The 144179-nt window shown below is 37.9% G+C and overlaps 1 protein-coding gene across 6 annotated transcripts; it reads left to right on the plus strand.

Moving 5' to 3' along the window:
• The first annotated feature begins 12357 nt into the window (after window positions 1-12357).
• Gda (guanine deaminase) lies at window positions 12358-104919 on the plus strand. 6 transcript variants are annotated; one of them, XM_074052040.1, is made up of 15 exons: window positions 12486-12614; window positions 46699-47936; window positions 48893-48981; window positions 52250-52421; window positions 67236-67323; window positions 69358-69463; window positions 73766-73793; window positions 75550-75657; window positions 77760-77867; window positions 80281-80378; window positions 83473-83540; window positions 94892-95038; window positions 98060-98190; window positions 100059-100086; window positions 100939-104919. In XM_074052040.1, the coding sequence occupies exons 2-15, from the start codon at window positions 47916-47918 to the stop codon at window positions 101007-101009; spliced, it is 1263 nt and encodes a 420-aa protein (XP_073908141.1). In that variant the 5' UTR covers window positions 12486-12614; window positions 46699-47915; the 3' UTR covers window positions 101010-104919. The 6 variants fall into 6 exon arrangements, 5 of the variants coding, with proteins under 5 accessions (XP_020016999.1, XP_073908143.1, XP_073908141.1 ...); XM_074052041.1 differs by lacking the exon at window positions 12486-12614 and adding an exon at window positions 33196-34205; XM_020161410.2 differs by lacking the exon at window positions 46699-47936 and having other exon boundaries at window positions 12366-12614.
• Window positions 104920-144179: the final 39260 nt, after the last annotated feature.

Raw genomic sequence — 144179 nt, forward strand, 5'->3', positions numbered from 1 at the left:
CTTTTTAAGTAGCCTCCAAATTTTTTTCCAGAGTGGTTGTACTAGTCTACATTCCCACCAACAGTGTAAGAGGGTTCCTTTTTCACCGCATCCTCGCCAACACCTGTTGGTGGTGGTGTTGCTGATGATGGCTATTCTAACAGGGGTGAGGTGGAATCTTAGTGTGGTTTTAATTTGCATTTCCTTTATTGCTAGAGATGGTGAGCATTTTTTCATGTGTTTTTTGGCCATTTGAATTTCTTCTTTTGAGAAAGTTCTGTTTAGTTCACTTGCCCATTTCTTTATTGGTTCATTAGTTTTGGGAGAATTTAGTTTTTTAAGTTCCCTATATATTCTGGTTATCAGTCCTTGTCTGATGTATAGCTGGCAAATATTTTCTCCCACTTTGTGGGTGTTCTCTTCAGTTTAGAGACCATTTCTTTTGATGAACTGAAGCTTTTTAGTTTTATGAGGTCCCATTTATCTATGCTATCTCTTAGTTGCTGTGCTGCTGGGGTTTCATTGAGAAAGTTCTTACCTATACCTACTAACTCCAGAGTATTTCCTACTCTTTCCTGTATCAACTTAAGAGTTTGGGGTCTGATATTAAGATCCTTGATCCATTTTGAGTTAATCTTAGTATAGGGTGATATACACGGATCTAGTTTCAGTTTATTGGAGAACATTATTCTGAGTGAGGTTAGCCTGGCCCAAAAGACCAAAAATCGTATGTTCTCCCTCATATGTGGACATTAGATCAAGGGCAAACACAACAAGGGGATTGGACTATGAGCACATGATAAAAGCGAGAGCACACAAGGAAGGGGTGAGGATAGGTAAGACACCTAAAAAACTAGCTAGCATTTGTTGCCCTTAACGCAGAGAAACTAAAGCAGATACTTTATTTTTTTTAATTTTTTTTAATTGTTTTATTATTCATATGTGCATACAAGGCTTGAATCAATTCTCCCCCCTGCCCCCACCCCCAAGCAGATACTTTAAAGCAACTGAGGCCAATAGGAGAAGGGGACCAGGAACTAGAGAAAAGGTTAGTTCAAGAAGAATTAACTTAGAAGATAACACACACGCACAGGAAATTAATGCAAGTCAACTCCCTGTATAGCTATCCTTATGTCAACCAGCAAAAACTCTTGTTTCTTCCTATTATTGCTTATACTCTCTCTTCAACACAATTAGAGTTAAGGGCAAAATAGTTTCTGCCAGGTAGAGAGGGGTAAGGGGGGATAAGGGAGGAAGCAGGGGGTGGAAGGGTTGGGGGGAAGGGGGGAGAAATGACCTAAACATTGTATGCACATATGAATGAAATAAAAATTAAAAAAAAAAACAAAAAATACACAATCTAAATTAAAAAAATCTGTATTGTAATTTATTTAATTTTTCTATAAGTCTTATTTTTAAAACATAAACTCAATTCTTTAACTAGAAAGATGAATACAAAACTATAAATGAGAAACCAGCTATTCCAAATCTATGAAAGGAAACCTTTACTCCTTGACATGAAGAAAAGGAAACTGTAAACATAAATACATTAGAAACAAAATAATGTTATTGAACTCTAAGTAGATACTGTTGTTTACAGAAGGTTCTGACTCTGAGGTCTCTCTGCTAAAAACAGAAATAAACAAGGTTACAGAGATATTTATAGACCTTTTAATTCCAAACTGAGCCCATCTCCTTGATGTTATGAAGTATTAGAAAATTCAAATGGAAATAATGTTACCACTATGTGATTATGTGTAATTTCACAGTGTTTAATGTAGGGTCTGTGAGATAGATAAAATCATCTCCTGTGTATTAGTCAATTTCCTGTCACTATGATAAAATACCTGAGATAAACAACTTAAAGGAGGAAAGATTTATTTTAGCTCAGAGTTTCAGAAATTGTGGTCTGGTTGGCCGGCTGCATTACTATGGGCCTGAGACAAGGCAGCATGTCATGGTGGAGGGTGTATGATAGAACAGAGCTGCTCACTTCATGGCTGCTGGCAAGCAGAGAGAGAGAGGGAGAGGTTGGAAATAAGATATAACCTTCAAAGGCAGGGCCCCAGGGAACCACTTCCTTCAACTAGACTCTATCTCCAAATAACCCATTCAACTTTGCACTCACCAATGGATTGAATCAATTTTTTTTCTTTTTTTTCATTTTTCTTTTATTATTCATATGTGCATACAAGGCTTGGTTCATTTCTCCCCCCTGCCCCCACCCCCTCCCTTACCACCCACTCCGCCCCCTCCTTCTCCCCCCCACCAATACCCAGCAGAAACTATTTTGCCCTTATTTCTAATTTTGTTGTAGAGAGAGTATAAGCAATAATAGGAAGGAACAAGGGTTTTTGCTGGTTGAGATAAGGATAGTTATACAGGGCATTGTGGATTGAATCATTGATGAGGTTAGCACCCTCATGATCCAATCATATCCACCAGCTGGGAACCAAGTCTTAGAGTCTTTTGGGGGATTACTTCATATCCAAAACACAGCATCTTTTTTTTTAATTATTTACATTTTTATTCAGTTCTTTTTTTTTCTTTTATTCACATATGCATACATTGTTTGGGTCATTTCTCCCCCCTTCCCCCCGCCCCCTCCCTCTCCCCTCCTTACCCCTGGCTACCTGGCAGAAACTATTCTGCCCTTATCTCTAATTTTGAAGAGCGAGTATAAGCAATAATAGGAAGGAACAAGGGCAAAACACAACATCTTGAGCTACCCAAACTCATCTTTCATTCCACATGACCACAAGACATACACATCCATTATTTTGTGCTATTCTCTATGCCTTGAAGACTAATGGGACAATGAATCTGACCAAGGTAGGGAAAAAAAAAAGACCTAGAGCAACCACCGCTATTTTCAAATTCTAGAAGACTGACGTATGGGAGAAAGTACTGATTTATTTTTCTTATTCCAGAAGGTCAAGCTAAGACAAATTGTGTGATATTTTGAAATGCAGTTTTTGGCTGAGTATAATATACATTAAAGCTGACAGAAGAAGTAGTCGTTTCCTGCCCTGGAAAATTGATAGCTGACCATCCTCCAAGATTTTATCAGTTTAGGGGTGGAGTCACATTTAAGATCTTTTATAACTTTAAGATTCTTTTCAACTCCATCACTCTGTAAGACTGCATGGTGCTCCTACCAGCTCAAAGATCACTGAACATCTAGGACCTTGTAATCCTGTAACCCCCTAGAGAAAGGTTTTTCAGTTGCAGCTCCATTAACATTTAGGATTGAATAATTCTGTGATGGGGGAATGTCCTGTGCATCATAGGAGTTTAGGAGTATCTCTGGCCTCTACCCTACCAGGTGCTAGTTACAACCACCAGTGTGACAACAAAAATATTTCCAGACACTGCCAAATGTCCCCTAGGGAGCAGAACCACTCTTAGTTGAGAGATCAACAACTTTATGCAGCTACTCTTCTGAAATAGGAATCAATATGTGTCTTAAATATTTATATCTCATGCATAACATCACCGTTGCACTTAATGCATCTAACAAACATCTATAGCATGCCAGGCGCTGCATTAAACACAGTGGTCAAAAGAGGAGGAAAGGAGATAGACCCAGGCCTCACAATGCACTGTAATGGGTGGGGGTGTGCCAGGGTTGAGGGTAAGAGAAAGAGACAATCCTGCTTACAGTTTCTCATGGTTCACTGTGGCCTGTCCATTTTCACCTTTATCTTGGGAGCTTCTTAAGGTTGAGAGCCATGCCTTTTTAATCTTTTGATTCCCAAGGCCTAAAAGAATGACCAGATTATAGAATGTGCTCAACAAATGTTTGCTGACTATCTACATGAGTGGGTAAGTGATTGGGTGAACTTGGGAAGTATAACTTACCTAGCTCATTAAGCAATAATGACAAAAACAAACCAATCATATTTAATTAACTGAGAAAGAGGAAAAAATTATATAATTATGTTTTACTTGCATCTTAAGAAACATTAGTATCATATCTTTCCATGAGTTTCATTGTACGCTGTTTTTACAGACTTTGTCCCTCATCTTATCACATCTAGGAATATCTAAAAATATGAACTATGCATGTCCTGATTATCTCTCTTTCTAGCAGTTCACCTTATGTTTGACACATAAAATTTTGATGACGATCAAAGCAAGGATATTTTGATGTGACTCATTTGAAATCAGGTGTTTTGGTGTCATTGATTGGTTGAATGCAAATTTACTAGATTTCACAATTTCAGGATCGCATGAGGGTAGATAAAGATGATAAAGATTAATGATAAAATTGACAGTGATAAATTGACATTGTAATGTTGCATGTTCTAAGCCATTGAAATATTTCTCCATACAGATAACCACATCAAAACTTTCCATATCTGGAAATATCTGTAATTAACCAAAAAGCAGCACATTGCAAAAAGAAATAGAAATTCCTTATGGCAGGAAAATGTTTGATATCTTTTTCTAAGTCGTTAGGATCAAATCTGTGACCCAAATCCATGTATTATATCTGAGATCTAAAGAGAGGGATGTCTATCTATAAAAATTAAGTCATCTACTCTATTTTTTTACTTACCTCTTGCAATTCTTAGTGTGAGAGCATTTTTATATCCTTCCCAACACACAGTCATTAACTTACACTTAATAGGCACAAAATAAGATTTCTTGAGGGAAAAAAGAAAGCATGTTACAATATAGTTACTTTTTATATGCCGTGTGTTTACTTTATCAACATTTATGCTCATTTATTTCTAGTTATGTCTGTGCTTATCCTTACAGTTAGTTAAGTGAAGAGTTTTGAGCAAAGAAACCTATACCCATTGAGCCCTAAAAACATCTGCTGTTTTTGCTGCCCAGCATCTATCCACCTTCTTCTGACACTATGTCCCCATTGTCTAATAAACCACCATCTTCCCACTCTCAGCTCCTGCAGTCCCTAACATTCCAACTTTGATGGAGAAGTGGAGCATGTAAGCCTGGTCAAAGTATTTCACATTGCCCTGGCTATGATCAGTTCTTTATTTTAGGACTGAACATATGGTCCAATTGGGGCAAATAGGGTGATGACTTTTTTTTAACAGTAGAAGTTTTGAGAAGTTCCAAAATGTTTATTATTTCATTTTTCCTTCACTTGATTTTGACAGTGTAACCTCTATAGCTTATGTTGCCATCTTGAATCCATGAGGAGAGAGATGTCAGAGAAAGGAGTCTGTGTGGAGAAGAGAGATGGAAAGAAATGGGGAAAGAGGGAAAGAGCAGAAAGTGAGATATAGAGGAATGAATAGATAGATAGATAGAAACATATATACATACATACATACATAAAGAAATAGATGGTAATACCTGATGCTATAGACACTGACTGAAACTGCAACAAAGTTGAGCTGCCAAAATACAGAGTGGCTATGTGTTTTTTTATGATATGAGACAGTATGTTTCCATTCCTGTGTGGCCTAAAGAGTTTAGGCTGCTTTTCTGTCACTTTCAATTTATAGCCCATACTTACAATGTCCCCACCTCCAGTTACATGTTCTTAATTTCACAGCATCTTGTATTATTATGCACACTATGACAATTTTAATGTTCTAAGGGGGAAAATGAGTGATTCTGAATTGGAGTTTTGTGTGCATAGATAACATTAATTCACTGAGTCCCTATTATATGTCGGTCATTCTACAAAAGAGATCCAAAACACACTGAGCTTATATAAGCAACAACTAAAATTGCTTCTTGGAAATGTTTTTTCTTCTCATTAAGGTTAGATTTTTGTCACAAATATAATTAGTGGCATTTACATTTCATATGGAGGAGTCTTCCATAAATGGTAAATTCTTTGACTTATACATAATATTAAAAACCACTCATTTAGAAATATACAGAGAAAAGAAGTATTATATTAATTTATGGTTGTCCAAGTTAGTTTAATTTTACATATTCAAATAATATTGAGAGAATTTCTAAGATTTTTTTTTCTTTAAAAACATCATTATTTTGACATTTAACTTGGGTTTCAGCTGGTCTTCACTTTCCATATTAAATATGTACCTACCCAAATGGGCACTAAATGTGTAGCTCCTGTAATGATGACAATGTTTGCTTTGTTAGGGTAGAGCCCAAACTTGGCGTGATTTCTCAAAAAATGGAGTCTAGGAGTATGTGTACGAAACAACTGAGCATATTGACTATCTCATGCTGCCAGCTGGGGTGACCATCTTCCCACTTTGCAACCACTGTCAGCTGGGACCAGTTGAGCTGCACATTGGTATGTGTGAGTAAAACTGACCTCTCCCTGCAGCCTGAAAAATTAGCACCTAATAGAATTCACATCATCCTGTAAGACTTAGTTGTCAAAATGGCACATTGGAAATGTGTAAATTCTTCTATTTTTAAGGCAGAAAACTTCACAACTAGTCCCCCGACATGTGAGAAATTATGTCAGTGGCTTTCCTAGCCTACTTCAATATTTATCAAACTACAGCCCCAAAATGCTGAGGAGCAGTATTCAACAATTTAAAATTATATTTCTTAAACTATTTCTAACAGTTCACAAAACCTTAACCAAATTTGTTCACTTAAGGTAGATTGCATGGGTCAACTAAAATGTTAGATCTGCTTTTGGTCTGAATTATATGAACTCAACATGATAACACTTGACCATTCATATGTTGACCAGAAACTTTGATGGGTAGTCATTTTGGTCTGTATAGTAATGGGAAATCACACTTTTAACCAATTGTTTGAGTGTCTAGGTCTATCTTGTATTAGTTTTTTTGAGAAGCAAAATGTTCTTAAAATGTAAGGACTAAATGAGAGAAATAAGAAAATGAACTCTTGAAAGTAGAGAAGTATGGAGCCAGTGATAATATGTGACCTCCATCCTACAGGGGCAGAAACCAAAGCCCAAAGAGGTAGAATGACTTTTCTAAGGTCTTGTTGGCTAGTGGTTGAGCTGGAACATGGCTCTCAAGATATTCATTCTATTTATTGTTTTTCCCTTGTAGTAAAAGTAGGATACTTTATAATCTGCATTAGAACAGAAAGGTGCCAGGCCAGTGGTATTTGCTTTGAACTTAGTGTCATGGTTGAAAACTGGCACAAACTGAACTCTGGTGAGGTGCTGCCTGATTCTAGGGATCAGTCATATGAGCAGACATGGTACTTAAGCCTTCCAGCCAGGACAAAAACTCTCTGCAATTGAGTTGCATAAAAATTTAATTCAAGTCAACTCAGTCTTTTCATTTTGAGGTTTTAGTTTCTTCATTAAAGTTCAGGTAAAGTGTATGAATTTCTACAAATTTAATTGCTCTTCTATGAGTTAGAGGTATCTTTTTCCTCTTCTTACATTTCCCTTCTAGGAACTTCTAGGTTGTCTGTTGTCTTTGGTCATTTCTATATTTGAATTGTCTAAGAAAACCACAAGGGTGCTAATGGTGATGGTATATCTGAGATATATTGAGATATTGTGAGATATTTTTTTTTAATGCTCAAATCTTTAAAAAAGTGAACATATGTCAATTTTACAAAAATAATAAGATAGCTACTTAAAAAACAGACTCCTTTAAAATGGGGATTGCTAATGAAATAGTACACTACTGCATTGTTATCAGTGTGTCATTTTAGTGTCAGTCTTAGGTACCTCGTGTTATATTTGTATCATTTAAAATTTGATATGTAGTATTTTTGATAGTACACCATTCTCCAATCACGTTAGAAAAATGTTACAATAATACTATGAAAGCTATTAATTTGTGTGTGTGAGGGAGGGTACTGGGGATTGAACTCAGGACCTTGTGCTTGCTAGGCAGGCACTCTACCACTTGAACTACACCTGCAGTCCTTTTGTTTTTGGTTTGTTTTTCAGATAGTGTCTAGGTTAACTTTGCCCCAGACAGTCTCAAATCTCTCAATTTTCCTACCTCCACCTCCTGGGACCACAGGTATGTGCCACCATTACCTGGCCTGAAAGCTATTAATTCTTATTCCTAGAGGTGGCAGACATAAGGAATACTAGTATAAATCCCATATGGGCAAGACAATACCTATTTCAAGCATAGTCATAACAACAGTGCTTAGCATAGTGCCTATTATGACATAAATGCCCAACAAACACTTGCATGAGCAAACAGATGAAGAATATATATACGGTCCAGCACTGCAGTGTCATAAAAATCACCAAGATGACGATTAGGCCATCTCTTTATTGCAAGGAAATACACAAGTAAAATCCAGACGTATCTACTGCTACACAGCTGAAGTTATTTGGGGAGGGTGGAAAGGTGCTTTTTCGATGGATAGGCAAGCCTGTGTTCTTACTTAAGAACTGAAAAATTGAGATCATTATGGTTTGCTACCCATCAAAGCTGCCCACTCAGAAGAACGCTGTTTTAAAAGGAATGCATTTATCCCTTCTCAAATTTTGGTGTATCTTTTTTTTTTATTCTTAAAGCATAATGAGCTTGTCAGAGTTTCCATGGTGAACACAGAGCACCATGGAAACTGATAGATTTAGCTACACTAAAAGAATAAATAAAATAGGCAGGCATTTATTTCACCATGCAATGACTTCTTCTCTCCTAGGTAGGAGAGGGAAAGTGGCTTCTCATTTAACCCACTAGCCCTTCACTCTTTCTGAAAACATGAATTGTCCTCACTGGATCACTCTACTGACCTATGGTGATTGGATTGCAGTTCTTCTCAAGGTCCACTGTTCCCAGCTTGTTTCACTTCAAGTTAGATCTGTATTCCCCGTGTGCAATGTGAAAGTTGTAAATGATTACACCCACAGTGCAGTGACCAAGTGAGTCCCCACAAAGTGAATGTACAACTCTTCAGTCTACCACAATGAGACAGCATGTGAGGACAACTGGAGTCAAGACCCTATCCATACTAAGTGGATAGGCAAGCCAACCTCATCAAACCTGTTTCCTCATCTGTGAAATGGTTAAAATAGCTCCTCTTCCTACTTTAAAGGATTGTGAAATTCAAAATGAGATAATAGAAGAAAAAGCCTTTTCAAATGGTCCAGTTCTATCTTGCAGGAGAGATTGACTTGCTGCAGGTATAATTACATTGATAAAAATGACCCAAATGTCAAAACAGGTCATCTTACAGGATATTCCTTTACCTCAGGCAGTTAGAGGTTTAGAACATACTGATCCTGCCCATCTTGGGGACTTGGCACCACTGGAAGTAGAGAATTACAAAAATGGGCAATAGAGCCATTTTTTGAAATTCAACATTCATATAAGTCTACCGAGCACCTCCTATTAACCATGCACTGTGTAAAGCTGATAAACAGAAAGGAAGGAAGGAAGAGGATATGGTTCTTTGGAACACACAATCTTCTGGGAGAGAAAGAGTAAAGGAACAATTTTTGTACCCCAGGATCTCAAAGGAGGAAGACTTAACATCTGAGAGAGCGCAGAGGTGTAAAGATTTCCTGAATGAGAGTAGGGATGGGGAGTGCAACTCAGCTGAAGCTTTTAGTGGTGAGGAGTGGGTGGGAAAATGAAGCAGGCCTGGTATCAGGTGGTCAAAGGTCTCCACAAACAAGGGGTAAGGGCATGACTAAAACAGATCCATGTCCTGTAGGACAGTGAGGGGAGAGGAATCCAGGAGATAGCCAGCAGTTAATTCAGGAATGTTCTCTGCTAAGGAGGTCTTTCTTCTGAAGGGAAGAACATGTGGGATGGACACTGGAGATGCTTTGGCTGTGTTTTGAAGGTGAATATAAAAGCTCTGATTTCCTTTCCTCTCCAAACTTCAGTATTTCCCCAAGGATACAAGGTGAGCAAAGTCGAAACCTCAGGGAAACCATGAGTTTAAAGTAGTCACCGAGTCTGAAGGTGGAGAACCAACAAGAATAGTAGGGAAATCAAGAATTCTGAGCTAGCCCTGGGTTTCTGGATCCTGAGGCCCAAGTGTCTACAACTCATTGGGACTGGAATAGAACTGTGCATTGCTTAAAATAGCTAATACTTAGTTTTTTCTGCTGGGGTGCTAATGTGATACACATTTCTTTTGTTAATAATTTTATATTGCTGGCTGCTAGTAGCTCACACTGTAATCCTAGTTACTGAGGAGGAGGTTGAGAGGATCATGATTCAAGGACAGCCTGTGGCTCAAGTGTTAGAGCACCTGCCTAGCAAGGGCAAAGTCCAGAGTTCAAACTCCAGCACCACAAACAATCAACTTTATTTAAAGCTATGCAATGAGTACTCATTCCATAAACTACCTGGTGATATCGAACATCAGAACAAAATTCCCTAGCAATTTCATTACCTCAACAGAACAATTCCCATTGTTTGAATGGCCCCTTCAATTTTATATGCTTATGGCTTCCTATGATTTCAATCATAGAATACTAGTTAAGAAGTCTCAAATTATATGTATTTCTCATGTGCTTAGACATTTATTATTCTGTTTTTAATAAATGTATAATAAAGTGTATTCTTTTTTTCTCTTTGGATGCTGGAGATGGAACCTAGGGCTTTGTGCCTACTAGGCAAGCACTCTACCACTGAGCTACATGGGGTCACTATGTTGCCCAGATTGGACTTGACCTCCTGAGTCCAAGGAATCCTGCCTTAGCCTCTTAAGTGACTGGGACTACAGGTGCTTGCTATTGTTCCTAGAGACAACATATATTATGTTCTAGTTCACAAAACTAGCCTAAAGTTTTGCAGATTTAGATTGCCTTCATTCAAAGAATATTAGCTGTATCTGTTTTAGAGAACTCATATGTCTGTTGGAAACACTGAATGGAATCCTCTTCCAAATTAAAAAGCAGACATTTTCTTCATCTTTCCTCCCAAGGCTTGTGTGTATACAAGCTTAGGTCAAGAGGATGTTTTCAGTGTGGTGGCTGTTGTGATTGCAAGGATCTGAAAATAAAAGAAAGTAAAAAATGAGAAACAGCTGAAGTCTTCAAGAAGTAAGTATAATGACCTCAGACTCAGGAATTTCTAATTCTGAGTCGATGGTAGGATGACCAGCTATCTTCATACGTCTGGGACCAAAGGGTTTTCTGGATGTTGAGACTTAAGAGGATGAATGTAGGAAAGCCCCTGTAATCCAGGATGAGTTGGTCACCCTTGGTACAAAGGAGATGAAGGGAATGAATCAACTATATAAGCCAGCCTGGTGTCATATAAGCAGTAAGTCAGAGAAAGCCTACTCAGGTATTGCAATGAAACCCTAGCCCTTTATTCAGGAATCAAAATAGATGTTTATCTCAGGTTATTGCTCTGCCCACAGAAAAACTATTCATTCATGTATTTAATAAATACATATGGAACACCAGGCACAGTTCCAGGCATAAGACAGTCCCCTGCTCTTCTGGGCACACACACACATGTAGAAACAGAATTAAATGATAAAACATGAGACAAATAAGGATGGATATGGTCAGTGCAGTGGCAGAAAAAAAAAAAAAGAATGGATTGATGGAATCAAAACTGCTGGAGGGTGGGAGAGGATGTTTCTCCTAGTTTGTTGGTCAGGAAAGGTTACTCCAAAGAGCTGCCATTTAAGGCTAACCAGTGACGAGAAGTGTGACCACATCAAGATTCGCAGAAATCATTCGGACCAGAAGGAACGTGGTGTCCAAACTCCAAGGGAAACTGGTTGGGCCTTCCTGGAGGGAGTTATTAAAGGAGCCTGTGGCTGTTGTCTAAGGAGGGTACACTGTCCTAGAGGCTTTGTAATGACCCAGTCCAAGCTCTGTTTTCACACATGAGGGCATAAGGACCGCAGACCCACGTGTCTCGCCCACGGTTTTGACTCCTAATCCATCACCCTAGTTACACTGCCACTTCTTCTACTTACCTTGTGAACTTCATTTTCTCCCTGTACAAATGAAAGTAAATCAAGAGTCATTTACTTAAGACACGAGAAGAATGAGTTTATAGATGGACACAAAGATCAAAACATCAACTGCAAGAGGAAGAGAGAATTGTTGACCTCCAGATTCAGCCCTGATGGTGAGGTCCTGATCAGGTTCTGTAAGAAACCTTTCCAGAACCTGAAGAGAGAACAAAAAACATATTCTGCAGTCCACGGAAACTGAAAACGAAATTAATCACAAGGTAGGCAGTCTCAACCGATATTTTAGCTGTCACTGAACTTGTGCAAGTTCAGAACCTGGTGCTACAAGTTGAAGAAATAAGGGGTCCTAAGAGTGGAGAAGGCAGACAGACAAGTCTAGGTGTGCGAACTAAAGGCAGGTAGTGGATGATGGTGTGATGACTCAAAGAGTTAACCCATCCAAAACTAACGCAGGGGTGGGGAGAAAACCACACCCCACAGGAACGCGGAGCCAAATCGCGGGAGGAAAATCCTATTGGCATCGAGGAGGCAGGGAGCCAGCCCCTGGGCGCGGCCTGCAGGGGGCAGACGATCTCCGGGGGAAGCGGGGCAGGACGAGGCCCGAGCCGGTCCCGCTCCGCAGCCGCCGGGAGCCGCAGCTGCGCCTCCGCCCTGCGCGCCCTGCTCTGTCCGCGGACCCCGCGCTGCGCTCCGCCGCCGATATGTGTGCCGCCCAGATGTCGCCGCTGGCGCACGTCTTCCGAGGGACTTTCGTCCACTCCACCTGGACCTGCCCCATGGAGGTGCTTCGGGATCACCTGCTAGGCGTGAGCGACAGCGGCAAAGTGAGTGGGCGCGGGTCTGGCGCACCCCGTCGGGCGGCGGGACAGGTGGAGGGAACCAGGCGCGATGCGCCGCGGAGTCCCGGGTTCGCTCCCAGCAGGGCGAGCCCGCGGCCCCGGAGTTGAACTTGAGCCCTTGGCTCCTGGGGTGTGCAAAGGGAGCCCTGTGGCTAGGTTGGTGGGCTGGCAACTGAGTAGCGAGTTCCCAGAAACCAGGAGCCATGGAGTACTCAACACCACTAGTGGACTGACGGGTTGACAGCCGTCCGGCCCCAGTGGAAGGGGGAAGGCAAGTCTCCACCCCGCCAATCTTCAGAGATGAGCAATAAACCAGCGTGTTTCCCCTGCATTTTTGTATCTCTGGTGCTGGCACACGGTAGGCACCAACCATAGATATGGTTAAATATATTGAATTTATTGCGAAAGAACTAACAGAGGAGAGGTTATTCGATCACTGTTGTTTACTCCGTTCAGTACACAGAGTAAGCAAAGAACTGATTTCATTCACCCGTTCATTTGACAGACACAATCTACTAATAATGCAGGCTAGACAACTTGTAATACTAGGAAAGACAGTCATGGAGAAATCTCTCTCTCTCTCTCTCACACACACACACACACACACACACACACACACACACACGACCATTTACATCAAAACAAGCAGATCCATTTTAAGGTTCAAAATGTCTTCTAGGAGATTTTCTATAGCCCTCCCCTCCCCCCCCAAAAAATCAGAATTTCTACAAATGGCATACATAGGTAAGTTGATGTCTAATCTCTATCATTCACATAGATGGTGACTGTGTTAGCAATGGCCTGGCCGTTGGAATGAAATGAATGAAAACGTTCCATTTTTACAGGGAAAAGAAATGCAGGAATGGGATATTTTGAACTGTATTCTAACTACTAGATTGATTAAGAAAAGCACACAAATTTGTTCAGAATACTGTTCTTGACTAAAGATGCTATTGAAGCAGTGACAGTTTTGAATCGTGAGTCCTACTTTTGGGAAAACCAAACCCTGTTTTTTCTTATGGTGCATGAAAAATTCTCTGCATTTTCAGTGAGCCTGCTGTTGTGTTTCCAAGGAGATAAAACTCTCAGAACTCACACAAATGCAGAGATTCCAGTAAACCCTGACACTGGCGTGTTCTTGCATAGTTTTAGGGACTTATGTTTGGGGCAAATCCCAGGAAGCAAAGGAATAGAGACTGGGAAACTGAAACACTGGAGGTGTTAGTCTAATCACAGGAGCCCTTCAGTGCTCTCTCTCTCTCTCTCTCTCTTCCTCTCTCTTCTCACTCGCTCCCTCCTTCCCTCCCTTCATTTCTTTCTAATCAATTCCCCATATCCAGAATTCTAATTGTTATTGCAGGCAAGAGAGTGAGTTTGGGAACGCTTTAACTGTGGAGACGAGTAAGAAAAGGAAGTAAGTTATCTAAAAAATTACCTTTTCTGGAGGTTGTATAGAGGAAGAATAAAAGAGTGTCCTGAACATGCAATTAGTGGTTGAGTCAGGGAGTTTATTCCTAACTAAGAGCATTCTGAAATTATAAATTTAGAGAATGTGCCATTCCCTCACAAGATAAAATTAACTGGGAATTGACTGCGAAGGTGAGTTAAGCCAGTAGTTTAGAGCTATGGATGAAAGTCCCTGGTCAGTAAATTGGTAACTATGGCCCTCCTACTAAGGGCAAGGCAATCAGTTCCTCACTGTGTTTCAAGGAAAGACATGTTACACATCTTTAAGATTTGATTTCTCTCATGTTGAAATAGTGAATGCCTGACTCACATTTAGGACTGCTGGGATAAATTGCTTACTTGTTTATCTATTACTTAAATGTTTTTAAGATTCAAAAAGAAAATGTTCCCCCTTGAAATAAATAAATCAGTATGTGACATCATCATGATCTTTAAATGTTTACTGAGTTCCTAAAGTCACTCTTGGGATGAATCTTGGGATGAACCAGGAACATCTAGGGGTACTTGTTAAAATGCGATTCCAGCCAGCAGCTGTGGCTCGTGATGATAATTCCAGCTACGAAGGAGGTGGATATTGGGATGATCAAGGTTCAAGGCCAACCCAGGTAAAAAGCTCAAGAGACCTCCATCTCAACCAATAAAAGCTGGGCATGGTGGCACGTGCCTGTCATCCTCGCTAAGTATGAGGAGGCCTTAGGTAGGAAGATCACAGCGTAAGGCCTCCCTGGACAAAATGAGAGACACTATATGAAAATAACTAAAATAAAAAAGGCTGGAGGCATGGCTTAAGTGGCAGAGCACCTGCCTAGCAAGTGTGACACCCTGAGTTCAAGCATCAGTACCACCAAAAATGCTGATTCCCAGGCATCATCAGAAAATCTGAATCCATGGGCCTGACCTGGGCCCCAGAAAGTAGAATTGTAGCAAATACCCCAGAAGATTTGGACAGGGTGGTGAGTAGATTACATTTTGAGTAACATTGGTCTGTGGGTTGTGTTATGGGACTGGTTGTGTGAGAGGTCTTGCTCAGACAGGGAAGAGACAACTTCCTCTGAACCCCTCCCTGTCAGATCTCATCCTTCATTTTTATACCAGTTGCTATATGGCTAGGAAATGGTGATGACTATGTTTAATTCATTAAATAAATCCCATTCAAAATTAAGTTAGTTAAAAAAATTCTCTAGTCAAATTTTGATATTGGCCATTCTTAATTTAGAGTTAGTTTTCTACTCAAGCAGCGTGTAGCTTTTTAAAAACATAAAGATTCCAACATGTGTAATCCATTTGCAAATGTTTAATTAATCTCAAGACACAGTGTGCTCAAATATTATACCAGGGTCAGTATGACTTTAAAGATAGACCAAGAGGCTGGCAGAGTGGCTCAACTGGTAGGAGTGCCTCCCTAGCAAGTGTCAGGCGCTGAGTTCAAGCCCCAGTGCTGCCAAAAAAAAAAAGATAGACCAAGATGTCTAGAGACTTCTAATGCACACTTACCCAGAAACAAGAGTGAGGTTTAAGGAGGAATTTCCATCTGTTACTTGCTTTGAGACCATGGGTGAGACACCTAACCTCTAACCTGTCTCTCCATTTGCTTTTGTAGCATCAGCTTTAAATCAGAATCTGAATGAGATGATGGATGAAAATGCCTGGCACTTAGTCGGTGCTTAGCACATACCAAATTAATTCTGTCTCATTCTGCTACCCCTAGCAAGTCCTTAACCATTTGCTCCATGCAGCATTTTTGCATGTTTCCACATGGTGGCACCCATATAGGCCAAGTATAGAAAAGGAACAATTGATAGCTATTTAGATCAAGTCTACTGATTTCAATGACAGCTAGTGTGTGTAGGGTTAGAAGGCAAAAACACCCAGAGTGATGTATGTAAATATATGTAGGGAGTACATACCAGGTGTATGTAGATGTGTGGATAGTTCGGTGGGGCACATACTGGCCAATGATAGGAAAGGCTTCCTGGAGGAAGTGGTCAGTGAGCTGAATCTTAAAGAAGAGAAAGAATTTGAACATGCAGAAAGGGTTAACTAGCCTGGCAAAGTGTTCTTCACTTCCCAAGGCTGCTGAAAGGAGGAAAGTTCTATTTCACTTGAGACTGCTTCACCATCTTGTTTGGCCAGAAGTTCTCTCAGTCTGAATCACAAATCCTAGTGGTTCTGAGTTATCTTTTCTTCCTGCCTGGCTCAGGAACTGTGGATATCTTCCTGGTTCTGAGGAGGGAAATTGGGCTAAGCCATTTCTTCTGAGGCTGCTGAAATAGGAACATGGCTTTTATAAAAAGCTTTCATGCCCAAGTATCACAGGATTGCCCTGTGAATTTCTGTTTTCTAGAAAGCAGATTTCTTTGTTCAAAATGTTGATGGCAGACACAGTTGGTTGCCTACTCTAAATAGTCATGACTTTTTAAAAGCTAACACATCCTGAATTTGATCAGCCTGTAATATACTTGGTTTGCGGGTACAACATGGTATAAAACCAGTCATGGTGTCGTAGTCCCATTTACCGGATACTTATTTTCCCAGATGCCTTTGTAGCTAAGGGTGGCCAGTCATGACTTTCTGGGATGTGGGAAGAGAGGCTCTTCCTTTCTTTGGATGTTCTTGTGTAAAGGCAGGATATCTGGAGTGGCTGCCACCACCATTTAGGACTATGAGGAAGAGGTTAAGAGGATTTCAGGGACACCACCCCAGTTCTGGCAGTTTTTCCCTGAAACTGCCTACCTTCAGACTTTTATGAGGTACTTATTATCTAAACTTCTGTATTTCAGTACTGTGTTCATAGCAGCCCATTGCGCCGCTATTACAACACTGCTTTCCTCTTTTTTTTTTTTTTTTTTTTGAGATAGCCTCTTAGTATCTGGAAAACTGGAATGAACTTGAACTCTCCATCTTCTTCTTCCTGCCTCTGACTCCTGGGTACTGGGATTACAGATATGTACCACCACACCCAGCATTACATTGCATTCTTCTGCCAGAAACAGAGGTCTGGGCTGCCTATCAGTTAAGTACTAATATTCAAGAGGCCAGTGTTGGTAAGAAGGAATTAGATTTAGTGGCCCTGAAGAAGCTAAGGAGGAAAGGAAGGTGTAGTGAAACTGTAGTTTGGGTGGGGTTTTTGTCAAGTAGGGTGTGAGTCTTTTCCAAAACATCTTAAGTGACGCCTACCTCCCAGGTCAGTTCCTACATTTTCTTTTCAGACAGACACATTGCTGTTCTGCAAATCCTTTGTGTTAAGTGATGACCCCATAAATGCTATTACCATAGAATTAAAGAAAGGAGGGGGTTTTACAAAGATCATTGTATGTTCTGGGTGCTAAAGAAAGGTCATTTGGTAGTTAACATCTCAACTATTCAGGGGAGGTCTCTCCTTATAATTTAGAATGCTAGGCAAAAGAGAAGGGAATATTAAATGATTAGGAAGGGAAGCAGAAAGTAATCCTGGCTCCCATAAAGTTAACATCTCAATTATTTAGGTGAGGCTTCTACATAGAATTTAAAATGCTAGGCAGATCCCCAAAGTCAAGTTTCACACCATGGGATGGTTATACTTCCAAGTTGCCACATCCAGCCCTTCAGGAAGCCAGAATTCTGTGTCCTGCAGTGCAGAATCTCAACCAAGACTGGATATGGAGGGTGACTTGCACAGAGAGCTTCACCAAATGGGGCCTACAACCACTGCTCTCTGCAAAGACAACAACAAATGGGTTGATCTGGAGTGCAAATAGTGCCCACAGAAAAAAGGCAGCTGGGGAGAGCTAGAAGACAGATAGGGTTGACATCTAACCAATATTTAAAGGTTGATAGTACCTATGAGTAGTAGCACACTAAATTAAGGACCTTACTATTTCTTTAAAGCTTAAAAAAATCTGTTATTACAAAAACAACATGCATTCAGTAAAGATATATTTAAAACTAAAAAATAAAACAATAAAATAAAAAAAAATAAAATGCTAGGCAGAAGGGAGGAGAGGTAAAACGATTGGGAAGGGAAGTTGGAAGTAATCCTGTTAAAGATACCTTATGGAAGTGGCTGCCATGTTACAATCTTTTTCAAAGAGCTAATACCTGCCTTCTCCTTCTCCAAAATATCAGTGTTTTTTCAGGCTCCCATATCAATAGTTAAGCTCAGCCTATTTTCCTTTGGGATATCTGTGAATATTTATTTCCAGTGCCTTTGCCCCTTGCCTAGCCCTTTGTTATCTCTTGGCAAAAATATTATCAGAGTATTCTGTTTTTTCTCCCTGTTTGTAATGTTTCCTCCACATTACTGACTGCTATTTTCTTGGAGCATGAGTAGTTCACTTATCTCCTCTTCTGCAGTCATCTATGGCTCACTATTGCCTCTAAGGTCCAAATGTCCTCTGAAGACATTCTACACATGACATTATTGGGACTGAATCTGTATCCTAATCCTTCCTCCAACTTCATTTCTGTCTGGCGAATGGAATAGGGTTACCATGACTGGCTCACACCATTAAGAATCCATGAACAAGGGAACAAGGGACAAGCCAGGTGAATTTCTCACTGTTTCCCAGCATTTTCTGTCCTGTGTTCTTGGCACCAGTATCTCAGCCTGGACTAGCTCTCCATTTTATATCCCATTTTCCATTCCACCTGTATCAAAACAAAACCCTGCTCTTCCTTTAAGGCTCAGCTCTGATGTCCCCTTTCTTTCAACGCTTCTTGGGTCATCATCCTCCAATTGGGCTATATTGTCCCTTCTGTTCTCCTAGAAAATTTTGCATATATTTCAAATAAGTGCTTTCCTAGTGATTAAGAGCATGGCTTTTAGAGTCAGACTAAGTGGATTCAAATTTCAACTCTTGCCATTTACTGGGACAAATTTCCTAATGTATCTGACCCTTCACACCTAAAGATTCATGTATTGATTTAATACCCATCATTAGGTATTAAGAGGTGAACACTTAATTTGACTATGGTGGGGTTTAGAGGTGAGGCCTTTGGGAGGTGATTAGGATTAGATAAATTTACTAGGATGAAGACCCTGTCATTGAACGCTGGTGGCTTTGTAAGGAGAGGGAGAGAGACCCAAAGATACACACACACACACACACACACACACACACACACACACACACACACTCATTCGCTCTTGCCACGTGATGCCCTGCACTGACTTAGAACTCTGCCAACAAGAAGACCATTACTAGATGTGGTCCTCGACCTTGATAAATCTCTTTTCTTTGTAACTTACCCAATATGAAGTATTGTTTTATTCGCAGCAGAAAACAGACTAAGATAGAAAGTACGCTGATTCTGAGCTGCTTGCCTTGTCTTCCATTTCACTTGTGTTCGAGCCATTTTTTTTTCTTTTTGTGCTGCTAAAGGTTAAGCCCAGGGCTTCACACATGCTATGCAAGGACTCTACCACTGAGCTACACTCTGGACTCTTCCAGGCATTTCTTAAGAGTCAACTCAAGTACCATCTCCAAAATCTTTTTATCACTTCTCCATACTGAAGTGATCTCTCCTCTTTTTGATGTTTCTTTTATTGTATGTTTTTCTTATAGAGTACTTACATGCATTTGCTGACCATGTACCTTATTTATGTACATCTCCACTCAAATTGATTGTAAGTTCTTATTCATATGACATATGAAAATATCTAACAGGATCTTGAAAATAGTATAGGTGTTCAGTAAATATTTATTAAATGAATGGACACTCTGAAGAATTATAGCAACTGTTTCATAATTTGTCTTAGTCTTTGCTAAGAATATTCCTAAACTCTGTGTACCTTAGAAAGTACAATATTGAATTTAATTTAATGTTATCTCAAGAGTAACTTTTATTGAACAAAATATAGATGTTCAGAAATTGTTCTGTTGATAAATTCCATTCTGCTTTTAAAATGATGTTAGTTTTAAGATTTTGTTTTATGACACCATATAGGAATTGAAGATTACATTCTTAAATTTCACTCCCTATAAATATGTTATAATTTTAACCATTTATTCTACAAATATTGAGTACCTGATACATGCTACATGTTTAATATACTAAAGAACAGGATTCTGTGACCAATGCCTCGGTGTCATTCCAATTGGAGTATAATATGGATTTACCATTTAAGGCTAAATGCTTAGGGTACAGGGTAATATGTCAAAATCCATCAGTGGATACAATGACAAGGAACACAAAGCTCAGAGAAATCAAGTGGCTTTCCCAGTAGAATACAGCTGTGTTACTCAGGTTTTGTTGTTATGACAAATGCCTCAGAGAAACAATTCACAAGGAGGCAGGATTTTTTTTAATTCATAATTTCAGAGTTTCAGCTCCATCACTTTGGACCTGAAGCTAGGCAGAACAACATGGTGGCAGGAGAATATGGAGGAGGGGGTTGCTTACCTCAAGGCAGCCAGGAACTAAAGCAAGACAGGGCTTCCCGGAAGCCAGGGAAAGATATAACTCTTCAAAGACATGGAAAGTTTATTCAAATTTTGAATCCAAATTCATCAACAGAATAAGCCATTGGTTAGGTCAGAACCCTCATGATCTAATCATCTTTGGAAAAGTCCTCACAGACACACCCAGAGGTATGCTTTACTAATATCCTAGGTATCTGTCCATCTAATCAAGCTGACAACCAAGATTAGCTGAAAAGGAATTCAGTTGGGATTTTCTAATTCGAATACAGTTTCTCTCTATGTATCCCAGGCTATCTTCAAATTCTCTCTGTATAGCCAAAGGTAGCCTCAAACTCACAATTCTTTTGCCCAGCCTCCAGAGTGCTAGGATTGCAGGTGTACAGCACCACGTCCTGCTTGGAGTTGGGATTTGAATCCTGTTCCTGTTCAGGATTAGTATCTTTCTGGATCTAATTGAAATACCCTGGTTGCTATTTCAGCTATGAAAGCTAGCAGCTTAGGTTCATTCTTTCATTCTTGCCTCCTTTGTTCCTGTGTCTTTGAGTTCCAGACAGAATATCCATCCTTCTTTCTGCATCCATGTCCAAAATTTCCTTTTCTGTCCTGATATTCACCTGCTAATTCCTTTCCCATTGAAACTGTTCTACCTCTCTCTTAGTCTTTTCTTTCAGTGTTGTTTCAATAAAGCTATTTTTATGCCTCAGTTCCCAGAACCTGTCAAACCTAAGCAAAGTCTAGAGATGTCCTGTAATCCATAGTCTTATCACAACTCCAGGGTTCCCCAAACAATGCAAAAATGGTGACATTAAATTGATCTAATTAATATGCATAAATATGAATTTATAAAACTTTGGAGGGAGTATACACATGTACTTTACAAAAAAATTGGTAAGAGGTGTATCTTTTTTTAATAGATGGATTGAGATACATTCAAAAGAGGTCTCAGATTCTTTTCCTTTTTTAAAAAGCATTTTCTATTAATCTCTACTCTGCCCTCCCCATCACTATCCCCACCCCTATAATTGTTCTAATGCCCACATATGTATTTTTCCAGGAGGGGCAAATGCTTTCATCAGATTTTGAAAAAGTAGCTTAAAAATGCCCAGAATTTTTAAGACTACCTAATCTTTAGCCTCAAGTACGATTATTTCATATGTACAACATTCCTATGAAGGCTTTATTTAAATAAACTTTCAGCGATCAAAGTGCTAGAAATGCATTGATCTACTCAATTGGGTGATAATAATGTCATTTCAAAATTTTTTCCACTGTTTAAGAGAACATTTATGAGTTCTACCCACTACAATTACTGGAAAGTCTGATGTCATTCATCACTGAACTTCAAAGATAAGTCTTTCCACCTGTACAAGGATTCCTGGAGAATTTTATAAACTAGGTATTCATTAATTCCCAGATAGTGACCCAGGGTTTATTATGTCCCAGATTCTGTTCTTGTTCTGGAGCTACGATATTAACAAGACGAAGCAGCTACCACTATAGAGCTTTTCAATTTTGAACAATGATCTCCAGATATCTGGTTCTTAAATGAGGACAACCTCCAAGTCCATAGTAGTCACAGGTGCTCTTGTTCCTTGTGGCCACATGATGCTATATGTGGCTTTTGACTCCAGCCATCTGTCTGCCGATACCCTGAATGGACTATATTGCTCCAGCTGAAAAAGGGCCTTCCCGAAGGGTGGCTCAGTGACTACTCCACACCCTGTGCTCAGACCTCATATAGACCTCTGTGGTCACATGTATCTTAGTATTTAGCTTTCCCACTAGAAAACAGAATGATTTTTCATTCTGTCCTGGTACATTTAGGACAGTAAAGACAAAGTACAAGGTAAATCTCAATTGGTCATTCTACTCCCATGGTAACTTTTATAATGTGAGAGTTCTATAGTGTATTAGAGATATAATTTTTGCATGATGCTGGGGCTTGAACTCAGGGCCGACACCTTGAGCCACTCCATGAGTTGAGATAGGGTCTCAAGAGCTATTTGTCTGGGCTGGTTTGGGTCCTCCTGATCTCTGCCTCCTGAGTAGCTAGGATTATAGGCATGTGTCACCGGTGCCTGGCTAAAGATATAATTTAAACAATTTGGCCAATAAAAATATTGGTAGCACTTCTCATACTAAGTCATTGATCATTAAATATTTTAATATGATTAAAAAGTAATTTTGTGTACAAGTTGTCTTCACATGTTGTGTTTGGCTTCTTCCTCATGGCACTGAATTACACTCATAGATTTAAGGTATATCAATGATGATATTGATCATATTAACAGTAATAATACTGAACATTTTTTGGAAGTGCATTACATACTTGACCATATGCTGAATGCTTTGCATGTATTATCTTAGTAGTCTTCATGGTTATTTTCTTTTTCAAAAATTTTTATTAGGATATATTCATTATATGGGAGGATTCATAGTGACAATTCTCATTAGACTTATATTGTACATTATTTACATTGCCCCCATTGTCTCCCCCCTCAACCCTCTCCCCACCCCACCTAAAGCAATTGCAAGAGGTTTCTTAGTTCTGTTTCATGTAGGTATAAGAAGTCCATCTACCATATACCTTAATATACCTTAATCACCTTCCTTCACCCTTCCCCTCCCACTGTATCCCCCCCCCCACACTGTACCTATTTTACAATCCTGGCTTTCATTATTAATATTAAGGTGAAATTGTTTTATTTATATTATAGACAAGGAGATCTTATTTCTATTATAGCTCAAGAGTGTTGATCTTAATTCTGTGATAAATATCTGATGATGTTAATTTGAATGACATTTTTCTCTCCTAAAGCCATTGCTCTTTGTTTGTGAGATAGTCAAACAATAAATTTACAAATAGCTTTCCTTACAAATTGTTAGCAAGGACTTGATTCCTAAGACTAAAGATAGAGTCATCTCTTCTGATGCATTTTCTAACACTGAGCAGTAAATGTAAGCCTCCTTCCAAAGGTCTTCCTTCCTGCATGTCTGACCTTATAGTCTACCTTCCAAAAAGCCTTATCCTTTTCCTTAGTGAAAGCATTGTATAGGTGACATTATCAAAATTAATTATTAGCTCAAAAAGATAAATTGCATTAGTTTCATCTTTCAGTTGAGATCTTTTTTTTCAGACTTTTTGACTGTTGAATTTAGTGTGTCTGCTTGTGAAATGCTTTTGTCTCTCCATGAAGTAGTTCATGCATTATTGCCTGAAACCATTTCCCTATAAATACCTCTCCTGTTCTGTCATGGGTCTGCTCAGGCTGGCATCACAGTGGAACCTGTCACAAATGCTCTTTTTCTTCTCAGCCTGTTATTGGGGCTTAGAAAGTTATTTTGACAGAATGAGCATCCTCAGCAAACCCCACATAAAAACCCAAGTGTGTCAAGCTCAGTTTATTGACAAGCTATTGATTAATGGGTTAAAAAATCTTTGAAGGCTGAAGAAATTACAAGACAATTCTAATTTAAAGTTAAAGTGAGTTCTTGCTGAGCATGGAGGCTCACAGCTGTAATCCCAGCATTCAGGAGGTTGAGGCAGGAGGATCATGAGTTGGAGGCCAGCCTGAACTACATAAAAACAACCTGTCTCAGAAATAAAATAAATGAAAAATGGAGCGCATATATAATGAGATAGGAATTTTGAAGTACTAAGGTTCCCCAGCAGCTTAAATGGAAAGAAAGTGTGTATCTTAAGATCATACACCCATACATATCCACAGTCTTTATAACACACACATACACACACACACACACACACACACACACACACACACGTGTATGTGTTACAGTTTTGGAAGGAGACATTAAGACAAAACCTAAATAATACTTCTTTTGTAGGAAAGGAGAATTGGTTGCGTGGAGAGCAATTTTAACTTTTTGCGTTGTTAGCTTTTTGTTTGCTTGCTATTTATTTATTTATTTATTTATTTTGGTGGTTCTGGGGTTTGAAGTCAGGTCCTCTTGCTTGCTAGGCAGGTGCTTTACCACTTGAGCCATTCTGCCAGCTCCTATTTGCTTGTTTTTGTTTTACCTTTATAATTTAAACCAATGATTTTAAAAACTTGTATTTTCTTTTCTTAATTGTGGTAAAATATATATAACATAAAATTCACCACTGTAAAGCACATGCTTCAGTGTCATTTATTGTATTCATAATTTTGTACAATTATCACCCTTATCACCACTATTTAGTTCTAGGAACTCATTACCTACTAAGTAGTCTTTCCCTGTCTCTTCCCCCTCATCCCACTGGCATCCACTAATATCCTTTCTTTCTATATAGATCTTCCTGTTCTGGATTTTTCAAATAAAAGAACATGTGTGAAACATGGCCTTTTGTGTTCACTAGTACGCATTCAAGGCTCACCTTGTCATGGCATGGATCAGAATTCATTCCTTTTTATGGCTCTCTACCATTTCATTGTTTGGGTATACCACATTTTGTTTATCCATTTATCAAGATGGATTTTTGGGTTGTTTCCATCCTATGGCTACAGTCAACAGTGCTGCTATGAACATTTCATGCACAAGTTTTGAAAATCAGTTCATTTAAAAATGTGTTTTATGACTCTGTGTTACCTAGCATTAGTTAAATGTAGGCCTGGCCTTGCTGACTATTTGCTCAGTCTTATATATTGTTTTGTCTTTGTGTCTTTGTTCATGCTCATTCTTCACTTTACATTCTGCTGAATGAGTGCATCTTTCTTTATTTTTCTTTTGTTTATTTTTTCTTAGTTTTGTTTTTTTCAGATAGGGTCACTATGAAGTACAGGCTGGCCTCAAACTTACTATGTAGCCCAAGGTGGCCTCAAACTTGTGTTCCAAAGGTTAGATCAAAAAGAATTAATCTAGAAGGTAACACACACGCACAGGAAATTAATGTGAGTCAACTCCCTGTATAGCTATCCTTATCTCAACCAGCAAAAACCCTTGTTCCTTCCTATTATGGCTTATACTCTCTCTACAACAAAATTAGAAATAAGGGCAAAATAGTTTCTGCTGGGTATTGAGGGGGTGGGGGGAAGAGGGAGGGGGCGGAGTGGGTGGTAAGGGAGGGGGTGGGGGCAGGGGGTAGAAATGACCCAAGCTTTGTATGCACATATGAATAATAAAAGAAAAAAAAACTTGTGTTCCTCCTTTCTTTCCTGCCTGTGTGTTGAGATGACAGGTGTACACCATCATAGCAGGCATGAAATACCTTTAAAGACTCAATTTAAGTGTCATCTCAATGAGGTCATTGCTGACACCACTCTTGCCATTTTTTTCATAGGCTGACCCCTGGCATCTTTGTACTCCATTTTCTGTTCAGCAGTTCTTTATGGCTCCTGTCTGATCTCATGAATCTCCTCTGTAACCTGACCTTGAAGACAGTTCTTTGACTTTGTCACCCTGTAGTCACAACATTAGCAGTTGGTAGGCATTCAGATGAATATTTGTTGATGAATGATGCTTGGATTTTTTTCACCACAGGTTAACCAGGTTGGAAAAGTTCACTGGCTAAAAATATCTTCCAAATAACCAGTGTTTGAATTTGAACTCTGGGCTTTTTAAGTTTAGATGCTTGGCCACTGTGAACTGTAATTGTTTTCATGTCCCAGTAAATAATTAAGAACTCTATCAGAATAAATTTAATTATAACTCTGAGACCTCAGAAAGTTCTCAAATGCCTTTAACTTGGCCATGTAAAGGTCTGGAAGAATGTAAATTATAAAGGCTTGTTTACTCCTTTAGTTTTGTATTGTGGCAAAGGGTTTGCATCTTCATAAAATGGTAATTTACTTGGAATGTTGATTGTAAATTACCACTTACAATTTACAGTCCTGGAACATGGTACACTCTTTATAAGCAGTAGCTCTTATTATCTATTTCTTGTTCTTCACAGTACTTAACACAGACCTTTTGCATAAAACTGGCACTCAATCAATGCTTTTGAATGAAAGAATAAATAGAGTGATTATGCTCCGTACAAAGTAGCTAAGAAATAGTTAATCACCCTTCTCAGCTGGTTGTAGCCAGTGTGCTGCAACCCGGGTAGTAACATTGTTAGTGCCTCCCCTATAGCGGAGCAGATGTTTTTCCCTGTGTTATTTACCCAAAAATTGTTTTCTTTCTGCATGTGTAGTGTTTCATGCAGCCCTTAACCCTGTTTGAAGTACAAAACATGGAAGTCATTCTGGGTTCCAGCCTCAGTAGACACATTTATATCTCCTTATGTTCTAGCAGACTCACTGTCTCTGTGGAGTTGTTATGCTTGGAGCGCTTAAGGGCTGATAATAGCTGATTCAAGGTGCTAGAATAAAATGGTGGAAGTAGAAATTAACTAAGCAGAGAGAGATGGGAAAAGGCCTGTGTGAAGACCCAAAGGGAGCAGGAACCAGGAAATGTGTGGTGAAGAGTGGAGAAGCAGAAAGTGAAGGTAGTAGATGAAGCTTGAGAGATAAGTGATAATTACATTGACTTTCCTTATAGATCTTTCCCTTTATTGCAAAGGCAATGGAAAGCCATTGAGAAGGATAGTAGGTCAGATTTCCTCTTTGTAAAATATATTAAAAATAATTATGGAGAGATTAAGAGATTGGAGCAGTCAAGAGTAGTTGCTGTAGGAAATGAGTTAGAAGGTGATTGCAGCGGATCACAAAAGAGATGGGTAGGTGGTGATAGAGATGAGGAGTAGTGAGTAGGTATGTGTTCCATGGGATTTGGTGACAAATAGGTATGGAGAAAGAGAGAGAAACCTTCCCTGGTTCTGGACTTGTACAACCAAATGGATGTGGTGGCTGTTTCTGAGCTAGGAAACAGAAGGGCAGCTCCAGAGCTCAGAAGTAGTCAAACTGAGTTGAAGTGCCTTTGTGGCATCCATATGGTGAGCTTATTGAACATGTATAATCTCGCTGTCATGGGGATTAGAGGAGATATCTGAGCTGGAGTAAGGACTGAGAAGAGGAACTTGATTAACTCTTGCAGTTGGGTTTGTAGTAAAAAATGAACAGAATAACAAGGGCAACCTGAAGGCCAGAGGAAGATTATAGGAAGAAATTATTACGGCAGGGAAGGGGTGGTGATCTCTACAAAATGGAGAGAATAGAATTAGCTGCTGCCCTTTAATAACCTTTTTTCACTTTATCTCAGAAGGAGAATTTTGCATCTCAGCGTCACTGAAAGTATCGATAAGTGGTATTTTTGTTTTAAAGTACAGGATGAGAACGCCACTAGTGAAGCTTCGTTTTTATTAAGGTTAAATAGATAGGCAGTTTTTCTATAAAACAAAGGTTGTTTTGAAATTAAAATAAGCCCATAAAATCAGGTAAGAAAATAGACGTAGATGTTTCCACAATTCAAAAATACAGTTGGTCTTTGTGAAGCATTTGTGAATTTCTTCCCTCTCAGAGAGAACTGAGAAAATCCGCCCTGCTCCTTCCTCACATCCCTACTGAGTGAATGACTGTACAAAGATGATTTAATCCAGCTGAGAAAAACAACACATCAATGACTCACATTAAGAAGAAAACCCACAACCTTTATATGTATGAATGGAGGTTTATACAGTCATTCTCCACCCCCCCACTCTGTTCAGACAGGAGGGAGGAAAATAAGACTTATGCTGGATTTATGACAATTGACATTAGAATAAGGAAAACTATCTCCATAATCTAGACATGAGTGGATGCAGATAGAGAGAGCAAGAAGACAGGGAGAGGACATCAAGTGGAAAGGAACAGATGCAACAATTGTGACAATACAAATATTTATGCATCAATTTACAGTTTTCATGTCTTTGAACTTCCCATCTTTTTTGTTCATACCCTTAATATCTTTACTCATAGTTCTCCTTTATATACACCTTACATATTACCCCCCAAAAAGTCAGTATTATTTCCCCGCCACTGGATTTTTAGAAATCAGTCCATAATGCCAATTTGGCCATTAGAAACATGTCACCATGTATTTTCTCAATTTCTTATATGCAGATAAATTTCATTTCTTATGCCTGAAAGTAAACTCTTAAAATGATTTCTTGCCTTTTTTTTTTCTTTTTTGACAGTGCTAATGTTTGAACTCAGGGCCTTATGCTTGCTGAAAGAGTAAAGATGTACTCCTGTCAAGAGGTTTCTTTTTAGTAGCATTGCTATGGATTGTAAGTCCCATAAGAGCAGGAAGTACATATGGATTACATGATGGCACAGTGCTGGGGCACATCACCTGAGAGATGTGGGATGACTAAGTAAGAGACTGATTTTTGGTAATAAAGATAAAAAATTGTATAGCACTGCTATAATTTGGACAAATGGCCCCCAAAGACCCAAGTGTTAAAGGCTTGGTCTTCAGTCTGTCATGGTGCTTTTGGGAGATGGTGGAATGTTTAGGAAGAGGGGCCTAATGGGAAGAAGTTAAGATTTTGGGGGCATGCTCTTGAAGGGGATACTGTAACACAGCTCCTCCTCCCTATCTCTGCTTCCTGGCCACCATGAGATGATCAACCTTTTCTACTATGCTTCCCTGCCATATGTGCTGTGCTGCTACAGGCCCAAAGCAACAAAGCCAAATGACCAGGGACAAAAACTTCTGAAACCATGGCCAAAATAAATCTCTCCTTCTTATGAGTTGATTATTTCGGGTATTCTGTCACAGCAATGGAAAACTATCTGACCCATATACTTATCATGTGGCTGGCACTGGTGAAAGTCTTTTTAATTTATCTCACTTCGTCATTAACAAGTTCTTTAACTCATTTTATTGTTGCAGGACTCCCATGAATCAAGTACTGTTTATTTCCATCTTTCAGATAAGGAAACTAAGTCACTGACTGTTTCAGTTCCTTGTTCAGGGTCATAAAGGTAGTAGTTGGTGGAGTTAGGATTTAAAGGCACATAGTCTGCTTCTAAAGCCAATATTTATAGCAGTTCTGCTATGGGAGAAATTAAATATTATTCTGACACACAAAATGTTTGGGGAGGGGATACAGGAAAGTCTTAAGATATAGTCCCCAATCTGTGTGTTTTCAACTCCTTTTGACTTTTTATCATGACAAGAAAACGTCTAATGAAATTTCAATTTGACAGAAAATTTTCTAAGATTGATGACCTTTCCAAGGTCATCAATGTGCCAATTCTTAATCTGTTTCTTATTAATTTATTCTTTTTTTCAGTGCAGAACCTTATGCATGCTAGGCCAGTACTCTACTCCTAAGCTATGCCCTCAGCCCCACTTTAGGGCTTTAGAAGCAGTCAAGGTAGGCATGCATTTTTGGAAGTAGGAAAAAGTAAACTAGTATTTTGCTCATGGCTGGCATCTTTATACTGCAGAAGAATTTGCAAAGCCTGTAGCTGGGCTTGTTTTGAGCTTCTTTCATTAGCTCAGGAGTTGTTTGTTGAGCTAAGCAGGCAATTCAATAAAGCTCTCAATATATTGATTATGTGAAACCTAACACCAAGTCTATTTTAGAGCCACTGTGAGAGAACGTAAACAAACAAGGAGTGTGAGTATCAAGTCACATGGGATATTTCTTGTTGGACTCTAACCATATAGGGTGAAAAAAAAATAGGGCTTTAAAAATATGTCCTCCAGCTCTGAGGACAGGTTAGTGTCCCCTTTGTCAGAAATTTCAGGAGGAAATGTTCTCTGTTAATCTGTCTTTAAAATACTCTATTTTAAAATGTGTTCTTTTGGAAATGGAGCCAAGAGCTGGTTTAATTTGGCTGTTCTGAAAGCATGCTCATTATCTAGCACCATTATTTCTTTGCATGTTCTTATCGATTTGGTAAGTAGGCTGTATAAATCAAACTGTGAAGTAAGTTTCTTGGTATGGCTTATTTAAAGAGCTTTCCTGAATCATAGGTACAAAGTCTTTGGAGTTCTGTTGAGCAGAAACAACTTGAATTAACCTTTTACTTTTCTGCTGTCAGTCAACTCCCAATAGATAGAGTCATCTGATAAAAACAGCCTGGTGAAGTCACTCTAGAGTTAGAAATTGTAAAACATTCCAGGAGAACTGGGAATCACTTTGTAATTAGTGTGACAGAGGAAAAACTGAAGCAGAAATGTTTTCACTTTCACCATTGTTATGGTTTCAATCTGGAGTGTTAGGCAGTGGCTTTTATGTTGAAGGCCTGGTTACCAGCCTGTGCTGCTATTTGGAAGTCATAGAACCTTTAGGAGGTCATGCCTGTTGGAAGAGAGTTATATCACTGGTGGTATGCCCTCTAAGGGCTCCTTTTTTTAATCTCTTTGCTTCTTGGCCACCATGAAGTAAGCAGCATTGCTCTGCCACATGCTCCATTACCACAGTGATGTTCTTCCTTAACTCAGGCCCAAAAGCAATGAGGCCAAGTGACCATGGAAGAAACCACTGCAATTGTGAGCCAAAATAAACCTTCTCTCTTTTTAAGTTGATTATTTCAGATATTTTGTCACAGTGACAGAAAGCTGCCTAATGCAACCATAGAGATTAGAGAAAAGTAGTAATTCAAAATGTGACCTCCAACTCAGAGGACAAGAGTCCCCTTGATCAGAACTTCAAGGAGGAGAGGTGTTCCCTGTTATTCTGTACATCTGTGTCCCAGTTACCAACTGGGTTGGAGAGAGACAAATTATAAATTAAACAAGCAGAATTGGACATGAAGAATTTTTTCTTTTTAAAACTGGGGGATAGGACATCAAAAATCATTTTCTGGTTGCCATAAAAACACACTGGAAAGATGGATTAGATGCACAGGGCTGACTAATGAGTGCTGTGTCCATGGATATGCATGGATATGCACTGATGTGCTGTGCTCGTAATTATCCCTGAGCTCTTGAAATCAACATGTGGGGTGGCATCTGGGGATATTTGTACATAGTAATTTAAAGGTAGAATATTAGTTGGCAAAAAATGACCCTCCTGATAGTATGTAAAAGAAAAGTACTGCAAGAAACAAGGAATATTCATAAGTCCAGATTTGTCTTCGTGCATATTAACTAGATTTTTGTGAAGTTGTATGTAAAGGGGATTTTATATGCTAAATAATGTGAAAGAATATATCCATCCACAACTTGGGATAGCTGAGTTATAGAAGAGATTGTAGTTTTCAAAGGATTGTGTGATCCTATGCGTCTATTTTTTCATCTGCAAAATGGGTACAGGGAGTCTTATTACCTCACTATCCACCTCAGAGGGTTCTCTGGTAATCCTTTTGTTTGCATTTATAAATCATTTTCTACCATGAGCAAATCAGCAAGAGCTTCAGGTCAGTAAACATTTGAGTGCTTATTCTTTTCTAGGCCACAATAAGTAACAGGGGTTTCGAAGATGGAGACACACTGTTTCTACACCCATAAGATCTAGTGAGAGCAGTACATAGCACTGGTACCACCCCCCCACCCCCAGGCAGGACCTGTTCCTGAGTGGCTGAAGCAGTAAGAGTGCCTGCCTAGCAAGCACAGGCCTTGAGTTCAAATTCCGGTGCTGCCAAAAATAAATAAATAAATAAATAAAAACTGTCAACAAGGTAAATTATTCTAAGCACACTAAAGAAAAAAAAAGCTTCAAGTATAAGTGTATTTTATTACCATTCCTTCTGCCACTTCTAACCTTTTGGGGATATTCTGAAATCTATATGCTTTAGAATTTCTTTAATGTGGGGTCTCTGTGGTTAAAATTTCTTTCAGCTCTTAAAATCTAAAAACATCTTTATTTTGTCCCTGTTCTTGAAAAATAGTTTTGCTGGATAAAGAATTATATGATAACAATTATTTTTCTCTTAGATATTTGAAAATATTTGTCACTTGTATTCTGATATCTATTGTTGCTTTGGAGCAGTCTGATATCAGGCTAAATGGTTGTCTTTGATAGGAATTGATTTATCTAGGTTCATTTCATTTTTCCATTCTGCTGAATATAGATTTTTCTTCCCACATTCATGGGTTGAGGTGCTATATCAATTCTAGAAAACTCCTTGCTCCTTGTTCATTCTCTCTCCAGTGACTCTCTGATATACCATCTGTCATTCCTTTCATGGTTCCTCTCACCCTTCTAGACTCTAATCAGCCCTAAATCCTAGAGTTCTACCACCAGTCTTTCTCCCTCACTTTTTCTTCGCCAGATATGTCAGCCTCTCATTTGTAGTTCACCTTCATCACAGCACAGGTAAATTCTATCTTTGTCTCTAGACACAGCTACCCTCAAGAGCTGCAGTCCTGTGTCCATACCTGCTGTTGGATAGCTTTGTCTGCAGTCTCTGTGCCATTTCTGCTCCATACTTCCAAGCTAACCTCTCCTTTGGTTCTCATTTAGAGATGTACGCGCGTGTGCACACACACACACACACACACACACACACACACACACACTCCCTTTCTAGTTCCCTCCACACCTGGCATATTGTCATGCCACACCTTCCTTAACATTCTGCCCACATGACACCTCTTTTCTTCTGTCTCTGCTCCTCTTCACACTGGCCATTGCCTTTATTCAGATAAGCTATTCAGATGGTCAGTGAAGTGCTCTCCCTGTCCCTAAGCTCTCTGCTCACCTTACTTAAAACCATGCTTCATTATTTTCCTCATGTGACTTCTGTTTAAAAACTTCTAGAGAGAGCCAGGCAACATTGACTCATCCTGCTGTGACAGGATTAGACCAAGGAGGCAAATAGGTGCCAAGCCATCTACTACCCCATAGACCATGTTATAAACATTTTCTTTTATCCTAAAAGAAAGTGAGAAGTGGTTGAAGATTTATGCTTGGGTTAAGAGAGAGATAGGTCAAAGGTTTCCGGATTATGCCCTGAATTGATGTGGTTTTATTCTCTAGGACAGGGAAATCTGGAAAGGAACTAGCTTCAGGATGAAGATTGTGCACCCTGTTTCTGATATGTTGACTTTGAGCTGCTTTGGGAGAAAAGAAATGAGATCAATAAAATGTCAAATATATATGGAGTTTGTGAGAGTAGTCTGGGCTGGACTTCTAAATTTGGGTGAGCAGATGGTATTTAAAGAAATGGTGCCTTTTACAGGCAGGATAGAGGGGCCCAGCCCTTGTCTCATTGCCCTTTTGCAATGGAAAGATGAACCTGTTGAAGACTTCTGTCCTGCTGAAGATAACTTTAAGTTCTTGGGAAGTCTGCTTTAATCTTTAGTACCAGATGAGAATGTGGAGTGAAAAATTAGGCAAGGTGGGAGGAATTAATTTTAGATTCTGCTTCTGCTTTTCATTTTTTATGACAAAATACCATTGGATAATTATTTATTCTTCAAGATAGGAACTACTAGAAATTGTTGTTTGAATCTACTAAAAGGAAGTTATTTAAAAAAAAATATCTGTGAGAGTAGCTTTTTAAGAGTGTGATGAAACCTTAGTGTTCAAGTCAAAATGGATTGTGCTTATTAACTATTACTGCATAACAAATCATCCCAAAATTTAGGGGCTTAAAGCAGCTTCTATGGACTAGGGATTCTAGAGTGGTTTAGCTGATTGACTCAGGCTTAGGATGTCTCATGAGGTCTCAGCCAGGATGACAGTTGCAGTTATAGTCATCTGAAGGTTGACTGGGGCTGAAGGATCCATTTCCCAGGTCTAAGGTCATTCACATGGTTGTAAGCTGATACTAGCTGTTGGCAGGAATCCTTGGTTTCTCTCTGTCAGAGCTTCTCTTAGGACTGCTTGAGTGTCCTTACCACCTAACTGAAGGCTTCTTCCTGAACAATAATCCAAGAATGAGAGAAATAGGTAGGAACTATCTTTTCTTTGAGCCAGCCTTAAAAGTCACATATGGTAGTGGATATCTCATTCTAAGAAAATAAGTTTGGCCCACCTCCAGGGTGGGGGAGGGACCTAGGCTCTGTTTTGAAGGGAGAAGTATCAGAGAATTTGGGGGTATATTTTGGAACCACCACATGGATGTATAGAATCTGAGCTGTGGACAGGCCTCCCCACTCACCCCGGTACTTATTCATTTCTGCTTCAACATCTCTGACAAATGGTCATTCAGTCTCTGCCTGGCACTTCCAACTATGAGGAGTTCACTGTGAGCCAGTGAATTCCATTTTTATCCAGTTTTGTTAGAAGCTTCTTCTCTTTGTGAATTGAAAGCTCTATTGCCTATTCCATTTTCAAAGCTGGTTTGGCTGCTCCAGAATGACACTTTCGTTTTACGGCTGTTCTATTATGTGCAACTACGATAATCTTCTTAACTTCTCTTTTCCCCAAAGTATTGTTAGGTCCATCCAGAATTTTCTTTCATGTTTTATTTTCATGGTTTCCCTGTTATTCTGGTCATCTTCTTTTTAAAACATTCCAATTCAGTTTGTTTCTCCAAAACTGAAAAGAGACTCCTAGTTCTGTACCCAGCAAAGTAGAAAATGACGCAGCAAAGAAGTCCTCATGTTACACAAGAGTGCAGGACTGAGAAACATGACCCTGAAAGTTGAAGTAATGTAAAATAGTATTAATAATCGATGTGACCTGTAAAATTTGCTGTTAAAACATTAAAAACTTTATTTCAGATTTAAGTGCAAAAAAGTGAAACTAGTGTTTGTTTAAACATTTGAAGTACAAAGTACAAAAATTTTTTTTGTAGGAAAAAAAAACACATTCAAGAGTAGTTTGGGCAGCATTCATTACCACCTTCTTGTCATTTAACTTACAATATGGACTGAGTATCTTTTCGTCATTTTGGCAAATTGTCATCCTGCTTTCGTCATTTGGATAACCTTCCAATATTACACCCTTTGCCCTTCAGTGTCTCTGATACAAAGTGGATTTTTTTCCTGGTGTCATTTTTAGAACATCTTCAGTCACCACTAGCCACATTAATCACCTTGATGTTAATAAGTTCACCTTTGCTAAAGCCTTTTTTTTGGTGGCAGTGGTACTATAGTTTGAAGTCAGGGGCCTCATGCTTGCCAGGCAAATGTTTCACCACTTGAGTCAAGCCCCCAGCCTTCTTTGCTTTAGTTATTTTTCATATAGGGTTTCATGCTTTTGTCTGGCTGCTCTTAGACCATGATTTACCTGCCTCTGCCTCCCTGAGTAGCTGGGAATACAGGCATACGTCACCATGCCCAGCCCTTGCCTTTACTAAATTCTTCTGGCAACTGATCTGGAGTCTCTCAGAGAGGAGCATCGGCACCACTGCAGCTGTTTCTTCCATAACGCTATACTAGATTTCAATTTTACTTCCTATGTTATTACTTTTCATTTCTTTGTCACATTTTCATCTCTGTCGACCAATTCAGCCTTTCAATTATCCATTCCTGTAAAATGCCACATGTGTGTTTATTGCTGGAGACAAAGAAGCAACACTGCTACATGCTTTGATGTCTGTGTGTGAACTGAGTAGCAGATGCACAGTGACCAGTCACCACAGACTTTGGGTGAATGCACACGATTGATCACTGATCAGGACGCACATTTTAAATGTAGTGATTTGTGAGCTAGAGAACTGAAAGCCAAGTTTATGCCTGATGCATGTACTCACAATTAGTGTACTATAGTAGCTGATATTTGAACCATGTTATTGGAGGACTGGAATTATTTAACTAAACATGGCAGCAAAAATTATACAGTAGCTTTAAAGTGACAGAGGTCAATATGGGAAGGTGACCGGGAAGTAGTGAAGAGGTCTGGTAGAGGTGAATCAATTCAGGTTGTAATACACTTGTGCATGGAAGCAATGCTAGGAATCTCTCTGTATAGCTATCTTTATCTCAACCAGCAAAAATGCTATGTCTGTCTTACTATTGCTTATGTCTTCTTTTTAACAAAATTGGAGAAAAGGGGAGAACAGGTTCTGCCTGGAAGCGAGGGGGGGTGGGGGGCAGGGGAGAGAAATGGCCCAATGTATGCACATATGAATAAATGAATAAAGAAGAAAAAACTAAACAAATTATGTAAATCAGGACCATGTGAAGGAAGGTCTACCTACATTTCTAGAAATTTAACCTTATTTAGAACTCATTTTTATGGACAGTTATTCTACACTGCTTAGTTCAAGCTCATGGTTCTTGCTCTTACCAATTTTCATCTGTCTTTACCTTGTACATTTTAATTTTGTAAAATTTAAAAGTAGGATTTTAGTGACATTCTTGCTAAAGTTTCATAATGTTTGATTTAGCTTGTGGCTATCTTTTAAAAACTGTGTTGTGCTATCTAGGGAACAAAGTCTCCTTTCCAAATCACTAACCTCTTCACATCTAAGTTCATCAACAAGGACTTGGCATAGGCAGAGTTTGATGATGTTTCTAGAGCTCTAAGAATTCTGCAGGAACAGTTCCCTCACCCTACTCACCATCCCTTAGAGCAGGAATTTATAACCAGGTATGAATTTCTTCAGGGCTGAGCTCATTCAGTTCTGCCTTTTTTGAGCTCATCCAACACAGTGATCAGGTTGGTGACATCAGGAGGCATTTTGAAATTGTACATCATGTTAGCAGTTGTATCCAGAAATACCACTCTTGTTTCCTTGTCAAAATGAACACTACGGATAGTATCTTAAGTTTATAGAGAATATTTAGTCCATGAAGTGTTTGATATATTTCAGTTAAAAACAGGTGTGTTTATAGTCAAAGGAGACATGAGAGATGTTATTATTGTATTTTAACGAACAGTAAATCATGGAGGTTAAGGGATTTGCCTTTGTTCACTGAGCTAGTAAATCATAGCATCTTGATGTGGCGGTAAGTCTACTTTACCTCCTCAAACTATCTCAGATGAAATGCCTAGAGGAAAGGAAATGTGAGTTTCTGCAGTGTTTCTCTTTTGATCATTTATTAGAATAGACTAGACTTCCCCTCCTATAGGGCCTGTATTTGTTTACTGGGACTGCTGTAGCTAAGTACCACAAACAAGGTGGCTTTAATAACAGAAACATTGTCTCACAGTTCTGAAGTCAGGAAGTCCAAGATCAAGGCATCAGCAGTAGGACTGGTTCTCTCTGAGGATTGCAAGGAACGAATTTGTTCCAGGCCTCTCTCCTTATTTGTAGATGGCTAGTTTCTCCTAAGTCCCTTCACATCATCTTCCCTCTCTCTCTGTGTCTCTGTCTCTGAAAGGACACCAGCCATATTGGATTAGGGCCTACCCTAATGACCTCATTTTAACTTGATTACCTCTGTAAAGAACTTATCTTTAAACAAGGTGCCATTCTGAATTATTGAGGGTTAGAACTTCAATATTCAATATATGAATTTGAGAGGGAACACAATTCAACCCATAATGGTTCTTTAAGCAAATTTCATGTTTTTTCTTAATGACCAAAGGGATAGGCTTGTCTAGGGTGTACTTTTGTGCGTACCTGATTTTTTTCTTATCAATATCATTGTGTCTTATGCAGTCTGTTGAGATAAACTTTGTGGTCATTTGATGTCACCTTTTAGTTTTTAAAAGACAGACAGAATCTGTTTTCTAAATTCATTCTCAATTGCCCACTTGCTGAATATAGTCTCTGAAGATGTCTTTTATGAAGCAGCTGCTGAAATTATTCACTTGTTTAATGTTTCAGGATTCAAATGTGCCATTTAATTCTGGGCCTGAGATTTGTGGTGAATTTCACTCAGTACTTGGTGCTAATTTTATACCCATCTAAGTAGTTTCCTTCTTCCACAGTTGATTAAAGCAAGGAATTCTGAATTTAGGTTACAAAAATCAGGCAGTAACATTTGTATACCAAAACAGTTCGCAAGCTAGGAAGTACATCTCAAGTGTAATTTAGCATATTAGTGACTGATGATAAAACCAAGGGACAGATCATTGACTTGATTTTATATTTCTGGTGCTAGGGTTCTGTAAATGTTAATCTCTGTCATTCCGCTCCTGCCATGCTTCCACCTCACCTGTGGTTTTACTTCTTGGTCATTTGGGTATTCCATAGTTGACCAATGTGTGGATTTCATATGGCACGAATTTTGGTGTTTTTAAAGAAAGTAGAATTTTTCAAGGCTAGGCATGGTGTCTACACCTGTAATCCCAGCTACTTGGGAGGTGGAGGTAGGAGGATTACAGGTTGAGGCCAGCCCAGACATAGACAGCCCTATCTCAAAGGATATCTTGGGTGCAGTGGGACAGTTATACTGAGGAGTAGGTATGAGGAGCCCAGTCTGAGTTAGAAGAATCCTGGTCTGAGGCCAGCCCTAGCAAAAAAATGTTCTCACATTTTTAAAAAAAAATCCAAAAAACCAAAACTGGATTGGAAGTGTGGCTCATGTGGTAGAGCACTTGCCTAGCAAGAGTGAAATCCTGAGTCAAAACCCTAGTATCTCAGTATTATTTAAGAAAAAAGCTTTTTTTCCTAATTAGTAGGGAATTTGTTTTTGCTCATATGTTTTTCTTGTGATCTTGGTACATTTTGCTTATCTTTTTTTTTTTTAAAGTAGTGATTCTTCTTTTTAATTAGCTCATTGAGTAGAAGAAAGAAGAGTTCTAATGTCTGTGTAAAGTACAATGACTAAAGACCAAGGAATCATCAGTCATCCTTGAACTCTGATCCTTTTTCCTTTCCTTCCCACCATGATCATGTTTGTTGCATATATTTATGTTTCTAAATAATAAATTATTTAATTTTACAGCTAGCTTTTTATCTTTAAATCATTTAAAAGTCAGAAAAGTTATAAGAATAGTAAAAATAATTCATATAGCCTTCACTATGATTCCCTAGTGCTAACAGTTTATAAAATTTATTTCATAATTCTTCCCCACTCTTTCCAGTTATTTATAAACACTCTCTCTCCTCTCTCTCTCTCTCAATCTCTGTCTCCTAACAGTAAATTATAGACCTGCTATTCCCATCCAAATTCTTCAATGTGTACTTTCTAAAACTTAATGACCCTAACTTACATAATCACATACAATCACGTAGATGAAGAAATTAACACAGGTATAATTCTACTTCACAACGCATGGCCCCTTGAAAACTTTTCCCACTGACCCAATAATTCCCTTGACAGCTCTTACCGCCTTCTGGTGCAGAATCTACTCCAGAATCACAAGTTGCATTTACTTATTCTATTTCTTTAGTTGCTTTCCATCTTTAATCTTTCATGGGCAGGAATGTCACAGAAGTCACATTCTTCCCAATGCATCATATTAGGAGGTGTAGCTGTCGATTTATCCCATTGTTGATGATGTTAATTTTGGTCACATGGTTAAACTGGTGTTTGCCATGTTTCTTCATTGTAAAGTTACTATTTTCTCTGTAAAATAAATTTTGTGTGGAGATACTTTAATGATTGTGTAAATATCCTGTTCCTCAACAAAATTTCACCCACTGGTTTTAACATTCATCGATGACATTCATGTGAATCATTTATTGCAATAATGGTTGCCAAATGCTCATTTTTTTCAATTCTTCTATGAATTAGTGTTATAATTTATTTTATCCACCTAGTGAAGAATATCTTGATTGTTTCCCAATATTTTTTTTTCATCTATCAAGAAATGTTTGTTGGGCTGGAGGTGTAGCTCAGCAGTGAAGAGCTTGTTTCATGTGCCTGAGGCCCCATTTGAACCACAGTACTGAAAAAAAAAGTTTGTTTTCCTGAGAAAAATGAGGTTTTGTACATAACCAGAAGCTTGAAACTATTCCAGGAGCATTTGATCAGACCTAACCTTCAAAGAAAAATTGTTTAAAATGTTTACCAATTTAACAATCAACCATAAATAAAGATAAAACCTTGAAGCAATGCTAGTGTAAGCCCCTTATTTGGTTCTCTAGTTATACAACTTTAATTTACTTGCATCTTTTTATGGTCTGTGTCAGAGATCAGCAACTATAGTCTACAAGTCAAACTTGGCCAATGACCTTATTTTACATGGCCCTAGAGCTAACTATAGTTTTTTTGCCTTGTTTTTGAGACAGGGCCTCACTATGCAGCCCAGGCTTGACTCAAACTTGTGATCTTCCAACTCAGCCTCCTGAGTGCTTGGTTTACAGGTGCGTGTCACCATGCTTTATCTAAGTAGAGTTTTGAAATGCTTTTTAAAAAAGTAAAATAAAAGAATAATATTTTGTAACAAGTGAAAAATTATATAAAATGCAAGTTTGGGTTTCGGTAAATAAACTTTTTTTGGTGGCACTGGGACTTGAACTCAGGGCCTCACGCTTGGTAGGCAGGTGCTCTACCACTTGAGCCACTCCACGAGCCCAGTAAGTATTTATTTATTCATTTTGCAGTGTTGAGGATCGAATGCAGGGCCTTGTGCATGGTAGGCAAGCACTCTTCCACTGAGTCACACCCCAGCTTCTTTAAATAAACTCTTGTTGGGATGTAGCCATATTCATTTGCTTACACACAGAATATGGCTGCAGTTGTACTACAGTGATAAATTTGCACAGAGATGATATGGCCTTCCAAACCTAAAATACTTACTCTCTTAGCCCTTCAGAGAAATCTTGTTGATCCTTGATTTATAGTATCAGAGAAGCAGTCATAAAGGACTGGAAGAATCTCTGAAAGAATGTCTATTCCAGCAAACACTCCTATTTTCTATGTTGGGCAACGCCTATCATGTGGCCTGTTCCCTTATTTACAAAATTCTACCTTTAGAGGCTGACAGTTATTTGAAGTCAATCGCACTTCATCTTTATTTTCCATTGATCTGTTTGTCATAAATTGGGCTCCTGTGGTAATTTTCATCTTTATACAAAAGCTTCAAAAATCTTTGAGACCTTTATCTTTTTATCTGATTTTATCTCTTATCACAGTGATTTATGAGTGGATTTTGTGTAATGGGTAAGAGATATACATCATCTTATTTGTTGGATTGCTGAGGCATTCCACAGAGACTCCAAAGCAGTTTACCCTGTTCCATGTCAATAAGTCTCTTGCCCAAATTTGCCATCTGGTATTTGAAGCCTCCATCTTGCAGAGGTTTGTCTCATTAGCTGACAGTCATTACTCATCTGCTTTTGGCTTTTGTATTCCTGACATTCTCATTATTGCTCATTCAAGTAAAAAAGCACTTGGAGTTGTTAGTGTAACAGAAGGGACTCAATTTCCTCATCTGGAAAACAAGGGGTTTGGATGAGAAGGTCCTGGCCAGCTGGAACCATCTATGATTTGATGGTTTTGTGAAACGTGGTTTTTAATGACTTGTGTATGTGCTTGTCAGCCCATCTAACCTATGAAGACGAAGACCCGTGGGTCATGCAAGGCACATATTCTATGCTAAAGAAATAAGTGAATGGCTTCATGAGCCCAGGCAATCTTGGGATGAAAAAGTCATTGCCCCACGAAGAAAAAATCAATCATATTTTGAATTTTGCCATATTTATTTTCCAAAATATTTTTAGAGATTTCTTAACAATAAATATCAAGGCTGACCTATGCTCTGGCTACCGTCTTGAACTGGTTTCCTACCACTCTTTTTTCTAATGCCTGTGCTCATCCCCACTGGCATAACTCGTGTTTTGAAACATGACAGGTACATCCCAATCCCAGGGAAGCTGCTCACTTCCCAACTTCATGCAAATCTGTGCTCCAATATCATCTCTCAGAGTGACCATAATATCCACCTTTTAGTCCATTCATTTATCTCCTTTTATTTTCCATCACAGCACTCCCTATTGCATGCAATATATCTTATATTCACCTATGAATTTATTGTTCCCAGTATCATGAATAATGCTGCACACATATGGGGCTTGCAGGACATATCTGATGAGTGAATACATACATGACAGCAATAAAAATTGATGAAGTATTTGATTTGTGAATTAACGTTCTCCCCAACCCAGGACTTCAGTGATACTTGTTGACACTTGTCTATAACACATCTTGTACCTTTTGTTTTCTATGCCTCTGTTCCTATCCTTAGTTCCTCCTTCTAGCCTTCATTGCCCAGACTCTTCCTTTTTTTTTTTTTTGTGAAACCTTTCATTGACCATACCCCCGTATCTCCATTTGAATCTGTCCCCATCTTATTCTTACCTGTCTCTGTTTGTCATAACTCCCCAGCATAGACTCCATGTGTGGAGACTAGAATTATGTACTTCTGTTTTTATGCTTTATATTTCATACATATTTTATTTCTTTCAAAAATCATTTTTATTTTTAGCATTTTATGAGTGTATATTGATTGTACAAAGGGATTTCATCATGATGTTTCCATACTTGCATATAATTTACTTTGATCATATTCACCCACTGTTACTCTGACACATTTTAAATAGAACTAGCTTTATTGTTTGTACTAGAATAAGAGTTACTGTAAAAATTTTTAACCTAAAATGGTGCAAAGATGAAAGAGGAATTACTTGCAATTTTTCCATAAAGAGATAACCACTGTTAATATTTCGACATACTATCCCTTTGACACACACGTGCACAAACCATTCACACACACACACACACACACACACACACACACACACCTTATTCTTATAAAAATGTAATCATACCATACATGGTATCTAGTAACCTGCATTAAAAAAAACCTCTTAATATTGTATCAAGGAAAAATTTCCATTCAGTAAGTATAAATCTTCACTGTCTGTTTTAATCATTGCACTGTTCAGTTATATTTAATCCCTTACTGATTTTGAGACTGCAGTTTTTTACTATTGCATGTGTATAATGAATACTTTAGGGGTAGATATGGTGAGAAATTTGGAGAGAGCAGATTTTAAATCAGTTGATTAGAAAAGTATTCTTCACACTTCATTTTTTTTTACTAATATGCTCTCTAAAAGTATTTTGAAAAACTTTAAAAGCTTTTAAAAATTTGATATATATAGTTTTGCTAAATTTAAATATGTAAAGCCTATTATTTCTAGCAAATTTAAAATATATGCATGTTAAAATTAAATCATGACACTTTTTAGAAGTGTTTCCAAAGGAATTAAATGTAGTGATTTGATATGCTTTTTGATTTTTTGTTGTAAAAATCATGAACTTGCTCCTAAAAATTTTAATGGTCTAAAATGCTGTATAGTTCATTTCTCTTTTGGAGTTATTAATTCCATTCTACTTTCCTTTCAAAGTTTTTAACTAATGCAATATATTTTTATACTTGAAAGTCTAATTGATAAGCCATTACAATACAGGTATAAATTTAAGCATTTAAAAATCTCCCAGGAACATAAGGAAATTAAAAAATGTATATTACAAATTTTGAAAGGTAATTTATTGTATGTAAAATGAAAGAGCTGGATTTTTCTTTCTAACACAATTTTGTACCTATGATTGAATATTACTTGGTAGAATGAAATTAGGGGCACCATTACATTTTTCTTATTTTCCGTTTTTATAGATGTGAATGCTGAGAAACATTTGTGCATAAATTAAGTTGTTGAGAGTGGAGTTTTGTTTTAATAATATTGTTCAGTTCTTTGAACTTCTGAATTATTTGATAAAAATTAACCCATCATCAAAAATTGTCTTTATTAATCTCTCAGTTGGTAAGCAATAAGTGCTAGAGATATGTGACCAGGTACCTGGCGCAGGTGTTGGTAAGAGTTCATTTAAGCCTGGTGAATATGGATAGTCTATCTACCATGTTGTATGTTCTGTTCCAACACTGATTGACTACTCAAGTACAGCCCGGAGAAAGGGAAAGGTGGGTTCCATCAGGGTTGGAATTTTACCAGCTATGCCTAAACTACAAGACAATGGAAACGTGAGGTAACAAATGGTGGAATCTAACCTGCACAAGGAAAATGGTGAAAGAGATGGCTGGTGGACTAAGAAGAGTAGAGGGGAGCAGGGAAAGGGAGGGTTCTTCAAGGTAGCATATTATTTCAGTTGTTGAAGTAGGAAACAGGAACAAGAGGAATGTGTGACCACATTTGCAATTCAGAGATTTTGGAGGTGGAGTAGATGTGAGTCATGATCACATCCAAGGGAGGGGTCATGGGTTTATAACTGAAGTGAAGCAGAACATATTAAGGAGGATGAGTTCACAGAACAAGGTTATCATCTTCAGAAGGGTTGAAACCATGAGGAATGGAGAAAGGCTGGAGTGGAGAGAGAGAGTATGAGGCAGGCATCGAGGTATTTGAAGAAGGATGGAAAGATTGCTAAAGGAAACACTGAGAAAAGAGGAAAGATGTCCTAGAAATGAAAAGGAGAGCCTTAAAGAACCAGGCTCATTTGTTATCGGAAGCTAGAGCAAAACGGTTTGGAATGGTCATGGGGGGATACAGAGGGTTCCGAAGTCCTTGCTTGACCCTGAAGTATGAGCACCTGTCTTTGAGAAGCCATGCTCTCAGGGTCAGGTTGAGGAACTGAGAGCAGATATTGAAGATGTAGGGTGTTTGCTGCTTATAGAGAATAGTAACAAGAGGTCACAAGGTCACAGTGGAGGTTTTGTTAAGTGGGGAGTGGCAGGGGCTCAAGTATATGCTAAGCTTTTGTTGTTATTTGTTTTATTTGTTTATTTTTGTGGTACTGGGGTTTGAACACAGGGCCCCGTGCTTGCCAGGCAGGTGCTCTACCACTTGAGCCACTCTACCAGCCCTGTATATACACAGGTTTATGAAGACAGTGGCACAAATTAATATTACCTGGAGTGTAGCATTCCTGTTTGGGTGCTGAATGAAAAAACAAAAAAGGAGAACAGGTGGCTTTATTCCAGCAGGGCTTTTGTTTGTTCGTTTGTTGAGACAGAATCTCACCATGTAACCTAGGTTGGCCTCAAACTCTAAATCTTCCTGCCTCACCCTCCCTCTCTCTTGTTGAGATTTCAGGCATGTGCTACCCACACTCGACTTCCACCAGTCTTTGAATAGATGGGCCTTACCTAACTATTAAACATGGCTGTAAATTGATAGATATGTCTCACTTGCTCAGAATAACGAAGGTTCATATGCTGCAGAATGCTGGATTATTATTTTAGTATGTTTTTCTTTTCACTGCCAGTATGTCATTAGGATTATTTCTTGTATCTATGTTAAAAGTAGCAAATGGCATTTTGTCATTTTCTCTTTTTGCATATCTGTGTTTGTATACATGGGGGCTTTTTTAGGTTTAGTAGGATTGTGTTGGCTTTGTAGAAATGGAGAAGTTTCCATTTTTCTCTATACTCTGGAGCCCTTTACCTAGCACGGGATTTCATACCTTTACTATGAACTTCTCTGAACTTGCACTATCTAATATGGCAGCCACAGGGACAGGTACATATACTTATCACCTGAAATGTGGCTATTGAGATTTAGGAACTGAAGTTAAAAAATTTTTAAATTTAATTTCCATTAAATTAATGTAAATTTACATTTAAAAGTGAAAACTTATTTCAGCTTTGGAAAACTTTTAAGAGTGTTTGGAACAACATAGATATGTGAATCCACTTTTTGTAAATTCTATACCATTTAAGTATACAGATAAAGTAATTTCTGATAAAAATTTAGCAACCAGATTAAAATATACCTTAAATGCAAAATACAATTGTATATCTCTCAGAGAAGGTAAAATGGATTTTTAAATTGATTTCATATTGAAATGATAATCTTTTATATATGTTGTGTTAAAATATTATTAAAATTTAATTTTTCCTGTCCCTTTTTACACTTTGAGTCTTGCTATTAGAAAATTTAAAATCACTGAGTGCCAATGGCTCACACTTTTAATCCCAGCTACTCAGAAGACAGAGATCAGGAGGATTACAGTTTGAAGTCAGCTCAGGCAAATAGTTCACAAGACCCTATCTTGAAAAAAAAAAATCACAGAAAAGGACTTGTGGTCAAGGTGTAGGCCCTGAGTTCAAGCCCTGAACCAAAAAAAAAAAAAAACCCCAACAAAAAATGTAAATTTAAAATCACATGTGATTTGCACTTTTAATGAGCATCAATTTCTGTAGACAGCATTGTTAAATCATGCGCTTCCTAAAAGGTTAGTAGATCTTCCTTGGTTTCTCCCAGTTACTCATCACTCAGCTTTTATCTCTCCAGGATAAACTTTGATCATTTATATTTTGCTCAAAAACCATATATTCATATAATTTAAAAACATGTAAGTATAGTACTATACACACTTTATCTTTATTTGTTTATGGAATTCACAGTAAATCACCTTTGAGGAGTATTGATAAATTCTCTTTTTATGGTTTTTGATGAACTATATATCTGCTTTGATATTATTTTCTTTTTAAATGCTCATTGATTCCAATACATTTTTAGAATCATCAAGTTAATTTTTCTTAATTGTAGGAATTATACTTTCATTTTCTCTTCTTTTTAAAATGGGTATCTTAATGAATAAAGAAATAAATATTTGCTTTGTTTTCCTTTCAGGTCCACAAATTATGTTTCCTGAGGCATATTATCTTGCTTCTAGTTCACTAGACATATTTTATCCACCAGATTTTTTTCAGTATTTCATTCCAATGAAACATTTTTCTCACAATATTGCTTTTAAAAATAAAACACGGAAGCTGGGCATTGTGGTACGTGCCTGTAATCCCAGCAGTCAGGAGGCTGAGGCAGCAGGATTGCAAATACCAGGTCACCTGGTCTACATAGCAAGATCCTATCTCAAAAAGATTACACATATGTAATAGAAATTAAGTAAAATAGAATTAAACAGGAGGGCGTGGGTGTGCAGCTCAGTGGCAGAGCAATTGCCTTGCATTATGTACAAGGCCTTGGGTTTGATCTCCAGTATGGCAAAACAAAGAGAAACAAAAGTCAGGATTTTCTACACGTATAAATTTTCTTACTTTCTGTCTTTTTTACTTTGCAATCCATTTTTTTAGAGAAAGTAGTCACATTGTACGTTAGAGGAAAATATGAACAGACGTAATTTCTGTGTCATTTAGCACATTCCAGGCACGGGCTAATTTCACATGAGAATAGTCGCATTGAGTCACCACAGTAGCCTGTGAAGCGTGTGCCAGAGTTCTCCCTACCTTGTAGTGGGGAAGCCAGACTAAGAAAGAGTAACCGGTTGCCCGGTTCTCATCTTTGGGCTTCAGACCTCGCAAGCTTAACTTGAGAGGACCACTACAGCATCTCTTACACTCAGTACACATGGTACTGAGGAAGCAGCAGATCTCATTACAGAGCATGTCTAGCATCCAGACCTCCACAGAGCTCATGCAAAGATTCAACTTCCAGACATTTGTTAATACAGTTATATTTAGTATTAACAAATTGTGCCATGATGTAGCCACTTCTGCACTGTGGGCTTGGTTTCCAACAGCTTAACAAAAATCTTGTATTTATCTGAGGTAAGGTACATTTTCCATAACAATCATGCCCTTTAATCATTTTCAGGGGCAGGGGAGAAACAGATGACTATTAACCATAGGATCTAGCAATTCCCCTCCTAGGAATATAGCCAAAGGATTGTCAGTCAGCTTACAATAAAGACACCTGCATGCCCATGTTTACGGGAGCACTATTCACAATAGCTAAGCTATGGACACAGCCAAGATGCCTCACTGCTGATGAATGGATTAAGAAAATGTGGTATTTAGACACAATGGAACTTTATTCAACCATAAAGAAGAATGAAATTTTATCATTTGCAGGTAAATGGATGGAACCGGAGAACATCATCTTAAGTGAAATTAGCCAGGTTCAGAAAGCCAAAGGCTGCATGTTTTCTCTTATATGTGGAATATAGACCTAATACAAATACAAGCAATATTGTGAAAAACAGGTCACACTAAGGGGAGGTCACATACAAGAGGGGGAGGGTAAAATAAGGAAGTTAAGAAGGTGAATATGGTTGATATACTCCTATACAAGAATGAATATGGAATTTTTAAACCTGTTGAAATCACCGTAAGAAGGGCACTAAGGTAGAAAGAAGAAAAATAGAGGAAATGGACCAATTTCATTTATAATATATATATATATGAAAATGTCACAATGAGACTCCCTCTATAGCTATCTTAAAACAAGAAGAATGTCTTTTTTTTTTTTTTTTTTTAACAAATTCAGAGACCAGGAGGGCAGAACAGATCCTGTCTGGGGTGGAGGTTGGTACCAGTATAGGGGGGTGGATGTTGGGAAAGGGTGTAGGAGGGTGAATATAGTGCAAATATTGTGTACACATGTATGTAAATGGAAAAATGAGACCTGTTGAAACTACTCCAGGAGTGAGAGAGAAGAGGGGAAGATAAAGATGAATGATGGAGGGGGTGAATTCAACTATGATATGTTATAAGGACTTTTGTAAATGTCACAATGTATCCCCAGAACAACAATAAAAAAAACCTTCTATCTTCTAATGAGAAATTTTAAAGTTTCAATTATATCTGTATTATGTCAGAAAAGGAGAAATTACACACAGTTCACATCTATGAATGGGCAAAGGCAAACCCCTGTCTTTTTTGCCTCCTAAACTCCATCCAATTTGGTATCAAAAATATCTTTTAAAATTAACTCTGTGACTTAGTCTCCTTTAAAAAGATTTATATGCTTAATGATAGCAAATGACTATGATTCATTAATACATGGTTCTTCTTTCTTTCTTTTAAAGATAGTGTTTATAGAAGAGGCATCTCAACAAGAAAAACTGGCCAAAGAATGGTGCTTCAAGCCATGTGAAATAAGAGAATTGAGCCATCAGTAAGTCACCACCAGCATCTTCGTTTTGCTGGGTGCCATTAACTAAGTTCAAATGATTGGAGACCTACCTTGAGAGACAGAGAGACTTTTCAAATTGATTAATTAGTGGTTTAATGGGGAAGGTGGGAAGAATTAGGTAAGTAGAGAACAAGGGGCTGCCATCATTGGTTTATTTCTTCAGCAAGTCTTTTATATGCAGTGCTAGTCACATGCTCTGATTTAGAGCTTTTATTAGTGTTTTCCACTTGGTTCAAAGATGAATGGATGAGTAGGGAGTAGGGTGTCACTCAGTGGTAGAGTATGTGCTTGGTATTCACACAGCCCTGGATTTAATCCCTAGCACTGGAAAAATCGAAATGAAAAATAAGTAAAAGATGGGTAGATGTAGCCTGACAGCTATATATAGGGGTGTGTATTATTCTTTTTCCTTAGGTTATGATATGGCTGGGCCAATACTGCAGGTTTGAAATACAGTTGATGGTTTTTTATCTGAAGAAGTTGAGATTTTTCTATGGGAATTATTGTGGTGATTAAATGGAAAGAGGAAAGCTATTTCACCTCCTCTCTGTTTTGCCTATAGTCAGTGCTATTGATAGATATTTCACAATGTTTCCTGTTTCCTAAAAAGGATTTTTAACTTTTCTGGGTGAAAGTCTTACTTCAAATGCAATGAATCCCTGTTCTTCTGTTGCCTCTGAAGACTTTGTACCCTGAATTATCTTCTTTGCTCTTGTGTATCTGCTCCTGATGACCACGCTCAACAAAAAGTAACTTTTACTCTTCCCCATCCTACCTTTCATTACCAAGTTTTCCACAGAAGTTCTCCATCTGCCCAGTTCTTTCTCTAACACCCATCTCTCAATTTTTTCACTCTTTCCTCAGCCTAGGACAGTGACTAAAACATGCAGAAACTCAGTAAGTACTTTTAAGTGGAGTCTTAGGGTCATTCCTGAGGCCACACAAGAAAGGCCTTGCATCCTTGACCCTTGAAGATTTTGTCACTGGACACTACCTTGCCCTTTCTTGAAACTCTTCCTTCATTAATCTCCTGGGTTCCTTTTATTCTCCTGTCAACTGCTGGTTTATAGTGGAGCCTGATTCAGGCAGTCTGAGTCTAGAATGTATACACTTAACCCCTATAATAAACTATTCCTGACAAGTGACACGATGAACATAGGATTCTGTGTCCAGTTTCCAGTACATGTACAAATTCAGTAACTGTTAGCAGCTATTGACACCATCATTACCATTCCTAGCTCTCAATCTCTCTGTTTCTGTCTCTCTCTCTCTCTCTCTCTCTCTCTCTCTCTCTCTAGGGATTGAACCTACTCCCTCTAGTGGGCTAGGTAAGCACTCTATCACTTGAGACATGACCCCAGCCCTAGGTCTGTTATTTAAGTGAAGCATTTAGAGCTATTCATGGCTTTGCTTGTCTTACATTGGGGGGGCTATGCATACATTTCATATGGTAGCATAAAGTATTCTTTCTGATGCCAAGTTTCGAATTCAAGTCTCTTATGTGATTTAACAACATTTGGCCAGAGTGATAGCACTGCAAGTGCATACCATCTTTTAAAATATATCTGTGTTGGGTACCCATGGTTCTTGCCTGTAATCCTAGCTACTCAGGAGGCAGAGATAACGAGGATCACTGTTCAAAGCCAGCCTGGGCAAATAGTTTTCAAGACCCTGTCTCGAAAATACCCAACACAAAAAAAGGGCTGGCAGAATGGCTCAAGTGGTCACGTATCTGCCTAGCAAGAATGAGGCCCTGAGTTCAGACCGCTTTCCACACACACACACACACACACACACACACAAAAGATACCTGTTTGGTTGAGTTTGGATACTTAATAGACACTGCTGAACCGGATTAGCTTATGTGTCTGTTAATATAGGCCTGCATCAGTTCTGTGGATAGTGCTTATGAAAACTCTTAAAAAATATTTCTAGAACTTCCTAGTATGAGAATGAATAGAAATGTGAAAATTGGTGGATGATGGTAGTAGCAGAACTGATCAGAAACATGAATGATGAACCAGATGTGCAGAGGCAGAGGGGTCATGAGCACCAAGCCAGCTCACTCTACATAGAGAGATTCTGTCTCATAAACTAGCATGCCCTTGTAGACATGAACTGCAGGACTGGGCTGGGTGAGGAGCTGTCCAGTACTGGAGGGTCCACGGACTGCCAAAGTCAACCTCAACAGCATTTACAAGAAGGCTCAAAATCTCTTGGAAAGAGAGAAATATGTATATGTACACGTGCCTACAGTTCTGAGTGTTAAATTTATAAACTCGCTTTCCCATAGAAAAAGTTTAAACTAGGTCATGACTACAGAATATGTTCAGAAATACCATGTGATGATAAACATTATTTAGAGGCTTTGTGTATAAAACATTGTACAGTCGGCCTTCTGTGTCCATGGGTTCTGCATCTGTGTATTCAACCAACCATGGATCACAAATAAATATTTTTAAAAATTGCAAAGAAAAAAAAAGAAAAGAAAAAGAAAAAGAGAGAGAGGGAGGGAAGAAAGAATGGAGGGAGATAGGAATGAAAGAAAAGGAAGGAAGAAAGGAAGGAAGGAAAGAAGGAAGGAGAAAGAATCATAAGTGGCGGTCACCACATTCACTTAACCGTTCATACAGTGACCCATGTATACTCTTGTTTCCTAAGGTCACTGTTCTTGAACCAGCCCCAGTATGTTCTTGCCGCTTCTACTTTAGAATTCAGCACCTTGAGCTCATGAGGAGGGACTAGCCTTCTTACAGCCAGCCAAGATCTAGATGACCATTGAGCCTAAAATTGTAACCACTCTGCTTCTCATGTTCAGTCTCTCTTAGTGATATGTGTACATATTCCTCACCATGGTTCTAGAAGCTTTGAATCCCTCCTCTCCCATTTTTGCTCTCTATCTTAGAACCACCAGTTATGAGAACAAAGTCATAGGTTTAAGTTATAATTTCCCTCATTTCTTGCACTACAACTGCTTTGTTTCTCCTCACTTCTGTGCATTTTCCTCCCTTCATACTTTCTGATTAACCCTATACCTGTCACATTGCAACTTAGGAACTCGGTCTTAGCAAGCTTTGTTCTTACTTCCTGACCTCTTAGTAATAGAGAACATAAGGTTATCAGATTGCATCAGCTACAATCCTATGTAGGATAGACAATTAAATCATTGTCAAGAGAAAATGAGATTTTAAAGGAATAATAAGTCACAAAAGATGTTATTAAATGATTTCCCTCTCATTTTAATTTCCAGTGAGTTCTTCATGCCTGGGCTGGTTGATACACACATCCATGCTCCTCAGTATTTCTTTGCAGGAAGCAATGTAGATCTGCAGCTTTTGGATTGGTTGACCAAATACACATTTCCTACAGAACGCAGGTTCCAGAACCTTGACTTCGCTGAAGAAGTATATACCAGAGTCGTTGTAAGTATCCTGAGTGTGAGTATTGTATTATGCTTTTTGTTTTGCTTGATACAGAGTCCTTCTATATAGTCCAGGCTGGTCTCAAAACTAGTGATCTTCCTGCCTCTGCCTTCTGAGTGCTGGGATTATAGTCCTCAACCACTATGCCCAGTAAAGTGCTTGATCCATTTATTTATTTATGTATTTATTTTTGGCAGTGCTGGGAATCAAACCTGGGTTTCACACATGCTAGGTAAGTGCTCTACCACTGAGCTACATCCCAGTCCTTTGCTTGATTATCTATAAAAACGTCATCTCTAGGACCAGATTTAAAGTAATAAAGCATGGGCAGTTAAGGCTTTGATGGCCCATGACAACTCTTTTTTAGTTCTTTTGCAGTCCACTGAGTTGATAAGCACCTTACCTACCCAATTGCAAAGAAAGAATTTGAATCTAAGTTCCACAAACCCCATTCTGGTGGTCTCTATGTCACTCTCTTTCAATTCTTGTATTTTACCAAATTTGGGTTTAATGCATGTGTGCATTCCCTCCATCCTGCCAATTTATAATGCCATTTCTGGGGACCATGTGGAATAGCTGTGTGACCTTTGGAAAGTTCTGTGACTCACTTCTCCCATCTGTAAACATAGTACCTATTTCATAGGATTGTTACAATAATTCAACAGGTTGATGTTTGAGAGATTCTTAAAATAGTACCTAGCACATGGTAAAAGCTATACATATATGTTTGTTTTAAAAAATGCTCAAGAAAATTTAAGATTAAAAGTCCAAATTACCATTGGAAGGACATTACATTATTATGGTAGATTTGCAAGAAGAAAAAAATAGGACAATTCCATATTACAGGCAGTTGGGAGTGTGACTTGAATGACTTGAATGTTGACACCACTAGAGGGAACTCGCAGGCCAGTTCAGTCACTGAGCAGTGATTTCAGTGTGTGCTCACTACAAGACTCTGAAAATGTCCTTCCTTGTACTGTATCAAGAAAATTATCTCCCAGGCCTGGAATTTTGTTGGACCCACTGACAATTTTCCTTCTCAGGTGTTACCTACATGGCAGCGACTAGCCTCGCCACCCTGCCAGTTTCCCAGGTCTTGCATCATTCCAGCCTTAAAGAGTCAAAACAAATGCTAAATTCTCACTTGTCTGGCTTAATTATAAATTCGATATAATTGTGGGCCTCGTGCATTTTGCATGCATCCACATGACAGCAGAAAATCTGAGGACTGAAAGCTATGTATGAAGTTGCTGGCACATTGAGTGAAGGAATTGTGTTAACCACACACAATATTTATCCCCCAAATTTATTTATATCCTGCATTGTTCTAAAAGGAGTTTGAGATAGCTTAAAATTTCATAGTATACAGTGAAAGAAAATGAGTTGTCAAGGCACAGCAAAAGAAAAATAGGGGAATAGAAAACTAAAACAGAGAAACCAACGTACACCACAGAAGGTGGTATCCCTGCTCTAGTTAGAATTGGTCACAAATTTGGCTTTAAGTTCTAATGCCTGATTCAGAGAGAGAAATCAGATACGAAATGAAATTCATACTGGGTTTATGATTTTTTTTTTGTGGGACTGGGGTTTGAACTCAGGGCTCTACCACTTGAGCCATACCCAGTCCAAGGGTGTATGATTTTTAAAACCAAATTTGTTAAGAGAAACAATATCTATTCTTCCCACTGAAATTTAAGAAAATTAATTCTAGTATTCCTTAATGTGGATGGATGCTGTGTTTTCAAATGTATTTGTAGAAATGTAATAGTATCAAATTATCCAACTTGCTGAGTGTGGTAGCACACACTTGTAATCCTTTTCACCAAATAGGAGGCTGAAGTAGAGGATTATACACATTTGAGACCTTCCTGGCCTTCAGAGAAAGACCCTGACTAAAAAAAAAAAAGGAACCCCCAAAAGTCCAACTATATCAGACTTTCATGATTAAAGAGAGGAAATATCCAGAAATATCCTTCAAGCAATATTCATAAGCATTTCTTGCATCAGAGACTTAGGTCTTTGATGTCAATGAATACAAAATCAGCTTTACTCCTGACAAGCCCTTGCAGTGCACACATCCCATGTTGTGGACATGAACAGGTCTATCCTCTAATAGTGGGATGAGCTGAGGGTACTCTTGACGTCTGTTTGAGAAAGTTGCTCTCACTGGGCACTGGTGGCTCATGCCTGTAATCCTAGCTACTTGGGAGGCTGAGATTGAAGGGAGGGGCTCAGGTTTCAAGGCCAGCTTGAACAAATAGTTCATGAGACCCCATTTCCAAAGTAGCCAGAGCAAAATGGACTGGAGGTGTGATTCAAGCATTATAGTACCTGCTTTGCTAGCACCTGCTTTGCAAGAGTGAAGTCCTGAGTTCAAACCCTGGTCCCACAAAAAAAAAGTTGCTCACTAGAACCTGTCTCTAGGCTGAAGATTTCCTGTAGCAATATAAATGATCCAAAGGAAGTACCATGAATAGAACCAAACAGCTTTGTATTTTCTTCCCCCAGATAACAGTCAGATCTATTTCAACATATGTGCTCCATAGATTATGGCACTGGTAAATTAATCTGCAAATAATTTAAAATAGTCATTAACAAACATTTCTTAGAATTATTAAGAAAAATGTCTCAACCACTGTAGATGGATAGTGGATGCAGAGACTAGAATGCAGAGCACACAGATGCCTGTGGGCAAGAGCAGAGCTGGAAGTTCAGGCCCTGCACAAGTCCAGCTGCCCTTCTTGTCCTGTAGGTCCAAACAAAACGACAAATTCAAGTCCAAAACCCCAAGCTCACCTTCTTTCAGGAACTCTAGTCCCATAAGAATAGCCAAAACTTCTCACATCAAGGGCAAAAAACCTCAAAGCTGTTTCTAAGAATCATTCTGCTCAACTTCTAGCAAACCTTCCCCTACCTTGCACATGAGGCTACAGAAAAGAAAGCTGTTTTACAAAGCAAGTTTGCTCTGGCAGGTAAGAAAAAAATAGACTGTAAATCTAGAGAACAGAAGGGGCCAAATCACCTGAAGCTTTCAGCTGGCAGCTACTGAAGACCTAAGTGAAAACGAAAGAGAGGACAGGAGTGCCAGGCATGAACTGAAGGACTCCAGGAACTTCCTGTAGAAAAGCCCCCCAAATGAAACAAACCTTGAATGAGTAAAAGAATAGTGTATGTTCAACTTGGGGTAAGCACTACATCAAAGGATGTGAAACCTACCTACCAAGGTTGCAAGACTAGTTGAAGCTTACTCAAAAGTCCTAACACACAGCTGCTTGCTGACAGGCTTCTCATTGCACTGATTCAATTCAGACATCTGCTTCTTTGGTGGTGCCCAACCCTGAGCTGGGCTCCCAGGGGTTTGAGATGCAAAGAGAAGGGCACTATAAGATGGCAAATGACCTGACTCCTTGTCACAGGACTGGCAACTCAGTTCTGAGTGTGGCCCTTGTTTTTGGCACAGAGCAGAGAAGGGAATGGTTGAACTTAGCCTTGAATAGCATGTTCTGTTATTTGTATTTTATTGCAGATTTCAGGGATGACAGATTGAATCATTTTTAAATGTTTGTTCACACACCAGAGCTTGATGCTTTTCTTTTATATGAATTATAGACAGAGAGGAGCACATAATTTATCACTTCCCCCATCCCCTTTAAAAAAATTACAGACAGATTGCTAGCACAATGGAGAGGAAACCACATTGGAGATGGACTCTTTTTTATACCTCTTCTACTGTCATATTCATATATCCAAATGGACATTGTCCTCTAAGATTATTACCTGGCACTGATTTATAGCTATTATATTATGAAAGACTATGTAGCAATATGTCAGTGTACAGAATGCATCCCAGGCCTTTTTACATGTATGTCTGTCTACACATAAGTATAAATGAATTTACATAGCAGCTTTTCCACTTGAGTTTCTTATAGACATTAAAAACAACAAATAGGCCTCTTCCTAAGAATCATTGTTATTCTTCATGTGTTTTTATGCCTCCCTCTAAATGAATGACTGAGTTGGTGGAAAGTGACTGCATTTTATTCATATTGTTCTTTTGTTCTCAACGTTAAAAGTAATCTATCTCTTAAAAATTGCAGTTTAACACTTGTTTGGTGAACTTGTGCCACTTTAACCCTCTCACTATCATTTCCATTTTGTTACCTTTGTATTATGGGAACTTTACATTGAAATATTGTATAAAGTATTTGTAGTGATTGAAAAATAAAGTTTTAAAAATTTTAAAAAAAGAAAAAAAATGCCAGTATGCCAAACCTAGAATGACTCTAAATATTGCAAATGGAATGAGAGACTGCGGTTTCAAAGGGGACTGAAATGAACTAAGAGGACTAGAATTTCAGGAACTTGCCCAAATTATAGGGAACAGATGATCAATAAGATCCAAGACAAACAAGTTGCAAATATTCTTCTGGGTTATAGAGTGAGTATATTTATTCATTTCAGTGATTGCAAAGATGAATAAGGAAGAATCCAACTAATTCCAAATACATATCAAGTTATTAAAGTACAATGTAAAAATAGAGAAGTTAGTCATTTTTCTACCTATTTTAGCTCACTAGAAATTATCTATTTTTTGAGATAATTTTTTGAGATCATGGTATGTAACCCAGGCTTTCTGCCTCTGTTCCTAAGTATCAGGATCACAGGTGTGTGCATCAAACCTAGCATGAAATCATGTAATCTTTTAAAAGTCCATTGTTACAGGCTTTAAAAAATTTTTTTAATTCATTTATTCACATGTGCATACATTGTTTTGGCCATTTCTCCCCCCGCCTCTGCCCCTTCCCTCTCCCCCCCATCCCTCCTCTGTTCATGGTCATCTTAAGTTGGAATCTGTTTTGTGCTCATAAATCTTGGTCTCAAAATTTTTTATCAAAAGTTGGAGACCGAAGAATGGTTGGGAAATATGGCCAACAATTTGATGCTATTCCTGACAGATTTCTTTATGAACTCTTGTCTCCTGGGAAACTTATTTCTCTGTTTCTCTCTGTGTCTGTCTGTCTGTCTGCCTCCCTCCCTCCATCCCTCTCTCCGTCTCCCATTCAGTATACTGTCCCTTCAGTGGACTCTTTCATTTATTTACTACTATTAAGAAGATATTGACACTTCTTTTTTTTTTTAATTTTATTATTCATATGTGCATACAAGGCTTGGGTCATTTCTCCCCCCTGCCCCCACCCCCTCCCTTACCACCCACTCTGCCCCCTTACTCTCCCCCCCAACCCCTCAATACCCAGCAGAAACTATTTTGCCCTTATTTCTAATTTTGTTGAAGAGAGTATAAGCAATAATAGGAAGGACCAAGGGTTTTTGCTGGTTGAGATAAGGATAGCTATACAGGGAGTTGACTCACATTAATTTCCTGTGCATGGGTGTTACCTTCTAGGTTAATACTTTTTGATCTCACCTTTTCTCTAGTTCCTGGTCCACTTCTCCTATTGGCCTCAGTTGCTTTTAAGGTATCTGCTTTAGTTTCTCTGTGTTAAGGACAACAAATGCTAACTAATTTTTTAGGTGTCTTACCTATCCTCACCCCTCCCTTGTGTGCTCTCGCTTTTATCATGTGCTTAAAGTCCAATCCCCTTGTTGTGTTTGCCCTTGATCTAATGTCCACATATGAGGGAGAACATATGATTTTTGGTCTTTTGGGCCAGGCTAACCTCACTTAGAATGATGTTCTCCAATTCAATCCATTTACCAGCGAATGATAACATTTCGTTCTTCTTTGCATAAATTTCCATTGTGTGTAGATACCACATTTTCTTTTATTTTTTTTTTTCATTTTTCTTTTATTATTCATATGTGCATACAAGGCTTGGTTCATTTCTCCCCCCTGCCCCCACCCCCTCCCTTACCACCCACTCCACCCCCTCCCGCTCCCCCTCCTCAATACCCAGCAGAAACTATTTTGCCCTTATCTCTAATTTTGTTGTAGAGAGAGTATAAGCAATAATAGGAAGGAACAAGGGGTTTTGCTGGTTGAGATAAGGATAGCTATACAGGGCATTGACTCACATTGATTTCCTGTGCGTGGGTGTTACCTTCTAGGTTAATTCTTTTTGATCTAACCTTGATAAAAGCGAGAGCACACAAGGGAGGGGTGAGGATAGGTAAGACACCTAAAAAGCTAGCTAGCATTTGTTGCCCTTAATGCAGAGAAACTAAAGCAGATACCTTAAAGCAACTGAGGCCAATAGGAAAAGGGGAACAGGTACTAGAGAAAAGGTTAGATACCACATTTTCTTAATCCATTCGTCAGTGCTGGGGCATCTTGGCTGTTTCCATAACTTGGCTATTGTGAATAGTGCCGCAATAAACATGGGTGTGCAGGTGCCTCTGGAGTAACCTGTATCACAGTCTTTTGGGTATATCCCCAAGAATGGTATTGCTGGATCAAATGGTAGATCAATGTCTAGCTTTTTAAGTAGCCTCCAAATTTTTTTCCAGAGTGGTTGTACTAGTCTACATTCCCACCAACAGTGTAAGAGGGTTCCTTTTTCCCCGCATCCTCGCCAACACCTGTTGTTGGTGGTGTTGCTAATGATGGCTATTCTAACAGGGGTGAGGTGAAATCTTAGTATGGTTTTAATTTGCATTTCCTTTATTGCTAGAGATGGTGAGGATTTTTTCATGTGTTTTTTTGCCATTTGAATTTCTTCTCTTGAGAAAGTTCTGTTTAGTTCACTTGCCCATTTCTTTATTGGTTCATTAGTTTTGGGAGAATTTAGTTTTTTAAGTTCCCTATATATTCTGGTTATCAGTCCTTTGTCTGATGTATAGCAGGCAAATATTTTCTCCCACTCTGTGGGTGTTCTCTTCAGTTTAGAGACCATTTCTTTTGATGAACAGAAGCTTTTTAGTTTTATGAGGTCCCATTTATCTATGCTATCTCTTAGTTGCTGTGCTGCTGGGATTTCGTTGAAAAAGTTCTTACCCATACCTACTAACTCCAGAGTATTTCCTACTCTTTCCTGTATCAACTTTAGAGTTTGTGGTCTGATATTAAGATCCTTGATCCAATTTTGAGTTAATCTTGGTATAGGGTGATATACATAGATCTAGTTTCAGTTTTTTGCAGACTGCTAACCAGTTTTTCCAGCAGTTTTTGTTGAAGAGGCTGCTTTTTCTCCATCGTCTATTTTTAGTGCCTTTGTCAAAGACAAGTTGGTTATAGTTGTGTGGCTTCATATCTGGGTCCTCTCTTCTGTTCCACTGGTCTTCTTGTCTGTTTTTGTGCCAGTACCATGCTGTTTTTATTGTTATTGCTTTGTAATATAGTTTGAAGTCAGGTATTGTGATACCTCCTGCATTGTTCTTTTGACGGAGTATTGCCTTGGCTATTCATGGCCTCTTATGTTTCCATATAAATTTCACGGTAGATTTTTTTATCTCTTTAGTGAATGTCATTGAAATTTTGATGGGAATTGCATTAAACATGTAGATTACTTTTGGGAGTATCGACATTTTTACTATGTTGATTCTACCAATCCATGAGCATGGGAGATCTCTCCACTTTCTATAGTCTTCCTCAGTCTCTTTCTTCAGAAGTGTATAGTTTTCCTTGTAGAGATCTTTCACATCTTTTGTTAGGTTTACACCTAGGTATTTGATTTTTTTTGAGGCTATTGTAAATGGAATTGTTTTCATACATTCTTTTTCAGTTTGCTCATTGTTAGTGTATAGAAATGCTAATGATTTTTCTATGTTGATTTTATATCCTGCTACCTTGCTATAGCTATTGATGATGTCTAGAAGCTTCTGAGTAGAGTTTTTTGGGTCTTTAAGGTATAGGATCATGTCGTCTGCAAATAGGGATATTTTGACAGTTTCTTTACCTATTTGTATTCCTTTTATTCCTTCTTCTTGCCTAATTGCTCTGGCTAGTAATTCCAGTACTATGTTGAATAGGAGTGGAGATAGTGGGCATCCTTGTCTGGTTCCTGATTTTAGAGGGAATGGTTTCAGTTTTTCTCTGTTAAGTATAGTGCTGGCTGTAGGTTTGTCATATATAGCTTTTATAATGTTGAGGTACTTTCCTTCTGTTCTTAGTTTTCTTAGAGCTTTTATCATGAAATGATGTTGGATCTTATCAAAGGCTTTTTCTGCATCTATTGAGATGATCAAGTGGTTTTTGTCTTTGCTTCTGTTAATGTGGTTTATTACGTTTATTGATTTTCATATGTTGAACCACCCCTGCATCCCTGGGATGAAGCCTAGTTGGTCGTGGTGAATAATCTTTTTGATGTGTTGTTGAATTCGGTTTGCCATTATTTTGTTGAGGATTTTTGCGCCAATGTTCACTAAGGAGATTGACCTATAGTTCTCCTTTTTGGTGGTGTCTTTGCCTGGTTTTGGGATAAATGTAACACTGACTTCGTAAAATGTGTTTGGCAGTTTTCCTTCCCTTTCTATTTCATGGAACAGTTTAAGGAGGGTTGGTGTCAGTTCTTCTTTAAAGGTCTGATAGAATTCAGCAGAGAATCCATCTGGACTTTTCTTTTTGGGGAAACTCTTGATTGCTGCTTCAATTTCATTTTGTGTTATAGATTTATTCAGGTGATTAATTTCCTCTTGGTTCAGTTTTGGATGATCATATGTATCTAGAAATCTGTCCATTTCTTTTAGATTTTCAAATTTATTTGAATATAGGTTTTCAAAGTAGTCTCTGATGATTTCCTGGACTTCCATGGTGTTTGTTATCTCCCCTTTTGCATTCCTGATTCTACTAATTTGGGTTTTTTCTCTCCTCATTTTAGTCAGGTTTGCCAGGGGTCTATCGATCTTGTTTATTTTTTCAAAGAACCAACTTTTTATTTCATTAATTCTTTGTATGGTTTCTTTGGTTTCTATTTCGTTGATTTCAGCTCTTATTTTTATTATTTCTCTCCTTCTATTTGTTTTGGGATTTGCTTGTTCTTGTTTTTCTAGGAGTTTGAGATGTATCATTAGGTCATTGATTTGGGATCTTTCAATCTTTTTACTATATGCACTCATGGCTATAAACTTTCCTCTCAGGACTGCCTTAGCTGTGTCCCATAGGTTCCAGTAGTTTGTGTTTTCATTTTCATTGACCTCCAGGAACTTTTTAATTTCCTCTTTTATTTCATCGATGATCCATTCCTCATTAAGTAATGAGTTATTTAGTTTCCAGCTGTTTGCATGTTTTTTGTCTTTACTTTTGTTGTTCAGTTCTACTTTTACTGCATTGTGGTCAGGTAGTATGCACGGTATTATTTCTATTTTCTTATATTTGCTGAGACTTGCTTTGTGCCCTAGGATATGATCTATTTTGGAGAAAGTTCCATGGGCTGCTGAGAAGAATGTATATTGTGTAGAAGTTGGATGAAATGTTCTGTAGACATCAAGTAGGTCCATTTGATCTATTGCATATTTTAGATCTTGGATTTCTTTATTGATTTTTTGTTTGGATGACCTATCTATTGATGATAATGGGGTGTTAAAGTCTCCACCGACCACTGTGTTGGCGTTTATATATGCTTTTAGGTCTTTCAGGGTATGTTTGATGAAATTGGGTGCGTTGACATTGGGTGCATACAGGTTGATGATTATTATTTCCTTTTGGTCTATTTCCCCTTTTATTAGTATGGAATGTCCTTCTTTATCTCATTTGATCAATGTAGGTTTGAAGTCTACTTTGTCAGAGATAAGTATTGCTACTCCTGCCTGTTTTCGGGGGCCATTGGCTTGGTAAATCTTCTTCCAGCCTTTCATCCTAAGCCTATACTTATTTCTGTAGGTGAGATGGGTCTCCTGTAAGCAACAAATTGTTGGATCTTCCTTTTTAATCCATTTCGTCAAGCGGTGCCTTTTGATGGGTGAATTAAGTCCGTTAACATTAAGTGTTAGTACTGATAGGTATGTGGTGATTCCTGTCTTTTAGTTGTCTTAGTTGTTTGGAGGTTTGGTTGTGTGTACCTAAGTTGAGGTTACTCTCTAATGTCTTGCTTTTTCTTTTTCAGTGGTTTGGTGCTGCCTGTCTTTTCATGGTTAAGTTGGGTTTCACTTTCTGTGTGCAGAATCCCTTGAAGAATCTTTTGTGGTGGTGGCTTTGTGGTCACATATTGTTTTAGTTTCTGCTTATCATGGAAGACTTTTATTGCTCCATCTATTTTGAATGATAGTTTTGCTGGGTAGAGTATCCTGGGGTTGAAGTTATTTTCATTCAGTGCCCAGAAGATCTCACCCCATGCTCTTCTTGCTTTTAATGTTTCTGTTGAGAAGTCTGCTGTGATTTTGATGGGTTTACCTTTGTAGGTTACTTGTTTTTTCTCTCTTACAGCCTTCAATATTCTTTCCTTAGTTTCTGAACTTGTTGTTTTAATGATGATATGTCGTGGGGTAGTTCTGTTTTGATCTAGTCTGTTTGGTGTCCTGGAGGCCTCTTGCATCTGTATGGGAATATCTTTCTCCAGATTTGGGAAATTTTCTGTTATTATTTTGTTGAATAGATTATGCATTCCCTTCGCTTGCACCTCTTTTCCTTCTTCAATGCCCATGATTCTCAAGTTTGGTCTTTTAATGGAGTCGATGAGTTCTTGCATTTTCTTTTCACAGGTCTTGAGTTGTTTAATTAATAGTTCTTCAGTTTTTCCTTTAATTACCATTTCATCTTCATGTTCTGAGATTCTGTCTTCTGTTTATTCTATTCTGCTGGATTGGCCTTCTGTTTTGTTTTGCAGTTCTGTTTCATTCTTTTTTCTCAGGTTTTCCATATCTTGGCTGGTTTCCTATTTAATGTTGTCTATTTTTGTTCTGAGTTCTCGTATCTGTTTATTCATTGTGTTCTCTGTTTCACTTTGGTGTTTATACAGTGCTTCTGTGGTTTCCTTTATTTCTTCTTTTGCTTTTTCAAATTCTCTATTTTTGTTGTATTGGAATTTCTTGAGTGTCTCCTGTACATTTTGGTTGACCCTATCCAGTATTATCTCTATAAAATCCTCATTGAGTACCTGTAGTATGTCTTCTTTTAAATTATTCTTGTGGGCTTCATTGGGTCCTTTGGCATAGTTTATCTTCATTTTGTTGGAGTCTGGATCTGAGTATCTGTTTTCTTCATTCCCCTCTGGTTTCTGTACTAATTTTTTGCTGTGGGGAAACTGGTTTCCCTGTTTTTTCTGTCTTCCCGTCATTGTCTTTGGTGTTGTTACTGTCCCTGCACTGTGTGCAATTAAGTATTTTCTAGCTTGTAATAATAACAATGGTAATATTTAGAATGGAAGGGTGAGCTGAGATGGAAAGAAAGAAGTTAAAGCAAAGGGAAAAACAAACACACAGACAAGAAGGAGAAAACAGAACAAGGTATCAGACAAGAAGGTTTCAAAGGTATAAACAGGGAGTATTAGTGTACTAATCAACAGTAAGCTGAACAGACATTAGAGAGACAGAGAGAGGATTGAAAATAAAAAATAAAAACAATAAAGATAAGAATAAAAATAAAAAATAAGTAAATGAAAGAAATATCTATATATAAAATTGAATTAGAGTAAAATGAAAAATAGAAAATTAAAAAAAAAACCCCAAAACACAAAAAACCTCTAAGTTCAAATGCAATGAAGTTTCAGTCTTAATAATTTGGGTGTCCATTTCAGTCTCCAATCCTGGAGATGGTGCCTCAGATGTTGTTCTGTAGTTGTCTCATCAAAGGGGATGCATAAAGTAGAACAAAACTATACACACACACTCACAAAAACACCACCAAGTGTCCCAAGTTCAAATGCAGTACAGTTTCAGAAAGTTTTTCAGCTTGCAGGTGTAGTTCGTTTGTTCTCTCATCAAAGGTAGGGAGACAAAAAAAAAGAGTCTGGAGACAGTCCTGTGAATGGTATCTGTGGCTGTGGCTTGCCTGCCCGCTGCTGTCAGCCTGCTGTTGCTGGCCGCATTATTTTTGCAGATCTGTGGGGTGAACTTAGCACTCACTTGGCCCAGCAGGCTTTGTTTACTCAGAGTTCTCCTGTGCGGGAGCCTCTGCTACAAGCTTTCCCCTTTCCAAGCACTGGGAAAGGTGATACTGCTCCTGCGGAGAACTTCTTGTTTTTCTGCTAGAAGTAAAGGATGTTTACTGTCCAGCTGCATCAGTATAAAAGTATTACAGCCTTTCTGACAGTTTTCCTATCTTCACCATGTCATTAGAAATGTTCTGTAGTGCAGAAGAGCTCCCCAGCTCCTATTCCCTGAATTCCCTGAATCATCCTCCACTCCTCCCTTTTTTTTTTTTCCCTTTCCTCTCTCTCCTTTCTCTCTCTCCCTCAGTCTGCCGGGTGCTCGCGGAACCCGATCTTGACACTTCTGAATCTACTTTCCTGTCTCTGAATTTTTTCTTTCTTGTCACATTCTTAAACAATGTTGCAGCCCAATTTTGTGAATCACGAATTCACTCTTGCTGATATGATAGTCTATTCTTCAGGGAAACACTGATCCATTCTACTCATCTAGGATATAATTATACATAATTTATGTGTCTTGTGGTCTCAGTAATTCTGCTTCCTCAGATATTCATGTAATAAATATTTGCTGAGCACACACTAAAATGTAGACCCTTTTCTATTCACTTGAAGATCAAATTCATTGCCTCAGACATGAGATTAGCTTTTCACCTGGATTTGTGATTCTGATAGAGCAGACAGATTCTAAGTATCCTCTACTGGCAGGCAGATGTTTTATTTCATGTACAAAGTGACTTAAAATTTTGAAAGATTGACAAAATCCAAGTATCCAAAGTCTTTTTTGACTTTAGGAATTGACTTCACTGGACTCTCATTTACTCTTTTCAGTTGTCTGAAGCCGAGTAGAGGTTGCAAAGCAGGACATTTATTTTCCTGTTATCTTAATTCCACATTATTTTGTTCCTGCAAATGCATTAGCTTCTTGACTCCTGCCCTACTGAAGACTGAGAACAGTGGTGCAAATGCTAGCTCCATACACATCACAGCCTTAGAAAGCACAGAGGTTACAGAGCATTGTCTCCTCTGGTTTGCACTGAAAGATTAAGACTTATTGTTCTGGCTGCTTCTCATGTCTCACACCACAGCTCTTTCTCTTCAGTCTCTTTTCCTGTCAACTCATTTCTCGTTAATTTGGTATTCATTTACAAATGTCAGTATACCCTATCTCTAAATCTCATGAAATAATTACTGCTAACATCACATTGCCCCTGAATGTGCACAGTCATCAATTTTCCAGTCTACAAAGAACACTCTTAGGCCTTGATGTTTCACCTGAAAAAAATTTTTTTTATCAATACAGTTTATCATTTATCCACCTCAAAATACCTCTCTTCAATTTTATGTAGCCAGACTTTGGACTAATTTTTGCTTAATAGTCTAGATTTCTTCCCAGTGATGCATTATACATCCCAATAGTGTGTCCCTACATCTAAAATCTCAGCTCATGGACGTCAAGAGCAGAGCAATGGTCACTATGGGCAGAGAGGAGGACAAGGATGGGGATAGATTGGCTAATGGGTAGAAAGTTAAAGCTAAGTTGGACAAATACATTCTAGTATTCCACCACACAGAGGGTAATTATGGTAAACAATAATGTTCAATTCAAAATAGCCAGGAGAAAGAATTTTGAAGGTACTCATCACAAAGAAAAGTGAGCATTTAATATGATGGAAAATGTCTGTTCTGAATTGAAAAACACACAATATATAAATGTACCCTGCAAAGATGTGCAATTATTATGTCAATTCAAAAAATTAAATTAAAAAATTAAAGCTAAAAGAAAGCCCTCATCTTGCAAAGGAGGAAACAGATGTTGAGAAGGTCAACCAACTTTCTCAAGGTCATACAGTTCATAATAGGAAGAAAGCAAGCAAGAATCCAGTCTGGAAGTTTCCCTCACACTTTAAGTAGGATCTGCTGAAGACAGACCCATGAGATCCACATTTGCTGGCTTCTGAACCTCATTATAGTATGAAATTTGGGGCAGTAAAGATGCCCTAAATGTCCTGTGAGAACAGCTTTCTTCTAGCCATTCATTTTTTTCTAGGAAAGAATGCTTTTGCCCCCTTTTGGGAGTGGTAGAAGTAATACGTATGTATTCTGGAGAATGTCAGCCAAATGTCCATGAAAATCTATAAATACTATCCAGTTTCAACAGAGAGTACATGTTTCCTATAACGAACAAATTAGGAGTAGTTGGGTGACTTCAGCTGGGAGTTTGTCCATACATAGACCTCCAGCCAATCACCTGCTAGCATACACACTTCCCATCATCTTCCCAAGTTATTTCCAGGTCTTAACCATGCTTTTTCTTTTTAATCTGCCAGAAGGATGTTGAAATGTTTCCTCTGCTCCTGTCTTCTCTCATATTCTTCTTGGGGGTTAATAAATTCTGTACTATTTTATTGTTATGTTAGTAGAAATTTGGTAAGAAAAAAAGATAGATACATGTTATCTATCTGCCAGGTTGAACTAGAAGTCTGGCTGAATAATTTTACTTGGTAATAGATAGAAAAATTTCATTTATGTACTCCCAAATGTGATAAAACTTGGATATCCTTAAACAATCCTAAGAAGTAAGGAATTAATGAGTATCACATTTTATGAATTCTGAAACAAGAACTGTGTGAATCTAGGAAATCAAAAGTATGAACGTCTTCTCCACCTAACACTTTTGTAATATAAATACTTTTGCCATTTACTTAAGTATGCCCCACAATACCTTTAAATAAAAACATTTTAAAAATAAAAACTAGAATTCTATTTTCATCTATATAGGCCATGTGACTTTTCTGAGCACATGCAATTCCAGGTTTTTGTGATTTATTTTTAGAGGAGAACACTGAAGAATGGAACAACTACAGCTTGTTACTTTGGAACAATTCACACTGACTCATCTCTGCTCCTTGCAGAAATTACAGGTGAGCAGATGAAAGCAGGATTTATGGGCACATCAAGCAAAGACAGCCAGACTGTGCCTGGCAACAACTTATACTTGGTGGACAGTCCTGCTTTTTAATTATGAGAATTTTAGAATTGCATTTTTTGCAAGTAGTTAAGTGTCTGTGTGCATCTTTGGCTCTTTGAGTGTGTTTTATTGTTTAAGTAATTTTATTACTTATGTATGGTTTCTGATTCCAGAAAAATGTTTATGGATCTGAAGTTTGTGTATTAATTTAGGACATTTTTAGGGCACATTTATTAATTCTAGCTGTGGTAAAATTTTATTACATTATAATCATTGGCTATTGTCTAGACATAGGATGCTGTGCTGGATGCTGGGAACACAATGAAATAAAAGGCAGTCTCTGCCCTTGAAGAATCAGACAGAATACTTATACACACTGATTAATAATTTTAGTAACATCTGTGGGCTGTTGCTCAGTGTCTGACATTGTACAAAGTACAATGCAAACAACCCTCTTTGATAGTTGTTGATGTTCTCATAGAACAGATGGATAAACTGATACTCAGAGAGGTCCAGTAAGATGTCCAAGGTTGCATAGCTAGTAAGCAGAGCTGACACTTGCTTTTAGGTTGATGATTGCAAAGCCTGCATCCAGCATAGTGGCTGGTACATAGCAAGTGCTCGTCAAACACTGCTGGTTAAGCACTTATACTGCTGATGGCCAAGGGAGTTTTTGTCAAAGACCTACTTGGTGGTGTTGAAAAATAAATATTGCAGTTTTCAAAGGCAAAGATAACCTATGGCCAGGTTATCTTGGAAGGCTTCATGGAAAAGGCCTTTGAACTGAGAGGGAAGACAAAATGGGAAAAACTGAAATGTCTCCTAGACAGAGGAAATGAGATGGACAGATGAGTGAGGACAGAAATGTCAGGATATAGCAAAAGAAAACAGAATGGTATAATGGAGGAGAGGATTCTTTCCATGGTGGGGTGGGAAAAGAGGTTAGGAGATGGGAGAGTTTAGAATACAAAGACTCAAAGAAGGTTTTGAGCCAGGTGAGTGATATGAAAGTGGCACTTCATGCAAGATTAATCTAATGGCCAGGTATTAAAATAAATTACAGGGGAAGAGAGAGGCAGAAAGACTTTGAAAGACTTATGACAGCAGTGGCAATATTGTAAGAGCAATTAACATTGCCCTATGTAGCTTCAACTTTCAGCTAAAATAGAATTCTTTCAGCACCAGTTTCCTCAGGTTTGAGAGCAGCTGGAAACATTAAGCAAAGTTCCCCAAAAGTAATAACATTGATATGCTACAGTTAAGAGGAACAGCAGTGTGGCGCCTGAGTACCATCTGGCAGACACCTTATACACCTCATTGTACATGTTCCTCATAATCCTGCATATAGAAGGGGACACTGGGACCATATAGGTAAGACCTTACACAAATAATATCTGCCATCCTAGAGTAATCAGAGGGACAAGGAATCAAACCCAAGTCTGTCAAACTCTAGGACCTATGTTCTTAACACTTTACCATGCTGTGTTTGATGCAGAAGGGGATGACAGTATGTCGAGAAAAATACTCATTCTGAGGATGGTGGTAGAATAGGAGACAGGAGGGAGATTGTGAGTGTGGGGAAAATGAGAAGAAACAGTGTAGGTATGCTGACGACTATTAGAGTGTTTTCCTAGGATCTAAGGCTATTACTTGCTGTACCATCTGATAAAATGAGAACAAAAATAATTATGGCATTAAGAAAAAATATATAAATTATATAAAGAAAGGAACATCTGAAGAAGCACAAAACACCCTGGCCAGCCAGGGAGTGGGGACGTGGGAAGAATAGGGAACATTACTACTTACTGAATTGAGTGGGGTTTTGTTGTTGCTATTGTTCTTGGTGGCGTGATAGTGGATAATCCTTTATATTCTCACTTGTGTTTTTCATAATGATTTCAATTTAAGAGTGTTTTTAGAAAGCCCAGAAAAAGTACCCTTTGAAACAGAAGCACACCTTCAGATTTTTATTTTGTGTGCTTTGCAGATAAATTTGGGCAGCGGGCATTTGTGGGCAAAGTCTGCATGGATTTGAACGATACTGTTCAAGACTACAAGGAGACCACTGAGGAATCAATCAAGGAAACAGAACGGTAACATGCCCCGTGTCTTGATATCTTTTTAGGGGGAGTTGTCTGCCGCATTGATGGAGTTTGAGATGGAGAGAGGAAACTGGATACCGTTATGACCCAGTGGGGATCTGCACATAGTGATTCAGAATGTCCTATTTAATGTCGTGTCTATAGATAGTCTGTGGTGAATCTGCCCAAACACTTGCTAATGATTAAAGGTTTATAAAGCACTTTCCTCTGTAGTGCCACACTAAATCCTCATGGAACTCTCCACAGTGCATCTGTCTTCTATGATAAGAGAACTGAGTCTGACATAGGCTATGTTACTTGCCCACAATAACTGCATTTGGCAGCTTCCCATCACTTTCATGAAATACCAAAGACAATCGACTTAGGAGGGGAAACAATTCATTTGGGGTCGTGGTTCTGGAGGCTCCAGTACATGACTAAGCAGCACCCCCATGCACTTGGGCCTCTGATGAGGCAGCACATCATGGCAGGAGTGCCTGGTGGAGCACACTACTCACCTTATGACCCAGGAAGCCGAGTAAGAGAAAGAAGAGTGGCCAAGTTCTCACAGTCTCCCTCAGGGGCATGCCCCCAGCAACCTAATGACCTCAGAGGAGGCCTCACCTCCTAAGGGTACCAACTGCCTCCCAGAGGCTCCATCCTGGGGACCAAGCCTTTAACACGTGAACCTTTGGGGGCCATTTATCCAAATCATACTAGTTGCATAGCTTTTAAGTGGCAGAGTTAGAATTTTAAACCAGAGTCTATGATTCTAGAGTTCTTTCTACTATGACATGGATCCAACCTTATGTTCAATGAAAAGAGGGAGAAAAACAGAAGGCATGCAAGAGCACTTGTTATGGCATATGCATATTCAAAAGTGATGGCGTAAGTGAAGAATCACTTACGGAATAAAATATTACACAAAAAGTTAGGAGCCACAAGTTACATTTATAGACTAATGAAAGCTATTTCATTTCAAAAGTTTTAAAAATATATCAAAAGAATATGTTCTCCTCTGGTATAAAATATGGAGAAGCACAAGTAGATACAAAGGAAACCATCTAAACTTTCCTGTATGTTGAGATTTTACTCTGTATCCCTTTAGTGTTTTTTAAGGTGGTATCTACAAACCTCACTACTCTAATGAACCTTAACAAAGAAAGAATTTTCTTCTACAGATCTTCTCAAGTGACTATAATATACTAACATAGAGAAGTAGAATGTAGCTTTTCCAAAAAAATGTGACCTGAAAGGACACCTTTCTAAGGTAAAGTAAAGACATAACAGACAAGAAGGCCCTGGTTCCTTTCCCTTCCTTGATTCCACATCTGTGTTCTCACATGGGGCATGGCCTCTCTGTAATACCTATGATAAAGGTTTTAGGAACATTTGATGGTGACATACAAGCTAGGTACAGAACAGGTTTCACCAGAGTTTATTAACAACCTACTTTGGAAAGATCTTCATTCAAAGAATAGGGTGCTATATGCAGATAGGATCATAAGATGTAGGTATATACAAGGAAAATGAAAACATATGTCCACATAAAGACTTGAATGTGAATATTGATAGTAGCATTATTCATAGAAGCCAAATGTGAAGCAGGTTTCACTGAGCACCAGTGTTGGTTCTAGGGGAGGACTCCAAACACCTCGCCAATGCCATGCTGTAGTGTCGATCACCCTCATGAGTCCAGGGAGACACAGAATTCTACACTACAGCTTAACTGAAGCAAGTTTATTACTCACAGCTAGGACTCATGATGAGCTGGTTCTCTAAGGCTCAGGAAAGTTGCCTGGGATGGGTAAAGTCTTGTCTGTGCATACCGCCATGTTGCACTTCATTGGAGAGACCTTGAAACCATGCTCCATCTAGGGTTTCATACTTGGAGAAAACTTGGCTCACTGGGCTAAAGAATTGCAGGAAGAGTAAGAACCAGCCCAGGCTGATCTGGCCCACCAGTCCCTATCTTAGGATGTTGCATTTACAGCACCTTCACTAGTTACGCTGAGAACCACAGATGAGAAACGGGGAGACCTGGGCCATGTGGAGACTTGTCCTATACCAAACAGCAGGAACGATCTAAAAGCCCATCAAATCATTAATGAATAAGCAAAATATGTTATACAATGGAATATTACCATATATGAAAAGGAATGAAATAATGATACATGCTACAACATGGATGAACTTTTAAAATATTATGATAAGTGAAAGGAACCAAACCCCAAATGCCATCTATTATATGATTCCACTTATATGAAATGTATAGAAAATACAGATCCTTAAAGGCAGAAAGATAGAGTACAGATTGCCTGGTCTTGGATGTAGGAATGCCTGTTAATTGTAATGAGCCAAAGGACTCTAATTGAGGTGATAAGAATGTTCACACTGGATTATGATGATAGTTCTACAACTCAGTTACCGTCCTAAAATTATTGAATTTGAATACAGGTTACCTTTATGGTATGTAAATTATACTTCAATAAAATTGCTTAAAAATACAAATAAGTCTGTGAGATATGTACCTTTTAGTTCACATCCCCTTTAAATAAGGAGTTGAGTAGAAAGTGATTGGTTTTTTTAAGTAAATATATGTTTGAAAGACAGTTTTGAAATATGCAAAGAAATTGTTTTTTTTACAAAGACTTTGCAGACTTAAAATGGAACATTATTTTCAGAGATTACAGCTATTTATGATCTTCTCCTGTAGTAAAATTGTATTTCTCTCAATACTTCTAGCATTGCTCTTATCACCTTTCTCCCTGAATCCTGCACAGTTAAGCAAAAACAATTTTAAAAGGCTAAGAATCTTAAGATGTATCAACATACTCTAGAGTCTTCCTAGGATATAGAATTAAAGTTGAAAATAAGAATTAATGCATTAATTCCCTATTCTCATTTGCCAAGGTCACTGTGTAATTTACCCAACTTGATGAAATTGATGTGTTCCTTAGAAAAAATTTGCACATCAATACTATTTTTGTGTATCAAATTATATTCTGAAGCCTCTAGGATCTTGCTATAGGAACCCTAGGGTAAACTCCTTTGTATAATGAAGTATTCTTTTTAAAATTACCTTCTTCCTATCCTGTATTGCAGATCAGACTACTTCTGTAGATTAATTTGCTCTTAAGCATGTGTGTCCTACTCATTTTCAAAACTAATCATATAAAATAATGGGGTTCATTGGGACATTTTTATGTACACATATAATGTACTTTGATCATATTCACCCTGCCTAAATTATTTTTGGCTGTGGGTCATGATATTGCTTGAGATCATGAGTTTTCATTATGTTTATTTCCACATAACATTGGAAAATTCTACTAATCATATAAATACTTACGTGTTCTTTAATGGATTTTCCATAGTACCTTGAGTACTTGACAAGGAATTCATTGTATTTTATTCAACATCCAAAAAGATACAGAAGAAAATACTTTAGATATAAATCTTTTCTCAGGAAAAAACCTATTCTGGTGCAAGTTTAGAATTTTATTTCCATTCCCTAGGCCCCCCTGACTTGAAGGATGTCCCCTGAGAAGGAGGCCAGAGGCTGCTACATGCTCAGAAAGGAGGAAGTACACACCTGCCCGTTAACATTGGCAATATGCTCAGCATCTCTATGAATCCACTTTTCTGGTGGTTATAAATGTTAATCCACATTTTATTCTGCAACAAAGGAATACCAGAAGGCAGAAAGCTATACCTAATAGCTTTTTCTGGCCAGGGCAGAAGTAGTCATTTCCTAGGCTTTATTTATACTTGCCACTGTCCAGGCAGGCAAAACTGGACACCTGCCCCATTCACCACACACTTTACAATCACCTCTGGCCTGTTCCTTCTGACTTTCTCCAATATTCACTCCCATAGGACTCTGCCTTCAGAAATCAGTGCTGATACTATGTAAACCATTCCACTTTAGGGGAATTAGAAGTAGCTTTTAAATGCTTCCAGGTGCATAGGACTCCAAGACTCTAATATCCATGGAGCACAATATATTGCAATGTTCCGCCACACGGAGTTTGAGCTACCACGACAACTTGAGTGCTGTGGGAATAGTCTTCAGTAGTCCAAGTGATTCTGGATGATAACATTGCCCTGTAATTTCATATTCCACCTTCAGCTGCAAGTGAGAAAGCAGAGTAATTACTACTTGTTAATCTTTAATTACTGTTGGTGAAACGTGCAACATTCGAAATGTTTGCATGAAAATCACGACATGTAAGGATCATGTTTTCACCCTTTTAAAACATTTATTTGAAAATGCTAAACTAGTCTAACTTCCCATTTGTTGCTTCCTTTCAGATTTGTGTCAGAAATGCTTCAAAGGAATGTAAGTAAATTTGTTCTGAATTTGCATTTGGAATGCCTTTTTGTTAGTTGTAGGATTTGCTGTTAAGCCATTTGATAGAGATTGGTCTGTGTGCATTTGGCTTATTTCATGCATGAAGAAATATTGTGTCAACCTTAAATTGTTGACACAGTGGACTCATCAACTCAGCTCAGGAGATCAGGTACTTAACAAGTGAAGACTGTAAATATTCAAGGTGTACAATGTGATGATTTGATATACATTGTTTAATGATAACAATCAAATTAATACATCTGTTATTATCTGAACTATACAAAGGATCCTACGACCTACTCATTTTATTACTGATAGTTTGTATACGTTGATCAAAATCTCCCTATGTGATCCAGAAATTCTACTTTTGGGTATCTATTCAAAGGCAATGAAATCAGAGTCTTGAAGAGGTATCTATACCCCCATATTCACTGCAACATTATCACATGGTCAAGATATGGAGACAACATAAGTGCCCATGGGTGAATGAATGGATACAGTGCAGCACACACACTTGCATATTATTCAGTCATAAAAAAAGAGAAAAATCTCGACATTTATAACAGTATAAATGAATCTATAGAGTACATTGTGTTAAGTGAAATAGACCTGACATAGAGGGACAAATACTGTATGGTCTCATTTACATGTGAAATCTAAAAAATGTCAAACCGACAGAAGCAGAGATTTCTTTGCTTTCTAGTGAAGCTGGTGTGACTCTGCATTTAGGCCTCTTAGCTTTGAAATTGAATCTGTTAAGTGATTTTAGTGGCTTTGTTGAATCACCACTTACGTGATCAGCAAGCATGAAGTTTACCTTATTCCTGCCTGCAGGCCTGTGACATACCACTCCTCTGCAGACCAAGGTCTCTTTATTCCTATAATTGTTTGTATTTTTCATGGCTTCAGAACCCCATGTCTATGTGCAATAAAGACCTAAATTTAGTTAGGTGCATAAACTTGATCCCAAGTCTACTGAGCTTTTAGTTGATCTAAGGTGTGTTAATCAGCTTTCTATCACAGCGAGAATACCTTAGGTAAACAACTTGAAAGGAGGTTTATTTTGGCTCACAGTGCTCTAGTTTGGGTGAACCTATATAGGCAATGCTATTTCCTGCCTTAGCCCAGCAGGCTGGTTTATGGCTCCAGGGATAGTCTCTTACATTAGCAAGCCTCCCCCTTCCTTCACCATCTTTTACAATCTGATTGGAAACCTAAAAATGCTCAGAATTTCTCCCTATAGAGAGAGTTAGGTGAGATTTTGTAGATCCTTGTTCTCACCATTCCTCTATGAGTCCTCTCCTGCCTATCCACTCACCTCAGATGGCACCAGAGACAATCCTGCAACCAAATCACGCATGGGGATGCTGGGGCCAGCTCCTTGGAATGTACAGAGAGGAAAAGGACACCACTCTTTTGTGGTCTTTTCAGCAGTCTCCTTTAAAACTTCTTTCTGCCTCCATTGCTCTTCATAAAGGCAATGTTAAGTTTCATTTGAGCATTAATGGTGTATTGTCTATCATTCAAGATAGGGTCTTATGCTGAACTTGGCACTGAAACATATATTCTGTTTTCAGCCATGAATTATTTCCATGAAACCCAACACTTATGCTGACTCAGAATTGGGCACTGCCCTAAAAAATGAAGATGTAAAATCAACTTGCTATGTGATACGCAGTTTGGGGAATACTACATGTTCATGATGTCCATATTTTCCTAATCAATTTTTAAAAATTATTTCCAGTATCCTAGAGTGAAGCCCATAGTGACACCACGTTTTTCTCTTTCCTGCTCTGAGACTTTGATGAGTGAACTTGGTAATATCGCTATGACCCATGATTTGCATATTCAGGTAGGTATTTTTCTTCTGTTTGTGCTTCTGTCTGGACCCGCAAGATATCTCGGTATCCTAAACCATGATCTCCAATAACCTCCAGTTATTTTACTGAGATCTCCTAATGTCATAGCATTTCGGGGCAGGAAGTATCCTTATGGATGTCACCTAATTGAGTACTTTACTTTTGCAGGTAAGAAACCTGAAATTGCTTTTTTTCCCTCAATGTTTTCTGATCAGTATTAAAGAGACCAAGACATCTGTATAAGTAATAGCAAGATTAATGACAGACTACCTATTCTCTGTAGGACACATTTAATGCATTTCTTTCCTTTCTCTTTTATTTGCTGCTTTCTCAGTGTTCTGTACTTTCATCTTGGAGGAAACAGATTTTATTTGAAAGGCAAAAAGAACCTAATTTCTACCTTACAAAAATGTATTTAAAATACCTTCTGTTCTGAGTTTCTTAATTTAAAATCAAGAACAAAAATATGTCTTACTTTATCATTAAGTTGTGATTTAGCAATAAGACACTTTTAAAATCTTACAGCTAGGTTAAAATTGGGTGGTCCCCTTCCACCAATCCAAGCTTAATTTCATACTGTACTAAAATTTCTCTTCTTAAGAAGAGACAATCTTAGAGGAAAGGATAAGTCAGGGCAAAGGCAATATATTGATTCTTTATCACTTTGTACAGCAGCATTTTCTTTATTTATTTTTAAAATCTAGCTTCTTAGATGAAGTTTCATCTTACCCGTTATTTTTGTGGTCTATGATATTTGAATTTTGGATTCAGTCCCACACAATTATCTCCTGGTGATAAAACTCAAAACTTGAATGATATTTCTACTTTGGAAAAAAAATGCTTCTCTTCCTAAAAAAATAAATAAATAAATAAAATTCAAACCACACCTAAAAATATATAAAAAATAAAATAAAAAAGGCATACAACAAAAGCCTATTCTTGAACCCCAGTTAGATGTATAATACATATGTATGTGTATTTCCTTACATTTACCAAAATGGCTTGAATCATCTGGTTGCCTTTTCTTCTTTCCAATGTCCACGCATTTCATGAGTGGGCTAGGATTTTCTCAAGGGCAGGGGTAGTACTCCTTATCTAAGGTGGAATACCTGATTTTAGAGCATTGCTACTTTTTCTTTTAATATCTTTCTATGTATGTTCTACCATGTAGAGAGAAATGGCATTGTCCATGTGCTCATGAGTCATTTCTCATAATATATGCTCATCACCAATTGGTCTGAAATAATTTGCTTTAGACTAGGGACTGGGATAATTACTTGTAAATGTTGAGTCTCAAAACCACTTTCTATCCTCTTAGGATGGAAAACCTCTTAGGTTTCATGTTTCTCTAAAGAAAGGCTGGTGTGAGGCCCTTAGACTCACTTGCTTTGCTTGCATGTGGATTCTGATGAGCTCTTTCTTGATGATGGCCAGATTGTTCAGCTCAGTGATTTTTACCTGTTTTCTACAGAACCCATTTAGAAAGCTAACAAAAAGGCTAAACTGGGGACAGGTCCCAGGGTACCAATCCCACTCCATCCTGGACAGCAGCTTGTTTATGCCTGCTAATATTGGATATCTGTGAACTTTAAAACATGAAATATGAATAACATATCCACAGATAAAAGAATTTGCAAAGTTATTTATTTAGCCCAACCCTGATATTTGAGAGATGAGAAAATGGAGGCCCAAAGAAAAGACTGAGCCACCCTAAGACACATAACTAGGGCCAGAACTTATGAGTGAGCTATGCCCTCTGTCCTTTCGATGAGCACTGACTTTCTTAAATGACCAACACCAGAAATGGCAGGTCACCACAAATGACTAGCCTCTTTGACTCTTTATATTTGTTCTTGCTATAGTTCGAAATTTCAAAAGAAAAATTTGTCTTGAGATCATGTGCACACATCCCATGTTCATGATATTCAGTTTCCTGATCATATATATCACTATATATGTTGCATATAATTGTTTCTGCACATCTTTTGATGTCTTCCTATATGGTCTCTTATATTAGCAAGTGAAAATGAGTCATACCATTTTCAGGCAGGAAGTACAATTTCTAATATTTTATTGAAAATATATTTTCTCATAGAGCCATATAAGTGAAAATCGTGATGAAGTTGAAGCTGTGAAAAACTTATACCCCAGTTATAAAAGCTACACAGATGTCTACGATAAAAACAATCTTCTGACAAATAAGGTAAATTCTATACCATGATATAATCTATGTAAAGCAGGGCACATCTACCTAATTTTTAAAATCTCAGTAGTAATCTTCAGACTTCTGTGACATGTATGCATTCACCAAACTAAAGTGTGTGGTGTGTGTGTGTGGTATATATGTGTGTGGCATGTGTGTGTGTGTGTGTGTGTGTGTGGTATGTGTGTGTATGTGTGGTGTGTGTGTGGTATGTGTGTGTAGTGTGTGGTTGTGTGTGGTGTGTATGTGGTGTGTGTGTGTGGTATGTGTGGTGTGTGTGTGGTATGTGTGTGTAGTGTGTGGTGTGTGTGTGTGGTGTGTATGTGGTGTGTGTGTGTGGTATGTGTGTGTGGTGTGTGTGTGTGGTGTGTGTGGGGTGTGTGTGTGTGTGTGTGTGTGGTATGTGTGTGTAGTGTGTGATGTGTGTGTGTGGTGTGTATGTGGTGTGTGTGTGTGGTATGTGTGGTGTGTGTGGTGTGTGTGTGTGGTGTGTATGTGGTGTGTGTGTGTGGTATGTGTGGTGTGTGTGTGGTATGTGTGTGTGTGTGTGGTATGTGTGTGGTATGTGTGGTGTGTGTGGTGTGTGTGGTGTGTGTGTGTGTGGTGTGTGTGGGGTGTGTGTGTGTGTGGTATGTGTGGTATGTGTGGTGTGTGTGGTATGTGTGTGTGGTATGTGTGGGGTGTGTGTGTGTGTGTGTGTGGTATGTGAGTTAATAGGGCCTGAAGTTTCATCCCAGTCCATAAATCTAAAGGTGTCATTGGAGGGTGGGAATGTCCCTTAGTCCAACGCCCATTTGACAATACCATTAGTATGTAGATGTGCTATTCTTTGAGTCAGAAGATGAATTTATAAGGAGTCATCCTTTAAGGAATATGAAGAGGGATGTTTATTACATAGGAAAGTTTGAAAATGGCTACCAGTAGGGGATTGGTTAAATTATGGAACATATATAATTGGAATTTCATCCAACATTCACAAAGAAAGTGCACAGGCTTCCAAGGCAGATGCTACACAGTCTAATATACATGTGTAGATACACAGGTGCATTTTCACCTAGAATCCCTTGAAGCACATATTGACTATTAAAAGTGACTCTTCCTGAGGGAGAAGGAAGAAAGGCTTTCTTTTTTTTTATTTTTAAACTCTGAGATTTTAAAAAATGAGTATGTTTTACTTTTATAAGTAATTAATATGAATGATGACAGATCTCATTACGATAATATACCCTTTGACCTTGGCCTTCAATGAAATGTACACACTGCTTGGAGAGTTTGCTACAGCAAATAATTTCCTAGTGACTATGTGAATGGAGATAGGAATGTAGCTGATTGGAAAGGTTAATACCTGCATAAATCATGTAACTGCTACATCATAATTTTCATCCTCTTTTACATATATTTCCATATGATTAATAAATTAACCTTCAGTTTTCATGCTAATTTTATTTGCACAGAGACTGAGAACGTTTTATTTTAATAATAATTCTGTGGTCACTGAACCATGTCTCCCAAAGGAGAAAGCTATTTATATACTGGTTTTGTACTAAGGGAAAAAAAATTTTGAGAGAATAAAGTCCTATTCAAGAGAAGCCATACATATTACCAAGGCTAAAAACTGAGAAAGGTCTCATGTGTTTGGCATCCAAATTATTAATCAATTTTACCTTCTGAATTAATGTTTATTAACACTTATCCTTATGGGATATTGCATTTCTTAATTTTTATAAAAATGTGAACACAGGTTAGGGCTATGTGTCAAAAGCCATTGATATGTATATGAAAACTAGGAGCAGAAATCAAGAACAATCCTTGTAGAATCATGTGCTCAGCTCCCATGTATTTCTAGAAATTGGAGTAAGTATAATCCTAGCCATAGCTAGGAAGACTTAGAAAAGAAAAGAAGACTTAGGAAAGAAAGCAAGTTGATAGTTTTCTAAAGTAGAGATGATAGAATTATAGCTTCAGACTGGTTGGATACACTATGCTGTAGGTGACTCAACCAACTGTTATTATTTTATTAATCAACCAAAAGAAACAAAGGTAACATCCAAGACTAGGGGTACAGCTAGGTGGGGGGTTTAGTCTCCACCATTGCAAACTAACTAACTAAATAAATAAATAAATAAGTGAACAAATAAGTGAAATAAAAGAAAGAAAAATGTTAATGAAATAAAAAGAAAGAAAGAGAGAAAGAAATCCACAAATTTGCTGAAAGTTTTTGTAACTTTATGCTTTAGGCCTTTTCTGAGCTCTAAGATTTGTACCCAGGGATTTTGTCCTTTCAGGTAATCATAAACATTCCTGTAAAGACTGAAATATCCAAGTCACAGCTTCTATGATACTTGGTTGTGAGTGAGTACTAGTGCAAACATTCTTGAGTGATAAACTCCATGTAGGACCCTCTTCTCTCCAGACAGTGATGGCGCACGGCTGCTACCTTTCTGCAGAAGAACTCAATACATTCAGTGAACGAGGAGCATCCATCTCACATTGTCCTAATTCTAATTTATCGTAAGTAGACAATGATTGTTTGGTAGACTGTGAATGTGAGGGTTGTAGACAAACAGCCAAATACCTTTGTTTTCTTAGTTGTTCATTCCTGCAGGATCTGTCCTCTATAGTTATATTTGACTGGGACCAGAACTAGAAAGATGGCTGCTTTCTTGTACTGCCTGAAGAAAAAAAGAGCATCTAGAAGAGGACCTTTAGCAGAGGATGCATTTGAAGAACAGCACATCTCCTGAAATCTCTTGAGTTTGCACAAAAAAGGGCAATAGAAAATATAACAGAAGGCATTTTAAACCAATGCCATTCAGGATTTACAGCTGGTACTGAAAAATGCCTATGCCAGCGGGTGTTCCAGGGAGACAGTAGTGACATCTATTCCTATTTGTGATCTGGAGTTAGAGGGGAGTGCAGTGCTCCGAGAGGCCAACGCTGGGATCACAGGCATGAACCACCACATGCTAGAACACGTCATGGTACTGAGTCTGATGGAATGCCAGCTCACATAAGAGATCCCAGGAAGGACCTTGTCCTATTATAATTCTCCAGAATATAAAAACTTTATTTGTAACATGTTGTTAACCTTTTTAAAGGTTGTGGATTTATACATGAGTCAGATAAAAGTTATGGCTTGTATCTCCAGGAAAAAAAAAAGTTCATAGGACTAGGTGTGGTGGTTCATGCCCGTGATCCCAGCTACTTGGGAGGTAGAGATTGGGACGGTCATGGTCTGAGGCTGGCCTGAGCCAAAAATGTGAGACCCTATCCTAATAATAACTAAAGCAAAAAAGGACTAGGGGCATGGCTTATGTGGTAGACCACCTTCCTAGTAAGTGCCAGGTTCTGAGTTCAAGCCCTAGTACTAAAAGAAAAAAAAAATCCCATGGTCATAAAAATCTTACATCTAATTTCATGGAATTCATGCATCCCTTGATGCTAGTCCATGGATCCAAGGTTAAAAGCTCATGACAAGTATTTACTTGGCAGATGATCTTTACGGAAGTAAGATGGGGAAAGGAAGGTAGTCAGTAAGAAATGTACGAATGAGCACTGTGGGATCCTGGAGTTTCATCTTTCTAGAAAGTTCAGGGAGTGAGTACAATATCTCAAGAATATTCTGACACAGAAGTGAGGGAGCTGAGATACTTATAAATGCTCAGCAGCGATTGATGGAGGACTGCTACGGGGGAGGAGGACCATGAATTCCCTGGAACTTCTGACCTTCTTCAAACAAGGGCAAAGCAGGCTAGGTTCTAGCAGTGGGAGAGAGTCCCTCAGCCAACTGTTGGAGGTGTTAGCAGTTGGTAGACTTTGTGAATGACTCCAGTGTGTCAGTGGGCGTATGGGAAGGGTGCCTGGAGCCACTGGGCATATTTCTGTAGTGTTTTAAGGGGCTCAGGAGGCTTTGAGTTTTCAAACACACAGTAGTCACAGATGACAGGGAATTGTGCCTATGTGACCTTCATTATGGTCTAGTGACCCCATAGGAGCATTTAACATCCCTTCATGAGTTGGACAAATCCTCTAAATCAAAACATGTTCCAGCTTTGCATTTGAGATTGGAACTTAAATTTCATAAGGACATGTTGCTGATTAAATGCTGTTCGCCAACAATCTTGAGGGGTTTATTATGTGTGCCCTGGGGCTTTGGAAAGTTTAGTCATAAGCTTCTTTCAGCAGACTGCTTTGACCTTGGCATTGTCTTGGACTTCTAAGGAAATGCTTTCGTTTTCTCATGACCTTTGAGAAAGCCACCATATCTAGTAAGCTGAGGGTGATGAAGTCCAGAATTCAGCACAGGAACCATTTCTTAGAGTTGCTACTGTCCTAAGAGGCAGTAGTGGAACTCTCAGGCTCTGTCTCACCACCTGTGTCTCCTTTCTAGCTGTGTCCTCCTGTCTTTGATCTTGCAAGTGCGGGATAGGGAAGGGGAATATCTTCTCTCACCCATCATAAGGGTCACGGCTGACCCTCTGTAACAAGACAGATCAAAAAGAGAAAGGCATTCCCAATTTGTATCAGTTTTATGTGCACTGGAACTTTTAAATGAAGATCAAAAGACATAGAGAACTATCCCTATTTTTATTCTTTAATTTGATGGAGCAGGGACAGCCACATAGAAATGTGATATGATAAAAACAGTTTGATCTAATGCTAAGAAATAGAGTGGGAAAACCCAGAAATGCCTGCTTTTCAGATCCTTCTTGGCCTTTCTGTATATCATTATTTTCCTTCCCAGTATAGGTAGGCCCCGTTCTGATATGGTGGTCTTATGACCTTCTATCAGACAAGGCATGCCAGAGAATTTCTTTAAGACCAAAAATGTGCAGGAAGATTATGGCAATAATTTCCAACTTTACAGCTTGCTTTGAGGAAAATTGGTGCTAGTTTCTGTGACTTGCTTTGGGAAAGAGAAGTTTTAGTTTTCTTCTATTTTTCTTTTTGGTGCTGAGATTGAAGCTTTGCCTCATTCATGCTAAGCAAGCTCTCTACAACTGACCCACATGCCCCCCACCCACCATAAGAAATTCTAATTTCTATGGCTTGTCTTGCACAGGAGAAAGGGAGTCAGGAGACAGGAGGAAGGGAGAATGTCAGAGACAGATTTTGACTTTTTAAATGTATAGGGCCCAAAACAGCATAAGTTGGGGTACTATTTTTTTTAGTCTTAACATGTCACTGCTCATTCAGGGTAACAAATTGTTCTGGGTCTAGAGGAAAGGCATGCTTTATAATTTCTCCTTCCTAATTCAGAAGGATGGCTTGGCTAAAAAATATTTAAGACAGTAAAACTTTTGGACTAATTGCAAGGTTCAAATTCTTCATTTATTTGTTTTTTCCATACAAGCTATCTGCTACTTTCCCTTCTGGCTCTTCCTACTGTATACCCTCCTGAGATTAAGCGTGGTCCAAGGATTGAGCCCTATATGATCCTTTGTGCTCCAGGACTTTCATGATCTGATGTCACTAATGTGTTTGTGTCATCATTAGAGCTGGTATGATGGGAAACACAGTATTTAGTGATAACACTATCGCATTGTCCTTCTGTTGCTGGAATCACATACATCTCCTTGTTCTGACTGACATCTTCTCTCTACAGGCTGAGCAGTGGCTTTCTGAATGTGCTTGAAGTCCTGAAACATGAGGTGAAGATAGGTCTGGGGACAGGTTAGTAATTCACCCTTTGGAGCGATGGCAAAATGGTCAATTAGTGAATAACTCTCAGAGGTAACTGATTTGCAGGAGACAGTACTATGCCTAAGAAATATTTATTTAGCTGGGCAGTGGTGGCTCAAGCCTGTAATCACACCTATTTGGTTCTCAGTTCCAGGCAAGCCTTGCCAAAAAAAACTTTGTGAGACTTCATCTCATTGGAAAAAAGGTGGGCATGGGACCTGCCTGCCCCATAATAGCGGGAAGTGTAAAACAGGAGGATCATAGTCCAGACAGGCCTGGGCAAAGACTGAGACTATATCTCCTAAATAATCAGAGAGGAAGTGTGGCTCAAGTGGTAGAGTACCTGCCTAGCAAGTGTAAAGCCCTGAGTTCAAACCCCAGTGCCATCAAAAAAGAAAGAAAGAAAAAGTAAAAGGAATGAAACAATTTTATTATCTGGAAGTGATATCTTACAGTAATAAGTATCTAACCGAACAGTGAACTGGAAACAGTAAGAAGGTGTATGTGAGGTGAGAAGTTGTGACAATACTAACCTATGAAAACCATTTCCCCTGTTTGATGTTTAGATTGGGCTATGAAGGACAATTCATTCCTTCTAAAAGGTTTTGCAGATTCTTTTTAAAAAGTCTTTGACCTTTTTTTTTCCTTTTCTTTTGTCCTTCTGGCAATGTTTTAATGGTTTGGTTTTGTATGTTTTCAGTTTTCAAAAACTTTCTCATCACAAATAAGACTCCAAGGAAAATTTATTTGACATTGCAATAGCACAAATTCAGTCTCTGAGAGCCCTGATGACTCCAAGAGATGATGAGCACCAACTTTGCTTTTAAGCAGGGTTGGGCCAAAGCAAGGAGACTCCTCACTGCCACAGGCAGCCCAGGCTGAAGGATGTTCTAGGTGGTGGCTGAGTGAGTCATGCTTGCTTTCCTCATGGTGCATTTTAGTTGCTTTTCCTGAACTTACGCAGTGCTGTTCACTTTGAAAGTGACAGCCAGCACCGAATATCTAAGCATCCACTGTGAGCTGTCCTTTATTACTGGGTAGAAATTTAAATTTTCTTTAAAAAAGAAAGGAGGGGAATGTGGAGGCACAAGGACTTATTTTGTTTTTAATTTTTTTCAATTGACATAGAATTGTATATATTAAAGGAGTCCATGCAATATTTCTATACATGTAATGCATTGTGTAATGTTTAAATCAGAGTAGGCATAGCTATGGACTCAAACACTTACTATTTCTGTCTGGTAAAAATATTCAAAATCTTTTCTTCTAGATTTTTTGAAATGTACTGCACAATATTATTATCTATGGTTTCCAGATTTCTCTCATCTACTATAACTTAGTCCTTTCTTACTAACCATTTCCCATCTCTCTCTCCCTCTTCCCTTCCCCAGCCTCTAATAACAACCATTCTTTTAACTTGTTTTTGGTGCTGGGGTTTGAACTTAAGGCCTTATGCTTGCCAGGCAGGTGCTCTACCACTTCAGCCACACCCTCAGACCTTCTAACTTTTACTTCTATGAAATCAACCATCTTTTTTAGATTCCTCAGATGAGTGAGATCATGGGACCGTGTCTTTGTTTTTTGCTCTTGCTGCATTTGTCTTCCTGATATTTAAGAGCATAGGGTTATAATGCTTGTTGACACTAATGATTTTCATCATTTTCTACAATATCTCAAGTCTCTGTCACAACAAGATATTTATTTTTACATCAAGCAATTATATTAAACACATAATAATATACAGATTTATTTTATACATATTTTACAAGAGATATTAGATTACAAGTTTTTCCTAATGTTATATAGAATCAAAGATTTTTAAAATTTGAATTCAAGATTAAATCATTGAGATTGTGGTAATATCTGGACCTAGCTGTCAAGGCAGGAGACTATTTTAATTTAAACTAAATTTTATTTTATTTTCATAAGAAAACTTTAATGATTAAGTAAAAAATGACCAAGAGTTTTTGTTATATATGGTAACTAGTTAATATGAAAAATTTAGCAGGTAGGTATTGCTTTTAGATTTTCCAGGACTTGGGCCCTAAGCTTTATGCTTATCACATGACTCCAGTTTTTTAATTTAGATTGTATAGTTATGACCTACAAAGTGTAAGGAAAGCTGTAACTGTCACTTAGGAGATGTAAAACCTTGAACCGATTACTTTAATGTTATAAAGATTCATTTCCTAATTTATGTAACAATGCTAGCAACAATACTTATAACAACATCTGTCTTGCAAGCTTGTTTTGAGAATTAAATGAGAAAAAATGCAGCAAAGGGGTTGGCACAGTACCAGAAAGGAGCAAGGTGGATCTGTTGACAAAATGATTAGTTAAATATGGTATATTGGCTTATTAACTTGGAGAATGCTGTTTCAGTTTTTATACAGTCTTTACTGCAATAGGGACCTTGTGCCATATTATTTCCTAAATGTGACTTTTGTATCAGTTTGCCCTTCTCTTGTGAACTTTAGAAGATACTTGACCTCGTACTATGGATAGAGAAGATGCCCAAAAGTAATTCACTCACCCTATTGCTAAGGAACATGAGCACAGGAGCACAGCTTGACTTGCTCAAGTATTAGATTGCAGAAGTCCACTTGAAGCTTATCAAAAATATTGCAAGCAAGAGAAAGCAGTATCAAAAAGAATAAGAGAGTGAGAAAACACCTGAAGGATGGTTAATGGTATAACCACTTTATTAGCAGTTTCTGATAAAATTAAATGAATATATCCATATATGACCCAGCAGTTTTGCTAGAGATGAACAAATATGTCTGTCAAAAGAATTGTACAAGAATATTTATATCAGCTTTATTCATAATAGCCTCAAAGTGAAAACAATACAAACATCTGTCAACCGAAGCTTGGACAAGCAAATTGTGTTTGTTTCTGTTCTATTCTATTCTATTTATATAATAGAATAATACTCACTACTTAAAAAGAACAAAATATTGTTATATGCAAAATGTGAATCAATCTCAGAACTATTTTGCTAAGTGAAGAAAAATAACCAGGTACAAATTAACTATACTTCCATATGTATGAAACCCAGGGACCCACAGAACTAATCTATGTTGATAGAAATCAGAAATTGTTGCTAGGGGTGATGGCTAGATAATTGACTAGAAAAGTTTTCCATGAGGAAACTTGCTGCAGTGATGGAAATGATTACTATCTTAAAGTAGTTAAAGTTGTTCATAATTGTTAGCATTCATTAAACTGAACATCTAAGTTTTATGCATTTATAATACCTTATTGTACTTTAATTAAAATAACAAGGTTTGTATAATTGTTAGCATTCATTTAACTGAACATCTAAGTTCTATGCATTTTATAATACCTTAATTAAAATAACAAACCACATAGGAAGCTATCAAAATTGAGTTAGTATTGCAGAAAATTAAATCAGTGACGTGGAAAATAAAACTGACCACAGATCACATGAGGTTGTTAGATGATCCATGTGGTAGGCAGAAAGCATAGTGTCAAAACATGGAATTTCCTGCTGAAGGAGGCCCTGAGACTAAGGGAATGAACAATAGTCAGAGCCGTGAAGAATCCATTTTCTTTCTGAGCTTAAGAAAGAACAGTATTGAAAGTGCTTACCCTGTTGTATGCTAAATTATAATTGAACATGTTGTGGCAAAACATTTTAATTATAAGAAAACAAAAAAAATTGAAACATTAATGCAGGAGGGAAAAGTCAGTTATCAACAAAATATTGAAAAAACAGTTTTCTTTTAGCTGTTGCTGGCACACACAAAACCAAAGGCAAGACAGAATTTGGAGGCAAAAGAGATATTAGTCAAAAAATACTGTATCTGGCCAAATTCTCCATCATGTGTGAAGAAAGCAAAATTCTCAGCTATACAAAAACTTGGAAAATATTCTCCCCATCAACCCTTTGAAGAAAATTGCTTGAAAATCTCTGTCATCTAATTAGCAGCAGTCAAAATGAAGGCCCATCATATAGGGAGGTAATGTGTAATAGAATGTCAGGGAAAATTGTAACCATCCAGATAAGTCAGACACAGAATGACAAATAGTGAATATTTTCTCTCAAATGTAGAAGCTAAACAAATGAACAAACAAGAAAAAAAGAAAGATGGCCTGGAAATTGAAGCGTGATTATTAGAGTCTAGGAAGTGGTTGGGGACGTGAGAAAAGGGAAGAGGGCTGAAGAAGGGAGGGGGGACATGATCAAAACTTGATGCATGCATATATGGAAAAATCCACAGTGAAGCCTGTTAATTTTACAATTAATACATGTTAATGATAATAGTAATAATAATAATTCTAGAGGGCAACCAGAACAGAGGATTGACTTCTTCTCAGATTAATATTAGGAATACTGACAGTGTCAGGGAATCTGCAAAAGTATGATTGCTCTAAAAGAGTACTATGTAAATTAATAAAGTTTCTGGGATAAAGTATTTTTAAAAATTATAAATTGTTTTAAAAAATAAGGCAAAAGCCAAAATAGATCTCAAGAGAGAATGTACATGCTGTTAACTTCATATCTTTAAAAAAAGATTATCAGAATGGGGTTGTGCATGATGTCTTGTGCTAGTAATCCTAGCTACTGGGGAGATGCATTGAGTGGACCATGGTTTGAGGCCAGCCCAGGCAAAATTTGAGAAACCTCATCTCAACCAATAAAAGCTGAGCATGGTGGTATGCCTCTGTCACCCCAGCTAGACAGGAAGCATAAATAGGAGGATTACAGTCCAGGTCTACCAGGGCATAAATGCAAGACCCTATTCGTAAAAAACACATAAAGCAAAAAGAACTGAGGGTGTGGCAAGCACAAAACCCTGAATTCAAACCCCAGTACTACCTAAGTAAATAAGTAAAATAAAAACAAAAAACAGAATGGCAAAATAAATCAGGAATTAGTTCCTGAAATATGAATAAATGGTGCTTGTTCTTGAAACTGAGTGTCAAATTCTTGAGTTTGGGGTTTGCATTTTTTCATATTCTTTGCATATCTTCAATATGTGCAAGAAAGAACTTTCCAAACACTAACATTTCTTCTGTTACAATGCCCAAGAAGTTGTAACTTCTGGGTAAGGTTAAGAAGATGAAGATGTAGTTGACAAGTGGGAGTAAAATTCTAAGTGTATAACCCTTTTTGTTTTAGAAAAAAAGGGAGTTACACATCATATTCTGCTTTTGACTTCACAATATGAAAATAAAAATACAGTTTGAGCAACTCTGATCCAAAATGTTTGGTACCAGAAGTATTTGTGATTTGGATTTTCTTTTTTGATTTTGGAATATTTGCATATTTGTAATGAAATATCTTAGGGAAGGAACACAAAAGCCTAAATACAAAATTCATTTGATTCATATACAACTTACACATAAAAGTTGTATGTATAATTTTATGTAATATTTTCAGCATGTCTGTTTTTTGACCACAGCATCTCACATGAGGTCAGGTATGAAACTTTCCATTTGTGGTGGTACCAGGTTTTGGAGCATTTGTAATTTCAGATTTTTGGATTTGGAATGTTTAATTTATATTAACTATAACTACTTGCAAAATTATAAAAATAGGATACCTCCTAAAATGTGAAGAAAATATAAATGCAAAGCAAACAGTGATAACCCCAAAAAAGTAATCTTGAAATAGTTTAAATGTGTAGAACAAATTTACATAAGCAAGATATACAAATTGATTTAAACTAACAACCTACGTGAGCCCGTGTCTCCCTTAGCAACAATGACTCCCCTCCTAAATTGATTGTTTCATTACTCACCAAGCAACAGGACTTTGATCTCCTTGTGGACTCCAATCCAGTGATTCCATGCCTTCTCAAAATCCATTATTCCTCTCTAATTTAACCCTTTAGATGCCAGCGTGCACCATTATAATTATTCCCTTGGAAACATCTCACTTCTCATATCCCTCTCCTTTTCTTTGTGTTCACTTTGCAAAAGCCCAGCCCATTATTTTCTCAATGATTCCTCTTCCCAGAGCCTATAGCTGAGCATCTGAAAGTTGCTAAAGAAAACCCTTCAGTAGGGTTTTGTTGTAAATGTTTACTGTCAAATCTCAAATGACCCTGATTACTGGCAATAGAAATGATTATATTTCTCTAAAGTATATGTCTTCTTATTAGACAGCCTTTTCTTATTTCTCCTTAAACTTTCCACCTCAAGTTATACCCTACTTACTTTTAGCTCATGGTCTCATCTCATAAGTTGTTACAGAAACAGAAACAATCAGAAATCCTTCCTTCAATTTCCCACCACCAAATTCACATGCCTTTGTGCATCAGCTGACACTTTCTCTTCTTTTTCTACTACAGCTTTAAAAAAAGAAAAGAAAAGCCCTTTCTGCAATCAGAGCAAAATACCAAAATGTGCATAGAAGTGTTTTGTATACTATCTCCCAGAAAGAGTACACAATATTCAATAAATTAATTCCTTGGCCACTGACTTTCCTGCACCATCAATATTGCCTACATGCTTGATCATTCCTACCAACACACAGATATCTTAACTGTCTTCTGATTTTTAAGCAAAGATATGTAACCTTATTTAGACATCCTCCCCGTCAGCTCCTGCTCATGTCTGCTTCCCTTCACAGCATAACTTCTGCCAAGTGTGGGTACCTAAGCTGCCACCACTTGGAGACTTGTCTTCCATTCCTCCACCCACATCAGTCTAGATTCTTGCCCCACCCTCCCATGGCAACTGCCCTTGTCCTTTCTTCTGTGACCATTAGTCACCATGATCTTTGCTGCCATCTCCAAAACATGCAGTTCTGTCATTATTACACTGGAGGTCTTTGCAATGTTTGCCATGGCTGACTACTTTCTTGTAGGTCCCAATGATCTTATATTGGAGTCAACGAAACCATTTTGTTCTGATTTCCCTTTTTCTTCTTATGCCAGCTCTTTTTTCTCTCCTCTGAATGCTTGTTGTACTGTTGTTGGCTATTCAAAAAAAAGTTTTTCCAAGGCTCAGTTTTAGGCATTGTCTTCTTTTTACTCTACACTTTTTTCTTAGGAGATACTATCTTCAACCATTCTTCACATCTACGCATGTACTCACAGATTTTTGTGTCCACCCTGACTCTTCCTTTGAATTCTCCAACTATCAAATATAGCATCATTTTTGTGACCTTGTTCTCCCACCCCTTTCCCTCACATCCAAGCCAGCACAATATCCAGCCTCATAACTCCTTCACCCCTTTGGAAGCCATTCTCCTTTCCCACATTATCTGTCACCACCTGCCCAAGCTGACATCTTTTCTTGGAGAACTACCACACCAGCCTCCTAGTTGGTCTCATATCAATCCTTGGCCCTTCTAATACATTCTTGTCTTCAAAAGAATCCCCAAAATCTGATCATTTCACCCGCATGAGCACTCTTCAGGGAGATTTGGAATGTGAAGCTTTGTTACCAGGCCCACAAATCTGTGTGGTTCCCTGTCTCGTCTCTCACTATTCTCTCAGCTCCCTACACTGAGTATATGGCAATCCCCTCTATAAATCACTTCTGTGCATCTTTGTGCATTGTTTCTCTGTCTAACATTCCCTTTGTGATTCTCTTTATACAACCGAGTTCTTCTCATTCCTGTATTAGTTTCAATGTCATCACCTTAAACAGGTCTTCCTTGACCATCCTATCAAAATGGGCCCTCCATTTCTGCTTTCCCTATCACTCAACTGAGCATACTTTATCATTACTATGTGTTTGTTTATATGCCTCTTTTCTTTCTTCTGCAGGAGGTATTTAGATCATGTGGGGAACCTGTAAGTTTTACTTATGAGTACTTAAACAAATCAAATACATAGAAGGTGCTCTGTAAACATTGACTAACTGAAGGAATGCATAAGAAATTAACACATACATATAAAGTCATTTCCTTTTATCATTCCATTATTTTATGGTTCAAGTGTTTGCCTTTATATGGTTTCTTTCGGGTCTTCTTGTAACTAAGAGTCCTTATGTTGACTCTGACAAACCAATGATAGTAGTGGCGGGAGAGGACTGAGTTGAAGAAGAGATTTCTTTGGGAGAATGAATTTGTTTTCCTCCTTCATGCAATTTCTACCCTCCAGTTTTCATTTTGCAGCACTTGGGTTATGTAATTTAAAAATTTCAGCAACTGGCAAGGTAGGTGATATTTCTGAGAAAATTGAGGATCACTAGTATTAAGTTACTGAACAAAGGTCTACAAAACAAAAGTTTCACATCTACAGTTAAGAATGTGAATACTTATTACTTTTCTTTCCACTTTACCACACTGCTTCTTGCTATAGATAAAGCAGGAATTCCACCTACAATAAATATATTACAGAAAGAGCAGAAAGTCACCTAAGTAGGACAAGTTACTGCCACAATAGAAAGTCCTGGCATAAAAGCTTGGCTCTTACAAAATGGTCCTGTGATAAGGGTTATTCAGAGAGACAAAACTAATAGTATGTATAGAAATATACATATGCAGATATATAAATGTAAATAAAGGAGATGGGATTTATTAGGGAAGTTGGCTCACATAGTTATGGATATGAGAAGTCCTACGACAGGTTGCTTGCAGCTGGAGGGACTAGGATGTGGACAGCATGGTTCTGTCTAAATCAGAAGACCTTGGAACCAGAAACACTAATGGTGCAGCTCTTAGTCCAAAGCCAAAGGCCTGAGAACCCTAGGAGGCCATTGAGATAAGTCTTAAGGTCCAAAAGCTGGAAAGCCTGGAGTCCTAATGTCAGAGGATAGTAGAAGAGTGTGTCCCTGTTTCAGGAAAAAGAGATCAATTCACCATTTCTCTGTTTCTGCAGTGTCTGGGCCCCCATATTGTTGTTTTCCTATGTTGAGGACATATCTTCCCCACTTAGTCCACCCAGACTCACACCAATCTCCTCTGGAAACACCCTCAAAGATGCTCTGCCTATCCTATAGGTAGCCTTTAATTCAGTCATGTCATTATCTACAATTAACCATCACAGATTCTGAATAAATGCCCTGATTTGTGTGGCCCAGGATTGATTTTTTGAATCATATAATATTATTCCTCAGTTGGAAGTTCTTTCATTAGCATTACATAGGTAACCTGAAGAACATAGGATGATTAAGTGAACAACATATTAAGGCATCTTTCAAAATTTTTCCACTAAATTACATTCCATTGTTTCCAAATATATTCTTATTCTTTCTACAGGGTTATTTTTTTAATAGGTATTAAGGAAAATATTACTTTCTGTGATATTTTATAAAAACCTTTTTTTTTTTTTTTGGTGGGACTGGGGTTTGAACTCAGGGCTTTGTGCTCTGCAAAGCAGGCACTTTACCATTTGAGCTACACCTCCAGTCCTATAAAAACCTTTTTTAATAACAGCATTTTAAATCTTTACATTCACCGGACCCTAACTGCATTAGTTTTGTTTTTCTATGTTTACATGTGATAAAGTGCTTACCTAGCATTCATGGGGCCCTGAGTTCAATCTCCAGCCTGAAAAAACAAAACAAGATTCACACTGCAAACCATAAATATATAAAGTTTTTATCCATAAATTTAAAAAATATAGATTCCTGAGTTTATTCCTTATTGACTGTGATTCAGCAACTTTATAAATGTGCCCCAAAAGATCTGTCTGTAGAAAAGTTTCCAAGACAAATAATCAGGTTTGATTGGAGATCAGGTTAGTTTGGAGTGGAGATTTGTGAATGTTAAGAACCTGGGCTCCAATTCTAGGTCTCCCACTAGCTGGTGAGGCAACTTACCTTGACTGAGTTGTAAGTTACCTTGTCACTGTGCTTTGGTGCTTTTGTCTCTAAGATGGAGTTGATAATAATACCTCATATGGTTGTGCTGAGGATTAAGTAAGCATATGTGATATTCTTGGAATAATTCTTGACATAGAATAACAATTGAATTCTGATTTGTGACTATTAGGTATTTTCTTTTATAATTAATTTACTTTTTTAATTAGCATGCAACAAATATACAAAAACAAAGGTTTAATGGATAGCTAACAAGTAATAAAACTTTTCAGGGAACTGAGCGATACTCTGTCTATACTCTTCTAGCTAAAGAAAAGCATTTTCTAAAAAAAAAAAAAAATCTGTACAAGTTTACCTAAGGACGAGTAAGACAGTTGAACATAAAATTGAGCTGCAATCTATAATTACTATTAAATAGGTAATTACTTTTGATCTTTGCAATATATACAAGTACTAACAATTATAGATGTCTACCCAGAAATGACTGAAGGAACGTTTGAAATATGAGGTGTATTTTATTAGCTATAAATGTATTTTACTTTAATAAAACTTGCCCACTTACTTGACATTTATCAAACTCATTTAATAACTTCTACATTTGTTCCTTTCAAAGGTAGTATTTTAATTTAATTACTACCAGGTACTTTATTTAAATCACTAAAAATCATATCCCTCATAGAATGATGATAACCAATGTATAAAGTTGTCTGCATCAGCAGTTTTTATTATACTAATTCCTAAAATATAGTTTGTACTAAAGCTTTCTGAAAAATTACCATAACTAAATGACTTTTTAATTTCCTAAAGTTCTCATTTGGATTAGAATGAAGTTAGAACAAGTTCTTAGAGTATAAAACTGCAAGCTTATTTTAAATCACATATTATGGTATCTGAATTAAGTTCACAACTATGTCGGCATATTTCAACAATTTCTGTGAGAGTTCAAGGAATACTCAGAGACTCTTCTCCTTAGCTTTATTTACCAATTGGGTATTATATTTGGTTGAATTGTGGCCCTCAAATATATCTATCATGACCTATAAATGTGGGATAATGGTTCTTGTAGATATAATTGAGGTAAGAATCTCAAGATGAAATCATTCTGAAATAGGGTAGGTCCTAAATCCAATCCTGTTTCACATAAAGACACAGAGGGAAGAAGACTATTTGAAGATAGAGGCAGAGATTGGAGTTACACTGACATAGCCAAGAAACTACAGAAGATACTGGAAACTAGAAGCAAGGAAAAAATTCTTCCCTTGAGTTTTTGTAGGGAGAATAGGTTTGCTCACACTTTGATTTCAGACTTCTGACTTCTGAAACTGTAAAAGAAGAAATTTCTGCTGCTAAGCCACAAATTTTGTGGTAATTTGTTGCAGCAGCCCTAAGAACTTATACAGGAATACATTTTGATACTAATGATAGGCTCTGGATTCTTTTAAATGGTCTGTAGCTGTTGTATTTATAGATAAGAGTTTTTCTTTAAGTGTATTAAGATGGAACATTTATCACTAAAAACAACAACAAAACAACTTACATCCTATTATTCCATTTATTCTCATAAAGTTAATCTTTGTGCTTTATTTTGCCTACTGTAGATGTGGCTGGTGGTTATTCATATTCAATGCTTGATGCAATCAGAAGAGCAGTGATGGTTTCCAATATCCTTTTAATTAATAAGGTAAATGAGAAAAGCCTCACCATCAAAGAAGTCTTCAGACTAGCCACTCTTGGAGGAAGCCAAGGTAATGACTATTTTATTTCACAAGTACAACCATGCCAATCTGTGTCCTTGGACTCAGATTGAATGGTACTGGATTTGGGGCAATACCACATTAATGACTGTCACATAACATGCCCAAAACTTAGCCAGCAAAGCATATCTTAAGTTATGTGGTGGAGAAATCATTCTTTAAATTGATTCACTGTTTTTGGCAGAATAGATGTTTGATCACAATGATATTAATTAATGGGTATTTGTATTAGTCTAATGCATTCTATTTTTCCATTAAGTAAGGCATTTACTCTTTATTGGTCTGGGGTATAAGCCTAATAGTAAAAGAGGCAGCCAAGATTTACTGAGCCCTTGCCATGTGATAAGGTACTATGCAATGCACTTTATGTGTCATGTTGCTATTGAATCCTCACAATCACTGTTATTACTTCCATTTCACAAAGAAGGAAACAGTGACATTTACATGACTGTCAAGCTATAATGTGCCATAATTTGAATCCAGAAAGTGTAATGCTAGAGTGTATATTCCTACCTTCTGTCCCCACTATGATAACTACCTGTACAAATCCTTGGCTAGTCCATGTGTTTGGTTTATATATTTGTGTATGCTAATTACTCAAGTAATTTAGAATGATCTAAAAATGCAATTGGTTGACATGCAACTATTTTTTATCAGCTTTCCTCAGTTCTCAAGCATAACTGCATTTTTAAGGAAAAATGAAAATTATAATAGCATTGCTTTATTTTAGAGATATAGTATAATATGAATGAATGATAGTACAAAAGCATAAAACCATAGGTTGGCAAGTGAGAAATTAAACTATACAGACACAGATAAGCAGATGTAGATTTATGGTAGATACTCTGAATCTTAGAAATGGAGGATGATCAAGGCCAGGAGTATCCTGTTAACAACTTCTCAGATCTTCTTTGAATGTTCTGGCTTACAACAAGCACCATAAAAAGAAGTAATGGTTATATTCTTTGCATTACCCTAAGCCTTATGGTATCATTTTCCATAATTTCAAGTTTCAAGTCACCCATTCTTTTAATTGTGACCCCCCCCACTTACCAACACCACCATTGTATTTGCACATCTGAGTTTGGTTTGAGTTGTTCTGCCATCTATTTGCATGGTTCAAACAAGTTGAATTTAAATAGTGCTTTTTTTATTCTAGGCTCTCTGTGATTTGCTCCACCAGGATCCTGTTTCTGATCAAGCTGCCATGGGATGCCAACCAAATCATTTCTACCTTGCAGTGTAGCTTGGAAATCTCTATTTCTAGGTCATCGGGCTTACTCTTAGGGAATTTCTTCTTTTTAGCTTCTATCTCTACCATGGTAGTCTGAGTGATAGGAAATGAATGAATTCCTCGTTAAAATGTGGCATTTTCCCAGCTCTGCCATAGCTTTGCACTCACTCTCAAGATCAAGATATGCATAAACCATCTTTGGAGTTTTGCTCCAAAGGCAACAAAACTACATTTCCTGAAATGCATTTGAGTTGCTTAACAGCCCATCTGAGTCCATCTGCAATAATCTGAATTTATATTGATTTATAAATTCATTGAAGGAAATTGTGTCTTTTTCAGTTTCGTTCATTCCTGAACTCTTTGGGATCTCATGAAGAGCCTATTTAGTTAAAATACATCATCAAACTTGCCTGGACTCTGGAAATGTACCTCATTATCAGGCCTATTCAGCACATAACAATTTTATGTTGAATGTAGCCATTAAAACCTCAGACTTATCATGCTTCTTTGTCAGGGCAAAGAAGAAATAGAGTGTAATCAGTGGAGGAAAAAAAATTCTAGTGCTTTTCTATCACATGCAGTCCTTCCCCCACAATTAGGAGATCACCTAACTGCTTTTTAACATTTCTAATTATTTTCACACCCCTCTCTTGCTATGAGAATTCTTTAGATAAAAATTCTTCTTTTCTGAGAATAAAAGAATTGCCCTTCAAATAATCTTTTAAGAGCAAGCAAGATTTCTAAGTCAGTGCTTTGAGAATTGCCAAGTCATCTGGATACCTATGCATAGAAATATAATGTATCAGATATTACCCAGCAGGGAAAAATCAATTCAGTATTTTCACATTTGACAATATCCTGACAGTGATAGAATGCACCAAACACATGTAAAAAATTGAAATAAATAATGCTGCACCTGAGCTAACCTTACTTTTTATGACTTCATTGTGCACTTTGCTCAGGTTGCAGGCTTTATGAAGATTCAGATCCAATAGCTTCCATCTTCTAATCATAAAAATGAGAGATGTTCTTCCTGATCATCAATAATCATGGGACATAAATTATAGCTGTGAGATGGACCAAATCAATAGACATTACTGACCTATTCCCTATTTTAGAAAACCAATCTTTTTAGGCAATTAGACAATCTTTCAGGTTACAAAGGGAGTAGTCTGCTTTCAGAATCACTGGAATTCTTGAGTTATGAGGACCTGCTCACTTTGAGAAGTGAGTTTTTTTTTTCCTATTCAAAAGAATTTAAACTAAAGAATTCATGATGTATATGCCTGATTTGGCAAATATGCAAATAGATGATTATTTTTTATTTATTTGAGGTTCATTTCACTGCCATGAAAATAAATCTTGTCAGCTATTTCATGAAACAAAAAGGCAAGGCAAGGAGTTGGAGTCTTGAGGGGAGAAGAAGGGAGATAAAGGAAATAGGTATTATGTCAAGTATGCTTCTTAGAATGGTAAGTGCATAGACCAGCTGGCTATGAAGTGCACTGATAGAGTTGAAAGAGAGATACCATCAGAATTAACGATCATGGTGAAGGGAATTGTTTTTATTCTCAGATTTTCTTTCCTTTGCTTATTCTACTTTCTGTAAGTAGAAGTCTCGTGACCTATTGGAATGAGAGCACTTTTCTGCCTCACTATTAAGATACTAATCTTTCTTCTAGTTATATGTTGGCAGATTCTGTCCTTGCAAGCCAGGACATTCACATGGTTGGGTGGCTTGCAATGCTGACTGTGTCTTCACTTGTTCCCCTCTGTAGCCCTGGGGCTGGATAGTGAGATTGGAAACTTTGAAGTGGGCAAGGAATTTGATGCCCTTCTGATCAACCCCAAAGCATCTGACTCTCCCATTGACCTATTTTATGGCGATTTTGTTGGTGATATTTCTGAGGTACGTAAAGATAGTGAATCAAAAGGCATTTATTTCATGAAGAAGCCACAATCACTTCCTTGTAGAAAACAGAAACTGAAAAATTGTTTTGGAATGCAGCAAAATCTTTTTTTTTTTAAGTTTCTTTTTTTTTTCATTTTTCTTTTATTATTCATATGTGCATACAAGGCTTGGTTCATTTCTCCCCCCTGCCCCCACCCCCTCCCTTACCACCCACTCCGCCCCCTCCCTCTCTCCCCCCCTCAATACCCAGCAGAATACAGCAAAATCTTAAAGAGCAGCTTAGACCCCTTTGATCATTATTACCATTTTATGACAGCAATATTAAGAATAATTGTATTAATAAAATATTATATTTTGAATGTTTGTGTATTTGGGTATGTTTGTCTATAAGCAGCCATAATATAGGTGGCTCCTATTGAATACTTGCTATGTGCTAGGTAGGTATGGAATTAAGCACTTTCTTTCATGCTTTGCTTAATAGTCAGAACAAGTCCCAGAGAGATAAATACTATTAATATTGCTATGTTAACAAGGCAGTGAGGTTTAGGAGAACTTAGGTTATCACCTGAGGACGCATGGCTAATTATAAGTAATTAGAGTTTGGATTCAAACCCAGGACTTTCTGACCACCAGAGGCTTGGCTCTTGATCACAATGATTTTGTTAATTTATAAGAAAATGAGTTTTGTTCTTCTTATTATAAAATCTCTTTCAAGACAGGTATAGTGGTACACATCTGTAATACAAACTAGCACTAGGGAGGCTGAGGCAGGAGGATAGTGAGATCTGGTCTAGACTAGCTTATGCTATTTAAAGAGATACTGTCTCAAAACTAACTAACTAACTAATTAAATAAATAAATAAAACTTTTTCCTATGAATAAAATAAACTAAGACATGATTGATTATGATAGTTTTTTAAAAGAATTATCACCATTTATAAATTGATTCACTTATGAGAGTAAATGTTATAATAAATATGTCATATTGAGGTTTTAAAAGAAAAATGCTAGGTTATTTGAAGTTTGTGCCATTTATTATTGTAGGGGAGGAAAAAATACTTTCCCTCTATGATCTTGGGTTCAGGGCTAAGAAAAAGTATACAGATTTACTTAGTCTAAGTTTTATGTGCCACAAGAGCCTTCCTAAAGAAACAAAGACCCCAAAGTGGGCAAACCTAAATAGTTTTATAATAGGTTTGATGAAGAATGTGGTAGAGAAATGTGATAGAGAAAAGAGTATTATTTTATGATACCAAACTGGAGGTTACTTAGCAACACAATAATGTTCAGTCTTCTCTATAACCCTTTGTCTTCATTCAGAGATAAGGATGCTCCTTTCCTCTGAGTGTAGTGAGGGCACCCTTTGGAGGAAAGTCTTATGGTCTGCTCAGGGGAAAATCAGAAAATCCTAGGTTTTATGATGTGCTTCAGACTACAAAGGTGAGAAGAGGGTTAGAATTACCTTCCTGGCTTTGATTTTGGGGTAATTTCATACTCTTATTCTTTTACTCATTTATTAGAATGAATTTCCGATAATAGAACTTAATACCATTCATCTAGTCATTTTTATTATATCATACACCTCTTGAAATATTTGGATTCTTTAATTTACATAATACTTTTCCTCTGAAGAGTTCAAGGTTGAATACCAATGAGTAAATATTTGTTAATGGCTAATGGGTTGTATTTCTGATTTGTTTGCTTTTGATTCTTTTTTTCGTTTTGAAAAGACCATTTCTTTTTAATTAACAGACATAGGTTTTGTCACAGAGAAATAAATTTCAATTTCTGGATTTTGCCACTCACTGTTTCCTTTTCTAAATGCATAAAATGTTATTTCTTATTACTTTTGTTTTCCATTTTAGGCTGTTATCCAGAAATTCCTCTATCTAGGTAGGTAGACCTGTGTCTCTGTGTTAAATAAAATCTTTGTCTTTTTCTTGGTCATGGCTCTCTGTATGTTTGTATTGTATATTAAACTCTATGTGTATTAATTTGCTTGGATTTTAACAGTCCTCACCATCAGGCCTGTTTATGGCACAATATTTAAAGGTAGTATTTGAAATGTATTTACTTCAAGAAGAGTCATAAATCCCAAGCTGAGAAATGAAAGGCCAAAGGAGAAGAGAGCTTCTCCAATTCTCTTACACTCATTCTGTACCCCAGCCTGCCCTACCCTGTGTATGTATGATAAATAGATAGTAGGCTCACCACATGTGTTTCCAGCATACTCCCATTCAATCTACTCCCTAACAAAGAGAAGCAATAAATAGTGCAGGAGATTCCACTCAGCCTCTCCTTCCATTGAGTGAGCTTGGTGCTGAGTGAATGTGAGATGGGAGAAACACATGTGTTATTTCCTGTAGAGCTCAGGTTTTGCAAACTGTTCATCTCAACATTCCAAGTATGATTCTGGAGAATAAAAAAATATTGTTTTTCTAACTGGAATTGAAAATGAAATTAACCATTCCAGCCGAAAAGAAAATGATAAGGGGGAGTCAATCCAACTTGATGTGATTTCTGCCTCAGGTGCAGAATTCAGACCCCTCAGGTGAGCTATGGCATTTTCTGTTGATCATGTCATCTTGACCAGATTACAAACAACTTGGGACAGAAAAAAAAGCCAGATTTTTTTTGTTTGTTTCCTCACTTAGAAGTGTTTTGTTTTAAATTTCTCTCAATGACAATTAAAATAATTATTGACAGAAAAGCACTTTGTGAATGATGCTTTGGTTTTTCTTCCAGGAGATGATCGAAATATTGAAGAGATTTATGTGGGTGGAAAGCAGGTGGTTCCATTTTCCAGCTCAGTGTAAGACCCTTGGGCATCTATGAAGTTCTCCTGGGGCAACATGGTTCTCATCTCCCTTGTGCCCAGGCACAGTTCGAAAGTCAAAAATAGTACCATGTTCTTTGGATGGCTGTCTCTTTCTGTGTCTAGTTACAGTATTCACTTGGTAAATTGTTTGAAGGAAGTGCACTAATTTTCAACTCTAGTTGGGAGATTTCATAATTTCATGAAAATCTGTTTTTGAGTTGTTCAGATTTACTACAAGATTAAGCACATGGGAATGTTGTTTCTGGTGGAGTGCTTATTGTGAGATTGAAGTAAAATCTTTTTCACATAGGGAGATGTAGAAAGAAAAGATATTTCTATACAGTTAGACATTTTAAGTTAATAAGTGTGAAACTTAGGGAACCAAATATGAACCAGTAAGTATATTTTTATGAGGGAGCAGAAGTTAGACTGTGAACAATTGTTGGAAAATCACTTCAGATTGTTTTGTAAATTGTATACTGAGCATACTAATTTAAAATGAGAATTTACTAAATATAAAAGTGTGTTTCTAGATTGACCTTGTGTTTTGGAAATTTGCACTTAATCAGAGATGTGTTATTGTTATGCGTTGCCTTCTTTTGGGATGAATGTCAGAAATTGAATGCCACACTTTTTTTTAAAGTATAGTTCTGTGCTTTAAAGTGTTTGAAAGGAGTATTAAAGATTTAATGTCTCTTAGAAATATTACTCATGGTATAAATAGTTGTAATTTTGTGTACTTTAAAATTGTCTTAATTTATAACTGTGATGTTATAATTGCTTCCATTTTATTAGAAGAGAAACAATCCCAGTGACCATTGTGTATATTGCAGTCTTCATAAACTGTGGCAAATACTGGGTGTCGTATAAGTGCGGTTACTAACAGGACATGTTCCTTTGCAATGGCCTATTTTACACAACACTATGCCATAGTTGCTGGAAGTTTTGTACACACATATCAATCTGCTAGAACTTTAAAATGGGAGACAAATCCTATTAAAAATATTTAAAAATCTTTAAGCCCTGTATATTGAAAACATTCTATTCTCCAGTTTTATCCAATTATCTGTTTCATTCCTAAAAATTTTTCCAAACATTAGAACTTTAGGATAATGAAAAATGCATACATGTCCCTTTAATGTTTATATTAACAGGACTCAATCACTACTAGATATCTAAGAACATTAAACAGTTTACTGTTAAGGGGTATTCCATGCTTCCTAACTACTATAATGCCCTTTCTTATAACCAAGAGCTAAAACCAAATTATTACCTTATGATAACTATATAGTAAGCATTGAGATGAGTCTTATTTAAGTCTTATGTTTTTCTTAATTTATTCTAAATACTATAAATGAACAAGGACAGGGACTAGATTTCCTTAATATATCACAACATTCATTCCTAGGGTTTAGGTGTGACTCCTTAATTTAACCATATAGTGGAAAACTGTATATAATACAGTTAATTCCATATTTGCAGAATTAAGAGCACATTTCCTGTCCTGTACTGTAAATACAATTTTCACATATTCATGCTAATTCAGCAGTAATTTACTTAGTTTTTTTCCAGTAGAAACATTTTTAGATTTGATTCTATATACACTACATCTAAAGATTGAAAAATATTTGGTCTTAACTTTTTGAAAAAAACAATAGAACTTGTTTTGTGGGATATTAAACAACTGAGTAAATCCAGTTTCCATTCTAAGTCTGTACTTCCAGTATTTCTAATTCCTGAGCCATGTGAAAGATTATCTGCCAAACTTCTCCCCATTTCTCTATAGTGCTGGTAAATCTTTCTTGCTCTATCTTTTGACCCCTGCCAAAGGAACTTGGTTACAGAGTGTCTAACCCAAATGAGTAGGCGAGGAGCTTAGATGTGATGTGTAAGAGCCTCTACTAGCCAATAGCTGCTTCCAGCATTTTGCAAGATCCTACAATTTTACCTTCCTTAAGGGTATATATTTTGATGTTGAGCATCAGTTTTCATTTAGATTTAGGATTCACATGCAGTAATATAAATAAGTGTAGTATCAGAAGCAGGAATAATGGCCATATACCATCATTCTGTCAAACATTCATTTTAGTCCCAATAGTATGTTAATACCTGAATATTCTTTCTAGTAAAAATGGAGTAGTTCGTTGAAATGTTTTCATGTACTTTGATCTCTTTGCATCCCTTATGACATGTGTGTTTTATTTCTTCAAGTGCAGTGTTTCTGAATGTTACATAGGCTTTTTTCAGTACTACAGGCATCAGCCATACCTGGGGCCAAATGTTCTGCACTTTGAAATGTTGCCTTTGCCTAATGTGGGTTGACTTTCTGAATTGTAGAGAGGCACTATTCAAAGCCAATCCTATTTATCACTTTATGTTTGAGTGGTTTGCTCTCTGACAGGAAAGAAAGCATTAAAATCTTATCATCCCTTTTCCCAACCCACACCGTTTGCCTCATTTCCCTAGAATTTTCTATGGAAATCATTTTAAAAAGTAAAGTCATATTCAAAAGTCATATATGTCATATATTTGCAAAATATTATTGCAACCAGAACCATACATAGGCTAATCAGCCAAGGTAAATCAGATTTTCAAGAGAGGGAAACATGCGAAATAAGAGGATAGGACATAGAGGTCATCCTAGTCATCGCCTAGGACCTAGGAAATTCTACTCCTTTGTTTATTCTCCCAGCTGCTTCTCCAATTGAATTGTCAAAGATTTAGAATGCAAGAGGATCAAGCTCCCTTCATGCTCAAAAGGGGGTATTTCTAAGTTAATGTGTTGAGTATTGAATCCTATTAAAAAGAAATGGTAGGGAAGCTCTCCTTCATGGTTGGCTGACTTTGAAGTGTGCTCTTGAGTAGCCCTTCTGGCAATTCTATGAAATCTTACAGAGAAAACATAATCCTGTGAGATCTAGCAATGTGTTTTAAATCTTCACTCTATCAGACTCTTCCTGTTTTTAAGCTTTTCACCTCAGAACCAGACATATGGAATGCTTTAAAGGAAAGCTGGAAAGCACATTGTATCAATTCTACTTTGTGCTATACATGGAAGATACTCAGAACTGGATGCTTCTGGAGCTATTGAACATCAGTTCATTGTCCATTTTTTAAGTAAATGCTTCTGCTGGAAACATTGACATGTTTAAAAGGAGTGCCTTGAGTTATTAAAAGATGGACTTAGAAGTGTCTCATGGGCAATGACTTGAAATTACTTTTAAATTGTAGGGGCTAATGTGAATTTTAAAGGTATTTTCGTTTGTGTTTAAGATTTAAAAGAGATGTGTACAATTTCAAATCTACTAGCTACTTTAGGCATGACTTTGGATCTCCCACTTTGTAATGTCTCTAAAAATTAAAGGCATTAAAGAAGTGTATGAAAACCAAAAAGAAGTACACAGATGGAAAGACACTGTTAGAAAAACTTGGCACTGATCACCATGCACATTTTCACATCCAGGTTCACTTTCCTTCCCCTCCAACAGACTTAGGGCATAAGAGATGGGGAATTGAGGCATTAGTCTGAGAATCTAGTCTAAATTTAATGAAATGAAAAAGTCAGAAAGGCCAATGATGAAATTAAATGTAAATGCTCAGAGGGCTTTTACAGTCCACAGAGTTCAAGTGACTTAGGTAACAAACATCATCTTAGCTCATCTGTTACGTGGCAGGGATTTACCTGTCCATTTCCCACTCAAAAGTCTGTCAGAAAGCATTCTTTAATGAAAACCACCTTATGTGGTTAAAATCCTGATTGCTGCTCTTAAGAATATATATATATGCATATGTACTCATGGGACATTTTCCATCAGTATTTGTATGATGTGCTTATTGTTATTATGCTGAATGAGCTCCTTTGTGCTTTAGAAAAAAATAAATGACATTTTGTGTTTCTGTTACTTTCATTTTGAGTTTTCTCAGTTCAATTTGTTGTGACTTCCTCTCAGTCTGAGAGGAGAATGAATTTTATAATGCTTCCCTTTTTTTAGCATGGATTTGAAAAAATTAACAAAAAACAGAGTAGACTAGAATATTTATCTGTGGGCCAACATGTATCTTCCATCCTGTGATAGTCATTAGATACAGCTTTTTAAAATTAAGCTATAGTATTTATCCCTTTAGGATCAGGTTGCTATTGCTTTAGATATCAGCATAGTTTATTTCATATTTTTAAAGCTACAACCCAACTAGGAATGCCTCTTACATCAAGTATTAGTTCATTGGTATAGAGCAAATGCAGTTCTAAGTGGGAAGTTTACAGTTATAAGTACTTACATTTAAAAAAATTACAGAGATCCTAAATAACTTAATGGTGTATCTCAAGGTCTTAGAAAAATAAGAACAACCCAAAACCAAAACAAGTAGAGGGAAAGAAGTAACAGATCAGTGCTGAAATTAATGAAATGGAGACTAAAAAATAATACAAAGGATCAATGAAACAAGCTGGTTCTTCAAAAAGATAAACAAGATTGAGCAACCCTTAGCCAAACTAGCCAGAAAAAGGGGAAAAGACCCAAATTTAAAAAATTAGAGGTGAAAAAAGAGATATTAGAACTAAAACCACTGAAATCTAAAGAATCATTAGGAATTATTTTGAAAACTTATAATAAATTGGAAAATTTAGAACAGACAAATTTCTAGACACATATGACCTACCAAAATTGAACCAAGAAGAGATAAAAAAAAAAAACCTAAACAGAACAATAACTAACAGTGAGATTGAGGCAGTCATAAAAAAGTCTCCAATCAAATAAAAATTTAGGACTAGTTGGGATTAACTGTGGAATTTTACCAGACCTTTAAAGAACACCAGTGATCCTCAAACTATGCTATAAATTAGAAGGAGAAGGAAACTTCTGAACTCATTCTATGAAGCCTTTATTAGCCTGATACCAAATACCGAAACCAGGTAAGCACACAACATAAAAAGAAAGCATATCCCTATCCTTAATGCAAAAATCCTCAATATAATTGAGTTCAACTGCACATTTAAAAAGATCACACCAAGATCAAGTTGGTTTCATTCCAGGGATACAAGGACGGTTCAACATATGCAAATCAGTAAGCGTAATTTAGCACATAACAGAATCAAGGATAAAAATCATGTGATCATCTTAGTAGATCAGAAAAAGCATTTGGCAAAATTCAGCATGCCTTCATGATAAAAAGCCCTTAAGAAACTAGGAATAGAATTATATCTCAACATAATAAAGCCTATATTCATCAACCTTATAGCTAACATTATACTGAATAGGGAAAAACAAAGTATTTCCTCTGAAATTAGGAATGAGATAAGGGTATCCATTCTCATCTCTCTCATTCAATATAGTGCTTGAAATCTTAAGCAGAGCTATAAGAAAAGAGAAGTAACAGGGACACAAGCAGGAAAGGAAGAAGTCAGACTATCCCTATTCACACATAATATGACCCTATATTTAAAAGACCCTAAAGACTTCACCAGAAGCTCTTAGATTTGCTAAACACTTTCAGAAAACTACCAAGATACAAAATCAACTTATGGGTATCAGTAGCTTTTCAATATACTAGTAATGAAAATACTGAGAAATCAGGAAAATAATCCCATTCATATTACTTTAAAAAATACCCATAAATAGACATAACCAAGTAGGTGAAAGATGTCTACAATGATAACTATAAAACACTAAGGAAAGAAATTGAAGAAGACACTAGAAGATGGAAAGACTCCCCGTGTTCATAGACCAGTAGAATTAAGATTGTGAAAATGGCCATATTACATCTACTGACTCAATGCAATTCTCATGAAAATTCTTCTAGTGACATTCTTCACAGAAATAAAAAAGTACCCAAAAATTCATATGAAAGTACAAAAGATCCCAAACAGCCAAAGCAATCTTGGACAAAAAGAGTTAAGTTACAGGTATCATAATCCCTGATTTTAAATTATACTACAGAGACATAGTAACAAAACGGCATAATAATCACACAAAAACGGACATGTTGACTAACAGAATAGACTAGAAGACCCAGAAATAAATGCGTACAACTACAGCCATGTAATTCTCAACAAAGAGGCCAATGCACATATTGGAACAAAAGGTAGCCTCTTTACAAATGGTGCTGGGGAAGCTGTATATCCACACACAGAAACCTGAAACTAGATCCCTATCCCCCACTCTATACAAATATCAGTCAAAATGTACCAATGACCTTAATGCAACACCTGAAACTTTGAAACTACCAGAAGAAAACATAGAGGAAACACTTCAAGATCTAAGCATAAGCAATGACTTTCAGAATAGGAATTCTATTGTTCAGGAAATGATACCAAAATTAACAAATAGGATTACATCAAATTAAAAAATTTCTGAACAGCAAAGAAAAACAATTAACAGAGCAAAGAAACAGCCTATAGAATGGGAGAAGATCTTTTCTAGCTATTCTTCCAACAAAGGATTAATGTCAAAAATACCATAAGGAACTAAAAAAAAAACCACTGAAATAACAAGTAATCTAATCAATAAGTGGTCAAATGAATTGAACAGACAGTTCTCAAAAGAAGTACCAATGGCCAATGAACACATGAAAAATGTTCAACATGTTTAGCCATCAGGTAAATACTAATTAAAGCTACGTTTAGATTCCATCTCACCCCAGTCAGACCTCACCCCTGTTAGAATAGCCATCATTAGCAACACCACCACCAAGAGGTGTTGGCGAGGATTTGGAGGAAAAGAACCCTCTTACACTGCTGGTGGGAATGTAAACTAGTACAACCACTCTGGAAAAAAATTTGGAGGCTACTTAAAAAGCTAAACATTGATCTACCATTTGATCCAGCAATACCATTCTTGGGGATATACCCAAAAGAATGTGACACAGGTTACTCCAGAGGCACCTGTACACCCATGTTTATTGCGGCACTATTCACAAAAGCCAAGTTATGGAAACAGTCAAGATGCCCCACTACTGACAAATGGATCAAGAAAATGTATCTATAAACAATGGAATTTTATGCAGCCATGAAGAAGAACGAAATGTTACCATTCGCTGGTAAATGGATGGAATTGGAGAACATCATTCTGAGTGAGGTTAGCCTGGCCCAAAAGACCAAAAATCGTATGTTCTCCCTCATATGTAGACATTAGATCAAGGGCAAACACAACAATGGGATTGGACTTGGAGCACATGATAAAAGCAAGAGCACACAAGGAAGGGGTGAGGATAGGTAAGACACCTAAAAAACTAGCTAGCATTTGTTGCCCTTAACGCAGAGAAACTAAAGCAGATACCTTAAAGCAACTGAGGCCAATAGGAAAAGGGGAACAGGAACTAGAGAAAAGGTGAGATCAAAAAGAATTAACCTAGAAGGTAACACCCACGCACAGGAAATCAATGTGAGTCAATGCCCTGTATAGCTATCCTTATCTCAACTAGCAAAACCCCTTGTTCCTTCCTATTATTGCTTATACTCTCTCTACAACAAAATTAGAAATAAGGGCAAAATAGTTTCTGCTGGGTATTGAGGGGTGGGAGAGGGAGGGGGCAGAGTGGGTGGTAAGGGAGGGGGTGGGGGCAGGGGGGAGAAATGAACCAAGCCTTGTATGCACATATGAATAATAAAATAAAAAAAAGAAAGTGCCAGAAATGCACAACGTTCTGAGATAAGGAGGAACTGCCGGACCCTGTTCCTGTCTGTGCTAGAACAGGTTGTTCTGCAGTGCTTTAGTTTGGGGAGTCTAGTACCCTCAGGTATAAAACCCATGGCAGAGTATACTTTTGAGTTACTTCAGCTTGATACAATATAATCAGCCAAGACTCCATCCGTGCTGGGCAGCTTTCCTGAGCTGTAGGGAACTGGCTCACCACGAATCCTAGGATTGTATTATCCACACACCCCATGCCTATCTAGTATTTCATTAGACTTGTTGTGTGATTGTTCTGTCTTACTAGATTCACACAAGTGGTAGAAACTGTAGCCCAAGATGTAGTGGTCATGGTGAATCTGCTTTACACAACTTCTAAACATTTTTTTTCCTCTTAAAGAGCGATTTAGGCCAAGCACCAGTGGCTCATACCTGTAATCCTAACTACTTGGGAGAATGAAGTAGGGAGGATCATGGTCTAAGGCCAGCCAGGGCAAACAGTTCACAAGACCTCATCTCTAAAAACAACCAGAGTAAAATGGACTGGAGGTGTCACTCAAGCCATAGAATTCCTGCTTTGCAAACACGAAGATTTGAGTTCAAACCCCAGTCCCACCAAAAAAAAAAAAAAAAAATCAATTTAGTCAAAATATGCAGAACAGAAATTTCATGTGCATGAATTAGCAGTAATCTGTGCCCAGTTTTTGTACATTGTGGGCACAGGGGAGAACCAATGCAATACATAATTAATAGATACGTGCAAATCAGTATTATATTCAGGATTTAAACAAAATAAGATTTAGACACAAAATAAATACCTACCAGTTATAAAACAGGACTTTGATGGAGTGTTTTAGGAGAAACTACTACATGAAGAGGCTACTCAGTCAATAGAACAGAACCCACAAGTTACCAGTAGAAGCAGGTTTTTTGCTTATCCTTTGTTTTAATTGGACAAAGGGGAAATATTCTCTACTTTAAATGGATAGAAAAACATTTAAAAGAGTAACGTGTTTTTTTTTTTTTTTACTAATTCAAACATTAGTTATTGCCTCCAACCCTAACCCTAATGTACACCATCATTCTAAAATTACATTGATTCTATCATACCTTTTGAATTTTTTATGTCTCCATAATAGTTGAATCCATGTTTTAGAGTGGTAATATAAATAGGAAGTTAAAAACTTTCTTTATGAAGAAAACTTTTTTTGGGAAATTCTTCAGTAGTAACAGGAAATAAATAAATGCTTTTACCCTCAATGCAAAGGTGACATGTAACTTTGAAGAACACCTGGGCACTCTTCTATCGCCTAGATTCTACCAGCCCTGCTCAAAGTAAGCAAACACTATTTCTTGTCTTTGGAAAAAGAACCCAAAGTCATATGCAACAAAATCAGACAGGAGAGAAAGAAAGACCCAAAGAAGAATAGGGTCTTTGTCATATCTGGTCATATGACAAAAGGTTCTCACAGACTTGCTTGAAAACTGGAACTTGTTGCTTTACTGTGAAATTGATTTCTGCCTTTTTACTCTTGGACAGTTTCCAAATCAGACTTTAACTATTGTCAAATAAAGCTGCAACTCATAAATGAATAACCCCCAAGGAAGAGGTTTGTTCTTGGTTGTTTTTTGTTTGCTTGCTTTGCTTCGTTTAATTTCTAAATTCTCTGTGCTGGAGCACTTGAGAGATTTTAAGCAGCCTTGGTGGGTTTTGTTTTTCTTCAACAAAAGTTGATTCTATCCACACCTGAGCTAGGGAACAAATGCAGGTTGGCTTTGTGCTTGTAAAGCACTTTGGCAACCTTGACTGAAGCCCATTAACAGATAAAGATCTTGAGAGGTTTTTGTCTTTTCAGAGGAGAAATTAAGAGGCTTAGAAAAACAGCACAACTCATGAACACTTTCTTCTTAGAATGATGCAAGATGAATTGCATTTGGCAACTTAGGTATTTTGGACTAATTTATCTAACCATAGCAAACCTTCCAGCATCGTAAACACGTTCTGGCACAATGCAATGGTGTGCTCTATATCCAGTAAAATCTCAAAGCGGTGAGTCAGAAATACACGTGTAAAATAAGTCTATGGGGGTTATTTTGTTTGTTTAATAGTTATAGGTTTTTGTGTCATCCAAGACAATTTTACAATCTCTTGTGGATGGACTTTCAACTTATGGAGGGAAAATCATTACATAGAAAGCCATATAAAAATCTTCATATCCCCTATAAAATTATTGGCCCGGATGAGTAAGAAAGAAGTCAATGTAAATGCACATGAAATCTTTGTTTAATGTCATTTGTGGTACCATATTTTACATGGCACAAATGAATCCAAAATAAATTGTAATTAGTTAATCAGGTTGTCCTGAATGTACATGGCAGTTCTCATGCTTTTCTTACATTGATAAAATTTCATACTTAAAGATTGAAATCCATACATGCAGAAAGTACGAAATAACGTCCTACTAAGTCATATTCAATGTATTAATCATGAGGCTGGTGAATTTTAAGTAATATTCATTCATGCAACATCTCATCAAGTGTACACTAGACGCTGGCACAGGGCAGTTCTGAGGGTTAAGAGCAGTAGTCATCTGTTTGAGGAGTTCATAGTGGGAGGTAGTGGACAAGAGGATATATGTAGGGAGGTCAATATATTAAATTTATGGTAGCTGTGTAGAGAGTTAAAGGTGATTAATAATAGAAAGCTGGAGTATGTTGGGTATATGGCCAACAGTTTTAGAGAGGGCAAAGAATGAATATTTCAGAGGAAGTAATCTCTGCACTTGGAAAATAAGAATTTATTTTTCATTGAAAACTCTCAAAAAGGTATTCAAAGCAGAGCATTCAACATCAGCAAGAACAACTCATTGTAAATTCTTCACCTCTGAAAAAAGTAACACAAGGATGAGGTGAGCTAAATCAGTCATCATGAGTCATAGGGGTGTTGGTTCACAATAAAGGTCCACAGGCTCTTCTCCCTGGAGATTCTGATTTGATTAGGTCTGGACTGGGGCTCAAAAAAGTGTGTAATCAACAAATGCTTGGTGAGGTCAGGGAGTAAGGAGAGCCATTCTAGGAATGACAAGGACCAAGTGTGAGCCACTAAAGAGAAGACAATGTGTTTTTTTGTGCAACATTGGTCATTTTTTTTCTCTATTCATTGGACAGATATCTTATTTGCAAACTTTGTGGTACTGGTCATGTTCTAATTCATCCAAAAAACCCAGAGATGAACCCTGCCCATAAACACTCAGTGACCTTTTCTTGATTCGAGGATCTGAGACCAGACAGAGGAGTTCCCTGTGCAGTGACTACCTGAATCCTCACCTACTTTCCCAGAGCTGTGATGGCTCCTGCTACCTTGCCATTTTGTGGGCTACCTAAATAGCTGATGTTGGCTTAGTCTACTTCCAGCTTTGTGTCTGTCATTTACAATTCCAAGAGTGAAAACTAAAAGCTACTATCCTCTTTCCCCAACACTCCCCCCACCCACGGGGTCCCTTCTGGAGCAGTCTTTGCTGAAAAGTTTCATTTACCTCTGGTAAATGTTCTGGGAATGAGTCCATCAGGCAGTCCTGGAGGAGAGCGAGATGTCATTTGAAGAAATAAGTAGTGGCAAAACCAGGAAAAAAAGAAAGAGAGACAGAGAGAGAGAGAGAGAGAGAGAGAGAAAGGAAGGAAGGAAGGGAGGGAGGGAGGCAGAGAGAGAGAGAGAGAGATGAAAGAAGGAAAGAGAGAGAGAAAGAAAGAAAGAAAGAGAAAGAAGGAAGAAAAAAGAAAACCTGCAGGGGCAGTCACCCTTTGGAAGATGACTGCATGGCTGGACATCTTGGGCAACTTTAGGACCCATGTGCTAAAGACACCAGGTCACGTGACAGGAGTCTATGTTACTCAATCCCCACTGGAAGAGTCTCCCCTATCCAGGCAAACATGAATTGTAAGGGGACAACTGGCCCCAAAGAAAATTCATGAAATGTTAAGACACTGCCAGCCTTGTACTGAAATCCAGGGATGTCTGTACCCTTCTTGAGGCCCTTCAATGTTCCATTCTTCCTACCTAGACTAACCAAACACAAAAGAGTGGCAGACTCAATGAAGGGAGAGCCTGTGACCTCTGTAGGATGACCAAGTTTCCCTACTTCTGAAGCAAGCTTGCACTCAGAATGAGCCTCACCCAGAGGCATGGATCCTTTACTGCAGTGTGTCTCACCCTTATGCCCTGACATACACATTGGGCACACAGTGTCTAAGGGCATGGCACTGCTTGATCTGCTAGCCCTCCAGGTATTCAAGGAGTGGGAAAAGGACTAGAGTGGACAGAACTCACAGCTGGTCTCTGGCTGTAACCAGCAGCTCTTTCTGCTTGCCCAAATACACTGTACAAATAATATCACATATTCAATTGTTTTTAGAAATTGTCCAGGATAGGAACAGAAGATTCACAAAGAAATAAACTGACTCTTCAGAAAATCATGTTCGTCTTTACTAATTATAATGAACATTGAAGTTGAAATTACAGTACATCAAGCTCCTGAAATAATAATCTCACAGGTGGATGAGACAAGTACCCTTGTATATTGCTAGTGAGGTTGTAAATTGGAATAATCTCTGAAAGGGGAAATTTGGTAACAACTCTAACAAATAAAAGATATTTGTGCCATTTGACTCTAGAGTTTCACTTTGAAGAATTTATTCCATACACAATCACAAAATTGTTTTATAATTTTAATAATAGATTGGATATAACCTAAAACTCCATCAACAAGGCACTGGTCAAACATCGCATAACATACGGAGCTGTTTCAGTTTTCCAAAGCAATTGCTTCTGTAAAAGGTGGGAGGGAAACACATTTCACAGCTTTCTTTCTTGCATGTGTAGTACTTAAATTTTGTAGTGAGTATATGTATTGCTTATTTAAAATGTATACATATATTTTTAAAAATGAACAGTAAAGCTAAGATTGAGATACTAGCAACAGCCAATCTTTAGTATGTGCCTATTGTATATGCCAAGCATTGTTTCAGAAGATTTATTGAATTGACTCATTTAATTTCATGAAAGTCTAATGTGAAGGAACTAGTTTATCTCAACTTCACAAAAGAAGAAACTGAAGCCTACAGAAGTTAAGCAACTGGATCGGATTCTAAACCAAATAAAGGACATTAGTGGGACAGTTGACAAAATTTGAAAAAAGCTTGTAGATTAGATCAGAGACCTGCAAAGTTTCTTTGCAAGGGACTGAAGAGTAACTGTTTTAGGCTCTGTAGATCTAATGAGAGAACTTCAGAAGGTCTCTGGGGCAACTACTCAGCTCTGCATTTGTAGCACTAAAGCAGACACCAAATATAAGCAAATGAGCTTAGTGGCTTCCAAAAACTTTAATTTTATGAACATTGAAATCTAAATTTCATGTGTTAAATAGTTCATAGCTATCTAAAACCATGCTTAAACATTGGGACTTACAAAGACAGATGGTGGGCATGATGTAATTCTCAGGCCATAATTTGTCAAGCCCTGGGTAAGACAACAATATTGACCATTGTACTCCGTACATACAAGAGAATGTTCTCATTTTTAGAAAATAAACATGGAAATAGAGATAAAGTGTCTTCTTGTTTCCAGCCAGTCTCTGCCAAGTGATTGTCCAACTTCTGCCTGCACACTTTCGTTGACAAGGAACTCACTGTAACCAGCTTATTTCAGAGAGCATTCGAAACATATTTAGTCAATTGAAAGAAAAAACAGTTCAATATGAGTCGAATGCTAGAAAAATATAGTTATCTCAAAGTGAGTAAAATTGGCCTTTGCTACAAGATGAAAAATTAACATTTTTCAGATACAAGGTGAGATTGCAAGCAGTCCCAGGTGAAGATGTTTTTAACTGGTGCACCACCTAGTGGCCAAGGTATGAACCGATGTCTGTGAAACAGCCAAAGTCTCCCTCCAAAATCACCATCTGCAGAAGAAAAAAGTTGTAGAATTTGTCGAAGTCTTAGTTAATCCCCATAACAACCCTGTTATTAGATGTGATGCCCAGAAAGTGATAGTTATTGAGAGGTGGGCAATATTAATCCAGTTTTATAGAGAGCAAAACCAAGGGGCCAAACTAGTCAATCAAAGATCGTGTTAATGAACCATAACCACCAGTATTCATGCCACCTCCCAGTATAGTCCTCTTACATACTAAATCTGGGCTGGACCTGTGGCCTACTTTAGCCAATAGAATGCAGCAGAAGTGATGCTGTGCTGGTTCTGTACCCATGCATTAAGGTGGCCTGGAAACTTCTTTGTGCTTGGGGAGCCCGAAGCCCTGATTAAGGAGTTTGTATAAAAAGATCTATTGAGAGACTGTGGAAAAAGCACATGGGGATGAAGTAATGTCACATGGAGGGATGAAAGGAGGGAGAGAGAGAGAGTGAGAAAGAGAGAGAGAATCCCCAACTGAGTGCAATCATCCCTGAAAGATGCCATTTATGTAAGCAAACAATCCTGGAAGTCTGACCTAGTTGAGGCTCTCCATGTCCAATGTCCCAAATGATATCACATGTAGAACCACCCAGCTAAACCCCATTTCACTCATAGATTCATGAGTGAGAAAGTGAAAGGCTGGTTGTTTTAAGCCACTACATTTTGAGGTGGTTCTTTCCAATCCAATAGGTAAGTGGAATAGCCAGAGCAATAAGTACAATGTCATTGTGGTTATGAATTTATTACCTTTTCATCTTCAAATTCACCCTTGTTTGGCTTGATCTGTGAAAATGGTTTTGGGCCTTTGGTAGCTGACACAATATTAATTTTTATCAGTAGAGTGTACTGCAGAGACACTTCAAGAGGGAGGGCTCCTGTGGTGCTTTTGATGAGCTCCTGGGTAGCTGCTACTTTCCTCCACTACTTGGTCCATTGCAAGGTGACCGTGTGACATCTGAGTACTATGTGCCTTCAATAGCTCTTGACTCAAGTAGTGGTAATGTGACTAGGAGTCCCAGATGGTGTAGATCTGCACTGAGAATCAGTTTTTTTGTTTCCTGTACCCTTTCTTCCTAAGGGGTTGACCATTTAGTGAGCCAGCCACCCACTCTTCAGCCAGAGCCAACTTGAGCCAAGCTGTACTCTGAAGTATCTGGGTCCCTCCAGAAGGAGATCTCTCCAGTTACTGGTTCCAACAGCATCTGCAGAAGTGTCCCACTCCCTCTGGATGACCAACCATCAGCCTCAGCTTGCCTGGAGCCCACAGACACCATGAGTACCAGGCCCTGTAATCTTGTGGTACTCCAGTTGCCTACCGACCTTGACTGCACTGTACCCTAGAAGGTTGCTTCCTGCTTCCTGGTGACTAGGGACCAGCTCTGACCTAGGGAAATTTCTCTATCCAGTGAACCATATCACCTTCTTCAATTAGATATGAATCTCCCTCCCCCAAGTTTGTCTACATAGGGAGGTTATTGAGTTTTACTTTCTATTCTTCTTTATTGTTTGAGAGGCTGGTTGGATCAAATGGATCCAAACTTGCAAGGCCTCTCTTTAGTTTGTCACTGACATGTATTTTCACTTTATGGGTGTATAAAAACTTTTTTATTCATTTATTCACATGTGCATACAATGTTTGGGTCATTTCTCTCCCCTGCCCCTCTACCCCCCTCCTTGCTTCCAGGCAGAACCTGTTCTGCCCTTATCTCTAATTTTGTTGAAGACAAGACATAAGCATAATAAGAAAGACAAAGTGTTTTTTATAGTTGAGTTAAGGATAGCTACACAGAGGGACTCCTAGCATTGCTTCAATGTACAAATGTGTTACATCCCAAGTTAATTCATCTCTAACGCATCTTTACACTAGTTCCTGATCCCCTTCTCATGTTGCCCTCTGTCGTTTTAAGGTTTCTGTATTAGTTCCTCTGGAATGGGGACATCAAATGCTTTCATGTTTTGTGTTTGCTACCTAACCCCATACCTCCCGTATATGCTCTCCCCTTGTCATGTGACCCAAGTCCAACAACCTTGCTGAATTTGCCCTAGATCTAAAGTCCGCAGATGAGGCAGAAAATACGATTTTTGGTCTTCTGAGTCTGGCTAATCTCGCTCAGAATGATGTTCTCCAGTTCCATCAATTTACTTGTGAATGATAAGATTTCATTCTTCTTCATGGCTGAGTAAAATTCCATTCTGTATAAATACCACATTTTCTTGATCCATTTGTCACTAGTGGGGCATCTTGGCTGTTTCCATAATTTGGCTATTGTGAATAGTGCTGCAATAAACATGGGTGTGCAGGTGCCTCTGGAGTAACCTAAGTTACAGATTGCTGGATCATATGGCAGATCTGTGTTTAGATTTTTAAGAAGCCTCCATATTTTTTTCCAGAGTGGTTGCACTAGCTTACATTCCAACCAGGAGTGTACAAGGGTTCCTTTTTCCCCACATCTTTGCCAGCACCTGTTGGTGGTGGTGTTTTTGATGATGGCTATTCTAACAGGGGAGAGGTGGAATCTTAGTGTGGTTTTGATTTGCATTTCCTGTATGGTTAGAGATGGTGAGCATTTTTTCATATGTTTTTTGGCCATTCGAATTTCTTCTTTTGAGAAAGTTCTGTTTAGTTCAGTTGCCCATTTCTTTATTGGTTCATTGATTTTGGGAGAGTTTAGTTTAAGTTGCTTGTATATTCTGGTTATCAGTCCTTTGTCTGATATATAGCTGGCAAATATTTTCTCCCATTCTATGGGTGGTCTTTTCAGTTTAGAGACCATTTCTTTTGTTGTGCAGAAGCTTTTTAATTTTATGACGTACCATTTGTCCATTCTTTCTCTTAGTTGCTGGGCTGCTGGGGTTCTATTGAGGAAGTCCTTGCCTATACCTATTACTTCCAGAGTGTTTCCTGCTCCTTCCTGTGCTAACTTCAGCGTTTTGGGTCTGATATTAAGGTCCTTGATCCATTTTGAGTTGATACTAGTACAGGGTGATAAACATGGATCTAGTTTCAGTTTCTTGCAGATGGTTAACCACTTTTCCCAGCAACTTTTGTTGAAGAGGCTGTCTTTCCTCCATCATATACCTTTGGCACCTTTGTCAAAAATATGGTGAGTATAGTTGTGTGGATTCATATCTGGGTCCTCTATTCTGTTCCACTGGTCTTCATGTCTGTTTTTGTGCCAGTACCATGCTGTTTTTATTGCTATTGCTTTGTAATATAGTTTGAAGTCGGGTATTGTGATGCCTCCAGCATTGCTCTTTTTACTGAGTATTGCCCTGGCTACTTGTGCTCTCTTGTGTTTCCAAATGAAGTTTAGGGTCGATTTTTCAATCTCTCTGATGAAAGTCATTGGGATTTTGATGGGAATTGCATTAAACACATAGATTACTTTTGGTACTATAGCCATTTTTACTATGTTGCTTCTACCAATCTATGAGCACAGGATATCTTTCCATTTTCTGTAGTCTTCCTGGATCTCTTTCTTCAGGGATTTGTAGTTCTCCTTGTAGAGGTTATTCACATCCTTTGTTAAGTTTATTTCTAGGCATTTGATTTTTTTTTTTTGAGGCTGTTGTAAGTGGAATTGTTTCCATGTATTCCTTCTCAGTTTGTTTGTTGTTGGTGTATAGAAAAATTAATGATTTTTCTAAGTTGATTTTGTATCCTGCCACCTTGCTGTAGCTGTTTATGGTGTCTAGGAGTTTTTGGGTAGAGTTTTTTGGGTCTTTAAGGTATTGGATCATATCATCTACAAAAGGCATATTTTGACAGTTTCTTTGCCTATTTGTATTCCTTTTATTTCTTCTTCTTGCCTAATTGCTCTGGCTAGGAATTCCAGGACTATGTTGAATAAGAGTAGGAATAGTGGGAACCCTTGTCTTGTTCCTGATTTTAGGGAGAATGGTTTCAGTTTTTCACCATTAAGTATGATGTTGGCTGTAGGTTTGTCATATATAGCCTTTACAATGTTGAGGTACTTTCCTTCTATTCCTAGTTTTCTTAGAGCTTTTATCATGAAGTGGTGTTGGATCTTGTCAAAGGCTTTTTCTGCATCTATTGGTCATGGTGGATGGTCTTTCAGATGTGTTGTTGGATTCAGTTTGCCATTATTTTATTGAGGGTTTTTGCATTAATGTTCATTAAGGAAATTGACCTACAGTTCTCCTTTTTGGAGGTGTCTTTTTCTGGTTTTGGGATAAGAGTAATATTGGCTTCATAAAATGAGTTAGATAGTGTTCTTTCCCTTTCTATTTCGTGGAACAGTTTAAGGAGGGTTGGTATTAGTTCTTTAAATATCTGATAGATTCAGCAGAGAATCCATCAGGTCTTGGACTTTTCTTTTTTGGGAGACTATTGCTGCTTCAGTTTCATTTTGTGTTATAGATCTATTTAGGTGATTAATATCCTCTTGGCTCAGTTTTGGATAGTCATAAGTATCTAGAAATCTTTCCATTTCTTCAAGATTTTCAATTTTATTAGAATATATTAGAATATTAGAATTTTATTAGAATATTTTGTTAGACTATAGAATATAGTAGTCTCTGATGATTTCCTGGATTTCCATGGTATTTTTTGTTATCTCCCCTTTTGTATTTCTAATTTTACTGATTTGGGTTTTTTCTCTCCTCGTTTTAGTCAGGTTTGCCAGGGATCTGTCAATCTTATTTTTTTTCTCAAAGATCCAGCTTTTTGTTTCATTGATTCTTTGTATTTTTTTTTTGTTTCTATTTCATTGATTTCAGCCCTTATTTTTATTATTTCTCTCCTTCTGCTTGTTTTTGGATTTGCTTGTTCTTATTTTTCTAGGAGTTTGAGTTGCAGCATTAGGGCATTGATTTGAGGTCTTTCTGACCTTTTAATATATGCACTCATGGCTATAAACTTTCCTCTGAGAACTGCCTTTGCTGTGTCCCATAGGTTCTGGTAGGTTATGCTTTCATTTTCATTAACTTCCAGGAACCTTTTAATTTCCTCTTTTATTTCATTGATGACCAACTGATCATTGAGCAATGTGTTGTTCAGCTTCCAATTGTTTGCATGTTTTTTACTGTTGTTTTTGTTGTTGAGTTCTAGTTTTAATGCCTTATGATCAGATAGAATGCATGGGATTATTTCTGTTTTCTTATATTTGCTGAGGCTTGCTTTGTGCCCTAAGATATGATTAATTTTGGAGAAGGATCCATGACATGCTGAGAAGAACGTATGTTGTGCAGAAGTTGGATGAAATATTCTGTAGAAATCAGCTAGGTCCATTTGATCTATGGGGTGATTAGTTCTAGAATTTCTTTATTGATTTTTTGTTTGGATGACCTATCTATTGGTGATGGGGGGTATTAAAGTCTCCCACTACCACTGTGTTGGAGTTTATGTCTGTTTTTAGGTCCTCAGGGTATGTTTGATGAAATTGGGTGCATTGACGTTGGGTGCATATAGGTTGATAATTGTTATTTCCTTTTGGTGTATTTCCCCTTTTATTAGTATGCAGTGTCCTTCTTTATCTCGTTTGATCGATGTAAGTTTGAAGTCTATTTTGTTCAAGATAAGTATTGCTACCCCTGCCTGTTTTCAGGAGCCATTGGCTTGGTAAAACTTCTTCCAGCATTTCACCTTCAGCCAGTGCTTGTTTCTGTCAATGAGATGGGTCTGATCAGCAGATTGTCTGATCTTCCTTTTTAATTCAGTTTGCCAAGCTGTGTCTTTTGATGGGGGAATTAAGTCCATTAACATTCAGTGTTAGTACTGATAGGTATGTGGTGATTCTGTCATTTAGTTGTCTTTGTTGTTTAAGGGTTTGATTGTGTACAGCTGAATCAATGTTACCCTAATTTCTTGCCTTTTCTTCTTCTGTGGTTTGGTACTGCCTGTCCTTTCATGGTTTTGTTTGCTTTCACTTTCTGTGTGCAGAATTCCTTGAAGAATCTTTTGTAGTGGTGACTTAGTGATCATATATTGTTTTAGTTTCTGCTCATGGAAGACTTTTATTGCTCCATCTATTTTGGATGATAGTTTTGCTGGGTAGAGTATCCTAGGGTTGAAGTTATTTTCATTCAGTGCCTGGAAGACCTCACTCCATGCTCTTCTTGCTTTTAAGGTTTCTGTTGAGTAATCTGCTTTGATTTTGATGGGTTTACCTTTGTATGTTATCTGTTTTTTCTCTCTTACAGCCTTCAATATTCTTTCTCTATTCTCTGTGCTTGTTGTTTTAATAATAATATGTTGTGGAGTAATTCTATTTTGGTCAAGTCTGTTTGGTGTCCTAGAGGCTTCCTGTACCTGAATGGGCATAGTTTTCTCTAGATTTGGGGAATTTTCTGTTATTATTTTGTTGAATATATTATGAATTCCTTTTGCTTGCACCTCTTCTCCTTCTTCAATGCCCATGATTCTCAGGTTTTGTCTTTTGATGGAGCCAGTGAGTTCTTGCATATTCCTTTCACAGCACTTGAGTTGTCTAATACTTCTTCAGTTTTTCCTTTAATTATCATTTCATCTTCAAGTTTGAGATTCTGTTTTCTGATTGTTCTAGTCTGCTGGAGTGGTCTTCCATTTTGTTTTGTATTTCTGTTTCCTTCTTTTTTCTGAGGTTTTCCATATCATGGGTCACTTCCTCTTTAATATTGTCAATTTTCATCCTTAATTCATTTATCTCTCTATTTATGGTGTTTCTGTTTCACTTTGGTGTTTATTTAGGGCTCCTATGAGTTCATTTATTTGTTTTTGTGTTTTCTCATATTCTTTATTTTTGTTGTCTTGGAATTTCTTGAGTGCCTCCAGTACGTTTTGGTTGACCATATCTAACAACATCTCTATGAAATTCTCTTGATTACTTGCAGAATTTCTTCTTTTAGGGTGTTCTTGTGGGCTTCATTGGGTTCCTTGGTATAGTTTGCTTTGTTGGAGTCTGGATCTGGGTATCTGTTTTCTTCATTTCCCTTTGAATCCTGTACTAATTTATTTTTTGGGGGGGAGAATGGTTTCCATCCCTTTTTCATCTTCCTATCAATCCACTTGGTACTGTTTCTGTCCCTGGTCTATGTGTAATTTAGTATTAGCTAACTTACAATTGTAGAACTAACAAAACCAATAAAGAAAGAGAAAAAAGAAAAGCAAAGAGAAAAAAATGGAGAACCAAAGAAATCAACAGGGAGAGATGGTGGACAATCAAACAGCAAATAAGACAAACAAAGACTTTAAAAAAAGAAAAAAGAGAAAAGGAAAAGAAGAGAAAAAAGTGAAATAAAATAAAATCCCCAGTTCAGGAATACTAGAATTTCAGTCTTAGTAGTTCTGGTGTTACTCCCTTAGCATCCAGTCCTATTTGTCTGTGTCTCCTAGGCACCTTTGGAGCTGGTGTCTGGTCAGGCTGGAGCCCACCTGTGGTGGGCAGTGGCCAGTATGCCATTGGGCTGGTGGGTGGGCAGCAACCAGGTGGGCCAGCAGGGTGGTGGCCAAGCGGGCCAGGAGGGTGGTGGCCTGGCAGGCTGGCGAGAAGGTGGTGGCAGTGTGGGGGTGGCAACCTGCCTATTCTTTCAGTGTATCGTGATGTGGAGAAGCTTTCCATGGGTTAGGGGTTCAGGGTGTCAATGTTTCAGCTCTCCCTGGTGCTTTACCTCAGCCAAGTGTGTTTCCTGCATCTCAGCAAGGTCCCTGATTCCCAGAGCTCATGCAGTCTGCGTCTGTGTCCCAGTTGCCATTTTGGATCCTTCCGTATAAAAACTTTTTAATAAGAGACCATACACAAATCATCCATATCCTATCACTGAATCAGATATACACATAATCCTCCATATATACCAATTTAATAATAGAGAGAATGCAGAACCACATCTTATAAGGTCACTAATATTGTGTTCTTGAAGAAAGGAAGAACAGTTAAGGTGAAGACTCAGGCATGGTGGTGTATACCTACAATCCCAGCTTTGGGTAGGCTAAGGCAGGAGAATTGCAAGTTCAAGGCCAGCCTGGGTTACACAGCAAGATTCTGTCTCAAAAAAAAAAAAAAAAAAAACAAGAACTGGAGATGTAGTTCAGTAATGGAGACCTTGCCTAGCTAGCATGCACAATGCTCTGTGTTTTATCCTGCAGTGTTTTACCACTGCAAGAGGACTGGTGGTTAGTCAAGTGGTAGAGCACCTGCCTAGCAAGCATGAAGCACTGAGTTAAAATCCCAATACCATAAAGAAAAAAAAATGACTGCCTAGCACTGCAAGAAAACATATACAAAAGAATTAAGGGTCTTGCCCAACTTAAGCAGGCCAGCACTGGAAAATCTGATATTCACTTTTCTAGGTCAAGTGTGATTTATTATCATATTTTGATTTAAACGTTTCAGCTGGTAATGGATGAAACTAATGCCCTCCCATCTAAGAAATAATTGACACTGCCATAATACTAAATAATGGTGGCAATGAGGCAGATTTGGAAGTATTTTATGAGCAAAAATGTAAACAAGAGCACATGTGAATGTTTTATTCAATTGGAATATAACCGAGTTCTAAAGTAGGAAAGTGAATAAACACATTAAATCAATTTGTCTCTGCAAATTTTAGAGCATACAACCAGATTCATATACACCTGAACAGTCACTCAATTCAATTCTATGAATTTCACAGGCATCTTGCTGTGACAATAATTGAAAAATAATGTCAAGTGTTTGCTTTTCTAAAATTACTGTATCTTTAGGTCAATAAAAATGTTTTCACATTTCTAACTTATGGGTTTTTTTCTGTCCACCAAGAGTTTGATAAATGCACTATAATTGTAATGGACATTGTTCAGTACATTTCAAAGACTGATAATCCTTGCAAACTTGTCTTCAGGAGAACAAAAACTTGATCTGCCTGTATTTTAAGACTTTGAGGATGGATCTGAATTTGCCTGGGGATGGATAGAAATTTGCAGCTTTTGGATAAAAAGAGGTCATAATGTAATCAAGAGTCTGTTTCAAGCAACTTGAGCTAATGCAAGGATAGCTGTTTACAAAACCATTGTAAAACTCGAGAACCAGTCTTAGAAAACAGGGATGGTGCAATATGAGTCTCACTGGCTAGAACCACAGTTACAATCAGGGTACAGGAACAGTTTGCACAGGGCCTTGCAGATAACACTTCCAGAGGACATGTCAGTGCTGAGCACCACTGCTACCCCTGGGTGCCACCACTATTGTACCTTGCCATCATGGAGAATGTTCTAAATATCAGTCATATGACTGGTCATTGTGGGTCATGGGCCATGTTTTGGTTTTGATATGATTTGCTTATGTCCCCCAAGGTTTTGTGAGTTGAAATTTAATCCCCATTGTGAAATATTAAGAGAGTGGAAACTTAATCTAACTTTGTTGTTTAGAGGTAAAGACTTTAAGAAGTGATTGGGATTAGGATTAGGATTAGAAGTAGTCATTAGGGTCTAGCCCCCAGATTGAATACTGAATATTGGTGACTTTATAAGAAAGAAAGAAACCAGTATACACACACAAACACACACACATACACACACACACACACACACACACACACACACACACACAGCATGCATACTTCTATCTTTTGCCATATGATCCCCTGTGCTACCTTGCAACTCTACCAACAAGAAGGCCATGACCAGATTCAGCCCCTTGAACTTCCAGAACTAACAGCTTAAAAATTTTTAAAAATTGCCTTTCTTTAAAACGTTATCTATCCTCAGATATTTCATTACAGAAATGCAAAATGCATGCCCCTCCTTGGTCAAAGATGTGCAAGAAGACTTCAGCCTGAGTCTCTCTTGTCAGGATTGGGGTACCACATCCTACTGACATCACAGAGAGTGATGGATTCCTACAAATAACAAGAAGGGGCTAAATATGGTGAAAGTCTGAATTATCTTTTTTTTTTGTTTGGCAGTATTGGTGCCTCATACTTGCTGGCAGATGCTCTACCACTTGAGCACTGTTTTGTTTTAGGTGTTCTCCAAATAGGGTCTTGAGTTTATGCCCAGGTGAGCCTGAACCACAATCCTCCTATTTGTGTAGCTGGGACAACAGGCGCACACCACAACACCCAGCTTTTATAAATATATATTGGTTGAAATGGGGTTCTCATGAACTTTTTGCTCAGGCTGTTCTTTAACCATTATGCTCCCAATCTATACCTCCCAAGTAGCTAGGATTATAGGTATGAGCCACAATACTTGGCCAAGCACAGTCTAAATTAAAAAACTGAGCCAGTCACCATGGTGCACACTTGTAATTCTAGCACTTGGGAGGTTGAGGCCAGAATACTATGAATTCTGGGTAGTGTAGACTACACAGTGAGACCACATTTCAAATGAATGAATAAATAAATATTACTTATAATATTCATCTCTATAGTGAAAGCAGATTCTGACTTATACTGCCTACTAAAGTTCCTCTCAACTCCCAGAACATCAAATACTCTCTCAGTTTATTTTCCTGCCCAGTCCTGTCCCATCATTTCTTCTAAGTATTCATGATCATCACTAACTCTGCTGTCCCACACCACCATCTTCTTCTTCCTGTTGAATCTTTCTTCCTAGGTCACGTGAGGAACTCATGGATGGTACTTGAACAAGGAAGAATGAGACTGGGAAGAGGTGAGACAGGAGGCCATGTGCAGAGGAAAGTTCTTGTTCTCATTGTCAAGGATACAGCAGGAGCCATATACATTCTGTTACCAATGGTCAGTAATCTGAATGCATGTGTATCAAGACCCCTGAGCTGTTTACTTCTTCACAGCCAGCTAGAATTGCTGGTTAGAAGTATGTTAGCATCACCACCAACAACAGGTGTTGGTGAGGATGCGGGGAAAAAGGAAGCCTCTTACACTGTTGGAGGGAATGTAAACTAGTACAACCACTCTGGAAAAAAATTTGGAGGCTACTTAAATAGCTAAACATTGATCTACCATTTGATCCAGCAATACCACTCTTGGGGATATACCCAAAAGACTGTGACACAGGTTACTCCAGAGGCACCTGCACATCCATGTTTATTGCGGCACTATTCACAATAGCCAACTTATGGAAACAGCCAAGATGCCCCAGCACTGACGAATGGATTAAGAAAATGTGGTATCTATACACAATGGAACTTTATGCAGCCATAAAGAAGAACGAAATGTTATCATTCGCTGGTAAATGGATGGAATTGGAGAACATCATTCTGAGTGAGGTTAGCCTGGCCCAAAAGACCAAAAATCGTATGTTCTCCCTCATATGTGGACATTAGATCAAGGGCAAACACAACAAGGGGATTGGACTATGAGCACATGATAAAAGCGAGAGCACACAAGGGAGGGGTGAGGATAGGTAAGACACCTAAAAAACTAGCTAGCATTTGTTGCCCTTAACACAGAGAAACTAAAGCAGATACCTTAAAAGCAACTGAGGCCAATAGGAAAAGGGGGCCAGGAACTAGAGAAAAGGTGAGATCAAAAAGAATTAACCTAGAAGGTAACACCCACGCACAGGAAATCAATGTGAGTCAATGCCCTGTACAGCTATCCTTATCTCAACTAGCAAAAACCCTTGTTCCTTCCTATTATTGCTTATACTCTCTCTCCAACAAAATTAGAAATAAGGGCAAAATAGTTTCTGCTGGGTATTGAGGGGGTAGGGGGAGAGGGAGGGGGTGGAGTGGGTGGTAAGGGAGGGGGTGGGGGCAGGGGGGAGAAATGACCCAAGCCTTGTATGCACATATGAATAATAAACTTTAAAAAAAAAGTATGTTAGCCCTAAATTCAAATTCTTATACATCCTGTTGGTTTATATATACTCCCAGTAAACACACTTATGTGTGTTTAGTGCCTGCCTTCTTTGCATACCTCACCAAACTATACCCAACAATTGCTAGCCATACAGAAGATAAACCCTATAGCTATTTAAAACTCCCAATACAGTTGCTGCCCTTTGGAGCTCTCTCACCTAAAGACTTCTCATGCTAAGTGATATTGCCTAGACGCAAAGACCCTCTTCAACTTTTCTCTCTCTTAGAGTCCCTTTGCCATTCTTCCTTTCTGGGTGGTGATCCCAGGCCTGCCACTCTGGAAAGTCTCCTGATATAAAAGACCTCTTCTCTCAAGCAACCCTCTTTTAGCACTGCCCAATAAGTTTTTTGTTCATCATAGTACCTGATCATATCTTATCCATGATTTAAAACTTGCCTTTAATTTAAAGCTTATCCATAATCCAGAACTAAAATTCAGCTTTATTAAGGGCTAAATAGGTTTCTGTGAATGAGTCTTAAAAATATCAACATGTAGTATGACCAATTGTCTTGGCTTCAAAGGACTGAGGATTTGGGAGGATATAGAATGATCAGTGGAATGATCAGGAGTTGGCCAATCCTAGAAATAAATGTTTCTATGAAAAAATACATTCTGCATTCTATACAGCTCATTTCACATCAGCTTTGTGAATATAACCTTTGTAGACAACTTGCACTCACTTCATTCAACACTACTTACCTTTTAAGTAGAGCAGACATGAACGTCTTAATATGATTTTCTGACAACTTTCACTGACATCTTCATGTTCAGCAATGTATCACAGAGACCAATCTAGGATACCAAGGATATCAAGAGAATATTCATGTTTTGGCTAAAAGTCTAAGGAAAAAGTGACAGTGGTCTCAGAAAAGAGGTCAAGGGAATAGCTAGCATATTTCTTTAGAAATGTTTCTTTTAAAACTTGGCTATTTCTGGCTTCTGGTCAAACTTTCTTCCATACTGGTAAAGAGCCTAGTTGTCAGGGGAGCTGCCCTTGAAGTCTTGAAGGAAGTTTTATCACAAACAAGATTCCAAAGTCAGCTCTGCGGGTGGGAAAGGACTATGCTTGAAAACTGGATACACACCAATGAGACCAAACTCAAAGCTTGTCAGTCATGTCCATAAATTTGGGTGAAACTTTCAGGAATTCCTATCTCTATTTCTTTTCTTTTTTTTTTCTTTTTTCTTTTATTATTCATATGTGCATACAAGGCTTGCGTCATTTCTCCCGCCTGCCCCCACCCCCTCCCTTACCACCCACTCTGCCCCCTCCCTCTCCCCCCCACCCCCTCAATACCCAGCAGAAACTATTTTGCCCTTATTTCTAATTTTGTTGTAGAGAGAGTATAAGCAATAATAGGAAGGAACAAGGGTTTTTGCTAGTTGAGATAAGGATAGCTATACAGGGCATTGACTCACATTGATTTCCTGTGCGTGTGTGTTACCTTCTACTACCTCTATTTCTTAACAAGAAAAGCAATAACAACAACAGCAACAATACAAAATTCTATGGAGGTAAACTTGTTCCCTAAATGTAAACTCCTTGCTTAACATGCTTTTCATAGAACATCATATGAATGTGTACAGGTAGTTTATTTGGGAGGTGATGTCAAGAAATAGAGCAAGGAACTCCCCGTGTAGCTATCTTTATCTCAAGCAAAAATGTCATGTTTTTCATTCTATCTTCTTTCTTTTTTTTCTCCTACAGAGAACAAGAGGGCGGAGCAGGTCCTGCCTAAGGGGGGAGAGCTGGCACCTGTGGGAGGAGGGTGGTGTTGGGGAAAGAGGGTAGGAGGGTGAATATAGTACAATAAAATGTGTACACATTAAGTAATTTAAAAAAAAGAAATAAGAGTGAGAGAACTAGGACAATGAAACAGAGAAGAGAAAAATAGTCTATTGGAGACAGTGCAATATCGAGGTTTCTGCCATAAGCAGTGTGGACTCTGTTCTGTTAGTATCACTGAAAGCGAGACGATCCTGTGTTCAGGAATTTCAGAGCAGGTTTGTGGGGCAGCTCTGGTTCAAGGTCTTTCAAAGGCTTCTGTTAGATGTCTGCTGGGACTGTAGTCTTCTAAAGGTTTGACTGGGGCAGGAGCATCGTCTCCAAGGTGAGTACTCATATGGCTGGCAGGCTAGTGCTGGCTCTTGGCTTTTGTCCTCAGCCTTCGCTCCATGTAAGCCTCTCCACAGGATGGTTTAAGTGTCCTCACAACATGGCAGCTGACCTCCCCCAAAGCAAGTGATCTAAGAGAAAAGATGGAATACACAATCCGTTTGAGAATGTATCCTTGGATATCAGACACTGTCACTTCCTCCATATTCTATCAGTGATTCAGTGTGGAAGAGATTACACAAAGGTGCAAATTCCAGAAAGAGGATTGTTCACGGTCCATTCAGCCTCAATTTCCTATCAGTGTTGTTGAGAAGATTAACGAGATAACACATATACAATTCTTCCTTTTTTTGAGCAATTGGTTCTTTAAAAAAAAAATCTCCATACATTACTTGATATAAGAAATGCTCAGTAAATATTAGTTATGACTATTGTATGAGCATCTTCTATACTCTTTCTTCTGCCTTCATAGCATCTGTACACTAACTTACAGTCATTATGGACACATTGCCAAAAGAGCCTGAGACTACTCTATATCTGAGCTCCCTCAGCACGAGAGGTGTGGTATGATTATTTCTACACTAGTCATCCTTGCCCTAAAGGCGTAGTTACACTTTCTTTCTCTCCTGGCAACATTTTACTAAGAGATGATCATCTGCAACTGGAGGTTACAAAAGTTCACTTGCATCCATCCTATGAGGATGTGTGTTTCCTTAGGTGCCTGAAGCCCCATGCCTTTCCTGTGTGTGTTCCTCGCCTTTATGTGGCCACTTTGGAACCAGAACAGTATCCCACTGATCTCCTTGGTTTGAGTCCTATTCTGTAAGGCCAGCTGTATATATTTTATTACTTTATGTTCCCCAAACTGCTCAAATCCTCATCTGAATAGCATTTGAATGTATGCAGTGTGGAGATCAGGCTGTGCCCTTCTCTAAGTTACTCCATATTATATAGAACAATAGCTGTCAGGCCTTCTCCTGAGTGACTCCATTTTATAAAACACAGTTTGCTCCATTTTGAGCACAAATGCTGAGGCAGAATGACTCTGCATCTTGTTTGTGCAAGTAAACAACCACCTTCTGTCCAGCACAAACTAAACCAGGCCCATGAATTTATCAAACACTCTAGATCAAAGAATAATGCAACTTGCTCACCTGAATCCGAGAAAAGGAGGGGCACCTAATACTGGGGGTAATACTGGGGGTACCCACTGACCCACAATCAGACTATCCAGTGAATGTGTCACAGATTAACAAATGAGAGACAAACTCCCAATTCTGTCCCTGGTGCTTCAGTTCAGCCCAATCCCCCTGCTTGGCATGACATGTTTGAATTGGTTCAGACCCAATAAGCCTGGAACCAGCTCTGTGCCTTGAACCCATTTGTACCTTGAACCAGCTCTGCACTTTGACACCCCTGAGCCACAACAGCTCTATGATTGGGCAAATATTAATATCTAACCATCTTCAGTGACTCTTTGCATCTATATCAGCTCTCTGCTCTTGCCTGGAGCAAGACCTCTTTGAACCCTACAACTGCTTTAACTTTTTCTTAGCCATTCTGTAACTCCCATATTATTGTGAAGTAATGTGTGATCTGAGAGTTACTATTAGTAATTAAGGCTGTAATAAAAGAACCTGCTTGCCAATGACTCATGGCCATTAAATGACATTAAGTAGTATTTGATGAATTAACACCAAGGAAATTGATGTAGCTTGTGAATTTATTGTTATTCAATAAATTCCAATGTTGTAGAAAAACACAGACTGTACATCTATGTTTCTGACATGCACACTCACGGCAAGTATTCATGAATAAACCTAACATTCTTAGCAAGAGAGAAATTTTTTGTCTGATCATGAGAGCTGCAAAATATCCCTCTTATCTGGTTGTGCTTTTGCAGGTAATTTGATGGCTGTACTGTTTGTTGGTTATTTTTCTCCCTTTTGTTGAGCACTGTACTTTCTTTCTCAACACTTGGCCTGGGCGTGGCTATGTTTGTTTTGATATCCAATAAAAGCCTTTATACTACAGCAGTGGTCTCTGGCAGAATTCAGCTTGTTAGAATTGAGGGCTTTAAAATATCCCAGTATCCCTGCTGCACACCAAGTCTTACGTAATATAAGGATATCTGGGCATGAGATCCAGGCATCAGTATTTTTTCAGCCTTCCTCTGATTCCAGTGTACAACCAAGTTTGACTGTTGTGATTTTCAAACTTGTTATCTTTAGGATCCCTTACACTCCTTAAAGATATTGAGGACTCCAGAGTTTTTATTTATGTGGTCTACAGATGGGTATTTGCTGTTTTAGAGATTAAAAGAGAGAATGTGTAATTATTAATTGACTTAAAAGTAACAATGAACTCATGATAGGTTAAAATAACATTTTGAAAATGAAAAATAAGTATATTTTCAAAGAAAAAATTATGGACTGGAGGCATGATCTAAGATGCAGACAGCTTGTCTAGCAGGCATGGAAACCTGAGTTCAAATCCCAGTATCACCAAAAACTGAAAAAAAAATAGAATAGTGGACTTGTTTTCAATTGCTGTAAAGCTGGTGGTGTAGTTCAGTGGTAGAGTGCTCAAGAGTTCAATCCTCAGCACCAATAAATAAACAAATAGGTAAAAAAAAAAGTAGTTTTAATATATAGCTTAACTAAAACAGTTGGAGTCTCAGCCTGATGTAGTAGCTGCTCCTTGGTTACTCCAGAGGCAGAGGCAGGAGGATTGTGAGTTCAAAGCCAGGCTGAACAAAGTCTGTGAGGTCCCATTTCAAAAGCAAAAGGGTTGGGGGGATGACTCAAGTGGTAGAGTGCTTGCCTGGCAAGCACAGACCCTGGATTCAATTCCCACTACACCCCCCCAAAAGTGATACTTTCATATCTGCTCATGTCATGTGACCTCTGATAATCGCTGTAGACTCATGATGACAGTAAAACAGCAAATTTTGTGTTATCATGAAGACAGTTTTGACTTGGACCACTGCCCACCCCCACCCATCCTTGAGGTCCTGGAAGGCTATAGATTGTATGACTGCCAATGTGTTAGTTAACAAGCCTTTACCCTTTCACCCTAACAGTAGCATTTTAAACTCTTCCTTGCATCTCACGTCCTGCACGAGCTTGTCCTATAAACCTAACTGAGGGCAGTGGGAGATGCAGAAAAAGACAACAGACAGAGAACCTCTTTTAGGAGGCGGGTCTGTTGCTGTGGCTCTGCTGGTGCCCGCCATGACTCAATCCCTCTAGGGCCCACCTGTTCCCAGCAGTGGTGCCATGCTCTGCAAATCCTGTTCCTCCCCTCGGACAGCACTCGGGGAGTGAAGTTCTGGGTCCATTGGCACCAGTCGGTGGCCCGGTCATGGGTGCCGAGATATCACCTAGCTGTGGTAGGAGCATATTCCAACACTCTCTAGCAAAATGTCCCTCTTTTCCATAGGGAAAACATGCTCCTTTTTTCCTTCCCCCAGGCCGGAACACTTCCTTTAAGGCAGCAGCTAAAGCTATACCCTGGATGTGACTGGGCCTGACATCTACACAAATTCTAATCATTTCCTGCAGAGTAGCTCTTTTTCTATATGGTTGAAGGGCTGCTTTACAAGCCTTATTAGCATTCTTCAAAGCCAGCTGTTTTACCAGTATGTTTCCGGCTTCAGCATCTGCCACTCTCCTACCTATGCCTTGCAGCAGGCATGCCAAAACTCTTGATATGGCTCATCAGGACCTTGGAGAATGCTAGTTAATTCCAGTCTTTTCTCCTTTCATGGGTAGTTCTAGCCATGCCCTTGTGTCTGCAATGACATCTGCTGATAAGCCTGAAGGGGATACTGTAATTGATTATCTACACCTTCAAAAGGTCCTCTTCCCATGAGCATATCTGCAGTGATATGCAGACCATGGGCCAAATTATGGTGTGCCTACTCCTGACATAACTCTATAAAACCTGTTTTCCACAGCAAGTAATCACCTGGAGAGAGGCATGCTTTAGCCAGCCCTGTCCAGTTGTCTGGAGGCATAGCAATATCTCCTACCACACACTGTAATAATCCCAGCATAAATGGCTCTGTAGAGCCATATATTGTACAGGCTTGTTTGACCTTTAAAATTTTAAATGGAATCTTTTCATGAAATCTCTGTTGCATGCCAGGGTCACCAGGGTCTGGTCTCTCAAGCACAGGGTAAAATTTAAAACCAGCTGTATCCTCTCCTTGATTATAAGCTGCCTAAAAGGCAGCCTGCAGAGGACTCTTAGCAAGAGTGGGAAAATTCTTGGCCTGTGGGGTGATCCCCAAATGCATGGTTCCCTGTGTTTGATGTGCTGAAGTATCCTCCTGACACTAAATCAGAATCTGAATCATCATTGGGCTGAATTTTAATTTTATGTGAAAACCTAACCTCATAAGGTGGGGCTGACAGCTTAGTGGCTCCACCACACAAGCATGTTTTTCCTTTAGGGGATTCTGCCTGACTGATTATAAGGGCTGAGTCCCACATCCCAGCTTGAGTACCAAGAGAGAGTAGGCCCCAAACAATCTTTAATCATAGACCACAAACCAAAAGTAAAAATGGACATGCATTCTAGCCCTTCAGCCACATAGCATGCCCTCAGCCCATCTCCCTACCTTGTTCCATGTTTCTAAATTTACAGGGTCTTCTTCAGGAAACCATGGGCAGGTATCCTGTACAAAATCTAAAAACTGCCTAAGTTGAAGCAACCTGACTCTGCTTCCTCAAATCTTTAGCATAGCTTTTAAAGCCTGTATGTAGAGCTCTCAGTCCTTAGACTCACCCTGTCTCATGTTTTTACACCTGGCTGTATTCAATTCACTCTCCCCCCACACCTTACTTGTTTCTTATTATCTTTTATGCATGTGCTTCTCGGAGAGTGTCTCCTCATCTCAGGTTTTAAGTTCCCCCGTAGTTAGATTCCTGTCCAGGTGTAACCTCACTCTCAGGTCCCTGTTCGGGTGCCACCTTTCATGTCCTGCACAAGCTTGTCCTATAAATCTAACTGAGGGCAATGGGAGATGCAGAAAAAGACAACAGACAGAAGCTCAAACATGCATAAAGCTGGAGCCAGGTAGGCTAGGAGCTCGGGTGGAGACACTCCAGCCTCCTCCACCTCCAGTGAGTTTATTATATACAGTGGCAACAGGAGGTGGAGAGGCAATTCTCAGGAGAGAGGGTGTGACATTGTAATCCTCAGGAACAGGAGGAACCTGTGACAGCTTCTCTCTGAATGTAAATATTTTAGGAAAAACAGCTATACTGCATCTTGCCCACTTCTGCAGCTGAGGATGTGCCAAATCAAGCATGCAATTTATTGAGCATGACTATGCTTGCTCCTTTCTGTGGTTTGGGGCTGTGCCAAACTCAAACCCGCAGCTTATTTGATACACCTGTCTGCTCTCCACATTTGCTCTTCACTTTTAACTTCCATTCTATTCTGCTGTGCTTATTACTATTGTCCTCTAGAAGGAGCCCAAGGTTGCTTTACTCCAGCACCAACAGGTATGTTGGTACTGTGGTCAAGTTCAAGCACCTCTATGGAGCTACAAGATTAGGACAGGAAGAATGTAGCTTGAGAAAGTGTGAGCCACCTTGCCTGGCTAAATCTTTAGATTAAAAAATTATTAACATGTATTTAGTACACATTAATGGGCTTCATACAATGTGTAATTTCAACAAATGCATACAGCGTGCTCTAATCAATATCTAGAATATGTAAGAAATTCAGAAAATTTATCAAAAAATAAATAATCCAATTTTAAAAAATAGGCAAGTGATCTGAACAGATACTTCTCAAAAGAAGAAATTCAAATGGCTGAGAAATGAAAAAAAATGCTTAATGTAATTGGCTATGAGGGAAATACAAATCAAACTGATGTATCATCTCATCCTGGCTAGAAAGGCTATTATCAAAAACACACACACAAAAAATAAATACTGGTGGGGATGTAGAGAAAAAAGAGAATCGCACTGTGGGTGAGAATGTAAATTATTAGTACATTATGGAGAACAATATGGAAGGTTCCTCAAAAAACTAAAAACAGATCTGTTGTGTGATCCAGCTATTCCACATTTGAGAATATGGCTAAAGGAAATGAGGGCTGGGAGTGTAGCTCAAGTGGTAGAGCACTTGCCTAGCATGCATGAGGAACTGAGTTCAATCTCCAGTACTGCCATGAATAAATAAATAAATAAATAAGGGAAAGGAAATTAGCATACTAGAGACACCACATGCCGATGTTTATTACAACACTATTCACAATAGCAAAGGTATGGAATAAGCCTAGGTGTCCATCAACAGATGAATGGAGTTAAAAGTATTGACTTTTCCTTATCCTCCTTCTTCTTTTTCTTCCTTTTTTCCTTTCTTTCCTTCTCCATCTTAGAATTCCTGGAATGGAATATTACATTTAATCTATAATAAATTTGGAAAGTACTGCCATCTTCCCAATAATAAGCCTCCCAATCTATGAACTCAGAATGCATTTCCATTTACTTAGATATTCATTAATTTTATTCCACAATGTTTTGTAGTTTGCAGTGTATAATTCTTGCACTCCTTTTGTTAAATTTATTCCTATGTATCTAATTTTTGGTGCTATTATAAATGGAATTATTCTTTAAATTCCATTGTCAGATTTTTTCATGACTAATACATAGAAATGCAACTGTATTTTGTTTGTTGATCTTGTCTCCCAGAACCTTGCTGAACTTGACTAGTTCTAACAGTTTGTGTATGGGTGTGTGTGTGTATGTGTATTCCTTAGAAATTTTTTCATAGACAAGATCAAATAGAGATTGAGTTCTTCCTTTTCATTCTAGATGCTTTTTATGTCTTTATCTTAAATTGCCTTGACCAGAACTGCAAATGCAATGTTGAGCAGAAGTGGTGAGAGAGAATGTGCTTGTGTTGTTTATGATCCTTGGGAAGAAGCATCTCAACTTTCATCATTGATAGGAGTTAATTGTAAGTTTTTTAGATATTCTTTACAGGTCTTGAGAATTTCTATTTTATTTCTAATTTGTTGAGTACTTTTACAAATTATTAATGAGAGCACTTTACAAGTAAGTAAAAACATTGTCTCTTGAAAATTTAAAATAAATCATATAAACAAGAAAGCTGAGTAGCAGAAACAGGGGAAAAAGTTCTCTCCCTGCTCTGCCTTCTTTAATTGGCACACTCCTGTTCATATCTCGGGACTCCTCTCAAATGCCAAAATCTTTTCTTTACGCTTAATCATAATCTCTTGCAGAAGATGGTGTTGCATTTTGTCAAAGGCTTCTTTTGTGTCTATTGAGATAATCACGTACTTCATGTCCACTATTCTATCAACACAGTGTATTACATGATCAATTTTCAGATGTTTATCCAATTAGCATTCATCAGAAAAATCATCCTTAGTCATAGAGTATAATCATTCTAGTTTGCTAGAGCTTTGTTGTAGATTACACCATAGTGCTATTGATTAATATTTGTTGAGTAAGTGCATATATATGTAAATGAGTCCATGTTTGGGGAGCAAAGGCCTGCCTTATAGAGACAGTCCCTAAAATATATGCATTTGAAATTTGAACATAATTTTAGGAAATTTAAGGATACTAAATTAATATTCCTGAAGAATTTGGCAGGATATATTATTGAAGTGGAAAAAACAACACTGATTGGAATAAAATGGACTTATATCTTTATTGTTCTAATTTCTGTATGAGAGGACTTGTGAAGTTATATTATTTTGACCTTCACCTATATAATGGTTTGGGGGAGTCTGGGGAGGCATACATTTGAGTTAATAAACTTGAAGATACTGTCTAGCTGCAATACTCTGTGATTCTCTAAATTATCATATGAAATTCAGATTTAGAAAGAACATTTTACATGTTTTTCTGGTTTTCATTTAATGTTTCTGAGGTTATTTGGGGGCAAAAGATATACAAATTAGTTCAACACAGGATGATAAATACAAGGTTTATTTATAGAAGTTCAGAAAAGAAAGTGGGCAATTCTCTTTAAGAGATCATGATTGGGGCTCGGTGCCTGACTTAAGTGCTAGAGCGCCTGCCTAGCAAGGGCTGAGGCCTTGAGTTTAAACCTAATACTGCCAAAAGGGAGAGAGACTGGGAGGAGGGGAGGGGAGAGAGAGAGAGACACAGAGAGAGAGAGATTATGATTAATCTTTAAAGAAAAAAATAGCATTTGAGTGGAGTCTCGAGACACAAATAGGAGTTTGCCAGTTACAGAAGGTAGACTAGGAAGAGGATTTTTTCCTATATTTCTGCTGTTAGGTTTTCTGTTTATAATCTTTTATTTTAAATTATCGAGAGGCAATTTTTAGCTGCTTCTAAAGTTTTCTTGTTAATAACTTGTGAAAGAAAATTCCTTGGCCTAAGATGGAATTTTACATACACAGAGAACTCAATAGTGTGTTCTTACCTTGCTACTGAACTCTGAATTTTCTAGACTAAGTGATTGAGGTTAATTTGAACACTGCAGTAAGATGTGCAATTTACTACTTAGGAGTCTTTAAATAATAAAACCTTCCAAGTGTCTGATTGGGTCTTAAAGTGAATTGCACAGGTCTTTCAAATTTTACTTGCTATGTCGCCACTATTGTCATGATACCACAATTCCAGCAGAGGGCACACTTTTTAAATGAATTTCTTTCATAAATAAGATCTCATAACCTTTTTCATAGACTTTATTTTTGGTGTATTTATCACTTACCATAATGTGCTTGGGGTGTGGGAAGTAGGAAATATATAAAATAAGGTTAACCCACAAATCGTAACAAGTGCTAAGGGAACTCTTCTCTCAACAGAATGAAAATATATGGTAATGAACTCTTAGCTGGTAGAAACCATCAACAGAGGTCACATTTAGGCATCAAGGGTAATATGAAGATGATGCAACTGTTCAGAAAAACTAGCAAAAATATACCTTAGGATCATAAACAAAACAATCACAAATCATTGCTTTAAATCGTTTTGTTTTGCAGTTAAATATCTTTCCATAGGTAAACAACGAATAAGCAATGAATTGGTTCTGGCTACATGTAATTCTCAAAGTGGGGCAAATTGATCACTGGTCAAGGACTCAAGAGACCCAACTTTGTTTTTTGTCTTTTGTCTCATTAGTCCTCAATCAATTTTCTTTTCTGGGTCTCATTTTTCTTAAGCACAAAATATTCTTATTTGCCCACCTTATTGGCATTGTTGACTAATCAAGTGAGATAGCACATATAAAGGAAACTTTTAAACTATACATACATAAGTCATTTTTAAGACAAGAAACACTTGGTCTTGACTTCTCCTCCTGCAGGTAGGAGACCATGGCAAAGCCTTACATTTCTTGAAGGGAGACTAGATTCACTCAAAACTTTATTTAAAAAAAGAAAAAAAATTATCATTGAGGCACAGGTCTTAAACCAACTAAAGACTTTTCTCATTGGAATGACAAATGTTACTGAAACTTATAAATTATTTTTGAAAACTAGCTACAAATTACAGCCGCAATCTCTCTATACATATTAATTCATTTGATTCAACAAATATATTTGCATTTGCTCTGTACAGGCAGTGAGCTTAGGCAGTAATCAAAACAGGCAACATCTTTGTTGGAGCCTCTATTTATGTGTGGGGCAATAGTTACTGGGGTTTTTTGTTCGCTTATTTAATGGAATATAGGAATACTTTTGGAAACTGTGCTTAATCCACTTAATATTTACTTCAAGTACATCTTCACCATTTTCTCAAATGTTTTCCTTTTTTTTTTTATTCTGTGTAAATTATTCTCTGTCTCCTTCTTACAGAGACTTGAGAACAAATTACTTTTTATTAAGCATTTAAAGGATAATTAATATTTGCACAGCAGTTGTAGCTCACAAAATGTTTGTTCACACATAATCTCATTTGAAATATTCCATCAATCCCTTCCAGAGACACTATTCTCATTTTGCACTCGAGGAAACTTAGCTTCAGAGATAGTTAAATTACCTACTCAATGTTGCACGGTGAACAAGAGGCATAGCTGGATTTTCTCTCCCAAGATCTTTCCTCAAGGCCATCTCCCTCTGTCTCCTTAGAAAGTGAAACTATCACCCAACTTTGATGTTTTAGCTGTTCTCATGCACACCCATGACATTTATCATAGTTATTTAAAATGTGAGTAAATTTTAGAATATTTTCTCTCTACATTTGTATAAATTCTTGAATCCTAGAGTATGAAAGTTAATGAAGTCAATAATTAACAGTACTGGCATAAATTATGCTCAAAGTCTCCTTCCTGATTTGTTACCTCTAACCTACATTGTAAAAACAAGCTGGGGGGGTGTAGTTCAGTGGTAGAGAACTTGCCTGTGTACCCAAGGCATTGGGTTCCATCAGTAGCACTTAATAAATAAATAAACAACAACAAAATCAATGTAAGAAGCTTAGGAATGGTAATTTCTTCCAGCTATTCTAATTGAAAATTATGTTTAGAAGATCTGGCTTAACAAAGTTGCAGAAAGAGATTTAAAAACAAGGACTAGCACTGATCATCTACTGAAATCCAATATTGAGCCAAATCTATTCCACAAAGCTTAAAATGGTAAGCTTTAGGAAAAGAAAACTAGGAAAATACTGAGCTGATTTAGTCCCCATGTTTGTGGGGTAAAGTGGATACTCATCCATCACAAAGAGCATTATTTGGGTGGTATGGATATGCTAGTTTGCCCATTTGGATTCTTGTCCTTACCACAGACACAGGTCCTTGGTAACCCTATGGCTAGGAATGTCACAACACCAGTGCAGTCTCCTCTCCAAAGGAGATGTGGGGACAAAGTTCACAGAGGCCCTAAATGACTTCAAGATATTTGGTGAAGGCAGAGAGGAGATTGCTGGCTTCTATCTAGGCACATTCTTCTTGCCCCATGAATTCCTAGCTCCAGAGGAGGGTTGTGTCTTTGGAAGAGACAAAGCAGAACTGTCTAAGTTATGTGTCTCAGGACAGGGGCCCTTCTTTTGGGGACTAAAAATGATACTGTTGTGTCCTGGTCTTCACTCAATTTTCTAGTCATGCAAAGTGTATAGAAAGTTCTTCAAACAGCCTTGGAGGCAGGGGCTGACATGCTGCTTCCTAAAATGTGCTACTGTGCAGTTTTACCCCAATAATTCAATGGAATGTACTAATAAAGCATTTATTAAATAAAACCAAATTCTCAGCATTCTGTGTGGTCAGACATCATCTAATAAAATCTTTTATTCTAAGTGTACAGTTGTTTTCTTTCAGGGCTTGAAATATATAATTCCGTATACTCTTTGCATCTAGGGTTTGTGTTGAGAAATCTGCTGTTATTCTGATGAATTTGCCTGTGGCTTCTCTTTTGCAGCTTTTAAAATTCTTTCTTTGCTCTGCATAGTTAATATTTTAATTATAATATAGCTGGGGGTGTTTCTTAATTGTATCTGGGGGTGTGTCTTTTCTGATCCTGCTGTTTGGTGTTCTGAAAGCCTCCTGAACCTGGATGTCCCTCCCTTTCTCAAGATTGGGGACATTTTCTGCTATTACATTATTGAATAATTTATATCTACCATATGGTCCAGCAACACCATTCCTGGGAATATATCTGAAAGAATGTAAATAAGGATGCAATAGAACCACTTGTACTTGTATGTTATTGCCACAATAGCCAAACCTTAGAATCAGCCCAGATATCCTACAGTGGATAAGTGGCTTAAGAAATGTGGAGTATTATTCAGCCATAAGCAAAGATGAAATATGTCATTTGCAGGTAAATGAATGGAACTGGAGATACCATGTTAAGCAAGGTGAGCCAAATTCAGAAAGACCAAGGTTGCCTGTTTTCTCTCAGTTGGATGGGTAGATCCAACAAATAAGTGTATACATGAATACAATATATATATATATATATGTATGTATAAACATGTCTGTAATAGGGAGACTTTTTGAGGGAGTGAGAGAGAGAAAGTAGAGGAAAAGAGAATCACAGAGAATGAATAATATCAAAATACATTTCATCTGTGTAGGAAGATGACATTTCGAAACACACTGAAAGCTCTTGAGTAATGAGGAGGAAGTTAAGAGAGAGTAATAGAGGGGGTTAATCCAATTAAGTTGCAACATATTCATGGTTGAAATACTATGGTGAAACCCCTGTGAACAATGAATATACACTTAAAATAGGAACATGGCACCGGTGTCTCATGCCTGTAATCCTGGCTTCTCTGGAGGCAGAGATCAGGAGGATCACTGTTAGAAGCTGGCCCTATGCAAATAGTTCATGAGACCATATTTGGAAAATACTCAACACTAAACAAGGTTAACGGAGTGCCTCAAATGTTAGAGTGCCTGCCTAGGAAGCATGAGGCCCGAGTTCAAACCCCAGTACCACTAAAAAAAAAAAAAAAAAAGAAAAAGAAATATATGAAGGATAAGAATGCAAAACAGGTCCTGTTAGGGGGAAGATACTAGTGGGAGGGAGAAGGGTGAATGGAGAGGGTGAAGGAGGGGGAATATGGCCAATATACTTGTATGAAAATAGAACCATGAAAGGGGGAGGGAGATGAGGGAGAAGGGTGGAAGGGATAAATACGATCAAGACACATTGAAAGCATATATGAAAATGTGACTATTAAAACCCCTTGTATAACTAATGCATGCTAATAACAATGTTTATAAAATAGAATTAGTAGCTTTATCTTTGTCTTCAAGTTGTAAAAATAACTGGCCAAATAGTGAAAAATGAGCTATTGGTATCAGTCTTTGTTATTAAAAGTTTATATTTTGATCCCCCAAAATGCTTTTATTGTCATAGACTTTCTTTGGTAGAATGTTTAAGCTTAAGAACCATTCAGTCTTTATTCATTTTCAACCAAGATGGCTGGACTTCTTTCTATCACTCTATTTTTAAACCTTTGGGCTTGCGTAGTCATTGGGTTAATGTAAAATTAATTGCATAGTTTCTTTGCTTGTTTTGGTAACATGTAGATTATCATTTTTAGACACTTTCAGGTTATAATTTTGTAAAAACACAATGAAATGTAGTGCATTTCTATTCGTCCCAGTATTTATTCTTTAAGCTGTTTAGAACAAAGCCTCTTGACCTGTGTATCAAAATATCCATTCCTGTCAGCCCTGGGGCAGCTGGTGAGGCCTGGGTTGGCTAAAGCTCCATGCCATCAAAATATTACCATTTTCTAAATGTGCCCTGACATTACAGAGGTTAGGGAGCTTTGCAGAAGCAGTTCTGCTTTGAATGTATCTAGCAATACATGTGTTTGGAGTCACTCTAAATTACTAACATGAGGGATATTAGTATTTCTCTAATTTAACCATTCTCTTGCTCACCTCAATCTTCTGAAATGCCTTTCCTTCCTCCTCTCAGTTTCTTCTGATCTTGCTTATCCTTCAATGCTTGCCTAATTTATTCAATCATCAAACATTTGCAAAGCTGTTGTGTTCCAGGCATTGGGCCACCTTCTTCATGAAGTCTTCCTTGACTATCCTGGTTCACCATGGGCTCTTACTCTCCCTCTTTGGGACTCATAATGCATTTCATTTCCACTGTTTGCATTCAGCTCCTTGTTATTTCAGTTCTATTTTCACATATATGTATATATGTGTATATATATATATATATACACACATATATATATAGCTCAAGTTTCCTAATGAGGTTATAAGATCCTTGAAAAGCTAGGTGTGGTGGCATATCTGTCAGTTCAGCTGCCAGGAGACTGAGGCAGGAAGATTGCTTGTCCAGGAGTTCAAGGACAGCCTGGACAACATAGTGAGACACAATCTTAATAAAATATTTGAAGGAAAGTACTATTTCTTACACAGCTCTATATTTCTCACTCCACCTACTGAAGTGCATTTAGCATCTATATAAAATCTGTTGACTAATTGATCATGACTGATAAATATTACTGGGCACAGTGGTTAAGGGGACAGTATGTGGAATCAGACTGAACTGGTCTGAATCTTGCCAGGGAGCCCCGAAGACTAGGTGATCTTGGTCTATAGAGCTAACTGTTCACTCTTCTATAGAGTCAGAAGTTACCTCCCTCATAGGACTGTTGGAGAACTAAATGAGATAATTGCTGAAAAAAAAAACTTAGAAGAGCTAGCATTGAGGAGAATGTTAGATAATTATCATAATCATCCTGATATCCCAGGCATGGTGATAAACCCTTTGCACATATTATTAACTCATTGCAATCCTGTAGGCAAGAACTACTATTATACCTACTTTATAAAGGTAAACTGAGGCTCAAGGAAGATAACTATTTAGTCCAAGTTCATGGAACAGGATTTGCATTTGGGCAATTTGACTACAGAGTCTACCCATTTAACCAGTACAGGGCGCCAAATGGTAAAGAAAGCAGTTTCAGGAACTATGTACATTGTCTCCTTCAAGACATCCATGGAGCATGTCAGGAAAGTACAAGGGTTGTATGGAAAGGAGTCCTACCCTAAAGTGGAATTGGGATTCATACATGTCTGAGCATTGGACAACCCTGTAAGACTACTGCCAGAACTCAAGGTCAAGTGTGCCCTGGTACCTGATTTGAGAGACTAGGGTAGGGAACAGAAAGGCATGGCCTTTGGTTCTACACTGTCTGAAACCTAGAGGGGAGGAGGTTTCAAACAGATGATGCAAGTCTATGTTCACGGAGCCCTCTGGAACACAGAGGTCTCTGCAACGTGGCTAGAGGCCCAGTAACCAGATGTGACAGAGTGGATGAGTGGTGTTCTCCCCTCTGCTTGGACCTGGCTGGACTGCAGTGCAGGCTGCAAAGAGGGCCACCTTGCCTAAGGGTCCTAAGCAGTAGGCACAGCATCCTGGATGTAGACTTCCATGTGCTCACTGAGGGCCCAGGCAGGTGTGGTAGTAGGAAAGGACCCCAAAAGCGGTTTCATGGGCAAAGCAGAAGTGGAAGAGTTTGAAAACTCTGAGCACCTGAGAGGTACCTCCTGGAATTCATACTGAACTTTGGTCCTGCATTATGCCAACAAATATAAGTCAGTGAAATCCAGGTTAGTCTCTGCCATGGGCTGCAAGGAACCCTCTCCCCTTCTGCAATTCATGTGTTGGAGTCTCAACTCTCAGTACCTCAGATTTGGAGATAATATCTTTATAGACCTGATTAAGTTAAAACGAGGACATAAATGGTGGGCCCAGATATGATAGGATCAGTGTCCTTCATAAGAAGGTACCAAGGGTACACATGTATAGTGGGATGACCATGTGAACAGGCAGCAAAAGGGTGGCTATCTTTAAGCCAAGGAGACCACCTGAGGAAACTAAACTTATTTGCACCTTGACCTTGTAATTTCACCCTTCAGAATTTTGAGAAAACAAAAGACTGGTGTGTAAACCACTTCAACCTGTGGTGCTTTATAATGGAAGCCTGAATAGACTAGTATACCATCTCTAAGAGGATCTGCTTCAGGACCCCAGGTTGGTGAGGCCCCAGACAACTTGAGTGAAGTCCATTCACATCTTAGCATGTGTTTTTTGATTCAAATGATATCACTCATTTTACAGAGTAGGAAACCAAAGTTCAGAGATGGTAAATAAATTGCCAAGGTCAACTAGCAATTAAGTGATAGAGCCTGGGATGCAAATTCATCTCTTTGTGGCTCCCAAATTCATACTCTCCATGACACTACTTATTGTCTCCC

Source organism: Castor canadensis, chromosome 13, assembly GCF_047511655.1.
Source record: "Castor canadensis chromosome 13, mCasCan1.hap1v2, whole genome shotgun sequence".
Classification (NCBI taxonomy): Eukaryota; Metazoa; Chordata; class Mammalia; order Rodentia; family Castoridae; genus Castor; species Castor canadensis.

Bases quoted from the DNA above. Each gene is read 5' to 3' on its own strand.
- Gda (XM_020161410.2), top strand. From the start codon at position 12,492: ATGTGTGCCGCCCAGATGTCGCCGCTGGCGCACGTCTTCCGAGGGACT. The intron at 52,422-67,235 runs GTAAGTATCCTG...ATTTATTTTTAG, and splicing joins AAGTATATACCAGAGTCGTT to AGGAGAACACTGAAGAATGG. The intron at 98,191-100,058 runs GTACGTAAAGAT...TTTCCATTTTAG, and splicing joins TTGTTGGTGATATTTCTGAG to GCTGTTATCCAGAAATTCCT.